This window comes from Chlorocebus sabaeus, chromosome 22 (assembly GCF_047675955.1).
Source record: "Chlorocebus sabaeus isolate Y175 chromosome 22, mChlSab1.0.hap1, whole genome shotgun sequence".
Lineage (NCBI taxonomy): Eukaryota > Metazoa > Chordata > Mammalia > Primates > Cercopithecidae > Chlorocebus > Chlorocebus sabaeus.
This window is the reverse complement of record NC_132925.1, coordinates 92857202-92964364: the sequence shown is the minus strand read 5'-3', so window position 1 is coordinate 92964364 and position 107163 is coordinate 92857202. Positions and strand designations below refer to the sequence as shown.

The 107163-nt window shown below is 53.3% G+C and overlaps 3 protein-coding genes across 7 annotated transcripts; 2 read left to right on the top strand and 1 right to left on the bottom strand.

The window, feature by feature from the left end:
• Positions 1-16534: 16534 nt before the first annotated feature.
• CCDC12 (coiled-coil domain containing 12) lies at positions 16535-73197 on the bottom strand. The gene is made up of 8 exons (XM_007984015.3): positions 73093-73197; positions 69918-70124; positions 35863-35930; positions 20233-20312; positions 18403-18464; positions 18126-18160; positions 17027-17103; positions 16535-16934 (listed from the first exon to the last, which is right to left on the bottom strand). Exons 2-8 carry the CDS (start codon positions 70050-70052, stop codon positions 16852-16854), a joined length of 540 nt encoding a protein of 179 aa, XP_007982206.1. The 5' UTR covers positions 70053-70124; positions 73093-73197; the 3' UTR covers positions 16535-16851.
• Positions 73198-73284: 87 nt separating this feature from the next.
• Positions 73285-102749, top strand: NBEAL2 (neurobeachin like 2). Of its 4 annotated transcripts, none has more exons than XM_007984006.3 (54): positions 73285-73536; positions 81632-81720; positions 81805-81933; positions 82048-82129; positions 82223-82344; positions 82474-82556; positions 84185-84270; positions 84372-84654; positions 84806-84912; positions 85442-85522; positions 86901-86984; positions 87415-87513; positions 87991-88592; positions 88673-88805; positions 88891-89010; positions 89233-89554; positions 89714-89796; positions 89916-90008; positions 90221-90395; positions 90523-90656; positions 91037-91196; positions 91433-91535; positions 91732-91894; positions 91976-92134; positions 92332-92491; positions 92646-92731; positions 92905-93420; positions 94011-94189; positions 94289-94448; positions 94699-94836; positions 94930-95289; positions 95371-95520; positions 95645-95802; positions 95957-96081; positions 96174-96309; positions 96801-96961; positions 97062-97378; positions 97479-97574; positions 97962-98086; positions 98171-98311; positions 98479-98609; positions 98728-98837; positions 98936-99053; positions 99155-99252; positions 99323-99439; positions 100062-100151; positions 100238-100347; positions 100522-100694; positions 100799-100893; positions 101112-101228; positions 101325-101483; positions 101562-101710; positions 102047-102182; positions 102267-102749. In XM_007984006.3, exons 1-54 carry the CDS (start codon positions 73486-73488, stop codon positions 102366-102368), a joined length of 8256 nt encoding a protein of 2751 aa, XP_007982197.3. In that variant the 5' UTR covers positions 73285-73485; the 3' UTR covers positions 102369-102749. The 4 variants fall into 4 exon arrangements, with proteins under 4 accessions (XP_007982197.3, XP_037859964.2, XP_072866365.1 ...); XM_073010264.1 differs by lacking the exon at positions 73285-73536 and adding an exon at positions 80878-81037; XM_038004036.2 differs by lacking the exon at positions 85442-85522.
• A 96-nt stretch (positions 102750-102845) lies between these two features.
• Positions 102846-106383, top strand: LOC103227556 (death domain-containing membrane protein NRADD-like). Of its 2 annotated transcripts, none has more exons than XM_073010273.1 (3): positions 102846-105431; positions 105543-105685; positions 105803-106383. In XM_073010273.1, exons 1-3 carry the CDS (start codon positions 105416-105418, stop codon positions 106070-106072), a joined length of 429 nt encoding a protein of 142 aa, XP_072866374.1. In that variant the 5' UTR covers positions 102846-105415; the 3' UTR covers positions 106073-106383. The 2 variants fall into 2 exon arrangements, with proteins under 2 accessions (XP_072866374.1, XP_072866372.1); XM_073010271.1 differs by having other exon boundaries at positions 105800-106383.
• Positions 106384-107163: the final 780 nt, after the last annotated feature.

Below are 107163 nucleotides of genomic sequence, written 5' to 3'. Positions count from 1 at the left end.
ACCCAGCCTCAGCCTCCGTTGCCGCCAGCTGTGGAGCTGCTCTCCACACTTGTACCGAGGCCCCGTGGGGAACCAGGCCTCTCTAGGCCAACTCTTCTGACTGCTGGCCCCCATCACTGCCACCCAGGGCTGCTGGCAGATAACTCAGGTCCCTGGCCACACCCCCAAGCCTACGGCCCTGCCACAGAGCGGACCTTTCCTGGCTGTCCAGTGGCCACTCAGGGAGCCCTCCATGCAGGAGCCTTAGCATCCACCCGCAACCTGACATGCCTCCGTGACTGAGGTTGCAGGAGGAGCACCAGGCCAGCAGGTGAAGGGTGGGCTGGGTCCCTGCTCTGGCTCAGGACTTGTGGGGAGCCAGGAATCTGAGCCCAGAGGGCTGGCTGGGCAGGGACCTGCAAGGTTGGACACATCCATCCATGACACATCTGGGACAGTCACTAAGTGTCCCCACCTGATACCCACCTACCACCTTACCCCCTGGACCCTGCCCTCTCCCACCTTGGGCCATTCATGGGCTCCAGAGTGGCACAGAGCCCCTTGGCCCGACACCCTGAGGATGACCCTACAGCGTGCCCAGCCTAGGCTCTGGCCTGAATGAGCTTCTTGCTCTTGCTCCAGCCTGAAGACGGCCCCGCATGAGCCCCGCCCTGCCTTCCCATCTCCTGCTCAGTCCGCCTCGTTCTTCTCCATGGACTCAGCATCCGGGAGTGCACCCCATCTCCAGCAGCCCACACACACCCCGTAGGGCATAGGGGAGGGGTCAGGAGGCCCAAGACAAAAAACTCAGGTGGGCATTAGGAGGTGTGGGTGCCTGCTGAGCAGCCTCAGGCCCAGCCCTGCCTGCCCTTCCAGATGACGGACAGGACCAAAGGCTGTCCAAGGGCCTGGTGCATCCGTAGAGCTCCATGCAATGGTTGAGGGGGGCATAGGCCAGTCTTGAAGGGCCGCACAGCCAGGCTGGGAGCCACTGGAAGTTCAAGAGAGAGAGCAACAAGGTCTGAATGTTTAAAAAGTCCCCATATGGGCCTGGCGTGGTGGCTTAAGCCTGTAATCCCAGCACTTTGGGAGGCCGAGACGGGCGGATCATGAGGTCAGGAGATCGAGACCATCCTGGCTAACGCAGTGAAACCCCGTCTCTACTAAAAAATACAAAAAACTAGCCGGGCGAGGTGGCGGGCGCCTGTAGTCCCAGCTACTCCGGAGGCTGAGGCAGGAGAATGGCGTAAACCCGGGAGGTGGAGCTTGCAGTGAGCTGCGATCCAGCCACTGCACTCCAGCCTGGGCAACAGAGCGAGACTCCGTCTCAAACAAACAAACAAACAAACAAAAAAGTCCCTACATCAATGTGGAGACGAGAGGAGGCTGCACAGGGGTTGGAGAAGAGGTGGCCTGGCAGGAAGCAGGTGGCCAGGCAAGGAGATGGTGACAGGGAGGGCAACAAGAGTTGGCTGGGGGAAGGAGACCTCAGCAGGGCAGACCCTCATCCTCCTCCCCAGGGATGTCCAGTGCCGCTCTCCAGGGTCTGAACGGGAGGTTTCTGAAGTAATAAAACCCATAAGGCCCACTCGCCCAGAAGCATTCAGACTGGGCAACCCCCCACCAGGGCTGTGGCTTCCCCCTCAGACTGGGTGCTCCCCCCACGTGGAGGTGGGCCTCTTCTCTCAGACTGGATTCCCTCTAGAACAGGGTTTGGTCTCTTCCTACAACCAGGGACCCCCCCCAATCCCCACCCACATCCCAGGACAGGGCTGTGTCTCCCCACTCAGTCTGAGTACCCCAAAGTCAGGGCTGAGCCTCTGTCTCAGGCAGGGTGCCCCCCAGAGCAGAGGTGCGCCTCTCCTCTGCCCTACTGGGTCACCCCAAGACAGGGCTGTCACCCCCATTAGACTTGTCACCACCTTCCCTTTAGATGGAACTCCCCTCCAGATAGGGCTGTCCTTCCCCTTTGAACTAATGCCCCCAGGACATACTGGGTACCCCCATCTCAGGTTTGGTGTCCCCAGGCCAGGGCCAGGCCTCCCCCACCAGCTGGATGCCTCTAAGAGGAGGACCGCCCTCCCCTGGGGATATCTGCAGGGCAGTGCCAGGCCTTCCCCTTTAGGCACCATTTTTCCCCTCGGTCTGGATGTCCAGGACAGGACTGGACCTCTCACCTCAGTCCAAGTCCCCTAGGCTAGGACCAGTTCTCTTCCCTTAGACTAGAAGCCCCCAGGCCAGGGCTGGCCTCCACTCAGAGAGGCCTCAGAGCCCCACCTGGGCCATCCAGGTATTGGCAGTGGAAGTGGAGCCCTCAGCAGGCCTGGCAGGCAGGCAGGACCCTGTTTGCCTTAAGCAGGGGCTGGATCCAGGTGGTCACTTCTCCCTTCAAGGCCCCAGAGCAAGGCCAAGCCACAGGGAACACGTAAACATAAGCAGAGCTGGGTGGGGTGGTCAGCAGGGAGGAGGGCACCTGGAGACCCCAACTCCTCAGCCTCCTTGGCTATGGGATCCGGCGCCTTACAGGCTGCCCCAGACTCCAAGGCAGGCCAGTACAGTGGCCAGGTCCTGCTCCCACCTGCCTTGAACACATGGACGGCCCCATCCCTCACTGACCTGTCTCCCTCAGCCCAGGCTGCGAGAAGGATCACCTAAGGCCCTTGGAAGGAATGGACCTCCTGGGGGTGCTCGTCCAGCCCTGGAACACAGGCCTAGCCTCAAGGGGAAGCTGAGTGGATGCAAAGCTCCCAACTCAGAATAGGGTCGAGCTCTGCCACGCCCTGTCGAGAGCAAGGACTGAGCTGGGCCCCAAGTGTCTGGAGTGGACGGGCTGTGAGGGGCCACAATTTTCAGCCCTCAACCTGGGAGGTGGCCAGAGGGGGTGTGGACAAACAGGAAAGGGGGCTGAGTTCTCTGGAGGTTCAAGAGGGACATGACTCTGCCCCTCCCTCCCTGGGGTCTGGGAGGACACAGCCCTGCTCTGGGGGTCTGAGGGGATATGGACCTGTCCTGGGGATCTGAGAGTGCACTGTCTCTGCACGGATTGCTGGAAGAGCCGTCTGGTTGCAGGGACCCGTTGTGGGGGGCTAGGGTGAGGGGGTGCAACTCCCTGTCCCTGGTGCCTCCTCAGCCAACTCCAGGAGAATGATCCCAGCCCGAGGCTGCCATGGCCAACTGAAACAAACCTTGCCTGAGAGACTGGTCCCACTGGCTGGGAGGGACAGAGGAGGAAGGGACTCCAGAGCTAGGCAGGGACCTGAGCCCTGGCTGGCTCCAGATGTGGGCTCTGTGGCTCTGGGCAAGCCACCTCCCCTCTCTGAGCCTCAACTTCTCCTCACAGCTCAGGCCCCTGCTCAGGCGTCATGACCTGAGTGGGCTCAGGATCCTACCTTGCTCCTCAATAGGCTACCAGGCCCGGACAAGGATAGGGACAGGACCCCTGTCCTTCCCTCGGGCAGGTGAGAGAACCTCAGGACCGCCCCCTGGGACCGGCTCTCTCCCTCTTCAGTGCCACGGGCATGCAGGCAGTGGAGGCCAGGTGAGGGTGGATTCTTCTTACTCCAGCATTTTCAACAGGCAGGAGCAGCCTTGGCATGGACCGCACCCTGGCCTTTACCCAGAGGCCACAGTCAGACAACCTGCCCACAACAAACTCATGTCCATACATCAGCAAGAGAGAGGGGCGCGTTGGGTGTCATTCTCCATGTGCGAGCGTTTGTATGCATGCGCTGCTTGTGTATTTCTTTGTATTTGTGTACATGAGTGTCTGTGTACCTGTGTCTGTGCTTGTTTGTGTATCTGTGTATGTGTGGCCATGTGTGTTTCTATGTGTATGTGTGTCTGGATATACCTGTACGGCCATTTGTATGTGTCTGTGTCTTCTGGTGTGTCTATGCGTGTGTGGTTGTATGTGTGTGTACCAGTGTGTCTATGTATTTTTGTGTGTCTGCGTGCATTTGTATGTCTATTTGTATATTTCTGTATGTGTGTCTATTTGTGTGTGTATATCTGTGTCTTTGTATATGTGTCTGTTATGTCTGTGTGTGTGTGTGTGTCTACGTGTCTATGCTGGTGTATGTATGTATGTATGTGTATGTGTATTTGTGTATTTATGTCTGCATGTCTGTATATGTCTATTTGTGTATTTATGTGTCTGTATGTTTATTTGCGTGTGTATTTGTTGTCTGTATTTGTGTGTCTATTTGTATTTGTGTCTATTTGTGTGTCTGTGTATTTGTGTATATGTGTGTGTGTCTATTTGTATGTGTCTGTGTGTTTGTGTATGTCTCTCTGTGTGTCTATTTGTGTGTGTGTGGACTCGTGGTCTAAGAACGCCGCCTGTGGGTGGAATTTGGCTCATAGACATGTTTGGTTTGGCGCCCACAGTATTTTCAACATCTTGAGCCAACATTCAAAAATCAGGATATTTCACATAAAAATTCAGCTTTCCAACTTCTCTTAAAAATTCAGAAGCCCTGGCAGCCCTGGGCCTGCATTCCCATGAGGCCACGCTCCTCCCGAGCTGCACAGGGCTGGCCTCCTCCGTGCACCCTCCACAGCCTCGCCCACTTGTCTCGCCCACCAGTGTCTTGAGGATGGCTGAGTTTGTGAACCCAGTATGTGGTCACAACTGAGTGTGAACCTGGCTGTCAGGGAATGTGTGCATGAGCGGGGTGTGTGTGCATGTGTGAAATGTGTGCATGCATGTGCAAAGCAACTCTGCGTATGAGGCAAACCTGTGAATGCTGCATGTGCGCGTGTGCGTGTGAAGAGTCTGCATGGGGGAACACGTGTGTAAAGGCATGGATGTGCACGTGTGTGTGCAGGGGAGTGGCCATATTTGTGGCTGTGTGGAGTGTGTGGGCCACAGAGGGCTGGCATGCTCTGCACAGGGGCCCCTTCCGGTCTTTGAGGGGGAATTGGATTCCCGGCTTCTGGCTGGGCTGCCTTGTGGGATTTATTTCTGTCTCAGTGCCCACTGGAGGCCTGAGTAATGGGAACATTTAAAGAAAACCAGTAAATACATACAGAAGGGGCAGGCTGGCTGGGAAACTCAGCCCAGACACCCCTGCCCAGCCCACAGCTGCCAGAGCCCCTGGGGCAGGCCTGAGCCCAGGGAGAAAGGAGCCCCCGCACGCAACAGCACCCCCTCGCTCTGTGGGATACCCACGGCTACCCATGCAGGCCCCCACCACCTGGATGGATGGTCCCTGGTCAACACTGGGCATCTTGAGAGCTTGCTTGGCTCCGAGCAGTAGATGTTCAGGAGATTCAGGGGATGCCAGCTCAGGCCTGGCCCAGGGGCCAAGAGGACCTGACCCTCCGAGGTGCCCTTTCCCAGCCAGGCTACAGGCATTCCGCCCACACACACCCTCTGCATATGCAGACACACCCACAGTTCAAGGAGGGGGGAGGCTGTGCTGACCTGGCCGGGCTGGGCGGGAACTCGACACCCCACCCGGACCTCACACACCTGGCAGTGCCTTGGAACCTCCTCTCCCAGGACACGGCCCCTGCTGTTCTGGGTCTCAGGCTGACTAGACCCCACTCTCTGGATCGTCTCTGATGAGCAGTCACTTACAAATGACAGACCCCACAGGAAAGGATAGGCGTGCGTCAGGCGGTGGAGTGACCTGCTTTACAGAAGACCCGCTGCTGGCAGGAGCTGTCTGGACCAACGCCCCGTCAGGGACCCCATCGAGCATCTCCTGCTGCCCCCAAGTGGCCATGGGAGGACACCGGGGAAATCACAGCTGCATGGAGCTGCTCATCAGCCTGTCTGAGTGGACTCTCAGGGCCCCACGTGGTTCCCAGGCAGTTATGGGGAAGTCACACCTTTCAACTGCTCTGAGGGAAGGGGCTTGGATCCCAGCACAGATCTGGAGACCACCCGGAAGGTCAGCTCCTCAAAGGCAGAGCCGTCGTCAGTCACAGCTGCATCCCCGGTGCCCAGCACGATGTGGGTCCTCAGGAAGCATGCTGCACTAATGGCCCACTCCCTGGGCTCCTGGGGGAGGGCAGCACTGTAGCAAGCCCTGGGCCCGGCTCAGAGCCCCATGGAGAGGCTGCCTGAAGGTCAGCAGGCATCTCACATGTGGAAGCCTCCAAGGCAGTGAGGGGCTTGGGCCTGAGGCCGGACAGTTTTCACTTGTGACTTCAGGGATTGTGCCTATCTCTGATCCCAAGCCCATAGTTCCTCACTGTGGTTACAAGGCCCTGTGCTGGCTGGCGGCCTGCCTGGTCCCTGGCTCTGCAAGCCCAGGTGGGACTTCCTCCCAGCCCTCTCGCTGCCTCCCCAGCGAGAGTCAGAACCAGAGGCCCCGCACCTGGGTCTCTGGTCAGCAGACCTTGTTCTCCTGTCCTCTTCTGGGGAAGGGGCATCTGTGCTGCCGTGGAACATCCCAGGCCTGACACCTCTCCCAAGATGAAGAGGCCGGGTGTCCTAGAGAACCATAAGATGGAGGGACCTTAACACTGCGAGGTGGGTTAGGGCTGTCCTGGAGAAGTGCCTGGGCAGTGATGGACCAGGCAGTGGCAGACACACCAGGGTTCCATCCACAGTGCTGGGCACTGGCCCCTGGCCCATCTTAAGCCCGAAGGGCTTACGACAAAGGGGCTGCCAGGGTCTCAAGCCACCCTCCTCACCTAGCCCTCCAACCAAGGTCAGGGCTGAGACTTTTTTTTCTTTACCAAATTCTCAGGGGATTATGAATCACTGAGACTAACTCTGAACTATCCTCACCTGATCTTCCCCAAGACTATGGTCCAGATCCCAGAATGTTTGTTTTAAATGGAGAACGCATACTTTAAAGAAACACACATTTCAGTAACATGTTTTACCAGTTTCTTTGCTCACCACCTGTATTTTTAAAATCTTTTTATTTTGAAGTACGGATTCATACAAAGTTTGGTTTTTGTTTTTTCAATAGAGTCTTACTCTGTTGCCCAGGTTGGAGTGCAGTGGCATGATCTTGGCTCACTCAACCTCCGCCACCAGGATTAAAGTGATTCTCAGGTCTCAGCCTCCCAAGTAGCTGGGACTACAGATGTGCGCCACCATGCCCAGCTAATTTTTGTTTTTTTAGTAGAGATGGGGGTTTCACCATGTGGGCCAAGCTGGTCTTGAACTTCCGACCTCAGGTGATCCGCCCACCTCAGCCTCCCAAAGTGCTGGGATTATAGGAGTGAGCCACCATGCCCGGCCAACAGGAAGTTTAAAAGAGTACAGAGAGGTCCTGTGTAACATTCACCCAGCTTCTGCCTGGTTCCATCTCCCATAGCTGCAGTACAACATCGAAACTAGGAATCAAGACATCGGTGCAGTGTGTACAGCTCTACTCCATTCCAACAGGTGCACAGACACAGGTAACCACCACCACAGCCAAGACACACAGAGCTATTCCATCACCACCATTCCAGAGATCTCCTGGGAGCCACCCCTTTTAGAGTCACCTGTCCCCACCATCACTAACCCCTGGCAACCACTGTTCCCTGTCTCTATAATTCTGTCACTGTAAGAATGTTACAGAAGTGGAAGCATACAGTATGTGACCATTTTGTACCTGCCGTTTTCATTCATCATAATGCCCTTGAGATCCACCCAAGCTGTGGCAGGTATCAGTCCTTGGTCCTGTTTTATTGCTGAGCTGTATTCCACGGTACGGATGAACCCCAGCTTAACCTGTCCCCTGTTGAAAAGACCTTTTCCCTAGCTTTTGGCAACCTACAAATAAAGCTGCTATGAACATCTGTATATGCATTTTTGTGTAAACATTCGTTTTTATTTCTCTGGGAAATAAAAATAAAAAGTACGTAAAGTTTTTAAATAAATGGCCAAACTATTTTCCAGAGTGGGTATTCCATTATACATTCCCACCTACAATGTATGAGGTTCAATTTTTCCACTTTCTTGTCAGCATTTATCACTATTTTTATTTGCTCAAATAAGTGTGTAAAGATATTGTGATCTTTACTGGTATTTCCTTAATGGCTCGTGATGTTGAACATCTTTCATGTACTTACTTAACATTTGTATATCCTCTTCAGTGAAATATTTCTTTATGTCTTTTGCTCACTTTCTAATTGTTTTTTTTTTTGTGTGGTGTTTTTCTTACCGTTAAGTTTGGGAGTCCTTGATTTGATTTGCAAATATTTTGTTTGTAGCTTTTCATTCTCTTAACAGGGTCTTTGTTGGAGCAAAAACTTTTAAGTCAAATTGATCAATTTTTTTTCTTTATGGATTGTGCTTTTGCTCTCAAGTCTAAGAACTCTTGACCGAGCTGTAGGTCCTGAAGGTTTTCGTGCTTACTTCTAAAATTTCATAGTTTTGCATTTTACATTTAAGTCCACAGTACAGTTTGAGTTAATTCTGCATAAGATCTGAGGTTTCGGCTTGGGTTTGTTTGTTTTTTGCCTATGAATTTCCCATTGCTCCAGGACCATTCGTTGAAGACCGTCCTTCCTCCAATCAATTTGTTTTGCACTTTTGCCAAAAATCAGTTGGTCAGCCTGGGCAACAAAGCGAAACCCCATCTCTACCAAAAATACAAAAGTTAGACAGGTGTGATGGCAAGCACCTGTAGTCCCAGCTACTCAGGAGGCTAAGGTGGGAGGATCGCTTGAGTCTAGGAAGTTGAGGCTGCAGAGAGCTGAGATCTCCCCACTGCACTCCAACCTGGGTAGAGTAGAGCGAGACCCTGTGTCTCAAAACAAAAACAAAAACAAAAACCAACCAACAAACAAAAAAAAGTTGGCTGTGCTTGTGCATTCTGTCTTGTTGATCTGCCTCTTTTTCCACTAACACCACAATCCTGACTGCTATTACTGTAAAATAAGTCCATAATAGGTAGTAAAATGTTTAGTATTCCTTATGCTTTTTTCTTCTAGTTAAAAACTGTTTAGCTATTCCAGTTTCTTTGCCTTTCCATACACATTTTAGAATAATCTTGTCTATATCGAGAAAAAAATCTCACTGGGCTTTTGTTAATAGTTACATTAAATTTATCAATTCTCCAATGAAACACCTGGGCTTGGAGGTTTTTCAAGGCTTTAAAATAATAAATTCAATTTCCTTAATCGTTATAGAGCCATTTAAATTATCTATTTCATCTTGGCTGAGGTGTGGTATTTGTGCTTTTCAAAAAACTGGCCCCTCTGAAGAACCTGTGGAGTTGATGTGGGTACGGTTATTGACGGTGTCCTCTTCCCGTCTTTCTGATGTCTGTGGAGTATGATGCCCTTATTTCATTGCTGATATTCGTAATTTGACTTCTCTTTTGTGTCAGTCTTCCTAAAGGCTCATCAATGGTATTCATCTTTCCAGCGTTTGCCAGTGTCTTTCCACACCACTCTTTCCTGCACCCTGTAGCTCACTACTGGCTGCCTTCCCAGGAGCTTCTACCTTCCTCAGACAGTCTCAATTCATTGGCAAAGTGCCCAGGTTAAAACACCCATATCCCCCCGATGCCTTCGCGGCTGCTGACACAGTCATGGCCAATGCGAAGTGAAGACAGGTCTGTGGACAGAGTTGAGAGACAGGGTTTCCTCAGCTGGCGTGCCCTTTGCCCTCCTCCTCCTGCCGGTACCTCGAATCTGTGATGGGGCAGAAGCCCCCATGGGGAGGTGAGGATGGCAATTGGGGAGACAGAAGGGACTCACATCCCTGGTGGCCTCAGGGAGCCATGGTACCAGCTTGGACTTAACACAAGAATAAAACCCCTCCTTCCTTAAGCCCAGTCATGGGTGGCTGTCAAACAGTCCTGATTCCCATATCCACTCCTCACTCCCTGGTTTTTGCTCAGCATCCCACCCTTTAGTTCTTTTAGCAAAGATCAGTGCATGGTAAACACTTAGTGTCATAAGCTTGGAAATGTCTGTCATGCCCCTACTTATGGTAACTGAGCAGACTTGACATTTGTTTCCTGAGCACTTAGGAAAACTGTCTTGTGGTATCTATTGTTGATGAAAAGTGAAACTAATTCCTTTGTAAGTAATCTTTTAACATTTTTACATGTAGCTTGTGTGACTTTTCCCCTTTAGCTTCGATGTTCTCATCTAGACCACTGGAATCAAACTGCGGATGTAGTAAAACTACTCTTAAAAAAAAAAAAGAAAAAATAGGCTGGGCACGGTGGTTCATGCCTATAATCTCAGCACTTTGGGAGGGGAGGTGGAAGGATAGCTTGAGGTCAGTTTGAGACCAGCCTGGCCAAAATGGTAAAACCCCGTCTCTACTAAAAATATTTTAAAATGGCACGGGCTCATGCCTGTAATCCCAGCACTTTGGGAGGCCAAGGCGGACAGATCACAAAGTCAAGAGAGAAACCATCCCAGCCAAAATGATGAAACCCTGTCTCTACTAAAAATACAAAAATTAGCCTGGTGTGGTGGCGCATGCCTGTAGTCCCAGCTACTCAAGAGGCTGAGGCAGGAGAATCGCTTGAACCCAGGAGGTGGAGGTTGCAGTGAGCCAAGATCGCACCACTGCACTCCAGCCTGGCAACAGAGCAAGACTTTGTCTCAAAAAAAAATAGGCATGGTGGCACACAGCCACAGTCCCAGCTACTCGAGAGGCTAAGGTTGGAGAATTGCTTGAGCGCAGGAGGCGGAGGTTGCAGTGACCTGAGATTGTGCCACTGCACTCTAGCCTGGGTGACAGAGACTCCATGCATCCATCCATCCATCCATAAATAAAGCAAGCCTGTGTGTTGAAATACAGCATATATACCAACGCGTATAAAAATAAATACATCTAGAGAATAAAATCCCATCACTCGAGCCAGGAAAAACACTTTATCATGATCTCACAGGGCCCCTTTGAGCTAACTACAAGCCTGAAGTTGACAATCACCACCTTGCTCTTCCGCCGTGACCTTACCACATGAGTGTGTCCTTACACTGTCTCACTCTGCCTGTTTGGAACATCACACAAATGGCTCATACTCTTTCTTCCGTGACTTGCTTCTTTCAACATCTATCAATTTGTTGCACGTGACTGTAGCTCTTCTCACAGCTATGGAACACTGCACTGTCAGAATGACAACTTATTATCACCACATTCTGGCTTTTAGTGTGTTTGTGTGCACACATGTGCCTGTGTTATTACAAACAATGCTTCTGCAAGCATCTGTCCCTGTCTCCTGGTGTACATGCACAACAGTTCTCTGGTGCACTGAGGGCAGAACTCATGGGTCCCAGGGTGCACAAGTTCAACTTTCCCAACACGGTTACACATTTCCCACTCCTACGGCTGTCGCGGGAGGCCTCAGTGCTCCACAGCACAACGGTGTAGCTAATGACACTTCTGAAAGTCTCCCTTGCCTGTCTCCTCCTGCCGCCTCCACTTTGTTTATCTTGTGCTTGATACAGCTTTTCTAGTCCCATTAATCTTTCTTTCTATTAATTTATGAGGCAAGGTCTCACTCTGTCGTTCAGACTGGAGTGCAGTGGCGTGATCAAGGCTCACTGCAGCCTTGACCTCCCAGGCTCAGGTGATCTCCCACCTCAGCCTCCCAAGTAGCTGGGACTACAGGCACGCACCACCACGCCTGGCTAAGTTTTTTATATTTTTGTAGAAGATAAGGTTTCACCACGTTGCCCAGGCTGGTCTTGAACTCCTGGACTCAAGCAATCTGCCTGAGACTCAAGCAAATTCAGCCTCCCTAAGTGCTGGGATTACAGGCATGAGTCACTGCACCTGGTTGGCTTCAGGTTTTTAAAAACTCAGCAAACTGAGTTTAAAGGGAAAAAAGAAAAAAAAGAAAAGAAAAGAGAAGAGAAAAGAGAAAAGGAAGAAAAGCAGTCTAATACTTTGCCATTACTGATACATTTGGATTCAACTACTCAATCCACCTTTTCTCTCTGCTTTCTTTTGGATACTTTTTTCTCGTTTTTTTTTTTTTTTTTCTCTCTCTCTCTCTCATCTCCTCTGAAAGTGGTACACTCAATTTCTACTCATTTCAGGTTACCCTAGAAATGTCAACAGGCCTGTTTCCTAGTTTCATCCCTCTTCCCGAGTGAGCGTTTTCAAGGACTGTAACCCCAACCACCTCCTACCTCTGAACTTACATACCATTGTTGTTATGTATTCTAAATGGCCCTCGCTTTACCCCACAACACATTTTTCTTTTATAAGGTCAGTGCTTATTTACATTTATACTTCGTTTCTCTGATCTTTCCATCTGGGATTGTGCCCCTCAGTCTGAAAATATCCTTTATGATTTTTTAAAAAGGAGAATGCTTATTTCACTTTTAAAAAACAACTTTATACATATATAGTTCACCCATTAAAGTGTACAATTCAATGGCTCTTGGCATATTCAGCATATTCACAGATTTGTGCAACCACAATCACTTTTAGAACATTTTCATTACCCCAAAATAAATTTTCACTCAGTGAGAGTCTGCTGGTGACAGAATCCCTGACTTTGTTGGTCTAAAACCAGGACAGGTGCGGTGGCTCATGCCTGTAATCCCAGCACTTTGAGAGGCCAAGGTGGGCAAATCACTTGAGCTCAGGAATTCAACATCAGCCTGGGCAACATGGTGAGACCCCATCTCTATAAAAAACAAAAAATACGTCTCATATTTTCCCTGAGTATGCAATTCTAGGATGACAACTTTCTTTCATTCCTGTTTACACTGGTTATAGCTGAGATATCTGCTGCTACGTTGCTCCTTGGAAGGTAGTATGTCCTTTCTCTCTGATTTTAAGGTATTTTCATGGTCTTTGTGCTCTTTAATGTTATTACAGTGTGACTGGGTATGTAGTAGTTTTTAAATAAGTCCACAAATTCTTACAGTCCTCCCTTCAGGAAGTGGAACCTAATTCTTCTAAGTGTGTGCTGGGTGTAGTGACTTGCTTCTAACAAACAGAATGTAGCAGAATATCACTTCCAAGGCCATTTTCACTGTTTTGTTTTGTTTTTTTCCACCTGGAACTCCATCGTTTTACATTGGATCTCTTCATTCTATTCTCCATGTCTCTCAGTCTCTTGCTTTACATTATCACTGTTTATCTTGCTGGGCTGCATTTTAGAAAACTTCAGATCTAGCCTCCCATTCACTAATTATCTCTTCACCTTTGTCTAATCCACAGATACAAGGTTTTTAATTGCCATAATACACTACAGTAGTATATAGTCACTCCTTATCCATGTGGGGGGATGTTCCAAGACCCCCAACCCCAGTGGATGCCCGAAATGGCGGCGAGTACTGAACCCTATATATACTGTGCTTTCTCTTACACATACATACATATGATAAAGTTTAATTTATAAATTAGGCACAGTAACAAATTAACAATAACTAATGAGAAAATTATAAAAATATACACTAATAAAAATTATGTGAATGTGGTCTCTCTCAAAGTATCTTACTGCATGTGATAGTTTTGGACACGGTTGACAACAGGTAGCTAAAACCACAGAAAGGGAAACTGGAGACGCCAGGGGTGGGGGGCAGATTACTGTATCTTTTATTTCCAGAATATTGGTTTGGTTCTTTTGCAAATCTGCTCCTATTTTCGCATCTTTTAGTTCTTAAATAATTTTTAAACATACCTAAATTCCATGGCTGATAATTCTGATGTCTGAAGTCTTTACAAGGCTGGTTCTACCATGTTATTTTTGATGCTGGTTATCTTGCACCTGAGGCTCTGTTACCTTGCTTGTCTGATGAGCCTTTCTGCAATCTGTTCATTTCTCTTTCCTATTTTAAAAATAACTTAAAGCTCTTGGCTCAAAATTTATTGCTCCCCTCCTTTGATGCTCATTTCCCAGCAAGCCATCGTCCTATATGGGGCCAGACTCCTAGTCGCACTGTGGGGAGGGACAGGCGCTGTGCCCATCATACTTCCAACATTCTGGGACCAGTGGGACCACTTAAATTCTTGGATGCTCATGTGCAAAAACCCACATGAAGGCTGGCTCAGTTCTCAAGGAAGACTTTTTTTTGTCGAGTAAGTGGCAAGGTTTAATTTTTGTATGGGAAGCCAGGAGGGCAGATTTGCTATTAGTTCACAGAGGGTGTCACCCTTTGGGGACCCAGCTTTATAGAGAGTTCTATTAGGGCCCTCATTTTGCAAAGGTTTTGGTTTGTCTTCAGCCCAGGCATCAGGAACCCCAAAAAACAATGTTCAGTTTCACCTGGTTTGTCAAATACTCTCAAGGCAAAGGTCAGACTTTGGCATTCTGCTATCTCTTTTACATTCTGCCAAAGTATTCCTTATTTTCTTGCCAGCTCATTGCTGTATTTTTAAAATATTTGTTGTTATTCTTTATTTACCTAGAATTTTTAGCTATTTGCAAAGAGAGGATCAGTTCAGGTAACTATTCCACCATGAAACTAGAAAGAGAAGTGGCTGGCTGGCTGGGTGCAGTGGCTCATGCCTGTAATCCCTGCCCTTTGGGAGGCCGAGGCAGATGGATCACCAGAAGTCAGGAGTTCGAGACCAGCCTGGCCAACATGGTGAAACCCCATCTCTAGTAAAATACAAAAATTAGCTGGACGTGGTGGCACGCATCTATAATCCCAGCTACTTGGGTGGCTGAGGCAGGAGAATAACTTGAACCTGGGAGACAGAGGTTGCAGTGAGCCTAGATGGTGCCACTGCACTCCAGCCTGGGTGACAGAGTGAGACTTTGTCTCGGAAAAAAAAAGAAGTTGTTGGCCATTCTTTCTTTAAGTACCTTCTCTCTCTAGTTTCCTTTTCTTGGAACTCCTGTCATCTATAGGACATGTACCAGTATGACAAGGTTCTCAAGCTACCCTCTATCTCGCCCTCTTTATCTCTCACTGCCACCTTCTATATGACCATTTCAGCTTTAACTTCCAATTTACTAATCCTTTCTTGGACTATAGGTTAATACTTGGCTCTCTAGTGAGTTTCTTATTTTAAGAGCTGTATTCTTTCTTTCCAAAATTTATCATCAGTTCTTTCTTATGTCTAATCTCTGTTCTTAAGGGTACCACACCCTCTTTTATCTCTCTGATGTAAAAACAAATGCTCATTTTTAAAACCTTGTAGGCTGTTACTATTTCAGTTTGGGTATAAATCCTCCCACTTGGGTTACTGGTCATTCTTTAAAGCATTGGATTTTCTCATGTATTTTGTAATTTTTGTTTGCGTACTCATGATGCATGGTACTTTGTTTTTCCTTCTAGGACAACACCCAGGGTCATAAAACCAGAAGCATACCTTTCAATAGCTCTCGGGACTGTCGTACTGGGGGATAACCCTACTCTAGTCCCAGAGCTGATGCTGAGTGGCAGCTTAGTTGCCAGTCACCAGGTATCCATGTCCTTCCACTGCTACAGACATGCATCCTATTTCCAGCTGCAATCCCAGGAGATGCAGGGAGTCTTTTCACCCTTTTTTTTCTGTAGGAAAAACAGCCCAGCTCCAGTTTTACCAACTGGACAGAGGGAGCCTGGCTCCAGTCCTGCATGTACCACTGGACCTAGCAAATACTGGAAGGGTTTCTGCCCCATGTGGGAGTCAGGGTCTTGGTCTGGTCTTACTACTCAATGCAGAAGCTGGCCAGCTACCACTTCAGCCCTCAGCTACAGCTAGAAGTTTCTATTTCTTTTCCACACAGGAATTACCTTCCAAGAATAGTTGCATAATTTTAACTTAAAGGGTTTTTTCATTGGTTGTGTGAGCGTGCTGGTCTCTATGTGCACAAACCCACTCTGCCTCTATGACCGGAGTGCTTGGCACTGTCTGCCAGAGATGGGTCATTGTGTTTCTGGAACACTGCGGAGAGGAAGAACACACTAGATGGCTTAGGGCAGAGGCAGGAGGCTCAAGGGGACATCCCGAAGGAAACTCAAGGGTGTAACCATCCTGGAGGAGATGCAAGTCCAGTTGGCCACACGTACTGCAGTCAGAGATGACGCAGCCAGCCTGCTACCCTGGAGAGTCAGCTCCACAGAGGAGGCTCATGTCCTAAAGCCAGAACCTTGGGGATCTAGGGTCCACGACCACACCTGAAACCCAGCCTACAATGTCCCCGTCTCTAGCAAAATGGGCCACCCCTCCCATGCAGGGTCTCTGTCCTGGGGGAGCCACAGTCTAGCTCTGACTGGTGGAGCAGGGAGAGGGGCCACCTGGGGCTGGGGAGAGTGGGGAAAGCAGTGACAGCAGCATCAAATCTGGAGTGGCCCTGAGTTGGGGCTTGCCAAGGCCCAGTCTCTCTTATACTGTGAGAGGATCCCCAGAGGACCAGGGTGGGAGCCTCTCCAGCTACTCCACAGACTACTGCAAGGCCGAGGCCTGGGGGAGGTGTTAAAAAGGACTTTCTCAGACCCTGTCTCTATCACCCAAGGATCTTGAGATGACCGGCAGTGACCATGGACTGGGCCAGGACATGGCTGCAGAAGGCAGCCCTGAGTGTTCCCCACCCCTCCAGCCTTAACATTCCCAGCCCAACACAGGGATTATTCATACATATTAAGTACCACCTCTGCAGTCACTCCATCTCCACCCTGTGGAGCCCAAATCCACAGTACCTACCCTGAGACCTAGGAAATATTTGACAGATTTCTGCCACAGACAGAGGTTTACTTGTCTCTATTTCCAGATTTTTTTTTTTTAAAGTTCAAAATATATACATACATACAGAAATATTTACATTCACATGGGCAGACACAGGCATGCCCAGAGTTGTTGCTGGTTCTGCCTCCATTCAGAATGGCAGGGGCCACCCAGGAGACACAGAGCTGACCTCACCGATAGGGGTTTCAGACGTGACGGGCAGGGAGTCTCTGCTCAGAAGCCAAACTGGAGGTGACGGCAAGCCGAGCACCCATCCCTGCCCAAGACCATCCCCTGCAGGACAGGCCTGATGGGCGAGTGGTGGGGCAGGGCACGTCTCAGTCAGAGTCACAGGCCTTTTGTTCGGTGGCAGCATCCACTGCAGAGGCTAGGCTGTCGTCCTGGCCTTTCAGCCTTTCACCTGGGATGGCAGACAGAAGGAGTGGGAAGGGTTCCTGTGCTTGGCCCACCATCCAGTGGGTAGGACCCCACCTTCCCAGGGACTGCACTTACGGATTAGCTCGGCAATGGCCCTCTGAGTCCGCTTTTTTAGTTTCTCCAGCTTCTTGGCCACATCTCTCTTGAGGTCCCTGGAGCAGGGAGGCAGGGAGAAGCAGGAAGGTGAAGGTTGGCCTGATGTGGCCTTGGACCCCCTCCTCTCTTGCAGCCCTCTGGCATAGGAGTCATGCTCAGTTGCTTGAGGGGGCTGCCCTGGGGAAGAGGCCAGGACATTCCCCTTCTGCACCCTCTGAAACCCAGCACGAACCGTTATTTCCTGTCCCACTGAGGCAGGGGGACTAGTACCACAAACCCACCCAACGCAAGGGACTGAGCTAAGACATGCAAAAGTGGATGGTTTCTCAGGGACCCTCTCTTGCTCTGCTCCTCCGGTCACCATCAGGGAGTGACTTGCTCCCGTCCACTGTGGGCCCTGCTCCTCCTCCAGCCACAGGCCCAGCCCCTCCACTGTGGGCATCTGGAAGTGCACAAGCACTCAGTCCATTCTCTCTGGCTCTGGGATTCCCAGGACATATGCCCCATGCTTTTGTTTCATCAAATTAAAATACCCTCAGCTGGTGTTAAGTCGACCCAGAATCAGACGACAGGGATACAGTCCTACCTCCGGCTCAAGATGAAAACAGACACAAGCCTCCCGGCCCACAGCACCCTCTCTCCCACTCTCTCTCTGCCTAGCAAGGATGATGACCTTCATTTCAGAGAGGAGGAAACCAGGGCCAGAGGGAACAAACTATGGTGGTAGAACAGGAACAGAAAACTGTGTCTGCCCTTCCCTCCACCCCTGGCCCCCAAGGACAGCGGTTGGGCTTGCTCAAATGGGAGCTCTGGAGCAAATGGGCTCTCAACCTCTCAGAAGGGCCTTCATGAGGGGCCTGCTGCTCCCCGCACCTGAGCCCCTCTCCATCACTCCCCTCTCATCCCGCCACTTACGTCCTCCTCAGCACTGGTTTCCAACAGTAGCTATCTCGCGCAACTCTATGCCTGTACTGCCAGTCTCTGCACTGTGAGGGCAGGAAGGGCCAAGCCCCTGGCCCATGCTGGCACCAAGAGCCCCCAAGTCAGCCTGCACCAGCCCCACACGGGTAACACTCACCAGTCAGGCTTCCGAGGAGCAAGGTTGGCCAGGTCCTGGGAAGGGAGGAGATACATATCAGGGTGGAGGGGCCGCCCCAGGGAAGGGTGAGGGCAGGCTCGGGAAGGAGGGAAATGGGAGAAAGAGAAGGAGGAAGGAGAGGGATGAGGGCAAAGAGGCAGGTGGGAAGGGAATAAAGAAGTGACGAGAAGGAATGGGGGGCAGAGGGAGAGCAGGTGGCAAAGAGAAACAGGACACACAGAAGCAGTGAGGATGCCAGGGCGGCCCAGGCACTTACCACCTCCTCGATGACGGGCTCAGGCTTGGCGGCCTCCAGCTGCTCCTTCACCTTCTCCTCCACTAGAGGGTGCAATAAAACAGAGAAGGCCTGTGGGGAAGGCACTGCTGCTCTGCAGGGACACTGCCTACCGTGGCCCGCAGTGAGACAGGACCCCAGGCTTCCTTGCACCCACTTCTCTGTGGCCCCCAATCAGCCAGAGGTGAAGACCCTGCAAAGGCAGCTCTGGAGGAGGGGTCTGGGTTTCCCAGGATGAAGCAGTCCCCACAGGCCAAGAATGGGACAGCAGGAGGCAGCCAGCCGCAGTCAGTCAGGAAGCATGGATGCTGACAGTGGGGACCAGAGAGCTGCCTGGATACATACAAAGTGAGGACTGGCTTCTCACATAATCCTAGGGCTACTGGGCTCTGAGGATGTCCTCTGGGTCCCAGCCTAGCCAGAGCCACAGGTGGCTTTTCCTCCATCCCACCTCAGGTGTATGCTCCCAAGACCAGGACAGAGGCACCTTCCAGCTCCTCCAAGCTGCTGCCAGAATAGCGAGCCTCTGAGCAATCTGACTAGAAGGCTCCTGCCCCTCGGGGACAAATGGCAGAAGCACTAACAACTCTGGGCTCTGTGGGCTTCCTCCAACCCCTGGCACTCAGTGGGCCCATGAGTGCCCTCCTGCTCTGCCTCACCTCCCTCCAGAAACAGATGAGAGTTGAGGGCTGCCCCTGACCTGGGCAGTTCCTCACTTCTCCTCTGTCCTGCCTACTGACCCCCAATGCACCATTACCCGACCAGGTGGGGCCCAGACTACAAAGCAAATCATGGGGAAATGTGTGGATTTCAGGGATGAAGGAGATGGGGAAGCAGACTGGGATGTGGCCAAGCCGGAAACACTTTACTTTTTCCCAAGATAAATGTATTTATTCACTTGTTACTTATGCAATTCAAAGAAAGATGATAACAAGGCCAGGAGTGGTGGCTCACACCTGGAATCCCAAAACTCTGGGACACCGAGGCGGCTGGATCACCTGAGGTCAGGAGCTCAAGACCAGCCTGGCCAACACGGTGAAACCCTGTCTCTACTAAAAACACAAAAATTAGCCAGGCACAGTGGCACACACCTGTAATCCCAGCTACTCAGGAGGCTGAGGTTACAGTGAGCCGCGATTATGCCACTGCACTCCAGCCTAGGCGACAGAGCGAGACTCCGCCTCAAAAAAAAAAAAAAAGTAACAAACATAAAGAATTAAAATGGGGACTCTCCAGGGCAAGGGCCCAGGGATTCGGGGGACTAAGAAACTTCCTGGCATGAGTGGTGTGGACGGCCAGAAGCTCCTAGTGGTTGTGCTGCTCCCACACCATGGCAAGAGACTAGGCAAGCCCTGGGCCAGGCCCTCTCCCCTGCCTCGGTGCTCCACGTTGCCGGTCCACTGCTGTGCGTGGCTGAATGACTGGCCCCTGTCTCTGAGCCACCCAGGGCCCACAGGACCCATCACCTGCCCTGCTGCCCAAGGGCCCCATGACCACATCCACTTCTCAGCCCAGGAGTCCTCTGAGAGGATGTGGCCTTTTTCAAACCCCACTCAGAGCCCAGGGAGGCCTCAGTCTCAGGGTGTGAGCAGGACTGAGAAGGCACAAGAGGCCTCTTCAGTGCCCCGACAGCCTCTGCTGCCACCGAAGGCCGACTGTGCGCATCTGCCATGAGATGGTAACAAAGGGTCCTGCCTGAAGGCCCAACTCCTGTCCTGATACTGCTGGTTACTCTCAGAGAGCAAAGCCTGCTGAGCTGCAGGGTGGCTGACAGTGCCAGGAAGCAGAGGTGGAGAGGGGCAGCCTGCTTACCTGCAACCGGTTTGGCCTGGGGCACCCTCCTCTTCTTCAGGTCCTCATCCTCCGGGACATAGTTCCGCAGCCTAAGTTCCCTGCAAGGACAGAGAGAACAAGCAGAGACGAAGTCAGTGTGTGACATAGTCTCATTCATTCATTCATACAACTTGCATAGCCCATGACTTCCCAACTTTCCTCTGCGCTCTCTGGAGATGGCCTGGTGAGGAGGAAAAGCACAGAATGGAGGGCCCCTTGGCACCGTCCCCTGCCACTTAGCGGGACTGGCTGCCCTCCAGAGGCCCTGTCTACTCTGTTGGAGTACAGTTCTGTTCCAGAGTTGGGCCAAGGACGCCTAGGGAGCATTCACAGGGTGTCTCTCCTGGATCATCCCCATTTAACAGCTAAGGGGACTGGAGGTCAGAGAGACCATACCCTTTTCACAGGATCACACAGCAGTGGCTACACATCTGAGCTCAAGGCAAGGTATGCCTCCCAGCCAGGGCTAAAGCTCCTGGACTGAGTGATTCCTAAAAGAGAAGGTCAGTGGTCACCCACAAGTTCCCCAAGTCTGGTCCCTCTTCAGAGCCTTCCTGCCCTGGGGCTCATGCCACAGAGTACGCCTCAACTACTTAGAGAAAAACATCTGGGTGTGCTGGGCCAGGGGCAAGTGGCAGTGAATGAGGAGTGACGTGTGGACAGACAAGCAGGTGCTGGTGGGCTCCAGAGGGGCGCAGCTGCCTACAAGCCGTGGGAACATGGAGGGGAGGCACTCCAGGAGATGGCGGCGCCTAGGCCTGCAGATGACGTGGACAGGGTCAAGGCACAAAGCACACGAGAGGCTGACTCGGCTCCAAGACTGCTGAGAGTGGCCCTTGAGGGCTGGGAAAACAGGCATGACCATGTGCAAGGCTGGGAAGGCCACCGTCCACCAGGACAGCAGTGAGAAATGCACAGCCCCCAAGGCCTCCATGAAGACAGAGGAGCCACAAGGGACCAGAATTGCCTGGCGGGAGCTGTGGCTAGTTACTATGTTTTTATTTTCTTCCTGCCTCAGTCTTTTCAGGCAGGGGTGGCTGAACCAAGAACTCACTGGGGTCCTCTCTGGCTCAGGGGCTCATCAAATCCTGGACCCCCACACACAGAAGCAGGCTCCCAGGAAGAGGTGTCCCTGGTAACTCCACAGGGCAGCAGGGCGAGAGGTCCTGGGGGGCTGCTGGGTCTAAGAAAGGCAAGGCAGAGGCAGTGGGACAGACCCCTAGCCCCAGGGGATGCAAGAGTGGCCCCTCGGATGCCGGCCAGGGGAGACTAGGCCGCAGGTCCTCCTCCTTCCCCAGTACCTCTTTCAGTTCTTGACTGCTGGTCCCTCAGAAAAGTCCTGGGCCTCTAAGGCAGGAAACAATTTCCCAACAAGCCTCCCATAGTCTGCCATTTTCAAAGCCCTCTGTCTGGACCAGGTAAAAGTGCTGCTGACTTTCTCAGGACCTGCGAAAGCAAGCTTTCCCAGAGGCAGGGGTGTCTGTGGCCACACAGCTAGCAAGCGGCAGTGCTTTGGACTCAGGGGCTTTCAGATGCCATTCACTCTCCTATTCAAGGGCTCCACCTGCTTCCTGCCCCCAGCTTACTTACCATCTCCTTCCCTCCTGCCAGGGCCCCTGGGCCTGGAGTCTTGGGGCTGGGCTGAACCACTGGGTGATGGGGGAGATGGGGCAGTGCCAACATCGCCTGTGTGGAGGAAGCCCACCTGCACTCCGAGAGCCTGCTTCCTCTAAGGTGCGGAGATACCCCACCCCGTCCCCCATCCTTGAACGCCTGCCTCAGGCCTGGGGGTACGTGTCAGGTCACAGAGGTACAGGGAGACAAAGTGGGGCATGACTGGGTGCAAAGCCTTTGGTTCACAACAGGGTGGGGAGAAATGAGGAAGAGAAACTGGGTGTGGGAAGAAAACTGCAGGGATTAGTAAGAAGAAAAACTGTCACTTTCAGAAACTGTCTCCAGGGTTCTGTGAGAAATTGACAGGAGAGAGGAGAGGCCAGAGGGAACTGGACCCAGAACTCAGAGCAGCAACCCGCACCCTGCCTCCAGCCCCGCCCACTGCCCAGGCTTCAGAAGGCCAACTGGAGGAGTGAACCACAAGCAAGAGGTAGAAGCAGAGCCTTGTGCCCACTGTGCCCTGCCACCCCCAGAGAGGAGCACTGGCCAAGCAGCCAAGAACACCCAGATCTCAACCACTAGGGAAGGTCCCATTCTGGGCCTCAGTTCCCACATTCAAAAATATTAAGGTTGCGCTGGGTGCATCCAGCTCTATCGAGCTGAGTCCACACCCTCCCCAGACTCACTCTTGCAGAGTTAATCTGACGTGCAGCCACTGTTGTGTGATCGTGTGAAAATGGCGCAGTCTCTCTGACCTCCAGTCCCCTTAGCTTGGAGAGCTAAGAGACTTCCCCTCCCTAATGCCCACTTAACTGCCCATCCCTGGAATTCCACCACTACCAAACGGCAGGAGTCTCTGGGAGAGTCAAGGAGCATGGGGGGTTCAGCTTGGGGACCTGGTCTTTCCAACACAGGTTAATAAACCTGACAGCAAACACATTTTTAAAAATCTATTTCAGCCGGGCGCAGTGGTTCACACCTGTAATCCCAGCACTTTGGGAGGCTGAGGCAGGTGGATCACTTTAGGTCAGGAGTTTGAGCCCAGCCTGGCCAACATGGCAAAACCCAGTTTCTACTAAAAATACAAAAATTAGCTGGGTGTGGTGCCACACGCCTGTAATCTCAGCTATTCAGGAGGCTGAGGCAGGAGGATCGCTTGAACCCAGGAAGTGGAGGTTGCAGTGAGCTGAAATCACACCACTGCACTCCAGCCTAGGCTGCAGACTATCTCTTTAGAGAAGTACCAAGACAACAAGGATTTCAGGGGCTGCCATCACGGAGATAAGGTAAGTACAACAAAGTGAGCCTAACATCACGTCCCTCTTTCCCCTTAAAGCATGTCTATTTACATGCAGCAGCTGAAAAGCTAAGAGACTGAGCAGAGCTTCCCATTAGGTTGGTGCAAACATAACTCTGGTTTTTGCCATTGAACATAGTGGCAGAAACCACAATTACTTTTGCACCAACCTCATATAATCTCATGGGCCTGGAGAGAGAAAAAAAAACAAAACGTGTGTTTAGGCAGAAACTAAAACAGACTGCTGACTTCTCAAGTGAAACTATGGAAACCGTAAGACAACGAAATGGTATCTCAGAAATGTGGACAAAATAAATGTCACACAAAATTCTAAATCTAGTTAAGAAGCCTTCAAGAGAAAGACTTTTTCAGACAAAGAAAGGTCAGGAGAATTAGTTATCAGCGAATCTGTTATTCAAGAAATACTAAAAGCAATACTTTAGGCTAGAGGAAAATGATCTCAGATGGAAACATGGAATTGCAGGGAAAAAAATAAAATGCCTCAGAAAGGGTAAATACAATGGCTTGTGCCTGTAATCCCAGCTACTTGAGAGGCTAAGGCAAGAGGATTGCTTGAGCCAGGTGTTCAAAGCTGCACAGAGCTATGATTACACTACTGCACTCCAGCCTGGGTGACAAAGCAAGACCCTGTCTCAAAAAAAAAAAAGCAGGGGGAAAACGGGTAGATACGTAGGTAGATTTAAATGAATATTGACTGTATAAAAGAGTAATAATGACTTATAGTATTTAAAATGTAGCAACAATAGTATAAAAGGAAGAGTGGCAAATAGCCTTAAAGTGTTCTAAGGTCCTAAGCACTGTAGAGGAAATGGTAAATATGCTACTATTTTGTATTAGACTTTGATAAGTCAAGGATTTTTGTTGTTATGCCTGTGGAAATTACTAAAAGAAAGGGAAAACAGTATACAATTAACAAGTTAACAGAAGAAAAAAGTGGAATGATTAAAAACAAAAGGAGACAAGAATGGAGATAAAAAAGGAAAGTCAAGAAACAAATAGTAGGACAATAGGTTCACACACAAAGCAGGCCCAGGCTGCCATCCTAGGGGCTCCCATAGCCTCACAGTGTCCAGGGCCGCCACAGCTCTTGGAGACTGGGCAGGGTGTGACGAGATGGTGCCAGCCAGACCAGTAGGGCAGGCCAACACCTAACACCTTGTCAGCCGGCCAGGAAATGCTGAAGCAGCCTGCACTCACCAGCAGTCACTGGCATCTGGAAGCCACCTTTCTGAGGACCACTGGAGTCAAACAATGGTTCTGCAACCCCCACTTGAGAATGAGGAGGTTGCTAAGGGGAGAAGGTACTAGCTCTAGCTACAAGAAAAGAAATAAAAACAACAAAAATGTCGACAGTGGTTATCTCTAGGAGTGACTTTTTTTTAAGAGATGGGGGTTTTGCTGGGTGCAGTGGCTCACACCTGTAATCCCAACACTTTGGGAGGCAAAGGCAGGTGGATCACCTGAGGTCAGGAGGAGACCAGCCTGGCCAACCAACATGGTGAAACCCCATCTCTACTAAAAATACAAAAATTAGCCAGATGTGGTGGTGGGCGCCTGTAATCCCAGCTACTCGGGAGGCTGAGGCAGGCGAATCACTTGAACCTGGGAGGCAGAGGTTGCAGCAAGCCAAGATGGTGCCATTGCACTCCAGCTTGGGTGAGAAGAGCAAGACTCCATCTCAAAAAAAACACAAAAAACAAAAAACAAAAAGAGAGAGAGAGAGATGCGGGTCTCACTATGCTGCTCAGGTTGGACTTGATCTCCTGGGCTTAAGCAATCCTCCTGTCTCAGCCTCCCAAATGGCTGGGACCACAGGCGTGAGCCATCAGCTCATCAGGGAAGTGATTTTTACTTGATTTTTTGATTTTCTGTAGATTCCAGAATTTCTAATCAGTAATTCTTTCTACATAGAAACAACCAACCAAGTACTCAAAAACATAAAGAGGAAACAGGCAGAGGGGCCGAAAGGCAGCAGAGGACTATGGCAGGGTTCTGAGTCAGGCAGCACCAGCACCTCAGCTCTGCTGGTGTCCAGTCTCTGTGGCTTAGGGCCAGGCTGTCCCCTAGCCAAAGGGAAGCAGAGACTAGGCCATGTTTTTGGGGCTTTCAGCCCCAGAGTCTATGGGAAGGGCAGCCCAGAAAACCCGATGGCTTCTAAGACACTATTCTTTGCACCAAATGCCCTAGGCCACCCACAGTCCACCCTATACCAGCAGCCAGTGTCTGGGTGGAGCTTTGCTATGTCTCCAAAGGAGCAGACAGAGCAGCCACCTCAGTGCCTCCACTGGTACTCCCTCTGACTCAGGGACCCCAGTGTCCCCAAAACGAGTCTAAGCTTCTTCACATGATCCTGGCCCCACAGCCTGCTCATCCCCTTGGCTACACACTTCCCTGTCCATCACGCTTCAAGAGCCAGCTCAAGGAGGTGGCCCTGTGGGCCTCTCCCAGTGTCCCTATTCACCCTGAGGCACAGTGACCGCCCTTCTCCAGGGCCCTCTTTGTCCCACTTGCCTCTCTACCCTCTCCACAGCAGCCCCCACTCCAGGCCTGTGGCCCTGTGTTGGCTGCATATCTGTCTTTCACAGCCTGCCCTAAAGGCACCAGGCAACTCCAGGAGGGGCTCAGCATACATTGCCTCAAGCTGGATAAAGGAATTCAGAAGGCACTCAAGAAAGAGTTTTATGGGTAGCCTGGGGCTCTCTGAGTCTTTCAATGACTTGAGAAGACATTTGGAAGCAAAGAAGTTGTGCCCAGCAGATAGAGAGGGCAGGAATGTGGCTGGGCCGGGGCAGCCAACTCCTAAGCAGCCACTTTGTGGCAAAGCAACTGGCAATGCCAAGCTCGCATTCTATAGAGTTTCCTTCTAAAACGAGTAGCTGACTCGTTTCTATTTACTCCACTTCAGGCCAGCTGCAGGAGGCCCGGACACGGGCTGGCCAGGGAGGTTCAGGGGAAATCACCCCTGGGGTGCTTTTTCACACCTTCCATATGTGCCACTGAGAGGAAGCAGGTGGAGAAAGTTGATGTTCTCTGTCAAGTACAGAGCCAGAGTAGAGTTCTAGAATGGCGAAATGAAAGGAAGCTTTGAGATTATACATCTGATCCAACCCCATCACTGGCAAACTGGCCTCAAAGTCTACACTGCTCATGGGGGTTTCACGGCCCCTGGTCCACTTCACTTGCTCATGCTACCAGGCTCATCCTTTGGGGCGCTAGCCTCTCTTCTCATCCCTTGTATCTTGAGGCTACTCCACATTCTGCCCCTGCCCTAGGCCCCAGGAGGGAGGGAGAGAGGATAAGGACAAGGCAGTCCCACATGGCCTGTTTCCTGAGAACGAGGTCCTCCACCTAGTCACCCTGGTCCCTCTCCTGCCCATACAGGCCCCTCAGGGGCCAGAGAGAAAGCTGCTGTGAGGCACTCCTCCTCATAACAGACCACAGGGAAGGCCACGCCCAGGATGCGCCTGCAGGCCTTGCGGAGGCCACCACTGGCCAGAGAGACTAGCAACTGTGATCAAAGAACACTTTCATTTTTAATATTCAGAGTACAGAGAAACTGGAGCTCTGCCAGGAAAACACACTCATGACATTCAAACACGCCCCTAATAACCCTCTGTTTGCTTTAGGCTTCAGGACCTACCCCTTGTCCCCAACATAAATAACAAGGCTTCAGTTGCTGCTGCCAGAGGCCAGACCCGAGAGAAGCATGAAAATGAGGGGAGAGGCAACTACCCCAGATGAGGTACACAGCTGCTCTAGAGGCTGCTCTGGTCTTTCTTTCAAGTGCCATTAAAATGTTCAAACCCCCTGACCCAGTAACCCTGCTCTGGGAAAATTATTCCATAGAAATAGTAACAAAACAGGAGCAAGCAAAACAAAGCGTTCTACATACACACAATCCTGGCAGCATAATTCATAATAGCTATGACACCTCTGGGATCTCTTCTGGCAGAGTGTCCTAGAGAAGCCTAAAGTACTACCAGGCTATGAGGGCAAAGGACAATTTAGTACAGGGATGTTTTTGTTTGGTGATTGGTATTTTTCTTTAGAACACTCAATGGCTGGCTTTGCAGCAAATGAGACTTTTAAAGAGACCAGTGGCTTCCCCACCTGTGGGCAGAGGAGACTGTGCTCCAGCTGTCACCCAGTAAGGCAACTGTGGACCCACACTGAAGAACAGGTACAGTGTAAGGCAATAAAACCTCCCTTCCCTTCTCTTATCCAGCCCACCCTAAGCCTCCTGTCCTTCTGGCCAAAGAGGACAAGGTCTATTGGAACACATGACACAAGAAGTGACCATGGACAGGACAGGGCCACATCACAGCCCCAGGGGGTGGACAGGCCTCTAAGCAAGCCCTGGCAAATGTGCCCTCAGCAGGCTTCAGGAAAAGGAGTGGGAGCTCCTTTGTGCTACCACCTGAAACCACAGGCCAGAAAGCATGAGATAATGCGCCCTTCCCAGTAGGGGCAGCCTCCACACACGGCCTCTCAGAGGCCACCTCTCGAGACCACCCTTCCACAGAGGGAGAGATTGTCACTGACATTTTCTCAATGTGGAAAACAGTCCAGAAAGATTACCGAGGTGCCAGAGCTGAAGGAAGAGCTGGAGGCAGAATCCACACCCTGCTCTCTGGCCTAGGGCTGGACCCCATACCAGCTTCCTGCATCTGGCTCCTCAGGGACCAGCAATCACGGGAGAGAAGCTACCTGACGCAGTGACTGGGGTCTGGCCAGGGCTGCAGGTGGCTCTGCCAGGGCTCTCGGCACTCAAGTGTTCCTCAAAGGAAAAACTCCTGCAGCCTGCCCCACAGTGGAGTTCAGCCTACAGTATCATCCTGGAAACTCCCTCCCTCAACAGGAGCCCAGCCTCTCAGCTCTCCCCACGGCCAGAAGAAGCCTTCCTCGGCCCTAAAAATTACAATTTTAGGTCACAGGTCTCAGAGGCAGGAGCTTCAGAAGTAGTATAGTCAAGCCCTTGCCTTAAAAACGAGGAGGCCAGAGAAGCCAGAGCTGGCTGGGGATGAGATCTGTATGGGAGCCCCCACCAAGACCGATCAACAGCTAAGGCCACGTGTTCGCACCAAGGCCTACCCAAAGGCCCCCGAAGGACGGCTTATAAACAGCCAATGGCTGTTCCAGGCAATGACTGGGGCTGAGTGTTAGTTAAATGAGGCCCCTGCCCTGCCGGAGCTGCCATCACATCTGCATCATGTGGTCTGCACCCACTCTCATCCTGGACGCTGCAGAACCTAACCAAGGTGCTCTACATGGACAAGTTGAACTCTGCACCCATCCCACCTGAAAGCCCACAGCTAGTGGGTACTTAAGGCATTAGAACTGGTATGCCAAAAACAAAGCAAAAAAACCCAGGACTAAAAAGTAAATCATGGTACTCTCAAAGAAATATTAAGCTGCCATAGATAATTTCATGAAAGTATATTTACCAAAAGACAGTCATGATACGGCACATGAAAAAAGGTTACAAAACAGCATGATATGCACAGATACATGTTGATCTGTAGTTTCTAAGTTTTCTACAATCAGAAAATCTATAATTTATGTAAATATCAATTTAATTTTTTTTTTTTGAGACGGAGTCTCGCTCTGTCGCTCAGGCTGGAGTGCAGTGGCACAATCTCGGCTCACTGCAAGCTCCGCCTCCTGTGTTCACGCCACTCTCCTGCCTCAGCCTCCCGAGAATCTGGGACTAAAGGTGCCCGCTACCACGCCGGGCTAATTTTTTTTTGTATTTTTAGTAGAGACGGGGTTTCACCGTGTTAGCCAGGATGGTCTCAATCTCCTGACCTCGTGATCTACCCGCCTCAGCCTTCCAAAGTGCTAGGATTACAGGCGTGAGCCGTACCTGGCCATAAATTATCAATTTAAATTTTAAAACAGGAGAGGAGTAAAGTAGATGAGCTAAGCCCCAAAGGGCCCATAAGGTGAGAAGTGGATTGGCCACATTGGCCATGCGGGGCCCAGATGTTGGGGGACAGGGACCTGCATAGCCCACTGCCCCTCACCCTCCCTGGCCCAATCGAGCCCACAGACCACTCTGGGACAGTGGATGGTGCTCAACCCCAACAGGCTGCCCTGAGCGGCAAACCACCAGCAGCCACTGTACTCTGCCAAAAAAAGACTCTTTTCCCCACACACGGAGGGGTCTCAGTGGCAGCTCCACTCCCTTTCAAAAGTTGGAGGATTTTAGCCAAGGAAATTTTAGCCAAGTCGCTTCACCTGCCTGGACTGTGGTTTCTTCACCTATAAATGCAGATCACATTGAGCACCAGAACAGAGGTGAAGATTTCCTAAGAGGAGCTTTGGAAGCGAGATCAGGACACACAAGATACCATGACTTAATGCACAAAGAAAGGATTCAGCTGTGCTCCTACCCCACCCTACCCAGAAGGGAGGTGCCCAGTGCCAGCACACGGTGAGTCGGCTTCACCATATTCTTTAAACCAGTTCTCTCTTGATTCATTCTCCCACATTCCCAGGCCTATTCCTGAGAAACAGGGTCAGGAAAAATGAGGCAGTGGTGGGTCTCTATGCTGCTGTTTCAGCAGGAGATCTCCACTGCCTGTGACTGGGACATCACCAGAGGTAGCCATCCTCTACAGTGGGACTGAAAGAACTCGGGAGGCGTGATGGGAGCCGCCCTGGTTGGTACCACTAGAGTGGAGCAATGTATGCAAAACCAAGCTGATGTCATGGATCAAACAACCATGATCTGTGACACATCCTGGTGTGTGGAAACCATCACCGGGGCCCAGCACGCAGAGGCCTGGCATTGGCTGGACTCAAGGGTTTGGGTACTGGGCCAGGGCTGGCCCTTAGCTGGGGTGGGAAGTATCTCCACGAGAGGGTCATGCACACATTGAGCTGGGGAACAGATTTTCCATCTCTGAAGAAGGAAGGCTAGTGACCTCATTTCTTTTGTAATACGTGACACCCAGCCCCAGTCAAACAACTATCTCTGATGGTAACCGACTGCTCCAGCGGTGTGCAGACCTCCATACAAAGCCACGGGGAGGTGGCGGCTGTGGAGGTTGGGAATTCGGGACTTGCTTGTTCAGGCAGTTTCTGGCATAGGAGGAGGCAAGTGCTCCTGGTTAAGTGCCTCCTCCCTTCTCCTCCCACCTGTCAGCCCCAACCCAACAGTCCATCCATCCCACAAGGCAGGGTGGTAATGGCTGTCAGCCACAAATCCTGCCCTAGACATGCCTCCATGGCACACATCAGCCAACCTCCCATCACGAAAAAGTGACGGACAGCTCAAAAAATAAAAAAGCAGCTGACACTGACATGAACACCCCTGAATACCCTCTTCCATGGGCCAGCCTTCCAGGGCACATCTTATCTGGGCAGTACACAGGGGGCTGGGGGAAGGGAGCTGCCTTAGAGATGAGTCATCCATGCCTCTACAGAGTTAGCTACAACAAGGCTGGCAGAGACAGGGAAGAGTCAGCCCAGAGAAGAAGAGCCCATCTATGGGTAGGAATGCATCCTTTCTTCCCACAGAGCCTGGGCTGGTCGAGCTGCTGGAGCTCACTCCCACCCAATGGGGATTTGGTTGTATGGGGATGGGACAGGATTTATCCTAGGAGAGTAATACAAATTTTAAAAAGGAATCTGCACTGATTTCTATCAAAATCCCAGCAAGCTTTTTTTTTTAATAGATATTAACAAGCTGACTATAAAATACGTAAGGAAAGGCAAAGGAACTGTTAGAACAGCTACAATAATTCTGAAAAGGTCTCCTCAGGCAGTGAGGCGGGAACACACGCAGGCAGGCGGGTGACTCTTCAGGATGGCTGGTGAGAGGCAAGGTCCTGGGGTGGCTCCCTCCAATCCTGTTGGATTTTCATTTACTTAGCCACAAACCCTGGCCCTACAGTGTATCTGGTTAGACAAATGAATCTGCAAAATGAGGCCACTCAGCTTATTTCCAAGGACTATCTAATGCAGCAAATAAGCGAGGCTGTACAAAGTGGTTCCTAATCACAAACTTCTAGGTCACGTTTGCTTATTTCTACTCCCATCCATTGCCTCACATTTCCCCCAACTGTTGCCTTATTTGCAAAGCTGCCACACGCTTTATGTAAAAGTTACTTCTGCCTTTTCCAGGTGTGTCCAGAGTCCTTTCACTCTCTCAGGAGGACCTCAGGGTGCCTTCCTTCTGTCCAGAGCCCCAGCACTAGCTGAGCAAACAGGTATGGCATTTGCTCTGTTCATCAGGTGAAGCAAGTTTTATTTCATTATTTTCCGCCTTTGGTTGAAGATTCTGAGGCTCACTGAGGCAATGTGACTCGCCCAGGGTTAGAGAATTAATAACTGGCAGGGCTTGGCCTCAAACCTGGGAACCGTTTCCAAAGCTTGACCTTGCTCCATCTGTCTAGGTCCTTTCATCTCAGGGACTGCTGCTGAACCAAGAATCTAAAGCACGATGAACTAGCTACATCAATATATGGAACTGACCACCAGACAAGGGACACTGAGTGACCTGGAGGGTAACTGAGGCAGATGGACCCTGCTCTCTGTCAGCTAATGGGACATAGGGAGCCGAGACACTCACAGGCAGCAGGCCCTGGGGTCATCCAGTCATTACAGTTCAGAGCTGAGTGGCAGTGTGGGATGGAATGACTCAGGGAGGAATCCTGGTCAGGGCATAAGAGGAGAAACTAGGGAAGAAGGAGAAGAGGAGGGTGCCACCTCCATTTCCCTGTAGGGCCTGGGTCAGGCAGCATCAGAGACAACTCAGCCTTTCCCATCCAGGTTGGGCCCTGGGTCTTAGATGCAGATCTGTTTAACTCCCTTGGTGTCATTCCTGAGATGGTGAGGGGGTCAGACTGGAAGGGGCCCCCAGGGACACTGACACTGTGTAAAGGGGAGTTGGCGTGATGTCTGTTCATGCCTCCCCAACAACAGGCTATACCAGCCACCCTTCCACACTGCAGATTCATGCCTCTGGACCTTTGCCGCCCAAACCCTACCATCTGGATTCCAGACTTAAAAGGCATGTTCTCCATAAGGCCTTGTCCCACTGAAGGCAGGACAGTGTTAGCTGAAAGCACCTCAGAGTGGGCACCACACTCCTCTCAGCACACTCCAGAATGGCTGGTGTCAGCAGGGCTTCCCACCTGGCACCTGGGCTCAACCCAGAGTGACCCTGACTGAAGTAGGCTGTTCTCGCCTCCCACCAGGCGAGGAAGGATGCTCACTGGCGAATGGCCTCAGGGGTCATCCCTGCAATGGAATGGAAGGTCACTTCTTTCTCCCCAGTGGCAAAGGAGGCTGTAGCAGGGGCTATGGCCTAGGAGGTTCTCTGGAATCAGCTCCCAATCCATAAGCATCCTGCGTGAGAGCCCCTTTCCAGACTTGGGGTACAAATAAAAAGCAAGATCCTCCTCCCTGGGATGGACACAGCCTCTGCTACATTCTGTTCTTCCTGGAAAGTCCATCATCCCCAAGCCCTGGACCGTGCAGTTTAAAGTTAAGTCCATATAGGGTCTGGCCCTCTGTTAGGGCAACCAATGTTCTAATCTGCCTTCCTAAATAACCCAAGCAAGCCCTCTGCTCTGGGGATCTGTTAAAGTCAGAAGAGTCTGTTTTTCTCTGGGGCCTACAAATACAGGCCCAACTCCTTGCTAAGGCTAGGCTTCCTGGCAACCAAAGGAGTGACCAAGCGGCAGGCCCTGCCAGGTACAGGATGCTAGAAGTCCACCAGCCCAAAGTCTCTAGAAGGACAGCCCTGAAAGCCAAGCTCCCAACGACTGGGAGGCAAACCCGTTCCACCACACTCTACTGCCTCAAAAGAGGCCAGATGAGAGTAAATCAGAAGAATATGATGAGCTGAAGCAGAACCCAATTCAATGTCCAGCATGGATGGTCCCTAGGCTGCAGTGAGAAAACAAAACAAGGCCTTGCACCTGCCCAGCTCAGTGGGCTCAGGATGGGGCCTCAGGGCAGGTCCTGTGCTCCACTACAAATGACCTGTAAGACCTAACACAGAGCAGGTCCTCACGTGGCAGGGCCCCTTTTATCTAGAACTCACTGACAGGAGCCTGCAACTACACAAGCCCTTTGGTTTTTTCCCACTGTTTTCATTATGGTATATCTCAGGCACACAAAAAAGTTCGCAAAATAACCTAACACATGTACTCACCTCCTGCAGAGTCAATAAAAGCAACATTTTGCCATATTCAAGACAGATTTGTTCCCCCTTTTTTTTCTTGTGTTACAACAAAACCACACATCATTGGCCTGGCCCAGTGGCTCACACCTTAATTCCAACACTTTGGGAGGCTGAAGTGGGTGTTGCCTGAGCTCAGGAGCTCGAGACCAGCCTGTGCAACCTGGTGAAACCATGTTTTTGTACCAAAAAATTAGCTAGCAATGGAGGTGCGCACCTGTCATCCCAGCTTCTTGGGAGGTGGAGGAGGGAAGATCGCTTGAGCCTGGGAGCCACTTGGAGGTTGCAGTGAGCTGAGATCACACCACTGCACTCTAGCCTGGGTGACAGAGTAAGACCCCCATCTCAAAAAAAGAAAAAAAAAAAAAAATCACACATCACAGAGCCTTTCCCTAATCCTGTTTTCTCCTTGCTTCACCAGGCGTCAATAGGAGGCATCACTCCTCATGCATGTGTTTACACTTCTGCTTTTGCTTTCTTGGGAGCACCTGACACCTTATCACACACCTGCTTCTTTGCTAACAGCCTGTCTCCCTCCAGAAAATGTCAGTTCCGTGAGGGTAGGGGCTGTACTCTGTCCACTGTTGCCTTCCAGGGGCCCACAATGGTGCCCTGCACAGAGCAGACAACCAATAAAGTCAGTACTTGTCAACTGAGAAACACACACATATCATTTTGTGTTCCTAAATTTGATATAAATGTTCCTGGCCTGTATGCCTCAATTCTGAAACCTGCTTTTTCCTTCACTCGATACCACGTTTGAGATTCACAACCACATGGTTCAGCATTCAAGCCTCTTACTGTATGACACACCCACCCACATGCTAAACCAGTAACCCTTCTTTCTCATCGAGGAGCGGGAGGGGTGGGAATAAGAGAAAAAACCACCAGCAAATCAGAGCCCAGAAACTGGAACTCAGGCTCCAGCCAGAGTTCCAGTTTTTGAGAACCTAAGAACAAACCAGAAGACCAAAGGGCCTCTAATACGTAGTTACCACAGAATGGGGAAATCTATGCCAGCACCCACCCATAAAGCCACATATGTTGGGGTCACCTGGCAAACAAGCAACTAACTGGCCTTTGTCTTCCCATCACCATCCAGGGACCTTCAAGAGGTGGGGGCTAAGGCCCAACAAAAAGCCCCAGGCCCAGTGGCAGCAGACCCACTCAGCGTTTAGCATCACCAGACTCTCAGCATGGAGCTGGTAACATGTCTGAACCCGAGTAGGGGGCATGGACTCTGAAGGGCTCTCAGGATGGTGTGATAACACTTTGTAAATGGTGTCTGTGATTACTCCTGATTACAAAGGCAGAGATGAGGCCCGCATGTGGGGAGGTTCTACTCATACTGGTGAAGGTGAAAAAAGGCTGTGGCATCAGGAAAGCCTGCTCTGGTGTGACCGCCCAGCTTCCTCTGAAGAGCATTCCCTCCCCTCCTGCTGCCCCTATGCAAAGCAGAGCCTAAGCGCATCAAGAGATACACCCCTGTGCCTGAAGGAAGCCGCTCAGAGCAAAGGAAATCAAGGCAACATGTCCAGAAAGACACATAGTTTGACCCCAGGAAGAGAGCGCCAGCTCAGGGCTAGGCATGGGAAGGAGGACATGAGACCTCTGGAACTGCTGACACAGGAGTGGTAGTCAGATACTCTGTTCACAAAGATCAGAGGCACAGCTCTGCCTCGCCCCACCCCACACACTGCTTCCAGCAAGTTTCCAGGCTCCAGATTTTTGGGAGGCAAAGTAGCATCTGAGGCTCTGTGGAGGTGGCAGCCCTCAAGACTGTGGGGGAAGACCTTGTGCCTGCAATCACGAGGGAAGGGTACCCAAGACCCTCATACGTGCTGTGTTTAGGCAACTTAAGTGGACCCAACCAGATGACAGTATTCGACAAAATAAGATAAATACTACAGAGAGAAATGAAGCCAGAGGGGCACAGAAAAATGAGACAGGCGCCCTTTATGCCGAACGTTATGTGAAGACCCAGACATCAAAGGTATAGGAGAGATGAGAAGGACCTCCAGGACGGACAAAAGACTGGTCAGGAAATGCTGAGTGGCCAGGGGTGGCAAGGGCCGACCACAAAGGGCTCTGGCTAGAGGGAAACAGAGGAGGTTGGACGAGGCCAGATGACCCAGGCAGAGCTTCACATGTCAGGTACAGAAGGGGCACTTACTCAGCAGGCAATGGAGAACCATGCCACGAAAGGTGTATGAGAAGGGTAAAACGGCATAATGTAAGGGCTAGAAAGAAAATGCTGGGGGTTGAATAACAGCCAAATGGAAAATGAGGGAAAGGAGGCAGAGAAGGCCTCAACAAGGGCCTTCTGAGATGTTGAGATTTTAAGGTCTGAACAAGACAGCCATGGCAGAAAGAAGAGGGGAGGGAACAGGGCAGACACTGAACAGAGTTGGGAGGACCCAGAGACTGGGAGACCGATGAGTGCTGGAGGAGACAGCGGAGCCTGGAGCTGCAACACGGGCATTACCTGTGCTTCTCGCCTTCTTCCTCCTCTTCTCTGAGATGCTTGGTCTTTGGCTCCCCATCTTCCTTGTCCTGCAGAGAAATGGAGAAAACCACCAGCTCAGTTGAAAGCTCCTACTTCCAGTCCACACGGCCCAGGGAGCTAAAGAACAGGACATCTCAGAAGGGGGACACCTGGCAGGGCCCAGCTTGGTGTCCCAGACTCCAAGCAGGGTACATGCCTGCTGCATCTCATAGGCGCAACTGGAGCCTCACTGCCTGTGCAGAATTTAAAAATCCGTAACTCTTGGCCAGATGCGGTGGCTCACACCTGTATTCCCAGCACTTTGGGAGGCCGAGGTGGGCGGATCTCGAGGTCAGGAGATCGCAACCATCCTGGCAAACACACGGTGAAACCCCATCTCTACCAAAAATACAAAAAAAATTAGCCGGGCGTGGTTGGAGGCCTGGCCCAGAGAAAGGCTTCTGTCATGTGAACAGATCAAGATGCCCCCTACCCCAACTTAGGGCAGCTCATCTCATGGCAATGAGGCAGCGGGAACAAAATAACTGACCAAGTGACAGCAGCTACATGAGAGAGGTCAACATGGAACACGGTTCTTGCGGGAGGGGTGAGGGGTTCCCTACTAAGAGATGGGCTGGGCAGAATTGGGTGATACAGGATGGGGGACAGGAGTGGGAAGGGCATTCCCGGTGGGAAGCAGAACTTGAACAAAGGCAGGGTGTGGTCTAAGAGCATGCAGGTGACTGGGGCTGGGGGAGGGGGGTGACGATGATTGCCAGGTAAGACAGTCAAGTCAGGCAAGGGCCAAACACAGAGGGCTCTGGCCAGTGTTCTTAAGCAATGGCGAAACCGAGGAGAGACTGGAAAGAGTCTACCGACCCCTGCTGGGCAAGGCAGGCCCTGGGGTGGACAGGTAGATGCTTGGTGATGGCCAAAGAGGGAAGGGAGAACAGAGTACAAATGCTTCACTGAGAAACAAATCAGGATTCTCCAAATGGCTCCCAGGGCTGCTGGGACCTGGATGGGGCTTCCACAGGAGCCCTGCTGGCACATGCAGCCCTCCCTGACTAAAGACTAGCCAATGAAGCAAGCCAGAGCCTGCACATTCTAGCAAAAAATTCCTTCCAGACTCCCAACCAGCAGACACCCTGAAGGCTACTCCCTGAAGTGCCTACCTCAGGGGAAGTAGTGGCAGACACCTGCCCTGGGTAAGGGCAGAGAAGGAAAAGCAGAAAGGGCTCTTCTTTACCCACAGTGGGCTGGTGGGGCAAGACCCCCAGCCACAAAGGAAGACTCCTTTCCAAAGGGGTTCTGTTAACCTGAACCACCTGGCAGAAGTAGGCGGGGACTACGGGAAAGTGTCCAGCCTTTGGGAGGAGTGCTTTGCAAATACCATGCCCTTTCTCAGCTCTCAAGCAAGGTCAAACAGCTGCCACCACCCTCCTGGAGCCCCAGAGACATTCAAGTGCCTCAGCAAAGGCCAAGTTATTCATTAATAAATGAGAAAACACCCAACTATCTAAATGACTTTTTAAAAATGCCTAGCAATCTGGCGGGTGGGGTGCAGCACTAGCTCTGCAGACCGCATGAGGTTAAAAATGACCCCAGCTTGGGATGCTGTGCTAAGAGCAGGGGCTCAAAAAAGATAAAGATCCACATCTGTGGCAGAAGCAGGTGAACAAATGAACAGGCCACATAAGTGGGAGAGACAAGGTGTACCTCAGCCTTCCTGACAAAGAATGATTCATAAATAGGATAATGGGCATTCATGGGAATGAAAATCGCTTTTGGTGACACTGGCCTGAATCACAAGATATGGCCCCTTACTGCCTGGGACAGTGGAGGGAACAGCAGACCACTTGAAGCTCACCCCTACCCGAGAGACTCAAAGAGCCTCACACCTGGAGGGCTCGCAGGATCACCCATTCTAGATCCTCAATTTAACCTATGGGAAAACCTGGGAAATGGCGGTCAGGAAAAAGGAAAAGATTTGTCCAAAGTCACAGAACCCATCAGCGGTAGCTGCAAGTCTGCCTCCAGGTCGTCCTGATGCCTGGCCCTCGTTCTTGCCAAGGAGATGAGAGAGAGGCTATCAAGAGTGGAATAGTGGTGCCGAGTTTCTAAAGAGCTCTGATTCTACCCGCCTCTCCTGCGCTCCCCACAGTTCAGACCTGGCCCCGGTGCTCAGATACGGCCACAGCCAGCCCAAGTCCAAGCCTAGGCCCTGCTGGACACTTAGTAGGAAAGCAGGCAGGGCCCAAGGTGCACAGCCTCCCCAGGAATCTAGAGACACTTCGCTCACCCTGGGACCTTTAAATCAGACTCATTGCCTCACCACCCCCACCCCCCACCTCACACCCTTCCCAAATCTTGTCATCTTCTCCCTCCTTCCCAATCCCTAGTCTCCTCTACCACCTCCTTAGCTCCCCACCACAACCAAGCCCCCAGCCATTCCCCTCCACCCTTGCCAGCCAGCCAGCCTTCCCCTCTACTCTGGAGAATACAGCTGCCTCCTGCATCTTTCCCTCTTTCTCCAACCTATCTCCCCTAAGTCTCTCTCCATCTTATCAATCCACATTCCTGGCCTCCTCTTCAAAGATACTGGTCAGACCACACTGCACCTCTGCTCAGAGCTCTCACTGGGTCTCCATACCCCCAGGACAATAGCCATTCATCTCAACCTCACATCTGCTCTGTCCAGAACACTCTTATACCCCACATTTTGTCTCAAATCATGAAATACCTACTCTGATAACCCCCAGGAAAACACCATCTGGCCAGTCCTAGAGGCCAGGTCAAAGGCCACCTCCTCAAAGCAGCCTTCGAAGATTCCCAGGCAAAGGAATCTTCTGGGCCTACCCAGTGCATATCACGGTCTGACCGTAGGCCCAGGGCACAGGCCTGTGGCCATTCCTATTCACAGTTGGCTTTACTACCCCTTCCCTTCAAGAACCTCTCAGCGCGGGGCATCTCCTAGAGTACCTCAAGGCCTAGCCCAGAGCCTGGGCTAAACAACCTTCAGAAACTCTACCAATTGAACTGCTACCCTCTTGGCCAACTCCAGAAGAGTAAACCTCAGGAACGCTGATGGCTGGAGGGCAGGAGAGTCATGACCTGGGCTGGGGCCCTCTCCATAGCCTACTTGCCTATTAATGGACATACTCCCACATTTCTCACCCCTGCCCACATCTCCACGCCTAGACCTTGCACCCATGCCCTCACCTTGTCCCAGAGCCTTCAGGAGGAAGAAGCCTTTGAGGAAGGACTTCAGGGGGTCTCAAATACAGCCCTGCTCAGGACAGAGTCTGACTGACCTGTTTCCTAATGTTTGAAATCCTTTTTATCAGGGACAAAACTGTTACAAATAAAATTAGAGCTGTGCAGGGTTGGTATCATTTCTTTCTTAAATGTTCAACAAGACTTCAATGAAGCAATCTTGGCCTGAAGTTTTCTTTGGGAAAAGATTTTAGTTATAGGACTGTACAGATTTTCTATTTCTTCTCCAGTCAGTATTATTAATTTATGTCTTTCAAGATGTTTCACCTAAGTTACTGAATTTACTGGCACAAAGTGACTTATATTGTTCTCTTAATAGCCTTTCAATGTCTGTAAGATCTGTAGTGATGTTCACTGATATTGCTAATTTGTGTCATTTTTCTTTATCAGACCAGCTAAAGGTTTATCAATTTTGGCACATGCCTCCATCTCATCTCCTCAGACTTGGTATTTCAACAATGGGTTTGCTCCTCAGTCTCCTCTCTCTGGAAGGACCCCTCACTGGATGAGTACACCTGCCTCTGGATGGCACATGAAGCATGGGGGCAGCATCAATCCACACTGCTGTCTGAATGTAGTACCACTGCTAGAAGCAGGTCAATCAACAACCAGGCCTACAGGAGGAGGGAGGAAGACGAGAGGCTGCTCTATGCCCTCCTGTTGTCCCTTCCCACCCACAGTAAGATGAAGATCTCTCTTTCCTTGCTCTCCCCAGTCTCCTTTGTGGGCTAGGTCTACCTTGGGTACAAAGATAAAGAAAATAAGAACCCTGTCCTCAAGAATCTCAAGTCTACTCAAAGGAGCAGACTTAGAAAATGTAACTGTGCCATGAGTAGTGAGGAAAGCTTTACTAAATATCTCGTACACTTAGGGAATTAGCAAGGGATAGGTATTGTTGGGGAAGGAAGTAATCCTTAAACTCAATTCTAAATGCCCGCTGGGGGATTATGAGGCAGCTAAAGAAGAAAGAGCATTCCTGGGAGTGGTAACTGCCTACAAAGACATGAGAGCAAAGCAACAGCACTGTCACAGCTTGCAGAGCAGACCCACATAGCTGGCCCAGCCTCACCTGATGGTGTCAGGGGCAGGGCTCACAAGGCATTCCTCCAGCGCCGTGGGCATGAGGGCTGACACCCTGAACGGGCACTGTGGTAGCCTACGAGATGTGTCATGGGAGGAAAGGGGAAGACCAGAAGTCAGGTGAGATCCTCCACTCCCAGCCTGGACCTGCCCCAGCTTGCTGCTGTTTGTGTGTCTGTGTTTGGGAGGGGGGTTAAGGTTAAAATGAGGGCTGGGAACTGTCACTGGGGGCAAGTGTGCCGAAGCAGGAGGACTTGAGCTCAGGGGATAAGGAATAAGCCTCTCCCTCTTCCTAAGACTTCCCAAGGACTCAAACTTTTAGGAGCTGCAGCCTAGAGCTCTCCCTTCCAGAAGGAAAAAAGGGAAGCAGGAAAGGATTAAGAGAGAGACATTCAACTTCTCATCTAGGGTCTTCCCACCCTTCTTTAGCTTCCTGAAGAAGCTAGAGACTCAACTCATGGGTACAGAAACACTTTCCAACTCCCAGGTGACATGCCTCATTAGCTCTGAGTACGCCTGCTATGATGTCCATGGGAAACTGCCCTCTGTTCAACAGTTAAAAGAATAAGGCCTCAAAATCCCAGCCCCCTAAGAAGAGGCCAAACTGGCCCCACTTTGAGCCTTTCCAGTTCTGATTTGGGTCCGGGATGGGGAAAAAAATCAAAAGAGATGGGCACATAGTGCCTGAAGGTGACAGGAAGAGACAGACAATGCTGGGGCAAACTTGGCAGGCTCCCCAGTGTCACCTTGTGCCCATCTTCAGGGCCAGTGCAGTCCCATGCTGGGGTGGAGGGACTTCCTGTTGGGTGTGGCCGTGGTGGGAGCTGTGTTCCAAGGGCATTTAGCAGGTAGGGCAGTCACCCGGAATCTGACTCACCCTGAAGAGGGAGTGATAAGAAGTCGGCTGAACACCACCATGCCTGGGACCAGAAACTGCACAGATCTCTACTGCCCAGAGACTGGGAGGGAGCAAGGGGGATAGACTCTGCTTCTCCTGGGCAGGCTGAGATCTCGTCAGGCTGCAGAGCTCCTCACTCTGGGTCCCCTGCACTCAATGTGCTGCTAGGATGACTTGATCCAAGCATCCACTGTATCTGCAGACCAGACCAAGAGTTCCTAAAGGGCAGACGTTTGTTGTTACCAGTTTGTACCCACAGGCCTGATACCAACTACAGCAGGCACAGCACAGTGGTGCACAGGAGCGGGGAAATCCCGGCTCCATTTCATCTTGGCTGTGTGACCGTGGGCAAGTTATACGACCTGTCTGGCCTCAGTTTCCTCATCTACAAAAATGAGAATAATCATACCGACATCATATCACTATTACAAGAAGGAAATGATGGAGAAAAGCCTGCAGCTTAGGGAGACGAAGCAGTCGAGCCTGAAGAGCAGGGAGAATCAGGCCAGGGCAGGAAGGAAAGGGCTACAGAAAAGCCAGTGGGGCACAGGCCCAGAACGGTGTGCCTCTGCAGAGGTCATGGTAAGCTTCCACGCCCATCATCCTTATCAGATGTTCTCAGCAATCCTGTGAGCAGACAGGGCAGTGTTGTAATACCTGCTTCACCAAGACATTAGAAGATGATGTCAGATGATCTGTGCAGTGAAGACAGATCTGATTCCCCATTCAGTGCTTCACCAAGAGTCGGCAGGAGCAGGTGGGGACTACCATCCAAGAGGCTGGGATTAGCTAAGAGTCACTGCTCTCCTGTGGGTTCATGTGTTCCCTAAAGGCTTCTGAGCAGAGCAAGAACAAAGCACTGAGCGGGAGGCTGGGAGAACAGCAAGGAGGCTAGAGATAAGGATTGGAGATAAGGACGGGAACTAGGTCAGTAGCCGTGGACTAGAACAAGGAGGTGCCTCAACAGTGTGGGGAGACAGGGAGGAGCAGAAACAACTGACGTTCTGCGTTCTGCTGCTGACTCACTGGGGGAAGGAAGGCGCCTTTGACAAAAAGGTGGTGGTGCTTAGGGGACAAAAAGAAAGGGTGCGGCAGCCTTCAGGCATTCTAACGGTGAGGCTTGATACCCAGGGCCTGACGAAGGCTGGCGCCAAGGGATAGCACCTGTCAATGTGCCCTCAGCGGTGGAAAGGAGGGCCTGTTCCACTGAGAGGACAGGCACACCGGGCCCCACCATCCATATGGCACCTCAAGGCCCAGGCCACGGCATGCAGAGCCAGTACAGCTCCTCACCAGGCCCGTCGCGCGGCCCTGCCCAGATACCCTCTGTGTGTGTGTATCAGGAGTGTGGGGAGCCGGCCCAAGTCAACTCTGATCCTATTCTTGCTGCACGTGCTCAAGGGAGGCACTAGAGAGCTCCTCCAGCAGACTTGATTGGTTGACAAATACTGACTGGCTCCCCCACGCCAGATACTCCACGCTGGGTACTGAGGAGAAAGAGTAACGAGTAGGCACCTAGTGCCCACTGAGCAGGGCAGGGATTCTTATCCTCGGTGAACAGATTCCAGAGGTCAATGACCAGACAGAAACACAGGCGGGTGTGAGAAGGTGAATCTTAGTGGATGAGAAATCTGGAGCGCTTCAGATTCTCAAAGGGATGGCGATCCACACAGGAAAAGGGAAGGTGTCAAAAGCCAGGGAAGGCAGAGGGTTTTTTTTTTGGTGGCATAAGAAGTGTCTGTGGAGGCTTTCCAAAGGAAGTGTCACCTTAAAGGATGAGTGGGAGTGGGGACAGAGGGACGGAGGGGGAAAGAGAGTAGAGGGAACAACCAGAACCATTAGTGTGCAAAGGGCCCCTCCCACTGCCCTGAGACTTCACCCACGCTGGTGCCAGCAGGAAATAACCTCTTGGAAGGTCACACAGAGGGCAAGGCAAAGAACAGTCCCTTCCCCTTCCTTCATATGCAGCCAGACTGGACGAGTTCCTCTGGGAAGTCTGGCCTGGCTCCAACCTCCCTCCAGGGTCCTTCCTGTAGGAGGCACTGTGGTATGCAGGAAGCCCAGCCTGCAGCCCTGGACTGGGCAGGCGGTGGGAACATCAGGACACACTGCTTACCAGTGGTGGGACCTCCCTGAGGCTCTGTCTCCTCCCCTGTCAAAGTGGGGCTAGTGCTACTTTAGCAGGGGCATGTGAGGATTATACAAGACAACTTGGGTCCACCATGTGGTACAGGGCCCCACACGACCCTGCACCATGAAAAACTGCCTGCTGGCTGGGCGCGGTGGCTCACGCCTGTAATCCCAGCACTTTGGGAGGCCAAGTCAGGTAGATCACAAGGTCAGGAGTTCGAGACCAGCCTGGCCAATACGGTGAAAAACTGTCTCTACTAAAAATTAAAAAATTAGCCGGGCATGGTGGCGGGCACCTGTAGTTCCAGCTACTCGGGAGACTGAGCAGGAGAATCACTTGAACCCGGAGGTGGAGGTTGCAGTGAGCCGAGATTGCACCACTGCACTCCACCCTGGGCGACACAATGAGACTCCACCTCAAAAAAAAAAAAAGAAAAGAAAAACTGCCTGCTGACATCTTGCAGTGTTCCAAGTCCTGCTATCCATCGGTGATGGGCCTAATTCAAACCCTGGTTCTTGCTGCATCCCTCTTAGGGAACCAGATGTTCCCTCTGTTCTCACTCACCCCTTACCCTGACACAAAAACCAAGAAAGCACTTAACAAGAACTCAGGACCCAGGACCCAGGGCCCAGATCCACACTGGGAAACAGAAGGCCTATTACTATTAGACCAACCAGAAGAGAAACTGATCTACATTTGCATTTCTTTGAGACAGGGTCTTGCTCTGTTGTCCAGCTGTCCAGGCTGGAATGCAGTTGTACAATCATAGCTTCCCGCAGCCTGAAATTCCTGGGCTCAAGTAACCCTTCTACCTCAGCCTCCTGCATAGGAGTAGCTAGGACTACAGGGGCGTGCCACCATGCACTACTTTGTTTTTTTGTTTTTTTTTTTTTTTTTTTGGTGGGGTGGCGGTAGAGACAGGGTCTAACTATATTGCCAAGGTTGGTTTTGAGCTCCTGGGCTCAAGTAATCCTCCTGCCTTGGCCTCCCAAAGTGCTGGATTATAGGCATGACCCACATGCCCAGCCCATTTTTTAAATGTAACAACATTCATGTGAATGGAGCACATTATCCTTTTCTGAAAGTGCTACTTTTTTTGGCCAAGTCTCTGTAGATACTAAACTTAATTTTTAAAAGTGAAGCTCAAATGGAAATAACCTGTGTCCATAAATGGATGAATGAGTAAAGAAAATTCAGTATATACACACAATGAAATACTATTCAGGCTTTAAAAAAAAAAAAGAGGAAATCTGTCATTTGCAACAACATGGATGAATCTGGGGAACATTACGCTAAGTGAAATAAGCCAGGCTCAGAAAGACAAATACTGCATGATCTCACTTATATGTAGAATCTAAAACACTAGAACTGGCCAGCCACAGTGGCTCACACCTGTAATCCCAGCACTTTGGAAGGCTGAGGCGGGTGAACTGCTTGTGCCCAGGAGTTCCAGATCAGCCTGGGCAACATGGCAAAATTCCGTCTCTACAAAAACTATAAAAAATTAGCTGGGTGTGATGGCACACACCTGTAGTCTCAGCTACACAGGAAGCTGAGGTGGGAGGACCAACCAGCCCAGGAGGTCAAGGTTGCAGTGAGCTGTAATTGAACCGCTGCACTCCAGCCTTGGCAACAGAGTGAGACCCCTATCTCAAAAAAATTAAAAATTAAAATAAGAAAATAAAAAGTAGAATTCACCAAAACAGAGACTAGAAGGGTGGTTACAGAGGCTGCTGTTGTGAGGGAGGTGGAGAAAGGGAAGATGCTGGTCAAAGGATACAAAGTTCCAGAGAGACAGGAGGAGTGTGTTTACCGAAGCTACTGCACAGCATGGTGATCAGTTAATAATAATGGATATTTCAAAACTGCTGAGCCTAGATTTGAAAGTCTCACCACAAAAAATGTGAAATCAAGGCCGGGCACGGTGGCTCATGCCTGTAATCCCAGCACTTTAGGAGGCCGAGGCGGGTGGATCACGAAGTCAGGAGATCGAGACCATCATGGCTAACACAGTGAAACTCCGTCTCTACTAAAAATACAAAAAATTAGCCGGGCGTGGTGGCGGGCGCCTGTAGTCCCAGCTACTCCGGAGGCTGAGGTAGGAGAATGGCGTGAACCTGGGAGGTGGAGCTTGCAGTGAGCCGAGATCGTGCACTGCACTCCAATCTGGGAGACACAGTGAGACTCCGTCTCAAAAAAAAAAAAAAAAAAAGTGAAATCAGCTTGATTTAATCTTTCTACAATGTATATATACACTGAAACATCACATTGTATACCATAAACATACAGCTATTATTTATCAACTAACAATTTAAAAAAAATCTTTTTAGGGCTGGGCACGGTGGCTCAAGCCTGTAATCCCAGCACTTTGGGAGGCCGAGGCGGGCGGATCATGAGGTCAGGAGATCGAGACCATCCTGGCTAACACGGTGAAACCCCGTCTCTACTATAAATACAAAAAATTAGCTAGGTGTGGTGGTGGGTGCCTGTAGTCCCAGCTACTTGGGAAGCAGACGAAGGAGAATGACGTGAACCTGGGAGGCGGAGCATGCAGTAAGCCAAGATCGCGCCACTGCACTCCAGCCTAGGCGACAGAGCCAGACTCTGTCTCAAAAAAAAAAAAAAAAGTATTTTTAACGGGGATCAAATTAAGAATGACCCATCTGCTATCTGATTCCCTTAGGGGTATCAAGAGGCCCCCAGCTACAAGAACAGGCACCATCCATCTGTGAAGTTTCCCCACAGAATCCTTAATTCAGACCCCACCACACAACTCGGTGTGGGCCAAAGGTCACGACCACTTTTAGCAGAAAGGTGTTCTTCCCATGCCTTCTAATGATAACCATCCCAGACATATGATTTTACCTTTATTTCCCTGCATGAGATTTTGTTTGACATCTGTCTTCCTTCCTAGGCTAGAAGCTCTCAGAGGCCTGTCCATCACTGCTCGCAGCACCTGACACTAACAGCAGCTGGACCAATACTAAAGGAATCACCCAGGGAGGCAGGAGGCACATGCTAACTTCCCATGTTACAGGAACTTCTGTTGTCTGAGCCTTCCAACAGCACCCACATATTAGGTTATCACTAGCCTTGTTGCACAGATGCAAGAACTGAGGCTGGTCCAGGTCTGTGCATGTCATACCTAATACTCTTTCCATTGGGTAGAGCTCAAGTTTTGGGAAATAAAACAGAAGCCCAGCTCCCTGCTGCCACATCCTCAGTTCTTTCTACCACATATGCTGCTTGTTTATCCCTTGGTTGTCTGTTCTATCCTCCTTTCCAACAACTATCTGCACCTCTGCTTCTCTCCTGCAAAATGAGGACAAAAATCCCAACCTGCCCACTTCTTGGAAGTATGGTTTTAACTAGATTCCATAACATTGGAAGATTTTCCATTAGAAGGTGAGCTCTGGGCAATGCCAAACCCAGATGTCGCTCTTCTCTGTTCTGTGTGTCTTACAACAACACTGTCATTTCTTTGGTAATAACAGTGTGCCAGGCAACTGATTATTCCATTAATTAAACAGTAGTATTGATATTATTGAAAATAATCAATAGTTAATCACTATAAAAATCTAATAAGGTCAGTACTCCTTTCTCCTTCCACAGATGAGAAAAATGGAAGCCCAGGGCAATTAAGTAATCCATCCAGAGTCACACAGCTAGAGGTTGCCAGGACCCAGAACAGCAGGACAGGCTTCAGGCATAGGCTAATTCCCTCTAGAACCCCTGCCCTTTGTTCTTGTCCCACTCCTGTCCTAACCTTTCACATGCAAATGGTTTCAAGGGTGTCTAGGGCTCCTCCACATCACATGACAGAGTTGACAGTTCTTCCTGGTGTCATTTCAGAGAGATACAGTCAAACCCATCGAGAGCCCCAGATACGGTCATTTCTTGGCCAAGAACTCCAGTCCCAAAAGGCATCACAAGGAAATAAAAGAGCAATGCATGTAGAGGTGTTTAGAGCTGTTTCTCACAAGAGGGAGAAGTGGAACTATGCAGTGAGCCCAACACCTGTAGGGCAGCATTCATGTGATGGGCCGGGGAGGCATTAAAATAGCGAGGGTAGCACTATGCAACAGACACGCACAGGAACACCAGGGGGAAGAGTCCTATACTACACACTCATGATCGCAACCATGGCAATACCATACATACAAATGGCCAAAGACTTCCTGGACTTGCACTCAACTGTGGGTAGGATTTTTTCCATCTTCCTTAATTCTGCTGTCAAAATGACTTAATAATAAAAGTAACCAGAGGAACCTAGTTGGCTGTGGCTCACTATCTTGACTCATACCCTAAACAGATTCTCTTGACCCTCATCTGGCTAAATGGGAAAGCAGGAAACCATGGCTGGCACTCAGGCCTGACACAGCCTTGTCAATGCGTAACGACTTTTCTCAAGCTTGGAAAAAAAAAAAGTCCAGCTTCGCTGGTGCAGAAGAGGGCAGATTGAGCCTGCACACACCAGCGTCCCTCTGCAGCCTGGGACTCTAACCACAGTAACAAATGCAGCAGCCAACTGCAGACTAAGCCCCCTTAAGTCAGGACAGACATCTCCATTATGTCTGGGGGCGGGGGGGACTAAAATGTCAGTTAAGAAACTAACTGATGGTGAGCAATGAAGTCACCTCCCCATTCTCTCACCCTACCCCACCATTTCCCTTCTCTTGAAGGGGAAAAAAGTCTCCTCCACCGCAAAGCAGAATTTACAACCACTAGGACTTCCTCACCATTCTAAGCTCACAAGGGGAGCAGCAGTGAGCAAATCACAAAGGCAAATGATAAGGTCAATGCAGATTGGAAGACCTCTTCCCCCGGTGGGAGACAGCTTTGCGTGGCACCCAGAAACCCCTTCCCCATTGCCTCATAGTGGACAGCCAAAGGAGTCAGGCACAGGGGGTCCACCTGATCATTCCAGGGACTGGAACAACCACCCAAACTCTCTGGTCCTGAGGACATGTAGCTGCTACCTGACCATCTCCAGATCCGTCAGGCCTGCAGAACAAAAGGTGACCTTTCTCCACAAACTCTGGCTGGTAGATAGGATCCTTGGGCTGAGCCCAGGAGAGAAGAAGAGCAAGCCCAACAACTATGTGTTCACTTTCACTGGATCCAACAGACAGCAAGCAAAGGCCTGAAAACCTCAGTGGGTGGCCCCCGTAAATGATACCCTTTCACCTCCCACACACACCTTAGTCCCATGGGCCTGTTCACGTCAATTCTGGGTCCCCTAAAACAGTTCCCCTGATAGCTGCCAACGGCCTTCACTCAAACCTGGCACCAGATGCACCAACCTCAATAGCATCTATGTGACCTCTCACGTGGGTAGATTTGTTCTTAAAATGGGGTGGGTCAAGGGAATACGAGCTACCATTTATTAAAAGAATACGTATTTCCACTGGGTGCGGTGACTCACGCCTGTTATCCCAGCACTTTGGGAGGCTGAGGAGGGCGGATCACAAGGTTAGGAGATCAAGACCAGCCTAGCCAACATGGTGAATCCCTGTCTCTACTAAAAATACAAAAATTAGCTGGGTGTGGTGGCAGGCACCTGCAGTCCCAGCTACTTGGGACGCTGAGGCAGGACAATTGCTTGAAACTGGAAGGCGGAGGTTGCAGTGAGCCGAGATTGTGCCACTGCACTCCAGCCTGGGCAAAAGAGCGAAACTCCATCTCAAAAAAAAAAAAAAAAAAAAAACGGGCCGGGCGCGGTGGCTCAAGCCTGTAATCCCAGCACTTTGGGAGGCCGAGATGGGTGGATCACGAGGTCAGGAGATCAAGACCATCCTGGCTGACACGGTGAAACCCTGTCTCTACTAAAAAATACAAAAAACTAGCCGGGCGAGGTGGAGGGCGCCTGTAGTCCCAGCTACTTGGGAGGCTGAGGCAGGAGAATGGCGTGAACCCGGTTGGCGGAGCTTGCAGTGAGCTGAGATCTGGCCACTGCACCCCAGCCTGGGCCTCAGAGCGAGACTCCGTCTCAAAAAAAACAAAAAAAACAAAAAAAAAACAACAAAAAAAACATTATTTCCCAACCAACCGATAGCCAACACCACAGCTGGGACATCAGGGTTCCTGGTATCCATGTCACACCACTGGCTTATTTAAAGCCTGTGACCAACTAAAATACCCAGTTCTTTTCCAATGTTGGCGGCTGTCAAAGCACCCCTAGTCCATGCCTAAACTACAGATCGAAGAAACCTAACTGACTTCACAATCACCCAGTGTCTTCTTGCTGTTATCATCGCCAGAGCCTGCACATTTTTTAAATAAACTCCTGGACTTGTCCTCACGGGCAAGTCTGTTTTCCCCTGAGGAAAATCTCAGCCCATCCAACTCCCAAATCCATGTGCCTACCTAGTTGCCTCTTCATTTGAATGTTTACAGAGTCTCTGAGTCTTGTCATGGGGCAGACAAAAAGGTGACTAAAGCAAGATGGCTGCCCTCAGGGAGATCAAGGGCAGGGAAGGGGGAAGCAGACAGGGAACAGATAACCACCCTACAGTGCATGCAAAGCCTGAGTGCCTCTGGGAATGAGAGAAGGTGCGACCTGAGAACACCTGGAGGGCCAGGTGGACAGGCTGTCCAGGGAGAGAAGAGGGAAGATGCAGATTGAGCGGGCAGAGAGGGGAATGTTAGGGTCACTAGAAGGAGCAGGTGTGTCCAGGCAGAGAGTGGTGACATCCAAGGGGACTGGGGAAGTGGGATGGGCCTGCCTCATGGGCTAGACTTTATCTCACAAGCACTGAGAAGCTGGACGACAGGTAGAGAGGTGGCAACAATATGATTAGAGTATTATTTATAAAAAGCATTTAGCAAAGGCCAGAAAGCAAAGGGGCTCCCCCAAAAACAAGCTGGATGTGAGTTAGGAGAGCCACCTTCTCACCCCAAGGACAGCAGAAGAGCAGCTGCCTCTGAGTCTGCCAGGAGGGACAGTCCCTTCCAACCGCACACTGCCATGTGGTGCTTGCTCATCTACTCACACTTCATTCTTGTGCACACCAGGGCCTCTGGCCCTCACAACCACCCCAGAATCAGGTATTATCACTGCATACAAATGACCAGGTTCAGAACGACTAAGAAACTTAACCAATGGTTCACAGCTAATAAAAGATAGGCCCACAATTAAACAGGGGGCTTTCTGATTGCATCAGGCTTTCAAAATTCTCTCAAATAAACAGCCCCGAGGCTTAGGTGTGCTTTCTGCCTAACAGCCAGAGAAATGTGATCTCATCTATTCTTATACCAAATGAGAAAAATAAGAAAACCACCAAACTGGTAGGGCTGCAGAGGCCTCAGATATGAGCTGATAGAGGATAAACTAGCAGCGGCCCAGGAAATGGTTATAAATACACCTACCAAATCAGAATCTTCCACGGTAAGACCTGGGAATCTGAATGTTCAAAGAGCCCACCCACTCCTGGGTCGTATCTCTAATACATGGCCCAATTGAGGAACCTCTGAGTGAGACCACATGCTGCCTCCTCTTCAAGAGGCTGACCTAGAAGAGAAAGCGGCCTGCATGAGGCCACACTCAGCTGCCTGAGGGCTACCGTGGTCACCAAGGTGGGCTCTGGACATAGGGCAGGCAGGATGGGAAGAAACGCAGAGAAATCATTCATAAGGGGCTACGCTCAGTGTCTCACGCCTGTAATCCCAACACTTTGGGAGGTTGAGGCAGGAAGATTCCTTGAGCCCAGGAGTTCAAGACTAGCCTGGGAAACATGGTGAAACCCTGTCTCTACCACAAAAAAAGACAAAGCCGGGAGTGGCAGTGCACACCTGTAGTCCCAGCTACTTGGGGGGCTGAGGTAGGGGAATCATCTGAGCCCAGGAGGTCGAGGCTGCAGTGAGCCAAGATTGCACCATTGTACTCCAGCCTGGGTGACACAGTGAGTCCCTGTCACCACCGCACCCACCCCCCCCAAAATAAAAATCATTCATACAACGTAAATATCCAGAGGGCCACAGGAGATCCAGGTGAAGTGTGCAGCAAGAGAAAGGCAGAAGCCAGGGCCAGACCTCGGGTCTGGACCTCAGATAGACTGGTGTATCCAATGCACCATGTTCCCAGTTACTGTATGGGCTGCCCAGAGCCCGAGCTCCTCCCTTCACTTATGAAAGCTCCACCTTGAGTCTTGGGGGAGGGAGAGCCTGCCCCTCACTACAGAAGCCAAAAGTGCCCCACTCACTTTCCCAGCCTGCCTTGCAGCAGGAAGTTAACTCTGGCCCTGTTGATCCAAAACGCCCATAAAAGACTCCAAATGAGTTGTCACCTGCAGAGACGTAGGGGTGGGGTGGCACAGCCTTCTCTCTAGGGGAGCTGCAATAAGATTTGATTCAACATTGATTCCAGGGCACGGAGCAACAGGGCTAACTGTAGTATCTAGTACTCGAAGGCAGTAGTAGTTTCCTCATCGAGCCATTTTCCGTTTCTCTTGTGAAATGTTGGGCTTCTTTCAGGCTATGTACCTCTAAGGCTGGCTTGCTTGCTTTTTTTTTTTTTTTTTTTTTTGAGACGGAGTCTCATTCTATCGCCCAGGCTGGAGTGCAGTGGCGTGATCCTGGCTCACTGCAAGCTCCGCCTCCCGGGTTCACGCCATTCTCCTGCTTCAGCCTCCCGAGTAGCTGGGACTACAGGTCTTTCTTTTTAATTTTTTTTTTCTTTTACTCCTGGTAAGCTGTGAGTAGCTCGATTTTTAAAATAACAAGCATTTTGTTTTCTTCTAAAACCAGCCAGAATGAATTTCTGTTGTTTGCAAATAAGTGCCTTGGCTACACATGGCCATTTATAGCAGTAACCTAAAAACGAAGTGTGTGGCAGGCCAGGTCCCACTAACGCAGGCCTCCATTACGTTTTAGTACTGACTGAGTAGCTAGGTTAAATATTAAAAGCTCGCCGGGGCAGTGGTTCACGCCTGTAATCCCGGCACTTTGGGAGGCCCAGGCGGGTGGATCACCTGAAGTCAGGAGTTTGAGACAAGCCTGGCCAACATGGTGAAACCCTATCTCTACGAAAAATACAAAAAATTAGCCGAGCGTGGTGGTGGGCACCTGTAATCCCAGCTTCTCAGGAGGCTGAGGCAGGAGAATCACTTGAACCCGGGAGGCGGAGGTTGCAATGAGCTGAGATCATGCCACTGCACTCCAGCCTGGCCAACAGAGCGAGACTCCATCTCAAAAAATATATATATACACACACACACATACACACACACACACACACATATATATGTAAAGCTGACAGAACCAGTGCCCTTACAAAAAGGCTAGAATGTAACAAAAGCCCACCAAGAGTTTGGCCTAGGCCTTTACTGGGCCTTGAAGCATGACAAGATAATGAAGGAATTCTTAACAGGACCTGCTATAGGATTAAATAAGTTATATTGGAGGTCTGAAGAAACTTCCCAGGCCTCCACAAACAAGTTCATTGGGAGACTGAAAGGAACTCCCCAAACCTCCATGATTTAGCAGAAGACAAGATAAGGGTAATCACCCAAGCACCTGGACCCATTTATATTAAGTAAACTTACTGAGGGTCCAGAGGAAGGTCTTCAGCACTTTACAGGGCTCAAAGTTGTGTTACATTCCACTGTTCATCCAATCCCCAAGGAGAACCTGAGGTAATGGCAGGGCAAAAGTTGTGACGCCCACTCTGCAAATGGAGGAGCTGGGAGTCGGGATGTTCTGTGAGCTTGGCCCCAGCATCCTCCCCAACTCTCGTGACCACCGCAAAGTCCAGTCACTGATGTAAGCCAAGGCCCTTACCGGAGCTAGGGGCCATCTCTGCATTTCCTCCAAGCCAACACACAGCTGAGCATGAAATATACCAGACCCCAGCATCAGGCACCCCAGTATGAAATGCAAAATTCCTTACAAGTCAATTTCCAGGCAAGTCAAAGGTTTACACAGCAACAAAATGTGCTGAAGCTCCTAGGAGACTGGAAGCTATTTTAACCTCTGATGAGCTGCTTCTCGGAGTGTCACAATCTGAGAAGTAAAGGTAAGACAGCTGTCCCCTCTGTGGTGTGATCTACAAGTGATAAAAATCCTAATTAAAACCAAATTTAAACAAGTCAGAACTGGCACCTTTTTCTGTGGGGGAAATACTGCTTCACAAGGTCTTATCCTCACCCACACACACTTCCTTTGGCTGCAAAGCGTTTTTAAAAATCCACATGCTCAGCATATGGAAAGGTTGAGAAAGCAGAACCACATGAGGAGTTGATACCAGCTCTGAGAACTGTGTACTGTGGTACCCTGGGCCAGTTTAGCTTCTCAGAGCTGCAGTTTCTTCAACTGCTAAATAGCATTAAGTGAGGGTACGCAAGTGACATGACAGCCCTATACTGTGGCTGGCACACAGTACATCCTCAGTCAGTAGGCACCGACCACAGTGATGATGACAGTGGAGCTTGAGACTCTCACCTGCGTCTTCAGGGTAAGACCCTCTCATCCACTGACAAAGGAGTCACATAACAGATCCCCACATTCATGCCTTGTTCCTTCCCTCAGTTCACCCAGAGCGGCCATCAGTTTCACCCAGAGGAAGACCCAGCCCTTGCCCTCGAGCTACCACAGTTGAGAAGAGCAGACCCTACATGTGTGCAGAGAATATGAGTCCAAGTCAGAAAAAACTAGCCAGTGTGGGGGGACAGGGAGGTGGCAAGGAAGAAGGGCCTTCCACAGATAGTCTTCCCCAATTCAGACCACTTCCATGCCTGCCTGCTCTGCTCCTGCCCCTCCTCTGCCTAAATCCCTCCAACTCTTTCACACCTGGAAACAGCTATCACTCCCCATGCCATCCACTCAATCCCTCAAGTGTTTTCTCAGCACCTCTACCAGCTCAGGCTCTGTCTTGTGAGTTATGCAGCCTCGGATGAAGCCCAAATGGGGACACTACTCATAAGGCAACCAATAAGATAAAGCAGGGTATGTATATCGACGCTGGGTTCAACTCTCTCCTCCATGCCACATGCATGCAGTGCTGTCCCCCATTCCCTGTCCAAGTCCTCCCTCCAAGACACCGACAGCGCTCCCCTGCCCCTCCTCCGTGGATGGCAGTGTAGAGTATTATAACTGGGGGTACACAGGTCAACCTCCCCATGGGGCCCCAGCCTGACCACGCTTGAAGCAAAGGCCAGCCTCACTGACCTCATTTCCCACCCAGACTCTGTGCACACAGCGGCCTCAACAATAACAGTTATAACAGCCAGGTGTGGAAACTGACTCCTCACCCAAGACACAGCCCAGCATTCACTCTCACTTCCTACATAGCTGCCTGAGTCATGGACTCCTGGGCCCAGGACAGAAAAGTCCTGCTTTAACCAGATGATGGCAAGCACAGGTGCTTTTTCTTCAGGATTCAAATTACCCTGCAAGAAATCTAGTGGTGCCCTGCCCTGAAAACAATGGGAGGGGGGATGTCCCTGAAAGGACAAATGTTTTCTGCTCCAGCCACTCACATTTTCTCTAGACAGAGCAGCTCTCTAGAGCCCTGAATCAAAACAGTCCAGGAGTGTGGATGTTACTGCCACAGGGCACTGTTGCCAAAGCAACTGTTTTTCCTCTTGGAATTCTTTCAAGGGTACAAGCTGTTGCTTCCCTCCAAAACAAAACCAGGGAGAAGCCAGGGTCCCAGAATTTAAAGGAAAGTTCCAAAGGAAGGAGGAGGGCCAGGCATGACTGAGCCTTAGCAAGCTCGCCATGGGGTCCCCCAGATCTCTGAACACCTGGCTTAGAAACAGCAAGTTCCTCTCAGCTGCTGAAGGTGTATGTGTAGGGGAAGGCAAAGTGGGGGTATGGAGGTATGAAGGTAGCGCTGCTTATGTGTGTTTTGAGGTGTGTGTGAGATATGTATTGGTGTAAAGGGGTTGGGGTTTGTAGGTGTGGGTTGGGGGCATGTGGAGGGGTGTTGTGGGGGGTTGAAGGTGTGCAGGGAACAGGAGGGTGTGGGGAGAAGGGAGGTACTATTGTTGGGGGAGGTGTGTGGGGCAGGGCCTGGGGTGTGTGGTAGTGTTGTGAGGTTAAGGGAGTATAAGGAGGTGGGGTGCACTGTAGGCAGGGGGCTGGGTGTGGAGAGTACACGCTGTATGTGCATGTATGTATGCACTGGAGGTAGGTTGGAGGTATGTGAGATGGGTTACGGAAAATATTCCAAGATGATACCTGAGACATCTTCTCCAGAAACAAGAATATGAATTGCATTTCATTTCTACATTACAATTCTTAGTACTTCAGAATCACATGCTGGTCCCAATGTCTGCAGGGTCAATGGAAGAGCCAAAAACCATTTAAAACATACAGCCCAAGTTTGAAACAACTGCCCTGAAGCAACTATCTAAGGTAATACATACTTCTAGTCAGAATACCCCTGGGCCAGCAGGTCCAGAGTATGGACAGAGTCTGGTTGGCAGGTCAGGCGGCCAGCACTGGAGAGCCTGGCTCGGCAGGTCCTTGTCTTCCCTGGGAGTCCGTGTTGAGTCTTTTCTCTAGTGCACAAACGCTACGGGGCTCAGAGTCACAGGACGCAGCATACCCACTACAGTGCCATGGGGCACCTAGGAAATGTTTTGTTAAAATAAGTTTAAGAGTTGTCTCTGCCTACAAGGAGCTGCCCGTCTACTGAAGGGATGGCATGAACTGGGACTTAGAAGCATGAAAAAATAAATATATTTTAGCAGCTACTACTACTACTACTACCACTACTAAGAAGCATGAAAAAAATATATTTTAGCAGCTACTACTACTACTACTACATCTACAATGACAATTATCAAGATGTTACAGAAGGTTAACAGCATTATCATGAACAGTGCATGCCAATTAAGTCACAGAAAACTCTTCTTTCTAAAACACAAATGTCAAATATCAAATAGTGCCAAGTCACTGATATCCATATGGGGAGAAAGAATCTTGATCCCTACGCACACCATACAAAAGCAAATTCCAGACGGGTTAGAGGTCTAAAGGTTAAAGTAAAACAAGCAAACTTCTAGATTATAACAAAAGAATATCATCTAGACCTATACGTAGGCAACTATTTCCTTAAACAGGCCACAAAAGGTATTAGGGGGAAAAAAGTGATAAACTACATTAAAATTAAGAACTTCTGTTCACTAAAGAATTCAATTTTGGGCCAGGTGAGGTGGCTCACGTCTGTAATCTCAGCACTTTGGGAGGCCGAGGCTGGTGGATCACCTGAGGTCAGGAGTTCAAGACCAGCCTGGCCAACATGGTAAAACCCCGTCTCTACTAAAAATACAAAAATTAGCCAGGCATGGTGATGTGCACTTGTAATCCCAGCTATTCGGGAGGCTGAGGCACAAGAATTGCTTGAACCCAGGAGGTGGAGGTTGCAGTGAGCCAAGATTGTGCCACTGCACTCCAGCCTGGGCAACAAGAGTGAAGCACCATCTCAACGTTAAAAAAAAAAAAAAAAATTCAATTTTAAAAGCCTGAAAAGTCGAAGCCAAGGCAGGCAGAAGACACAGTTACATCACACACACAGAACAAAGGGCACATAAGGAACTCCTAGAAATCAATAGGAAAAACAGGCAACTGAATAAAAGGAAGAAGAGGCAAAAGACACGAACAGGCACTTTGCATAAACATATGAAAAGATAATGCAACTTCATTAGGTAGGAAATACAAATTTAAACCACAAAAGGATTCCACCAGCATGGCTAACATGAAACAAAACTAACCATACCAAGTATTAGAGAGGAACCGCCATACAATGCTGGTCAGAGTGTAAAATGGTAGAGCCATTTTGCAAAGGTGTTTGACAGTATCTGTCCTATATACACCCTATGGCCTAGCAATTCCACTCCTAGGCACAGATCCTACAGATGTGTACATATGTTCACCAAGACATGTACAAGACTGGGAAGAGCAGCACAATCCATAATAGTTCCAGCCTGAAGATCCACAGGAGAATGGATAAAATCTGATCTATTCAAACAACGGAATACTATACAGAAATAAGAATGCACTAATTCCACACCTAACAACTGACAAACATGATGAAGGAAAGAGGCCAGATGCAGAAAACTACATACTGTTTAACTCCATTTATATAAGATTCAAAAGGAAGGAAGGCAACTTCTTGTGTCAGTAAGTCCAGAGTGGTTCCCCTTGGAGAGTGAACATCTGGGAGGTGATTCTGGGATGTTATCGTGTTTCTTGATCTGAGTGACTGACACGGGCATGTTCACCTTAGGAAAATTACTGAGCTGATTTGTGTACTTTTCTCTCTGTAAAGTTTGTATGCTTACTTAAAAGGATTTTTTATGCCGCTATGAAGTCATTAAAAAGAAAAACTTAAGCCCACTTAGAAACCAAAAATAAAATCATTGAAATCTAGAGAGAACTCAGTCGAGAGGACCATAAGGAAAAAGTCCTCCAAAGAGAAGACTAAGGACTCTGAAGCACACCCAGAAGACAGCTACTTGGACACCGAAAGGGAAGCACACCCCTTTCACGCCCTCCTGGCTCCAGGAGACAGAAGAAAAAAACTGAGGGATTCACCATGCAAATTCTTTTGTTGCAAAAGCTAACAGAAAAATTAAAAACCAGCTTGAATTTCAAGATTCTTTGCTTTCCAACTCCCTGCCCCCATCAGTGAGACCTAGGGAACATGACTTACACCTTGTAACACCGCAGAAGTCAATCAAACGGGAGACTGTGGTGGAACAACTGTGTCACTGGCACAGCAAGAAAGAGGAACCTTGTTTTGTGGCTGTCTAGTGCCTCTTCTGCTACGTAGAGGGTGCTTCGGCCACCACAGGTAAGCTAAACCGTGAAGGATCCCGAATAGCCACCTGCCTGCCTCGAAGGAAACCGTGCCCTCTGAGGGAAATCCAGAGAGAGGCTCACCCTTCGCCCAGGCCAGGTGTTTCTCCCCAGCATATCAGATCAAGCTGAATGGAGGTCCCATTCTCTTCCCTGTAGCTCACTGCAGAGCCCCTCCTTGCACATCTCCAAGGGGTGAGGGCAGCACCAATTCCATCCCAGAGGAAGAGCACCCCCAAATTTGGCCAGGAGGCGGTGGGCTCCAGAGGACAAGGGATCAGCCCTGTGTGACTGCATATGGTCCCTTGCCTCTCCATATCTGTGCTGTCTCAGGTGCAAGTTAAAGGGGCCCTCAACCAGGGGTAAAATAAGAGTATAGGAGAAAGAATAAATCCACACATCACACTTCCCACCTCTCAGCTCCCTTCTGCACACACCATCTCACTTAACCCTTATCCTGGGAGGGAGGAGTTACTGTGGCCATCTTCCAGCTGAAGAAGGATGTGAAGAGACCTACCTATCTACACATCTCAAGGTGAGCAGGGTGGCAGAGCCAGGTGGACAAAGCAACCTGTCCAGAGAGCAGGGAATCATGAGAGAAACGGCCAGCCTGATTCAGAAGCAGGGGTCATATTGCAGGAGCTGCAGTGCAGCCCTCAGGGCCTATGTGCAGGGACAGAAAGGAAAGGGGAGGGGGGAGTGTACATTTAGGGAAACTTGAATCTATGCTCCCAGGTTGAAAAAAAAAAAGAAAGGGGGGCCGGGCACAGTGGCTCACATCTGCAATCCCAACACTTTGGGAGGCCAAAGCTGGGAGACAACTTGAGGCCAGGGGTTTGAGACTAGCCTGGACAACATGGCGAAACCCCATCTCTACTAAAAATACAAAAATTAGCCAGGCACGGTGGCACATATCTATAATCCCAGCTACTCAGAAGGCTGAGGCAGGAGAATGGCTTGAGCACGGGGCAGGGCAGAGGCTGCAGTGAGCTGAGATTGTGCCACTGCACCCCAGCATGGGTGACAGAATGAGACTCTTATAAAAAAAAAAAAAAGGAAAGTAAAAAGGAAAGGGGAAAAGAAAGGGGGAAGGGAAGGGGGAAGGGAAGGGGGAAGGGAAGGGGGAAGGGAAGGGAAGGGAAGGGAAGGGAAGGGAAGGGAAGGAAAAGAAAGGAAAGGGGCTAGAGTGGCAATATGAACACCTGAGCACTAGCAAGAAGGCTGCCAGCATCCAAATGCCAGGTGAATTCAGATAGCAAGGCTATAAGGGCACTGCCTCAGCCTGGCGCTACCCTCCTGAGAGGAGGGATGGGTGTCCCGGCTGGGGTACAGTGAGGACTTCAAGCAGTGGAAAGGAGGCTTAATTTACAGGAAGGCTGTGGCCAGCATGCTGCACCTCAACCCAGCTGGCCTGGACTCCACTGGCACCACACACTTCCCTGAAACAGCTGGACCAAGTTCGCCTATCACCTTGTCTTGCCAAAATCCATCCCCAGTCTTCACCTGGCTTCTCTCAGCCCCACTGTCCTCATCCCACCCCACCCCAGCAAGTTTCCTTGGATTCTTCCAACTCCTGCTAAATACCTGCAGGGCGAGCCTCAGGGCACAAACTGATCTCCCAGTCCTCTGTCTCTGCCATCTAAACTCTGTCACCAGAGGGCCTCGTCTAGCCCCAGGGCTTGATATCTTGTATCTGTTTCTAGTCCAGATGACTGCTTATGTCTCTCTTCACTTACCTGTCTAACAGTCATCTCTGGCTTAATGTGGCCAAAGCTAGACTCTTGTTTTCCCCTTCAAAGCCCCTCTGCCCTGTACTTCACCATCTCAGGAACCCTGTGTATGTGCACTGCCTCATACCTGGGCTCCTGCAGCTGCCTCCTACCTCCACACACAGACAGCCAAGGGCAGGGCACGGCATGTCAGCTTTGCTCAGGTCTCCAATGGTTCCCCATCACCCTTAGACTGAGGTCCAGCCTTGGTGGTCTGCAAGGCCCCCCTCTAACTAGCCCGGTCTCCCAGGCCCTCTTCACCCTCATCCCCCTTCCACACCTCCCACTGTTCACTCTGCTCCTACTCCTCAAACATGCCAAGCTAGTCTTACTCAGCTTGGAATGCTCTTCCCTAGATCTTGGCATCTCACCCCCCACCCATCTCAGAACTCCCAGGTGGTACTCTTCCCAGCCTGGGCAGCTGCACAGACTCTCCCCCAACACACACACCACATTCCCAAGTTCCTGGGACACATAAACAGGGACATCATGTTCCTTGTTTCTAAGTATCCCCACTCCTTCCACAGAAGCCCCTTAGGCAAGGAGGAAGTCTTGTTCATAGCTGTATCCCCAGGGCCTGCCATACAGCTGGTACTCAATAAATACTTATTAGTGGCTAGCTGCAGAGTTCCTGCAATGAGCATGGGCAGCTAAGGTTCCGGGGGGAAAAAAGTATTCTTCCAATGGGAGAATGTCAGGGACTGATCAAATGTCCAGAAAAATGCATCAGAATCACCTGGGGAACTTTAAGAATGCATGAATTTATAGGCTATATACCAAGACCACAATAGGTCTGAGGTAGGGCCAGAAAAAAGGACTGCAAATTGTCTCTCAAGACAACCCGACGAACAGGTAGGTCTGAGAAACTCTGATAAATCCAACACCATCACATGAACATACTGAGGGCCTCAGAAGGAAATGCTGGCTCACCACAGATGTGGTGATGTGTTGGGAATTCCAAATCTTCCACCCAGAAGATTCTCCCTCTCACTGCCTCTACAACCTTGGAGTCTGAGAGCTTGGGCAGAAAAGGTGGGTCCTTAGGAAGAACGGGCACTCGCACTCCACCTTGGCTGTGGCTCTGCAAATCCATTTTCTTCTTAATCTAACACTTTGCACTAACACTCCATCTTCAAAAAATTAGGGCTAGGATGAGTAAAGCCAGGGTGCAGGAGAAGGACCTCTTTGCTTCCACTGGAACGGGGGCCTGTTCCACCCACTGCCACCCAGTGGAGAAGGCTAGAAGACCACCTGGATGTCCCCACTTACAAGAAGGTAAGGAAGGACAGGCATCCACGTTTATAAAAGGCCTGTGTGCAAGATCTTGAGCTAGACACTTCATAGACCATCTTTCTCTGTTCTCCTAGCTACTGATGAGTTCAGAAGCTATATCTCGATTTTATAGACAAGAGAGAGGCTCAGATTTTTCAAGGCTTGCTCTGAGTCCCATAGATGTGATTAATGGAGCAGAGGTTTAAATCAGATCTGTCTCCAAAGTCCATTCTCTCCACTCCATCACTCAGCCTCCACCTGACAGCCTGGTTACAGTTTATATGTGTGATGGGTGGAGGCTCCTTCCCGGGGGGTACTTATTCCCAAGCACCTGGAGGTGAGAAGCGTAGAGGGACAGAAGGCCAGAGCCTAAGGGACAATCTAGGGTCAGCAACAACTCAAAGCATGACTGTGGGACATTCCTTCAGCCCAGGGTTTCCCGGTCTATCAGACAGGGATGAACCAACACATCCTGCTTCAAAGTTCTGCTTCAGGGATGGAACACAATTCTGCCACAATTGCCACACAAATGTTATGACTGCCAACCTGCCAAAGGCTGTCAAACAGGAGGCAGTGATCGCCTTGGCTGACTTTGCAACCCGACTGCTGGGCCTGGGGATGTGGCCACGTGGAATGGGGATAGAGGCAACTTCTTGAGACATGATCAGGACATGGACAAGTCTGACTCCTCACCCAGCACACTAGGCTCTCACCCACTGCCTCTGTTCCTCCAGCAAGACTTGCGAGCCCCTCCCTCTGGTTCCCTCTTTTATCCCCTCCAACCTGGCCAGGGACCCTCCCTAGTACCCCCAAGTCAGAGAGTACCAGTGCATGCCCTCTACCTTGGCATTGCTCCCACTCTGCACTGTGCATTTTGTTCTATTTGCTTTTTTTTTTTTTTTTTGAGTCGGAGTCTCACTCTGTCGCCCAGGCTGGAGTGCAATGGCACAATCTCTGGCTCAATACAACCTCCGCTTCCCGGGTTCAAGCAATTCTTCTGCGTCGGCCTCCAGAGTAGCTGGGATTACAGGTGTCTGCCACCATGCCTGGCTAATTTTTTGTGTGTGTTTTTAGTAGAGACAGGGTTTCATCATATTAGCCAGGCTGGTCTCAAACTCCTGACCTCGTGATCCGCCCACCTCGGCCTCCCAAAGTGCTGGGATTACAGGCCTGAGCCACCGCGCCTGGCTCCTTTCTGTTTGTTTTTTAGTCCTCCCACCTCAGCCTCCCAAATAGCTGGGACTGCAGGTGCGGGCCACCATGCCCGGGTAATTTTGTTTATTTTTATGGGTAGAGATGGGGTCTTGTTATGTTGCCCATGCTGGTCTTGAACTCCTGAGCTCAAGTGATCTGCCCACCTTGGCCTCCCAAAGTGCTGGGATTACAGGCGTGAGTCACCACACCCGGCCCGCACTCCCATTTCTTGAGTGTGTAAATCACAACTATACCACTCTGAATCACCAGCACTTAACTCCACAGGGTACATACACAGATGGCCCCAAATCAGCATCTGATGGAGATACCAGCCATGAAGATGGCCAACTTCCAAGCCCTCTGCCCAGCTTTGGGCTCCCAAGGCTGATGTGATGGTCATCTGGGTTTCCACCTGCCCCTTTGCGCTCAACAACTGGAGCTCAGGTACAGAGACACAGTTTCTTGTAAGTCAGGCTGAAGGGAGCAAGTCCTCCAGAGATGCACCATCCAATAAGGCAATCACGAGTCAAGTGTGGCTGTTTAAATGTGAACTAAGATTAAATGTCACAGTAGCCACATTTCTTTTTTTTTTTTTTTTGAGACAGGATCTCACAGTGTTGCCCAGGCTGGAGTGCAGTGACACGATCTCAGCTCATTGCAACCTCTGCCCCTGCCAGGCTGAAGTGATTCTCCTCCCTCAGTCTCCCAAGCAGCTGGAACTACAGGTGCACGACACCATTCCAGGTTAATTTTTTGTATTTTCTGTGGAGATGGGGATTTGTCATATTGCCCAGGCTGGTGTCGAACTCCTGGACTCAAGTGATCCTCCTGCCTCCACCTCCCAAAACGCTGGGATTATAGCAAGCTTGTACAACCCACAGCCCAAGTCCCAGGACTGCTTCGAATGCAGCCCAACATAAATTTGTAAACTTTCTTAAAACATCGGAGATATTTTCTGTGATTTTTTTTTAAGTTCATCAGTTGTTGTCAGTGTTAGTGTATTTTATGTGTGGCCCAAGACCATTCTTCTTCCAGGGTGGCCCAGGGAAGATAAAAGATTGGACACCCCTGGATAATAGGCATGAGCTACTATGCCTGGCCAGTAGCCACATTTCAAGGGCTTGAAAGTCACAGGTGGCCCATGGCTACAGTACTAGACAGTGCACATTAGAGAACACTATCACTGCACAAAGTTCTACTGAGCAACACTGCTGCTCTAATCTCTAGAGCCAGGTGACAACCAGGAATTGCTGGTTGCCTGGAACCTGCAACCTGACAGCCAGATCTCAGCCCCAAGGGCTGGTCAGCCAGACAGCCAGTCTCCCTGTCTCAGGGCAGCAAGAGACAGCCCAATTCAGGGCAAATGCTCAGGAAAGCTGACAGCCAAGGGGCAAATGTTTATGCCAAGTTAATCACCTTTAGAGAGCCTCCATTTGGCTGCTGAGGAAGAGGTCAAAGGAGGACAGAGTGGCCTCACACTGCCCTACCCGACAGCACTGTAAAGAGATGCCAGAGTTTCATCCACACAGCCTTGAACTGTTCACCTACTCACCTAGCATGGAACTTCTGGATGAGCATCAGGAAATGAGGTTCAAATACAATACAGAAAAGTGTGCCCAGGCTGGCTACCATCCCTGCTGGAAACCCTGGCTCTTGTAAAACTTGGCTACTAGAGTACCCCAGTCCAGCACTTTCAGACTGTAACCCTGCCCCAATCACTGCCAAGTGCTTGCTGTCAAACTCCCTGGAGCATCTCCATTCTTACCTCTATGCACCTGCATGTTCCTACCTCTAAAATGCTCCCTGGGAACACTCTTCTTTCCAGCTACCTCAATGACCTTCTCCCACTTTCCACCCTCCATGGCTCAGCTCAAGTTCCACACTGCCTTCCCATGAAGCTTCCCCAGGCTCTGCCTGGCCTTCCCTGAAAATGAATCCAGCAGTACTGTCTTTCCACCTGTCAACGGGAACTGGCTGACCTACAAGATGCTGCTTCAGGCAGTGCTGTGTCCTCTACAGAATCCCCTTCCCACAGCGGGTCTTGCAGGGGCTGGAATCCAAAAGACATCACTTCCCCTCATCGGCCTTGGACATTCCAGCTTTTCTCAGCCTCCTGCCTTGCTCCCCTCACTAATAAGTGGCATCAAGTGGGCTGACCAGGAAGACTTTGTAAAACTACAGCTGCTTGACTACAACAAGCTTTGCATAGAATAACACACGGAAACATTGCAACCCCTAATCTTGTCTCTCTCCATCTGCCACAATCTCAGGACCCTGATTTGTCATAATATCAGTAAATTATGAGTTTATAGTCTGGTGAGAGTTAGGAAGAAAGATAAAACTGTGAGGAAAACCAACTCCATGCCTGAAATTCCTAAGGCCTCCAGCAAAACCATGCACACAGTAAAAACTCAACGAAGGACCTGCCACTGAGTGCTAGGAAACCAGCAAGATGCCATCCTCATGGGGCAGACAGGTGCTTGCCAAGTGCAGGCAGAGGAGATGCTCAATCCTGGAGTCTGTTGTCACATCAGAAACCTGAACTGAAAATGTGAAGCCACTTCCTCTCTGAGGGAGGAGACTTGAGGGGTTCTATGTGGCCACAGCAGGCAGTCATGCTTCCTCCCCTGACTCCCCACTTAAAAGGTCCCGCAGAAAGGGCCACAGGCTGGAAAATCAACTAAAAGTTTAGACCCTTACCTGTTCTGTCCCCAGGCACTCACCTTAATAAAAAAAATCACTCAAAAAACTGTAGGGATTAAATACAACACTAAAAATACATGCAACAAAATAAAAAACAGATAAATTCAACTTCATCAAATTTTAAAGTCTTTGTGCAGCAAATGAGACTATCCACCAGGTGTGGTGGCTCACACCTGTAACCTCAGCACTTTGGGAGGCCAAAGCAGGAGGACTGCTTGAGGCCAGGAGTTTGAGACCAGCTTGGGAAACACAGTGAGACCCCCCATCTCTACAAAACATTAATTTTAAAAAAAATGACACTACCAAGAGAATGAACAGAAAATCCAGAGAATGGGAAAAAAAATCACTAATCTCATCTCTAATAACGATTTAATATCCAGAATATATGAACAATTCAATGACAACGCAATAACAAGAAAAAGAGCCCAATTAAAAATATGGGCGGCCAGGCACGGTGGCTAACGCCTGTAATCTCAGCACTTTGGGAGGCCGAGGCAGGCAGATCACAAGGTCAAGAGATCAAGACCATCCTGGCTAACACAGTGAAACCCCGTCTCTATTAAAAATACAAAAAATTAGCCGGGCGTGGTGGTGGGCGCCTGTAATCCCAGCTACTCGGGAGGCTGAGGCAGGAGAATGGTTTGAATCCGGGAGGCAGGGCTGGCAGTGAGCCGAGACTGCGCCACTGCACTCCAGCCTGGGCGACAGAGTGAGATTCCATCTCAAAAAAAAAAAAAAAAATGGGCAAAGGAAACCTGGATACTTCTTCAAAGAAAATATATATACAAATGGCAAACAAGCATATGAAAGGATGTTCAACATCACTCACCATTGGGGAAATGCAAATCAAAACCACAATGGGATATCATCATCTCACACCCATTAGGATGGCTATAATTAAAAAAGCAAAAAAAGAAGACGGCTGGGCTTGGTGGCTCACACTTGTAATCCTAGCATTTTTGGAGGCCAAGGCAGGAGGATCATTTGAACCCAGGAGTTCAAGACCGGCCTGGGGCAACACAGTGAGACTCCTGACTCCTTAAAAAAAAAAGAAAAGAAAATTAAAGAGAAGGAAATAATAACTGTTGGGGAGGATGTGGAGAAACTGGAAGCCTTGCACACTGCTGCTGGAATGTAAATGGTGCAGCCACCACTGAAAACACTATGGTGTTTCCTCAAAAAGCTAAACAGAGAATTATCATATGATCCGGCTGTTTTCCCTACACATAGTTACATTCCTCTCCCTGCTATATAAACCCCCAATTTTAGTTCATCAAAAAGACAGATTTGAGACTGATATCCCTTCTCCTCACCTGACATCACCCGAATTTTAAAAAAAAAAGGCCGGGTGTGGTGGCTCACACCTGTAATCCCAGCACTTCGGAAGGCTGAGGCGGGTGGATCACCTGAGGTCAGGAGTTCGAGACCAGCCTGACCAACATGGTGAAACCCCATCTCTACTAAAATACAAAAATTAGCAGGGCATGGCGGCATAATCCCAGCTACTGGGGAGGCTGAGGCAGGAGAATCACTTGAACCTGGGAGGTGGAAGTTGCAGTGAGCCAAGATCCTGCCATTGCACTCCAGCCTGGGCAACAAGAGCGAAACTCTGTCTCAAAAAAAAAAAAAAAATTAATCCCAGCTACTTGCAAGGCTGAGACAGCAGAATTGCTTGAACCCAGGAGGCGGAGATTGCAGTGAGCTGAGATCGCACCACTGCATTCCAGCCCGGGGAACAAGAGCGACACTCCATTTCAAAAAAAAAAAAACAATATTTACCATATGATCCAGTAATTCCACTTCTGGCTACATACCAAAAAGAATTCAAAGCAGTAGATACTCAAACAGGTATCTGTACTCCCATGTTTTTTTTTTTTTTTTTTAGATGGAGTCTCGCTCTGTCGCCCAGGCTGGCATGAGTGGTGGGATCTCGGCTCACTGCAAGCTCCGCCTCCCGGGTTCATGCCATTCTCCTGCCTCAGCCTCCCAAGCAGCTGGGACTACAGGCGCCCGCCACCACGCCCGGCTAATTTTTTGTATTTTTAATAGAGACGGTGTCACTGTGTTAGCCAGGATGGTCTCAATCTCCTGACTTCGTGATCCGCCCACCTCAGCTTCCCAAAGTGCTGGGATTACAGGCGTGAGCCACCGCACCTGGCCTCGTGAACTCCCATGTTTATAGCAGCGTTATTCACAACAGGCAAAACGTAGAAGCAATCCAACTAAACAAAATATGGTACACACAACGGAATACTATTCAGCCTTTAAAAAGGACTGAGACTCTGACACATGCTACAACATGGATGAAGTGTGAAGACATGCTAAGTAAAATAAGCCAGTCACAGTAGGACAAATACTGTATGATTTGATTATATGAGGTACCTAGAGTAGTCAAATTCAGAGATAGGAAGTAGAACAGTGATTGCCAGGGCCTGGGGAAAGGGGAAATGGAGAGTTATTGTTTAACAGGTACAGAGTTTGGGATGATGAAAATGTTCTGGACATTGAATTATACATTTAAAATGGTTACAATGGTATATTGTATGTGTATTTTCCCACAATTTTAAAACACAGAAAAAATAACAATCAGGCCATATTTCCAGCCCTCTGAGAGAATCCCTCTTTAAAGGCTAGTTCTCCTGATGATCTAGCACGTCCTTCCCTGGCAATGGGCCTTGTGGATGCTATTTTGTCCTTTGCATTCCGACTTCAAACCTGGCCCCAATAACCTGAGCCCTAAATTCAAGCAAACAGCTCAGGTGGGCTAGCCATTGTTTGAAAGGCTGAGGCTTGAGCTTCTCTGGGACAGGCAATTTAGGGGATGTCTGTTATGTTCGACAGGCAGCCAACAAAAGCAGAAGCCACTCTAGCCAGCTTTCACTCTCTATTACTTCCCTTTTCAGTTTCACACAGGACCCCAGACTGCCATGCAGTAAGGAAAATAGGGGTCACACTGTCCAGCCTGTTTTTTCAGTTGGAAAGTGGGAAGTGCCCTCCCATCTCTGACAGGTCTAGCTATTTAACATTCTTTGTACTTCATACACTGAAAGACACCGCTTTCACCCATCTGACAACAGAACCAACAACTATGGCCCTCACTGGTCTGTCTCTACAGCCCTTTCACACAGATTATCCCATGAGATCTCACAATAACCCAATGAGAATGAACGTGTAGGGATTGTCATTCCCCACTGGAGACATGAAGAAACCCGGACTCAGAGAGATGAAGCAACGTGTCCCAAGTCCAAGTAAAAAGCAAACTAGGGTTTGCACCCAGGTAGTGAACTTCAGAATAATTCTTCCTCTCCATTACGTTGGAAAGATGAACAAAATAGAAATGGAACTTTTCGCCGGGCGCGGTGGCTCAAGCCTGTAATCCCAGCACTTTGGGAGGCCGAGACGGGCGGATCACGAGGTCAGAAGATCGAGACCATCCTGGCTAACACGGTGAAACCCCGTCTCTACTAAAAAATACAAAAAAATAGCCGGGCGAAGTGGCGGGCGCCTGTAGTCCCAGCTACACGGGAGGCTGAGGCAGGAGAATGGCGTGAACCCGGGAGGCGGAGCTTGCAGTGAGCCGAGATCCGGCCACTGCACTCCCGCCCGGGCGACACAGCGAGACTCCATCTCAAAAAAAAAAAAAAAAAAAAAAAAAAAAGAAATGGAACTTTTCATTTGGTGTTAAACGACAGCAAGGAAAAATGCTTTCGAATATGGCAACTAATAGGCTAGTAAGCCCATCCCTAAAGGAAGAACTAACGCCCTCTTCTTTTTTCCCCTTTTTTTTTTTTTTTTTTTTCTTTTTTTGAAACCAGTCTTTCTGTAACCTGGGCTGGAGTGCAGCGGCGCGATCTCGGCTCACTGCAACCTCTGCCTCCCAGTTCAAGCGATCCTCCTGCCTCACCCTCCCGAGTAACTGGGATTACAGGTGCCTGCCACCACACCTGGCTAATTTTTGTATTTTCAGTAGAAACGGGGTTTCACCATGTAGATCAGGCTGATCTCAAACTCCTGAACTCAGGTGATCCGCCCGCCTGGGCCTCCCAAAGTGCCGGACTACAGGCACGAGCCATTGTGCCCGGCCCTCGTTCCCAATTTCTAAGGCCCACCCTAAGTTACTAAGTTAGAAATAGATCTTTTCTTTCTTTCTTTTTTTTTTTTTTGAGACAAAGTCTCGCTCTGTCGCCCAGGCTGGAGTGCAGTGGCAGGATCTCGGCTCACTGCAAGCTCCGCCTCCTGGGTTCACGCCATTCTCCTGCCTCAGCCTCCCGAGTAGCTGGGACTACAGGCGCCCGCCACCACGCCCTGCTAATTTTTGTATTTTTAGTAGGGGCGGGGTTTCGCCGTGTTACCCAGGCTGGTCTCCAACTACTAACCTCAAATGATCCGCCTGCCTCGGCCTCCCAAAGTACTGAGATTACAGGCGTGAGCCACCGCGCCCGGCCTCTTTTTGATTTTTGCACGCAACGACTCCGGCTGTGTACCCATTGCTGTCACTTGCTGCCCTGTCCAAGGAGTGCTGCCGGACTGGGGAGTCTGTCTGACTCAGAATCGAAGGCAGGGGTTAAAGACCAGCTAGGCCATCGATAAACGGAACAAATCACGCCTAACCCAACAAGTATCCGAACCTACAGGCAACCCTAGACACCTACACGAGCAACACCCGGGAAGCAGGAGTCAGATAGACTGCGGATGGCTGACCACTGCCTTACCCACCCCCGCGCATGCGCGACGACCGCACCAGCGCCAGAGGATTCCCACGGCAAGCAGCCCCAGACATCGTGGGAGGGCGCCGTCTTCTTGCGCATGCGTTACCGCCCGCGCATGCGCGTCCTCGGCAGCCGTCTTTCCTTATTAGCCCTCCGCTCTCCTCAAGCCCGACCCGGACCCCGAATCGCCTCAACGACGACCCTCACTCCACATTTCTCACCTTGCGGCCGGTTTTCTCCCGTAGGGCCTTCAGCCGTTCCTTTCGCCGCAACGCCTCTTCCTCTAGCCGGCCCACCCCAGCCGTAGTCGCCTCCATCTTGCCCGCCGACGCCCCTCCTTTTCTCTCGTCTTGCATCGCGCAGGCCTAAGGACAGCGGATAAATGTCTCGCGGCCAATCCAAGGACGAGAAGGAGAGAATAGAAGGTCCTGAAAGCCAATCAATGCGGGGTTATTATGGAAGAGCCCGCCCCGCCTCGTCCTGCCCCGCCCCACCCCGCCCTTATTCTTCCGGGCAACTTGCCTAGTGGGTGGGGAGCCAGCAAAAAAAAAAAAAGCTAAGGCTCGATTTATCCAATGCTGATCGAAGAGCAGCAAGTGGAATTCAGACCCGAGAGAAGGTGAAAAGAGTGCGTCGATCGCTCCGGTTTTGCCTAAGCACTAACCACACTAATCACTCCATGCTGGCGTCTTGGAATGCCCTGACCCATCCTTGTCCACTTGACCTGACAAGGCTCGAATGCCTTCAGGAAACCTTCCCTGGGCCGGGCGCAGTGGCTTACGCCCGTAATCCCTGCACTTTGGGAGGCCGAGGCGGGCGGACCACGAGATCAGGAGATGGAGACCATCCTGGCCAACATGGTGAAATCCCGTCTCTACTAAAAATACAAAAATTAACTGGTCGTGGTGGCGCGTGCCTGTAATCCCAGCTACTCGGGAGGCTGAGGCAGGAGAATCGCTTGAACCAGGGAGGCGGAGGTTGCAGTGAGCCGAGATCCTGCCACTGCACTCCAGCCTGGCGGCAGAGCAAGACTCCGTCTCAAAAAAAAAAAAAAAAAAAAAAAAAAAGCCTTTCCTGACCCTCCACTTCAATCCCACCCTAATATAAGATATGCCTCACACCTCTACCGCTGTCAGTGGCTCCCCAGACTCACCTGACAAGTGCCCCTAAGCCCCTCTGTGACCACTCTCAGCTCAGACAAAAGCCTGTACAGTGAGGGACCTGACTGTATGGCTGTTTCCCTCTGGACTCAAAGATGATGCCCTCTCACTCCCATCCCCTCCTGCAGCAGCAACGTCCTCAGGGTCAAGTTACCTTTCCCGGGGAAGAGCAAACCCCAACCTGGGTCCAGTGGGCCTCAAGGACTGCCCCCAATCCCCAGCTTAGAAAGTCTTGGTTTGGCCTTGACTGCAAGTCACCACAAGATTCATGGCTCCCCAGCAGAAGCTGCCAGAGTCTTCTTTCCTGCATGAACTAGAGTGTCCTGATAACTGAGAGACCACTTCGGCTGAAGTCGAGATATTCTTTCAGTATGTGGGGGTCCCCAAAGCCACACACCCCCCCACTTGGGAATAGGAGACCATGCCTCCCCCCACCTCCACTGCCAGGGGACAACTAGCCTCTTAGGCTGTTCCCTCCCTGAGGCCTCCCTTCCCAAGCTGGCTACAGGTGGACATCCACTCTTCCCCTTCCAACTCCTTTCAGAGGCCCTTGGGCCACAGACCACAGGTCTAGCCCTCCCTTCACTAACCATCTTGTCCTCACTAAGCCTTCTTTCCTGTAGTGAATGGGTTGCTCTGCCAAGGCCTGGCACACAGGTTGGAGGTGCTCAGGAAACCCCAGCTCAGAGCTATGATGGATGGAGCAGGACAAAAGTCCAGACTGGAGGCATGGACCAAGAAGCTAGGAGAACAAAACAGGACAGGGTCTCTGTTCTCTTGGCCACCCAAGGCCTAGGAGTCTCCAGACTGGTCACCCCCTGGAACCAATAGCACCTCTCTGGGCCCAGCAAACTTCTCCCCAGCCCGAACAAAGGGCCTGATCCCTGGGGACCTGACCCACCAGGGGTTGGGTCCCTCCCACCATCATCCTGTGCCCCTTTCCCCATGCCCAGACTGTGAGGTGAGGGCATGGGGAAAGGGGCACGAGGTGATGGTGGCAGGGACCCAACAAAGAGTCAGGCAAGCCTGGGTCCCTGTCCCTGTTGCCCTTGGCTGCCCAGGTGGTCCTCATTTGGCCAACCTGGGCCTCAGTTTCTCCATCTGTAAAACAGAGCTGGCGGGGTGCGGTGGCTCACACCTGTAATCCCAGCACTTTGGGAGGCCAAGGCGGGTGGATCACGAGGTCAGGAGATCCAAACCATCCTGGCTAACACAGTGGAACCCCGTCTCTACTAAAAATACAAAAAATTAGCTGGATCTGGTGGCACGCGCCTATAGTCCCAGTGACTCAGGAGGCTGAGGCAGGAGAATGGTGTGAACCCGGGAGGCGGAGGTTGCAGTGAGCCGAGATCGCGTCACTGCACTCCAGCCTGGGCGACAGTGTCTCAAAAACAAACAAACAAACAAAAAACAGAGCCATGAGGCACCCACCTCTTGAGGTTAAAGAAACAACATATGTGAATCAAGTTCTGGGCCCTGGAGTTGGGGAGTGGGGGGAACCCCTCCACTGGAGCGTTTGGGAAGGCTTCCTGGAGGAGGGAGGGGGACCTGTGGGAACGGTCTAGGTCTAAGCCTCTCTGGGATCTGGGAGGGCACCGTGGCCCCAAAGGTATTTCAGGCTAGTCCTGCTGCTAACTTCCCACCATCACACTCCACAAACAGCTAGAGCTCAAAAGTTGCGTTTTGGTCTTCCCATAAAGCGACAGAGTAGCACCTGGCATTTGATAAGCGCTACAAGGGGTCGTCATGGTGGTGGTGGTGATTATTGGTGTGTGTGTGTGTGTGTGTGTGTGTGTGTGTGTGTGTGTGTGTGTGTTTGAGACGGAGTCTCACTCTGTGGCCCAGGCTGGAGTGCAGTGGTGCAATCTCGGCTCACTGCAAGCTCCGCCTTCCGGGTTCACACCATTCTCCTGCCTCAGCCTCCCAAGTAGCTGGGACTACAGGCGCCCGCCACTACGCCCGGCTAATATTTTGTATTTTTAGTAGAGGCGGGGTTTCACCGCGTTAGCCAGGATGGTCTCGATCTCCTGACCTCGTGATCCGCCCGCCTTGGCCGCCCAAAGTGCTAGGATTACAGGCGTGAGCCACCGCGCCCGGCCAATGGTGGTCATTATTGTTGAAGGACCCTCGCCACCCCCACGCGGCCCGCCGCCCCTTCCCTGAATGGCGGCAACTGCAGTCAGGCCAGCAGCGTCCTGGGCGGATTTAGACCCTGGAGAAGTCTGAAATTCCTCACCCCGACCCTCGTCCGGGAGGCTCAGGCTGGCCCTTCCAATGGCACTGGTGGGGCGGGGCGGCGGCGGGGCACCCGCCCGGGCCGCCAGGCCCATAGGCCCCTCCTCCTGCCAGGCTCTCCGCCCTTTACACGGTCCCGGGAGAGGCGGGGCGGCGGTGACTGCAGCGAAGTGCAGGAAGCCGGGCGGCGGCCGGCAGTGAGAAGGAGGAGGAGCGAGCAGACTTGGTGGCTCAGCGCCGCGGAGGCCACAGCCGCAGACTTCCCCAGTAGTACCGCGCCGCTCCGCCCCGGAGTGACGCCCTCCGCCCATGGGCCTGGCCGAGGGCAACCGGCGGGCGGCGCGGAGGAGGCGGCGACAGGTGGCGCGCAACAGGGCTGGAGCCGGGCCGGGCCATGGCCGCCTCGGAGCGGCTCTACGAGTTGTGGCTGCTCTACTACGCGCAGGTGAGCCCGCCCCGCATCCGCACCCGCGGTGCCCCCAGCTTCCCGCGCCCCGCGCCTGCTGCACCTGCGCCCAGCGCCGCTGGGGCCGCGTAGCCGCGCGCGCGCGAAGGGCATGCAACGGCTCCGCACACACGTGTGTGCCCCCAGCCCGTCGGGTGCCTCTGGCACTTACGCCTCGCGGTCGTGCACTTCATAGCAACCCACCCCCCAGCAGGACCGTGCAGCCTGAGTCTTTCTTGCTAGAGGAGAGTGGCCTGGGCCGAGGCGGCCGGACGCTTCTTCGCCTTTTTACAAATGGGGAAACTGAGGCCTGGAGAGACCTGGAGACTGGCCAGGAGGCTAGGGGGAGGGGGACTCAATTTGTATATGGGCTGCCTCTCCCTTGGGCGCAGCCCGATTGGGTGGTCGTGGCCAACGGGTCTGGGGGTGTGGGCCAACGTAAGGGGGTGTGTGGGCCGACGTAGGGAGGTGTGTGGAAGGGGAATGCTCCCACTTCAGGTCCTTCTTGAGTTGCATCCCCCCACACCCCCAGCAGACAGGCTGCGATAAGCTCCTCCCTGACTTGAAACCACCCACCCTGCCCCCATTCTGAGGGGTGGACCCAGGACCTCTCTAGGAGCAGAAGAAAAAGTTTTGCTCTGGATGCCCAGGGTGAGGGTGGGGCGTTGATTCCCTGAAGGATGTCTGAAAGGGTTGGAGGGAGGCCCTTTCCTCCTGAGCTCCCCACCCGACTCAGAGAATACTTCAGGTGGTCTCAGAAGGTGAGGGGAGTGACTCTGACCTGGGTGTCCCATCAGCTGAGAACCTGGTGTCACTCACACCGTCCCACACACATAGTCCCCCATTTTCCTTCTGCACCCACAGCAGGGAGGGATCCCAGGGTAACACTCCCCTCCCCTTCACCCAGCACCTCCCTCCTTGCACCTGCCTGGCATCATGCTCCTGGCTCAGGTGTGCCCTGGGCACAATAGACCATTGTGTGCCCTGAACAGTTTGTCAGTGGGGAGAATTCATGCTCAGACGCGCTGGCCCTCCATGAGGAGGCTGGCCCACTGTGTTCCACCAACCTGGAGTCCAGGCCAGAAGGACCACAGCCTCTTCAGTCCGCTCAGGTTGTGAGAGGTCTATGCCCCCGGCAGGAGGCCAGGCATGGAGTAGAGTCCCTCTTAGGTATAACTCAGATCAAACTCGACTTCTGAGACTCTGCTTCCCACCTGTAAGATTGACACAGCCCTGGCCGGGCAGCCCTGGCCGGGCGTGCTGGCTCACACCTGTAATCCCAGCACTTTGGGAGGCCGAGGTGGGCGGATCACAAGGTCAGGAGATCGAGACCATGCTGGCCAACATGGTGAAACCCCCGTCTCTACTAAAATACAAAAATTAGCTGGGCATGGTGGCGCATGCCTATAGAATTGCTTGAACCAGGGAGGCGGAGGTTGCAGTGAGCCGAGATTGCACCACTGCGCTCCAGCCTGGGGACAGAGTCTGTCTCAAAAAAAAAACAAAAACAAAAACAACAACAACAACAAAAAATTACACAGCCCTGACCTCAGGGGCTTCCTAGACTCTGCAGAGAGGTAGCCATTATAGCTGGTCCAGACCAGAGAAGGCTCCTGTTTCCCTGGCCCCATTGGGTCCCCTTGCCCCAGCTTCTCTGCCTCCATCCCCAGTGGGTGTGAAGGAGCAGAGGATTTGAAGAGAAGCCTACCCCTAGTCCTCCCTCTGACTGCCCCATAGCTATGGGCAGGTTCTAGGTGCATGGGCAGGTAAAGGGGACTTAAACCAGGTGATGAGTGTGAGAGATGTTAATGACAGGTCTTCAGGCCGGGTGGCAGGCTGCTGGGAGTGTCTTGGTATCTCCCAGGACAGTAACTCCAGCATGGTTGCCTCCTGATGCCCCATCTAGCTGAGCTCTGTACATGGCCAGCCCCCATCCCCTCAGGAGGTGGTTATGGCTCATATCTGTGCTGAGCCTCCCGCTCCAGGAGCTCCTCACCTCACAGGGCAGATATGGAACATAGGCTGGCAGGTTGTAGCTTTGGAAGCCTGAGCAGGCAGAGGGCAGTCTGGGGCCAGGCAAACAAATCCAGGATGTGACAGCAAACTCAGGAGCCAGGCGGGGCCAGGCTGCCTGGGAAGAGGAAGCTAGGGCCAACCTCCCAGCTCGCCTTCCTGCCCGCCTGCTCCTGCTCCTGGAACCCCCAATCCAGGGAGGAGTAGTGCTATGCAACTTTGAGTCCTGTTAGGGACCTATTGTGTGTGTGCTTGGGGAGGGGGAGTGCAAGGTAAGGGGCGGAGCTGGAAGTGGGTGTTTAGAGACCCTTTAGTTGGCCAGCCACCCAGCCAGCAACACCTGCACCCCTCCCTTCAGCTGTGAGAGCTGACATCAGCTGGCAAACCTGTTTCCCCAGTTGTGGGTCTGGGTGGGGATGGAGAGCGGGGAGTAACTCCTTCCTGCCCTTCCTCTTCCTTAAAGACCCCAGGTTTAGACCCACCCACCCCCTCTCCTTGTGGGCCCGGCTCAATTGGGGGCCTCATAGTGAGGGAGGGGGCTGTGGGTGGCCGCTGAGGGAAGAGGGAAGAGTCAGAGCACCCCAGGACCTCACTCAGTTGAAGCTCCTTAGGGCCCTGGTGGGGAAACCAAGGCAGGGTCCTACCACGATTGTCAGACCTCACATGTAGTAGGTGCTTCTTGGGTATTAGCTGAAGGGTGGGTCCCATAGCAGTGACCAGTCAGGAAGTTACCCCAGAGGAGGCTGAGTTTGGGCTTTGAGGGCTGAGAGGAAGGAACAGCAGGAGCAGTGAGACAAGAAGCAAATTGTCAGGAGTTGGGGTAGGGCAGAGCTAGTCAAGCAGGCCTGGTGGACAGTGGGGGCTCTTCCAGAGGACTCCAAGCCCACCAGAGCTCCCCCAGGGAAGGCATAGGAGGGACAGGGGAGTCTTGGGGGACTGGGGACAGCACCTGACAGGCTGGCGGTTGGGCAGCCCATAAAAGTTAATGCCATATAGCATGCAGATGAGTGGTCCCTGTTCAGGCAGGAGCAGCAGTGATGTTCAGCAACCCCCCCAGTGAATGGGGTCACAGAGTGAGGGGGCACTGAATGTGGAAGGGCACTCAGGGTCACAAAGGTCAGGGCAGAACAAACCCTCAGGTGACAGGAGGGAGCAGAAGCTGACCTGTCCAGCTATGCCACTGAGGCCTCAGAGGGGTCCAGGGAGGTTAGGTCAGGCTGGAGGCAACCTCGTCCTGCCCACACTTCCCCCAGTTCCCTCTCCCTAACTGATCTCTACTGCCCCTTAGAAGCCTGGTCAGGCCCTCCACTTCCCCTGGTACTTTATCTGGTCATATTCCTTTTTGGGCCTCAGCTTACCTTCCTGAAATGGGTGAATGGAAGGTGGAATCACTTCCTTGATGCTTGGTCCCCTGCTTCTATTACCAAGGCGCCTGAAGGAGGAGGGTCTGTAGTGACAGGGAGATGAGCACACAGCCCAGGCTTGGGTGGCCACTGGACATTCCTGGGGTTGTTATGACAACTGGGGAGCTGATGGGGAAGTGTGGGGTCCCCAGAGAAACAGGGTCAGTTACTATGGGTCTATAGGGACCCTGGAAGGAGATTGCCATTTTCCATAGTGATAGTAAAAGGGGGTGGTCGGCTCTTGAGCCGCTTGCTTGAGCCTGTTTCCATTCTGTGGAGTGTGATTTCATTTCAATAAATCTATGCTTTCCTTGCTTTAAAATATATATATATATACACACACACACACACACACACACACACACACACACATACATAGTACAAGGGGATGGTCAGGCCCTGGGGCAGGGTGGGTGTCATGGAGATCAGAAGGTCCCCCCTTTCAGCACCCCCTCTCCAGGTAAGGGGGAGAGACTGGCCCAGCCACCCAGGCACTCAAACCACTATCCTCAGTTGTCCCTGCCCCAGCAAAGTCCCATCTTCCTGCTTCATCCCATGGCCTAACATCCTCCAAGCCTGACCTCCAGTCCTGGTGATGTAGCCAGAAGTCACATTTAGCTTGACATTGCCCTCCCCATCCGGATACTGAATTGGGGGACACCCTAGGCCTGAGATAGGCTATGCCACACAGACCCCACCCTGTCCCATTTCTGCTTGTCTATCCCTAAAGATGGAGTGCTCACTACCACCCAGGCAGCTCTGACTGAGAGGAGTCACCCACTCTTGAGCTGTGTTCTTCTCTCCCTTCCTGCTCCTAGCTCTTCCCTGGGGTCTATTAATGCCTCTTACTGTCACTCACAGTGGGGGCTGAGGGTTGTTGCCTGGAATTCAGGGAGCTCGGGCAGTCCAGAGCCCCTGGATCTGGAGCTCCACTCACCTTACCCTGACCTCGAGTTGGGAAGGTATGGCTGGAGAACTTTTACCCATGAAGCAAAGGGATGGTTTTAAAGAGGTGAATGTTAGGTAACAAGCCACCGAGAGTTAGAATGGGGACTGGACTCCGGAACCCATGTGCTCACCACTGATTTGGTTCGTGAGAGGCACCAGACAGGAATAGGTCTTACAAAGGGTGCTGATGCCCCTGATGGGGGCATTCCAGCAGAGCAAACAAGAGCAAAGCACAGGCAGACCTGTGGGGGTAGAGACAGCGAGTCACGCCCTTGGGCCCGGGCATCCTGCAGGTTTAGGGTGTGGAGGCTGGAGGTGAGGTGGGCACCACCCACACAGGGCCTCAGATGTGAGCTTGTGATAGGGCATGTGACTGGCTGATCAGGCTGTGATGGTGACAGATGTCTACTCGAGGCCCACTGTGCGCTGGACTTGGGGTACGTCAGGCAGGGTCTGGGAGCAGCATGGTGTCAGGCAGCTCAGTGATCCCTGTCACCTTGGCAAACAAGGTGTACTCCCTGTACTCCCCACCAGTGACACAACCACCAGCCCTCAGCCCTCCGGGTTACTTCGGAATTCCAGAGGAGTCTCAGTTCCATGCGCAGCCAGGGACTGTTTGAGCCTAAGCAGCCCTCAGGAGCCCCTCACCCCCAGCACTCTCAAGTGCCCTCACAGCTAGTTGGGCATAAGTTGGGGTCTCTGTGGAGGCGGCCATGAGACCCCCTCTTCCCAGGGACACCGGCCTTCCCCATTCCCACAACCTTCTCCCCTGCTGCAGGACCTGGGCATCACTTACCTATGGGCCCTGGAGAGGGCTTGGCAGGTGTAGCTGCTCCCAGCCTGCCCTCAGTGGGGGACAGGGTTGGGACTCTGACCCAGTTAGGTGGGAGCGAGGGGCTGGACTGTGCCTGACCCATGTTCCTGCTCAGAGCTGGCACAACTGACCAAGGCAGAGGCTCTGAGAGGGGCATGGGAAGCCTGAGCATCACGGCCACCCCTCCCAGGCCCTGGACCTTCACATGCAGCACTGCTACTATGCTCTCATCCCCTGCCATTCTCTGCCTTCTGACCCTGGCTCCCTGAGGGACTCCCATACCCCAACACATCACAGTCTCAAGCCATGGGGCCTAGGCCAGAGTTGGCCTGAGTCCTTCCAGGGAGAAAAGGTAAGACCCAGGGAGGCAGGACAGGCAGCCACCCCACCCCTGCCCAATACTGTGCTTTGGAGACCTCCTCATCCCCTTTCAGAGCCCCTGAAGGCTGTCTTGATTGCCCCAGCCCTGAACCCAGCTCAGCCCAATCTGCTGAAAGTTTACAGGACTGCACAGGCCAAGGCTGTGGTTCTAGGGACAGAAAGCAGGAGTATGTAGAGATTGAGGGACCCACCCCTGTCCTGGGAAGGCTGATCAAGGTGATGGCCACCAGGAGGGTGGGAGGTTCCTGCTCAAGTACTACAAGCCCAAGTTACACAAGGCAGTAGGGCATAGGGTGGGCAGAGGCCTGGACAAGAGGATGTGAACCACAGATGGGGAGAGGTGGAAGCCGGAGAAGCAGGTCCTGGTTGGACCAGCAGCCTGGAATGCCAGGCTCAGCAGTCGAGCCTTTATGGGGAGGGGTTAGACATGGTCAAATGTGGGCTTTCTGGTGCTCAGTAGAGCTGCAGCTGGCAGGAAGACTCCCATTTTGAGTGACTGGCTTGACTGAGGGGCAGAAGAGGGGAAGACAGCATTGGGACATTTTTGAAGGCAGCCAGCGGTCTCTGTGGGGCCATTGAGGCAAGGATCGGGTTACATGGTCTGCATGGGCTGGCTTGCTAGCAATCATGAGTGGTCCTGGCCTAGAACTAAGGTCTGGCTTTCAGCATCCTCAAAGGTACACTGAAGGCAAAGTAGTAGATAAGGCATCCCCTATGGGGCCTCCTGTTTCCCCATCTGTAATGGGAGAGGTTCAGAAGAAATGGTCCAGGACCCCTGGCTGCCTCTGCTGTCTCAGGATCTGGGTATTTTGGGCTCCTTGCTGATTGTTCGGTAGGAGGCTGCCAGCAGGAGAGGGTGGAGAGGTCAATAAATGTCACTGACAGGCAAAATGTCATGGTTGTGTGGGTCTGCTCCATGGTGGCCCTGGCACCTCTCTGAGTTGTCTTCAGATCTGCACTAAAATATACCAGGGAGTTCCCCAGTCACAGGGTGGATGGCTGCTCTGCCTAGGTTTTTGGGGGATCTGGCTCAGGTCTGCTGCGGTCAGGCCTCTTGCCCTGGGGCCATTCAGGCCTTGCCCTGTGGTCTGGGTCCATAGGCTGCAAAAATTAGCCATCCATCCAAAGATAGTTCTGGAGGTCCTTGGGTATGAGGTCCATGGCACCTGGGGAGCAGCCTCAGGCCTGCTGAGTACTGACCATGATGTGTCCCTTGCCTCTTCATCTTTTTCCACTCTAGCTCCCCCTGTCCACCTCTCTAACTCTAGGACTCAGCTGGTTGGGAGCTCCAAATGGCGCCAGCCTGGAGGAATTCCTGTATAAGCCACCACCCACTGCTATCCCCTGGGAGGGGCTTAGAGGTTAGAGGAGATACAGGCTAGGCTAGGATTTATCAGCTGTGTTCCTGAGCAAAGAGAACTGCAGGGTCCAGATGAGGTGGCCAGGATATGGCGGTGGTGGGGGGACAAAGGTATGGCTGAATCTTCTACATCGACCTCTATGGCCTAAGGCCTTGAGCACAGGTCAGGGAGCTGTGGGTGCCTTGAGTGAAGGGTACTGAAGCAGCAGGATCAGAACCCTCACCTGGATAAGAGCTCTTCCAGGCGCCAACCTCATGCTTGTAAAACTAGTCTCTGGCCCACAAGCCCCACCCAGGATAGGTGACTCCACCCCTCTGTAACAGGTCCCACCCTCAGCGCAGGCCAGGTCGCTTGCAGCCTCTCTCACTGGGGCCCAGGGTGCCCCGGCCCCCCCACGTCCCTGCGGTCTGCCGGGAGGAAGCGGTCCCCCTCCCCCACCGTGACTTTGCGTTTCCTGCCCCAGCCCCGGGGCGGGAGGAGACGTTTCCCGTTCACACCAAAGTTTTCCTGGCAGCGCCTAGACCTGGGCTTAGCCACTGCCCCTCTTGCCCATGGAACCAGCTCTGGGGCCTGGGGTCCAGGTAACCAGCGAGGGTGGGTGGAGGTTCCCGGGGCAAGGCAGTGCTGCACATGAGGATGTGTGCATGTCTGGGTCTGCCTGTCTAATGGTACACATGTGTCCCGGGATCCACAGTTAAAGAAAGTTACTGAAGGTAACCCCTTCTGCTGGGCTGGGTGACGATGGCAGATGAGGATCCAGCCCAAGGCTCTTGGTAGGGGGTGGCTGCTGTGTGGGACACCTTCTCCAGCCCTAGCACCAGTGTGGGCCACAGCCACACCCCACTTACGCCCCTCCCCTGGCTGTGTCAGACCTGCCTAGGACTGCAGGCGTTAGGGAGGTGGGAGCAGAAACTAGGAGGCTGAGAGAAGCAGTGGGGTGCCTGGAAGAGTGGTCAGTATGTACCTAACTCTCTGATGCTGACCTTCCAATGTCCTGCCCTCCCTCCCCCATCCCTTACTCCCCTCCTCCACACCCACCACTCTGCCTTTAATCCCTTGTCCATGCCCTGTGTCCACCACCATTCATTCTTCACCTCTGTCTACATCCCCTTGTCCCTGCCCTGTTTATTGCACCCCTTCTGCCCCCCACCACTGATCCCCTGCTCTGCCTACAGAAGGACCTGGGTTGCCTGCAGCAGTGGCTGAAGGCCTTCGTAGGTGCCTTCAAGAAGAGCATCTCACTGTCCTCTCTGGAGCCACGAAGGTGAGGCTGGATCTACACAGAGGGCAGGGACAGAGCAGGGAGATTGAGGGGTCCTCAGCACCCATGTCTCCCCTTTCCTTGCAGGCCAGAGGAGGCAGGTGCAGAGGTCCCGCTGCTACCACTGGATGCGCTGCATGTGCTGGCCGAGCAGCTGCACCAGGCCGACCTGGAGGAAGCCCTCCTGCTGCTCAAGCTCTTCATCATTCTGTGCAGGTGTCCCTGTTATCCACTCTACGAGCAGGGGCCTAGAACTGTGGGCCAGAGGGAGCGGGGGCAGGGAGGGGCATGGTATATTATTGTGACCTCTCTCCTCATTGACTCCCCCAGAAACCTGGAGAACATAGAGGCAGGCCGGGGCCAGGTGCTAGTGCCCCGAGTGCTGGCGCTGTTGACCAAGTTGGTGGCGGAGGTGAAGTGGCCTCTACCTTGGGGGGCAGAGGGTACATGCAGGGAGGCAGGCGGTAGCCATGGCAGGGTTAAATTTCTCTCCCCACACCTACAGCTGAAAGGATGCCCACCACCCCAGGACCAAAGGGCACAGTTGGAGAATGTGGCCCTACATGCTCTGCTTCTCTGCGAGGGCCTCTTTGACCCTTACCAGACCTGGCGGCGCCAGCGCAGTGGGTGAGACCCAGCCCAAAAGCAGGGAACCCAGAGGAGGGTGGGGAGAGGATGGCCGTGCTGGGCCCAAGGAGGAGTGAGAGCGGGGAGTGATGAGAGCCGGGCTGATGTACTTGGCCTCACTGCCCCCAGGGAAGTCATCAGCTCCAAGGAGAAGAGCAAATACAAGTTCCCTCCTGCTGCTTTGCCCCAGGAATTCAGTGCCTTCTTCCAAGGTCAGGCCCCGCCCCTACCCCCACTTGGCCCCACCCCCAAACCTAGACCCCTTCCTGTAGTTCCTTGATCCTGCCATACACAGGAACCACTTGGTGGTGGCTGCATGCAGGTCTGGGAGAACCAAAGACTAGGCCGGAGTTTAGGGACAGAGAGAAGAGAAAGGACATCTTGGGCTGGAGTGAGGGCATCCCATCAGGTGGAGGGGTGGGGTCAACCTGCCTACCCAGATTTCTTATCCTCTTTCCCTCCCATCTCCCAGATCCTTCTAGCCACTTGTACCCTACTCTGATCTTAAAACTCTCTGGTCCAATCCCTTTGTCCCCATAGCCTCCACCCACTCTCCACCCATCCTGGAGACACAGTAGGTATCTCCACCTCCTGCTCCCTGGCTGCTGGAGGATCCGATGCCCAGGACAGCTGCAGCCGCCTGTTCACAGGTGGTCCTGTGAACCTGTTCTCCCTAGTGACCCTTCTCCCCTGGGTCCCCTCTCTTCTCTTATTGGAGGGAGACTGGCCAGGACTTTAGATAGGCTCAGGGTGGGATATGGCCTGGACAGAGGTGGGCAGGGTTGTGAGAAGGTGGTGACCTATTGGGATATTAAGTGTCTCAGTGATGCCCCCATGGAGCTGTGGGCCTGGATCTAGAGTTGGGGCAGCAGCTCCAGGAGGGGAGGCACCCCTAGGGAGCTCCCCGCCTTTATTTTCCCATAGCCTGGGTGCTCTTATTAAAACAAACTGGATTTTATTCCTCCTCCCATCGTATCCCTTGATGTCAACCTGACACCCTCAAGATGAAATCCTACTCCTCCCACAGCCTTTCTCTCCACTTGTCCTGCTGCCCAGCCTCGCTTCTCTCCTCTCATTCCCAGACTGCTACCACTGACCCCACCTCAGGGTCTTAGCCCATGCTGTGCCCTCTCCCCTCCAACTGCATTCTCAGGTCTCCCCTCAAAAGCCCCATCCCCAAGGAGGCCTCCCACCCATCCAACCGGAATCAAGCCCCAGCCCTCCTCTTCTTCCTCCCTCAGGCATGTGACCCAGGGCTGGTCTCTTCTGCCCTCTGAGTTTCAGTCCCTGGCCTGGCATCCTGTCCAGCTTTGCTGGCGCAGGGCCAGGTGGGCCTCCTACGTATTAGGCTGTGAAAGCCCCTAGAAGTCCCAAGCAAAGGCATGGGCGTGGGGGAGGTGGCAGCAGTACAGGAGATACAGCAGAATCCCCAGAGCACAGCATGGGAAGCACCAATCGTCACAGGGGCAGAGGGAGCAAGAGATTTGCATCTGAGAAACTAAGCCCTGGTCATCACGGGGAAGAGGAAGGATGTGCTCATGCTGGGGCCCTCACTTTGGCGCTTGAGGATCTAGGAAGCTGGCTAGACTCTCAGGGCTGGGCTATGTCCCCCTTAAGTCCCCCAGAGAAGGGTTGTGTGCCTTTCAGACCCTCTACTATACAGCCATAACTCCTTAGATGCCCCCCAGGGCAAAGCCCAGTCTTATCACTCAGACTGGGTCTTTTACTTGGCCCAGTTCCTTCTCCCCTCCACCCCAGGGCACCCACCTCTTGTGCAGCCCCCTGGGTCCATAGCCCTGCAACCTTGGTGACATTACCCTGCCCACAACCCCCTACCCAGAGAGCCTACAGAATGCAGACCACTTGCCTCCCATACTGCTGTTGCGTCTCATCCACCTCTTCTGCGCCGTCCTCGCTGGAGGAAAGGTAGGCTGGGAGGTGAGCCTGTGGACTAGAGAGCGGCTCTTTCAGCATCTATCTGCTGGGTGCGCCCCTTGCCCACTGCCCATCTGTGTCCACACCTGCAGGAGAACGGGCAGATGGCTGTAAGTGACGGCTCTGTGAAAGGTCTGCTGAGTGTGGTGCGGGGCTGGAGCCATGGGCCAGCCCCAGACCCCCGCCTAGTACCACTGGCTCTAGAGGCACTGGTGGGTGCAGTCCATGTCTTGCATGCCAGCCGCACACCTCCTCGTGGCCCAGAGCTTCGTGCCCTGCTTGAGAGCTACTTCCATGTCCTTAATGCCGACTGGCCAGCTGGTCTGAGCTCAGGCCCCGAAGAGGCCCTGGTCACCCTCCGGGTCAGCATGCTCGGTGGGTATGGGCTCCCAGGCTCTTGGGGAAGGGGCATCATGAGGGAAAAGCCTAAGTGATGATGGAAGGGCCGGATGGGGCAGTATACGAAGGAAGGCTTAAGGCTGCCTAGAGGGGTCTGAGCAGGGCTTGACCCTTGACACTTCTACAGATGCCATCCCCATGATGCTGGCATGTGAAGACCGGCCAGTGCTGCAAGCCACCTTCCTCAGCAACAATTGCTTTGAACACCTCACTCGGCTCATTCAGAACAGCAAGGTGGGTAGGGCCCAGCCTGGGGGTGAGGATCTGGAAGCCAGAGGTTAGGGGAGACATGCATGGGTGCCAGGCTGCGGCTGAGCAAACATGGGCTGGACAGAGTCAGTTGTTTGCAGCTGGTGGGATGACCTGCAGTTCAGTGGGAGGGTCTGGGGCATGGACAAGGGCCCGTCCCTTGGGGCCTCTATAGGACTGGACTTGAGGCTCAGGACAGCTCTGTGCCCCACAGAAGCGGGGCTTGTTATGGAAGGAAGGGAGCTGCTCTAGCGCCTTGTTTCCCTTTCCCTGGCCCCAAGTACAGGGGCTAGAGGAGCACACTACTGCTTTCAGATGCAGTGTCTGCTCCCACCCACTCATCCCCCCGATTGCCCATCTGAGCAGGGCACAGGGGGCTTAGCACCCTACTCTTCCCTAGTGCCAGGCAGGGCACCTGGCAGCTGCTCCTGGTCCTGCTCTAACCCCGCCCTCTCCCATCTTCCTCCTCTCTCTTCTTTGCCTCCTCCACCCTGTGCCTCCCCCTTGCCCACAGCTGTACCTGCAGGCCCGGGCGCCCCCTGAGGGGGACAGTGACCTGGCTACCCGGTTACTGACTGAGCCCAATGTCCAAAAGGTACCATCCTGGGGCTGACCAGCTCAGACACCCCCGGGACTTCCTCTTTAAGCTTTTCCTGCACTATAGCTGGGGGAATGAGCGGAGGTGTGTAAGGCCTGGTGTGGTCTAGCAATGGGTGTGGGTCCTCCATGCTGTCTTGCCTGCCTTCCAAGTCCCCATCCTAGGGAACAGGACAGAAGGTGGTCTATCCCCTGCCTGGTGTTTGATTGGGTGTTGGGGTCTGCCTGTGCCAAGCGGGATGGAACCTTCGAAACTCAACTACCTACCTCATTTCTCAGAAGGGGAGACAGAAGCCCAGACACTCAAGGGTTTGGCTGTAGTCACAGAGAAGGGGGTCTCCCTCATGGTGCCATTTCTTTCTGTAGATTCTTGCACCCACCCTCAGCAGGTCACTGGGTGCCCCCAGCCAGCCCCTGATGATGCGTTCCCTGACTCACCTTGCATGTGGGCTGTAGGCAGCTGCAGGGTGTCAGCTGGCAGCTTCACAGTGGGCACCCTTTCTGGGGGCTCAACCTGTGGGCCGCAACCTCCATAGCCCCTACCCTGGCTCTGTCTTCATGAGGTAACCCTATGTGTTCACTGCACATGGTCATTTTCTGAGAGCTGGCACGTCTATTCATCTGCAAAGCAGGCAGGGCAAAGTGACTTCCCTCTGTTTTTACAGATGAGGACACTGAGGCCTGGAGGGAGAAGACTGATGCCTGAGGTCACTTGGGGAGTCAGGCAAAGTTGGGACCAAAGGCCCCATGGAGCCAAATGTGACCTAGTCCCTGCTGAGAAGCTCTCCAAGCCCTCCCAAACCCTGACCCCCTCAGGGTGGGGCAGGAGAGGGAGCAGCATGCCTCTGGCTGTCAGGTTCAGCCAGGCTGAGCCTCAGTGTCCCCACCTGGATCTAGGGGGAAGGGGCAAGGTGGGACTTAAAGGTCTCGAAGGTTCTTTTGGTAACACCCTGTGATTGATTGTCCCTGAATCTCTGACCCTGTCAATCACTGTGGGTGATGGGGCACTTGCTGGCCTGTCTGTACTCATGTGTCTAGCTTTAGGGAGACAGGTTGCGGGTGGGGCCCTAACTCCACCACAGAAAGGGGGACTGGACGGTGCAGTGAGAGTGTCCACCATTAATCTGTCCCAGTGAGGCCCTTCCCAGCCTTTGTTAGACTGGGTCTTGCTGAGCTGCTCAGAGAGGGCCCTAGGTCATGATAGGGTCACAGCAGTTGGGGCAAGGAGTAGAAGGTCTGGTGCTCCCACAGAGTTGCTGATCTAGCACGTGCCACATGCCCTGGGGTGCTTGGCTCTGCACCTTTTTTACTGCAGGGGGCTGCCAGCTGTGACACCCTGGCCCCTGCCTCTCCTGACGGCCCCTCCCAACCCCAAGGTCCTGGACCAAGACACAGACGCCATTGCAGTCCATGTAGTCAGAGTGCTGACCTGCATCATGAGTGACTCCCCCTCAGCCAAGGTGAGGCTGCTGCACTGCAGCTTTAGTCGGGGTGCGGGGTGGAGTTGAACTGACCATATCCCCAGAACAGGCCTGGCCGGTGGCTATAAACATCCTGTTCCCTGGAGCAAAGCGAGCTGGGAGGTGACTGCGCTGCCCTAAAGCACACTGGGCAGGTGTGGTCGCCAGTCTGTCCTGGGAGCTGCATCTCCTCTATCAGGGCTGGATGGGGAATGGACACTTGTAGACCCACCTCCATCTACAGCCTTCTGAGATGGACTCATGTCCCCCCCATCCCTCTGCAGCCCACTGCCCACCAGTACTGTCACCCAGAGGCAGAGCCACGCAAGGGAACTGCAAAATGTGATGCCCCTCCAGGGTTTCCAGGGAGCCTGAGTTTGCCCTGGGGCACATGTATATGTTCACTTCTTCCCCATACTACCTTACACAGGAGGTGTTTAAGGAGCGCATCGGCTACCCTCACCTGCAGGAGGTTCTGCAGAGCCATGGTCCCCCCACCCATCGGCTGTTGCAAGAGCTGCTCAACATGGTGAGGGAAGGGGCTTGGGACCAGGGTCCCAAAGGCAACCAGAACTGAGTCAGGGTTACCACAGATGGTGAGCTTTCCACCCTGGGGGCCATGTTGACTGCGGCCAGTACATAGTGTGACCTGTAGCCTGGTCATGTCTATCAGTGTCACTGGAATAAGGATTCTGGCCCTGTAGGGATCCTGGAAGCAACTGCATGTTAGCAAGCCCCAGGATTATCTTAGGAACATGCAGTTAGGGGTTAGGCCAACGCAGGCTGAAAACTAAGGTTGAGGGATTAACAGCACTGAAGGATTCTTAGTAGTAGTGATCGTCATCTGTGTCCCTCTGACTTTCCTGAGCCTCACACACAACCTGTGGGCAGGATGGGGTAGATCATGTTGCTGACTGCTGCTGTAGGCAAGTAAATGGAGCCAGAAAGTCCTACTGTTGACAGGGTGCCACAACTGACCAGGGACTGTTATTCTGTCCACCCACAGGCTGTGGAGGGTGACCACAGCTTGTGCCCACCTCCACCAATCCGCAACGAGCAGCCGATACTGGTGCTGGTGCAGTGGCTGCCGTCATTGCCCACCGCTGAGCTGCGGCTCTTCCTAGCACAACGCCTCAGGTGGCTCTATGACAGCTGCCCTGCCAGCCGTGCCACCTGTGTGCAGGCAGGCCTGGTGGGCTGCCTGTTGGAGACACTCAGCACAGGGCTAGCCCTGGAGGCCCGCTGCCAAGAGCAACTGCTGGCACTGCTACAAGCACTGGGCCGTGTATCAATAAGGCCCATGGAGCTGCGTCACCTGCTGCGCCCTCCGCCAGGATTGGACTCGGGACCAGGTGGAGCTGAGGCTGGAAAGGCCCGACACGCAGGTGCTGTCATCCGTTCATTATCAGGCATGGCCAGGCACCAGGGCCCTGCACGAGCTCTACGCTACTTTGACCTCACGCCCAGCATGGCAGGCATCATGGTACCCCCTGTGCAGCGATGGCCAGGGCCTGGCTTCACCTTTCATGCCTGGCTCTGTCTGCACCCCATGGATATAGCACCTACCCCTGCCCCCACCCGACCACTCCAGCGAAAGCAGCTGTACAGGTGGGTGACTGCCAGGGGCCGGGGACCTCCTACCAGGGTGAGCAGGAACAAGCAGACATAACTGGCTCGCCTGCCCCCAGCTTCTTCACCAGCAGCGGCTCAGGGTTTGAGGCCTTCTTCACGGCGGCCGGGACCCTGGTGGTGGCTGTGTGCACACGGAAGGAGTACTTGACCATGAGTTTGCCTGAAGTGTCCTTTGCCGACTCTGCCTGGGTGAGACCCCATCCTTCTCATGTGGCCCAGTAGAGAGAGGGGTGCTGAGTCCCAAGTATGGCCTAACATAAGGCTTCTGTTCTAGCACTGTGTGGCTATCGTCCACGTGCCTGGGCGCCGGCCCTTCAGCCAGAACCTGGTCCATGTCTACAAGGATGGCCATCTGGTCAAGACAGCACCCCTTCGCTGCCCCTCCCTCAGTGAGGTGTGCCAAGCAAGGTTTGGGGAGGCCTTGGATAGATGGGGGGACTTGGAACACAGTGGGCAGGGTGTGGCCTGGAGCCCTTGTGTCCTGTGCTGCCCCATAGGCCTTGGACTTTAGCCACTGGGGTCCATGCAGCCATGGGGGTCACTGTGAGGAACTGCATGTAGGCGGAGCCCCAGATTCTGCTGTGACCTGACTGCTCCCCCAACCCCGGTCCCACAGCCTTTCTCCTCCTGCTGTATCGGCTCCGCTGGGCACCGCACAACGACCACCACCACGGGGCTGCCCATGCCACCAGTCCCCACCACCCTGGCCTACACTCACCCTGCCCTCACCCGCTCCCAGTCAGTCCCAGCCTCCACGGGGCTTGGCTGGGGGTCCGGGCTGGTGGCCCCCCTGCAGGAGGGCAGCATCGACTCTACCCTCGCAGGCACCCAGGACACTCGGTGGGGCAGTCCCACGTCCCTGGAGGGTGAGCTGGGGACTGTGGCCATCTTTCACGAAGCCCTGCAGGCGACGGCTCTGTGGACCCTGTGCACCCTGGGTATGCAGCATCCTTCATCTCTGCCCCAGCCCCAGGCCAGAAGCTAGGGGTCCAGGGGTGAGAAGGCATCTCTGGGGGTCTCTCCTCTGGTCAGGCAGGCTCTGGACGGGGTTTGGCCAGAGGCCTAGCAAGGTCTGAAGCCCCCTTCCCACCTCCCAGGGCCCAATGAGACGGCACCCTTCAAGCCTGAGGGGGAGCTGCATGAGCTCAGCACCAGGCTGCTCCTCCATTACTCACCTCAGGTATTTGGGGGCCCCAGGGGAGTGGTTGGCTTGATTGTGCTACTTCCCGGCTCCCACACTGTGCCTGCCACCCCCTCCTCCCTCTGACCCTGGCTGCCTGCCCATTCCCCTGTCCCTAGGCTTGTAAGAACAACATTTGCCTGGACCTGTCCCCCAGTCATGGGCTTGATGGGCGCCTGACGGGCCACAGAGTGGAGACCTGGGATGTGAAGGTCTGTGAGCACATGTGGGTGGTGTGTGCAGGAGGCATGAACATGGGGCACATGTGTGTTTGGAGTCAGGTGGGGAGCAGTGCTGTGCCTGGGGAGGGTTTGGACAGTCCAGCTCGAGAGAGCAAAACTTCCCTTGTGGGTGGTCTGCTGGGGTGGAGCAGGGCAGGAAACTGACTGGAAGGCCCCCCTCACTGCCATCCTCCTTCCCCCAGGATGTGGTGAACTGCGTTGGGGGTATGGGTGCCCTCCTGCCCCTGCTGGAGCGAGTAGCTGCACAGCCCAAAGAGGCTGAGGCAAGTCCAGCTGAAACCCATGACCTCGTGGGTCCTGAACTGACCTCTGGCCACAAAACCCAGGGCCTGGTTCTCCCATTGGGTAAATCTTCAGGTAAGTGTTCCTGGTGCCTATGTTATGGGGCGGGAATCTTGGCATGGTAGGGGGGTGGAATGCCCAAGGTCTCCTGGCCACTGGCAGGCCCTTGACGCACCTCTGTCCCCTTCCTGGTGGCTGGCAGAGGAACGGATGGAAAGGAACGCAGTGGCTGCTTTTCTGCTGATGCTGCGGAACTTCCTTCAGGGTCACATGGTGAACCAAGAGAGCCTGGTGCAGTGCCAGGGGCCTGCCATCATCGGGGCCCTCCTGCGAAAGGTAGGGCCTGGTGGGGCACGCATGGGGGATTAGGGATATGGTCAGCCTGTCTGACCGAGGGGACTGAGTGGGGAACCTGCTGCCCTGTCAGTCATGGAGAACCTCCTGGGAGGGTTGATACTTGAGTGGGCCCTGAAAGGCCGAGCAGGGTTGGATCTGGAAGATTTGGAGAAAGGCCCAGCACAGGTTGGGGTGGGGACCCGCACAGCAGGCAGGAGGCTTGCGTGTCAGAGGCGGCAGGGAGCCCCCAAAGGGTTCTGAGCAGGTGGGTGGCCATGTCTGTGGCCGTCATGGCTGTGCAGGGAAGGGTGGCAGCTGAGAAGTTCAGACAGCAGGTGGGCAGAGCCTGAGCCCTCACTCCAGCTCCTGTCTCACCCCAGGTCCCCAGCTGGGCCATGGACATGAACGTGCTCATGTCTGCCCAGCTGCTGATGGAGCAAGTGGCGGCTGAGGGCAGCGGGCCCCTCCTGTACCTACTCTACCAGCATTTGCTCTTCAACTTTCACCTCTGGACCCTCAGTGACTTCGCTGTGCGCCTCGGTAGGTGTGAGGACCTGAGCAAGGGGCTGGCCATAGGGTGGCTGAGCACTGAGAAGTTAGAACCTTGCTCTGGGGGATCTGAGGGAGTCACCTGATAGGAATCCAGAATGCCATGGGGTGGCTGAGGGGACTATGACCCTGCCCTGGAAGTCTGACAGGCGCATGGCCCTGGCCTGGAGGATCTGAAGGGCCCAGCTCAGCCTAGTGGCCTGAGCCTCCTGCTCATTCCTGCTCAGGCCACATCCAGTACATGTCCAGCATAGTTCGGGAGCACAGACAGAAGCTGCGGAAGAAGTACGGCGTCCAGTTTATCCTGGATGCTCTGCGCACCCACTACAGGTGAGGCCAGTGGGGCCAGATGGGCCATGGGGGGCTGACGCTGACACGGTGGCCTCTGGCCTTGGGGACTGGGCGATGCGTTTACCTGACTCACCTGCCCACCCTCCCTCCCCGTCTCTCCCCCTCTCTCCCCCTCTCTCCCCCTCTCTCCCCACCTTTCTCTGGACCTGGCTGGGTGTGCCTGCTGACCTGCCAGCCCGCAGCGGGAGCGCCCCCTGGCTGCTGACGACCTACGCACCGTGCAGACCTCCCTCCTGGGCCTGGCAAGGGAGTTCCTGGTGCGGAGCCTCTCAGCAGATGACGTGCAGGTCACGCAGATCATGCTGAACTTTTTGGCAGCCACAGGTGATGATGGCCAGGTAGGCTGGAGGTTGGGGAAGGGGAGGCTTGGGTGAGGGGGGCATGGGGGCCTGGCACAGTGTGAGACTCTGCATCCCCAGGTGGTGGGTGCGCTGGACCTGCTGCTAGCCCTGCTGCACGGTTCCCTGGCGCAGGAGTCCTTGGCTATCTTTCTGTTGGAGCCAGGGAACCTCGAAGTGCTGCTGGCCCTGCTAGTGCGGCCAGGGTCACTGCCCCTGCTGCCCGATCGAGTCTGCAAGGTACACCCAGCCCATCCCCTCCCCTGGCATCCCATTCACTGGGGCCCCTGCCTGGGGTTCAGGGAGGTACAGCAGGCCTTGGGCCAGCAGATGAAGCTGCCTTCAAGGGCCTCTTGAGCCACACACCTGCACGGTGACTTCCCCTCCTACAGTAACTCCTTCCACATGATGACAGTCCTCCGATGACCCCCACACAGATCCTGCGCAGACTGCAGCAGAACGAGCGGCTACCTGAGCGGAGCCGCCAGCGCCTCCGGCTGCGGGAGTGTGGTCTCCAGGGTCTGATTGCCTGCTTGCCTGAGGGGACTGTTTCCCCCCAGCTCTGCCAGGGCCTCTACAAGCTGTTCCTGGGGGCAGGTACACCTGGTTACAGCCAAGTGGAGGGGGTGACATGTCAGAAAAACAGGGCAAGCAGGCAGGAAGAAGGAAGGTAGTGGCATAGGGGCCAGGGCTGGGCCCCACCCCTCCTAGTCGGGTCAGTCCCTCAGGTCCCCCCAACCCATCCCCCCAGATTGCCTGAACCTCTCAGATCTGCTGGCTGTGGTACAGCTGTCCCTCCAGGCTGACCTCAGCGTTCGCCTAGACATCTGTCGCCAGGTGAGCATGAGATGTAAAAGCTTTGAGGGAGGGGGAGGGCGGCTTCTACCCTCTGGCCTTCACCTTGCCTGTCTCATGAGGGGGTCTCTGGAGCCCTCCCCTGCAAAGGCCCCGGATGAGGGTCTGGGGCAGGCAGTTGGATGTGTCCTCACGTGCTGTGCTCTTGCCTGCAGCTCTTCCACCTCATCTATGGACAGCCAGATATAGTGCGCCTTCTGGCCCGACAGGCTGGCTGGCAGGATGTGCTGACCCGGCTATATGTCCTGGAGGCTGCCACAGCTGGCAGTCCCCCTCCTTCTTCCCCAGAGTCACCCACCTCCCCCAAGCCAGCCCCACCCAAGCCACCCACTGAGTCACCTGCTGAGCCTTCAGATGTCTTCCTGCCCTCAGAGGCACCCTGCCCTGACCCTGATGGCTTTTACCATGCTCTCTCCCCATTCTGCATGCCCTTTGACCTGGGCCTGGAACGGTCTAGCGTAGGATCAGGCAACACTGCTGGTGGTGGCGGCAGCAGTGGTACTCTTACTCCAGCCAGCCAGCCTGGCACTCCTTCCCCACTGGATGGGCCGAGGCCCTTTTCTGCTGCCCCTGGCCGCCACAGCTCCAGTCTCTCCAATGTGCTGGAGGACGGCAGCCTCCCAGAGCCCACCATTAGCGGGGATGATACCTCGAACACCAGCAACCCACAGGTGAGATGGGCCCACCCTGTGCCACTGCATGGTACCCACGGGAGGACACTTCTGTTACACAGGGCTGGCAGTGTAGCCTCTCCAAAGGTGTGGCCCTGTCTGACCAAGGTTGCACTGCCAGTCAGGCCTGTGCTGTCCCATCATAGCTCTCATCTGCAGTTGTGTTCCCAGAGGGCTCCTGGAACAGGGCGAGTCATGACGAGCCAGAGTGGCTGACACCAGCCAGGCTTCAGAAGGGCCCTCAAGAGAGCCTGTAGGGCAGAGACCTCAGAGGGTCCAAGGGCAGCAAACGCCAATGGCCCTGCCCTGGGCTTCTGGGTTTGGGGATGGGCCTCTGCTCATTCTATGTGAACTGCCTCATCTCTTCTTGGGAGTCTGGCGAGACCCCAGGATTCTGCCTGGAACTCAGGTAGTAGCTGAGACCCCTAAACTGTTCTTCCAGGCCCTTAGTGCCAGGCTCACTGTTAGCCAAATGCTCTGCCACCTGGGTGGCTACCCCAGGAGGGGTGCTGACTGGGGATGGATGGGCATCAGCCTGATTCCCTCTGCGGCCCAGAACCCATGCCCACATCACCCACCTGTGCCCACAGCAAACCTCTGAGGAAGAGTTGTGCAATCTGCTCACCAACGTGCTGTTCTCGGTGACGTGGCGTGGTGTGGAAGGCAGCAATGAGGCTGCCTGGCGGGAGCGTGGCCAGGTTTTCTCGGTGCTCACCCAGCTGGGGGCCTCAGCCACACTTGTGCGCCCACCAGACTGCATCAAGCGCAGGTGAGAGGGCAAGTCTGGAGCGGGAGGGGCTTCAGGGAGCCTCGGGGGAAGGAAAGAAGACAGTCAGGTAGACCCTTGAGTTCTCCACTCACCCACCAGCCTCCTGGAGATGATGCTGGAGTCAGCCCTGACCGACATCAAGGAGGCCCCCATGGGGGTCCTGACCAGCCTCACCCAGCAGGTGCTTTGGCTGCTGCGTCTGCTGCAGGACTTCCTGTGTGCTGAAGGCCATGGTAACCAGGAACTGTGGAGTGAGAAGGTGCGGCCCCTCAGAGAGGCGTGAGCCACATGAACACTCAGGTTCACGCAAGGCTGCAGGGATCTGGTCTGGGAGGTGGATGGGTACACGTGCGCAGTTGTGGGTACATCAGCATGAATGCCTGTGAGCGTGGACTTGCCTGTGTGCACAAACCCTACCTGGCCCCCAGCGCAAACTTTACTTTGCTCTCTTTCCATGGACTCCTGGCCTCCCCTGGTGATGTCTGTTGGGAACCTGTTGTCTGTGGCAGCTCTTTGAAGGTGTATGCAGCCTACTTGATCGCCTGGGAGCCTGGCCCCACCTGGCCAACGGCACAGCTGATCTCCGTGAGATGGCACAGATTGGCCTGCGGCTTGTGCTTGGCTACATCCTGCTGGAAGACCCACAGGTGAGCACAGGGTGAGCATGGGGGCAGGGGGCATGGGAGGTGTGGGGAGGTCCAAGAGTGGCTGGGTGCCACTCAACTCTCTTGCACCCACAGCTGCATGCCCAGGCCTACGTGAGATTGCACATGCTGCTACAGACTGCAGTGCCAGCCCGCCGCGAGGAAGCCTGCTATGTGCTCTCCAAGCTGGAGGCTGCACTGGGGCGGGCGCTGAACACCTCTTCCTCCGAGTCAGCCACTGATAAGGCAGGGCCCCCACCTGCAGCCACAGCAGCTGCAGAGCGCTGCTCCTGGCTGGTGCCGCTGGTACGCACGCTGCTAGACCGTGCCTATGAGCCGCTGGGGCTGCAGTGGGGACTACCCTCCCTGCCACCCACCAATGGCAGCCCCACCTTCTTTGAAGACTTCCAGGCTTTTTGTGCCACAGCCGAATGGCGCCACTTCATCGACAAACAGGTGCCTGGAGGTGGGGCCCAGGAAGAGGAGTGGGGACTGGGGCCCCCATCGAGCACTGTTCTCCTCTGACCAATCCTCCAGGTGCAGCCAACCATGTCCCAGTTTGAAATGGACACGTATGCTAAGAGCCACGACCTTATGTCAGGTTTCTGGAATGCCTGCTATGATATGCTCATGAGCAGTGGGCAGCGGCGCCAGCGGGAGCGTGCCCAGAGTCGTCGGGCCTTCCAGGTGTGCCACAGGGGTGGGGATGGGAAACTGATCCACACATGTGCCCAGGAGATGGCTCACAAGGTGGAGAAATAGGGGTAGGACAGGCAGCAGCCAGGGGACTGACCTATTTCCCCCACCCCAGGAGCTGGTGCTGGAACCTGCGCAGAGGCGGGCGCGCCTGGAGGGGCTGCGCTACACGGCAGCGCTGAAGCAGCAGGCAGCGCAGCACTCCACAGCCCTGCTGCACTGGGGCACGCTGTGGCGCCAGCTCGCCAGCTCATGTGGGGCATGGGCGCTGAGGTGGGCCGGGCTTGAGGCAGCGTCACTGTGGAGGGGTGGGGCTTGGGAGGGAGGGGGTCACTTGGAACCCCAGACTGCCTTTGGGGTGAGGCCAGGGAGGGATGGGGGTGTCTACAGCCTTCTACCGACCCATGACCTGGGGGGCATTCTGCAGGGACCCTCCCACCCTCCGCTGGAAACTGTCCAGCGCTGAGACATACTCACGCATGCGTCTGAAGCTGGTGCCCAACCATCACTTCGACCCTCACCTGGAAGCCAGTGCCCTCCGTGACAATCTGGGTGAGGGAGTGTGCTGAGCTGGGTCCGCCCAACTCAATTGTCCCGTGTCCCATCCTGCCTTGCTTCATCTGAATACCCTTGGCCCATTGCAGGTGAGGTTCCCCTGACACCCACCGAGGAGGCCTCGCTGCCTCTGGCAGTGACCAAAGAGGCCAAAGTGAGCACCCCACCCGAGGAGCTGCAGGAGGACCAGCTCGGCGAAGATGAGCTGGCTGAGCTGGAGACCCCGTGAGTGGGGCCCTGGAGAGATCGGACTGGGGTGGTGGGCAAGGGGTCTGCTCCAGTGTGTGCATGCCTCTGTGGGATCAACTCCCTCTTCTGCTGCCCGACTACATCCCCCTGAAGGGACTGTCCAAAGCCAGATGGGGGGTGGGAAAGTCTCCTAACAGGGCTGAGTTGCTCTTTTAACAGCCAGGCACCCGAGGACAGCACTGAGAAACAAACCAGAGCGGGAAGGGGGCCCAGGGAGTGGGCAGGGGCTGGGTGAGGGGAGCAGGGGACAACGGTTGGCATCCTGGCAAAATATTCAGAAGCCTAGTGGGTGGCAGGCTGGGGACAGGGGCTGGGACCAGTAGGTTCTGGACCCTAGACAGGCCCTCCCCATCTCTGGGAGTCATGAGAGTATATACCCCATGACTCAATGGCACTTGGATGCCCTTTGGGCTTGTGAAGAAGGGGGTCCCAGAGCCTAGAGCCTGAGGTGGGTTGCTGGTCTTTAGGATGGAGGCAGCAGAACTGGATGAGCAGCGTGAGAAGCTGGTGCTGTCGGCTGAGTGCCAGCTGGTGACGGTAGTGGCCGTGGTCCCAGGGCTGCTGGAGGTCACCACACAGAATGTGTACTTCTACGATGGCAGCACTGAGCGTGTCGAAACTGAGGAGGGTGCGTCCTGGTGGTGTGGGTTGGGAAGATGGCAGGGAATGGCTGAGGTCTGGGTGGGCCTGGGGTGAGTGACTCCTGTACCTGCTGTTCCTCCCCATAGGCATTGGCTATGATTTCCGGCGCCCACTGGCCCAGCTGCGTGAGGTCCACCTGCGGCGTTTCAACCTGCGCCGTTCAGCACTTGAGCTCTTCTTTATCGATCAGGCCAACTACTTCCTCAACTTCCCATGCAAGGTGGGCACGACCCCAGCCTCATCTCCTAGCCAGACTCCCAGGCCCCAGCCTGGCCCCATCCCACCACACACCCAGGTACGGAACCAGGTGTACTCGTGGCTCCTGCGCCTACGGCCCCCCTCTCAAGGCTACCTAAGCAGCCGCTCCCCCCAGGAGATGCTGCGTGCCTCAGGCCTTACACAGGTGAGAGCCCGGAGTGTGAGGGATATGAAGTTGGGACCCTGAATCAGGGGGCAGTGCTGGACAGCCCACCTGGCTCACATCTTGATTGCCCCATCTCCAGAAATGGGTACAGCGTGAGATATCCAACTTCGAGTACTTGATGCAACTCAACACCATTGCGGGGCGGACCTACAATGACCTGTCTCAGTACCCTGTGGTGAGGGCCTCACTCTGCACCCCTCCACCCCTGCCCCTCTGACCTATCAGCCCTTGGTTCCCCCAAGTGTAGGTACCTGCCAGTGGGCCAAGCCCTGAGCTTGGTCCTGGGTAGGTGTGCCAATGAAGAGCTGGCCTCTGTTCCCTGCCAACCCCCAGAGGTCCCCAGCCTCACTACCTTCCCCTCCCCACCTAGCCTCTATTCCTCAAAAGGAATCCTGTTCCAGGACAGTCTGTCTTGCTCCCCTGTGACCCCTCTAAGTGGTGCTCCCCCAACCTGTGGGCAGGTTCTGTACCCGCCTTCTTGAGGGTGAGGGTGAGGGCAGGGCAGGGTGGGCTGGTAGGCCATCAGGGCCCTCATGCAGCCCCTGCTCGGGTGGGCGGCCAGTTCCCCTGGGTCCTGCAGGACTACGTGTCCCCAACCCTGGACCTCAGCAACCCAGCCGTCTTCCGGGACCTGTCTAAGCCCATCGGTGTGGTGAACCCCAAGCATGCCCAGCTCGTGAGGGAGAAGTGAGCATGCGGGCAGGGCTGGGCTTAGCGGGTAGGGAAAGGCGAGGGGAGGGCTTCTGCTGACGTGTCCAACTGTGGCCCCAGGTATGAAAGCTTTGAGGACCCAGCAGGGACCATTGACAAGTTCCACTATGGCACCCACTACTCCAATGCAGCAGGCGTGATGCACTACCTTATCCGCGTGGAGCCCTTCACCTCCCTGCACGTCCAGCTGCAGAGTGGCCGGTACGGCCCAGGGGCTGGTGGGCAGACTCGGGGGCAGACAAGGGGAGGAGGCTGGTCCTCCCCACATCCTGGGCCCACCCTTGGCTCCCTTCTTCCCTCCAGCCACAGCATCTCCCTCCCTGTTCCCATTCTCCCCACCTCACCTTGGCCCCATGCCCCTCCCCCAGCTTTGACTGCTCCGACCGGCAGTTCCACTCAGTGGCGGCAGCCTGGCAGGCACGTCTGGAGAGCCCCGCCGATGTGAAGGAGCTCATCCCAGAATTCTTCTACTTTCCTGACTTCCTGGAGAACCAGAACGGTAGGTGTGAGGCGCTGGCACTGGAGCGGGCAGGTGTGGGGATGGAGAGCAGATGGTGGAGTGGCCAGGGGGCAGTTGGGATGGACAGGGAGACAGCTGACGCAGTCCTTTGTGCCAGGTTTTGACCTGGGCTGTCTCCAGCTAACCAACGAGAAGGTGGGCGATGTAGTGCTGCCCCCGTGGGCCAGCTCTCCTGAGGACTTCATCCAGCAGCACCGCCAGGCTCTGGTGAGGAAGCAACCACAGGCAAATGGCAGGCAGCCGGGGTTCTGAAGGTCATGGGGGGTCAGCCGTCCCTGCACTGATTGCTGCCTCCCTACTCCCAGGAGTCGGAGTATGTGTCTGCCCACCTGCACGAGTGGATCGACCTCATCTTTGGCTACAAGCAGCGGGGGCCAGCTGCCGAGGAGGCCCTCAATGTCTTCTATTACTGCACCTATGAGGGTGGGCAGTGTGCTGGACTCTAGTTGGGGCCAGGACAAAATCAGGAGGGGTGGATGCAGAGGGCACGTAGGGAGCCCTGACTGCTCTGCCTACCTTCCCAGGGGCTGTAGACCTGGACCATGTGACAGATGAGCGGGAACGGAAGGCTCTGGAGGGTATTATCAGCAACTTTGGGCAGACTCCCTGTCAGCTGCTGAAGGTAAAGCCAGCTTAGAGGATAGTGGCCAGGGATGCCCATGCCATGGTGCTGACCAGCCACTTGCCCACAGGAGCCACATCCAACTCGGCTGTCAGCTGAGGAAGCAGCCCATCGCCTTGCACGCCTGGACACTAACTCACCTAGCATCTTCCAGCACCTGGACCAACTCAAGGCATTCTTTGCAGAGGTGAGAGGAAGACAGGACCTCAACTTTATATTATGTGAAATGGGTTTAACCCTACTGTCCTTACCAACCACTTGGGGCAGATGGGAATCCTAATCAAGGTCACTGATTTCAAAGCACCTTAGAAAATGAGCTAAACATGGGAAGAGTACGGGGGCAGGAGGGGTGCCCTCCTCATCAGGGCCAGGATAAAGTGTTGACTCACCTAACAAGCTCTGAAAGCCTTAGGGAGATCAGGAGGGAGGAGATCTGTCCTTGGACCCCTTCCATCGCCTTCCTAGGCAGGAACATTCCTGAATGTTGCCCCCAGGCCTGACTTTTTTTTAGGTTTCCCTCTCTTCCTGCCTTTGGGCTAGGGGGACAAGGAGTAACAGGGTGGGAGGACCAAGGTTGAAACTAAGCGTGATACTCTGGAAGCATCTTCCATGTCTGCCCCAGCTTCTCACCCACTTTCTGAGATGCCCTCCTAAAGTCTCTGCCTGTTGCTTGGAGGGGCCTCTGCATCTGTGATACCTACTCCGTGACCCCTGGGGACTGAGGGTAAAGGAAGGGATGATGCTTCAGGGAGAAGATAGTGTAATCTGATAGTACTCAGGCATAGCTAGGCCTGCCCTTGTCCCTGCAGGTCGTCAGTGATGGTGTACCCCTGGTGCTAGCTCTGGTCCCCCACCGGCAGCCCCACTCCTTCATCACCCAGGGTTCCCCAGACCTGTTGGTAAGTGCATTGTGCAGAGCCCTAGCTCAGCTCCACTCCCCCTCTGCCTCTGCCACAAACCCATCTCTGCCCCCTCCTGCCTTCAGGTGACCGTGAGTGCCAGTGGGCTGCTGGGTACCCACAGCTGGTTGCCCTATGACCGCAACATAAGCAACTACTTCAGCTTCAGCAAAGACCCCACCCTGGGCAGCCACAAGTAGGACAGAGGGCTGTGGGTGGGGTGGGCTACAAATGCTCTGCACCCTGAATTATTCCTCTCCCTAATCGGAATGTAGGCCAGCTGCAGGGGAAAGGTCTGACCAGGCTCCCTGAGGGCCTGGGTCTCTTCCATGTGGCCTGGCCTCACTTGCCATCCCCCTCACTGGGTCAGGACGCAGCGACTGCTGAGTGGCCCATGGGTGCCAGACAGTGGTGTGAGCGGACAAGCACTGGCAGTGGCCCCTGACGGAAAGCTGCTATTCAGCGGTGGCCACTGGGATGGCAGCCTGCGAGTGACTGCACTATCCCGTGGCAAGCTGTTGAGCCAGCTCAGCCGCCACCTTGGTATGAACAGCCTTGGAGGCACGCAGGTATGGGGCCGGGTTCTGAGGCTGGCCAGGGCGGATGTGATTCCTCCATTTTGCCTGTACCCTCCCCTTCCCGTGCAGATGTAGTAACCTGCCTTGCACTGGACACCTGTGGCATCTACCTCATCTCAGGCTCCCGGGACACCACATGCATGGTGTGGCGGCTCCTGCATCAGGTGTGCCTGATGGGCAGCTCTGTGGGGTCCCCATAGCCCAGACCTACAGCCCATCCGTCCCTCGGTGGCCTTCCAGTCCTGCCCTCCTGTCTTTCCCTTCCCTTTGCTACCATGAGCAAGTCGGGGGTTCCATGACCCTCCAGCTCTCTAGTCTTGGACAAGGCCTTCGTTTCCTGAGCCTCAGGGGCCAGTCCTAAGCCAACCCTGGTCATCCACAGGGTGGTCTGTCAGTAGGCCTGGCACCAAAGCCTGTGCAGGTCCTGTATGGGCATGGGGCTGCAGTGAGCTGTGTGGCCATCAACACTGAACTTGACATGGCTGTGTCTGGATCTGAGGTGTGTGTATGCATGTGCCCTGGGGAGGGTGAGTTTGCTGGACAATCCCCCTGGAGCCCAGATTCCTGCCCAGGACCCTAAGTTGCCTTCCTGCAGGATGGAACTGTGATCATACACACTGTACGCCGTGGCCAGTTTGTGGCAGCACTACAGCCTCCGAGTGCCTCAGTGCCTGGACCTATTTTCCACCTGGCATTGGGGTCTGAAGGCCAGATTGTGGTACAGAGCTCAGCGTGGGAACGTCCTGGGGCCCAGGTATGGGGAAGGGGTACCCAGCAAAGATGGAGGGGCAGTTGGGATCCTGTGCTTGCTGACACTCCCTGCTTCTTCCAGGTCACCTACTCCTTGCACCTGTATTCGGTCAATGGGAAGTTGCGGGCTTCACTGCCCCTGGTAGAGCAGCCTACAGCCCTGACGGTGACAGAGGACTTTGTGTTGCTGGGCACCGCCCAGTGCGCCCTGCACATCCTCCAACTAAACACGTAAGCCCCCCCCCCATTTATGAGTTCATGGCCCCTGAAGGTTGTGGTCATTGGTGTAGAATAAAGTGGGGGGGATTCCCCCTAGGAATCCACACACCATACATGTTTGTGGGCACATATTTCAAGGTTTGTTACCTGTCCCCTCATCTTCCCATAGGGAGGTCTTGCCCTGGGCCTCCGCTTAGCCACAGTTGTGGGAGATTTCTTTGTGTATAAAAGTTTCAATTTAGCCATCCTTAAAATGAGGACAGAGAGGGTATATGGGATAAGGGATATCTGCTGGTCGCAAAGCCCCCTTGCAGTCGCAAGTTGGTGTATATCCCCTCTCCCTTCCAGACTGCTCCCGGCCGCGCCTCCCCTGCCCATGAAGGTGGCCATCCGCAGCGTGGCCGTGACCAAGGAGCGCAGCCACGTGCTGGTGGGCCTGGAGGACGGCAAGCTCATCGTGGTGGGCGCCGGGCAGCCTTCTGAGGTGAGGATGGGGCGGGGGTGGGGAGGCCCCTCGAACGGGGCGGGGCGCAGCGCGGCGGTCCCAGCTGACCCTTACGCCCACCAGGTGCGCAGCAGCCAGTTCGCGCGGAAGCTGTGGCGGTCCTCGCGGCGGATCTCCCAGGTGTCCTCGGGAGAGACAGAATACAACCCTGCTGAGGCGCGCTGAACCTGGCCCGTCCGGCTGCTCGGGCCCCGCCCCCGACGGGCTTGGCCCGGAAGGCCCCGCCCAAAAGTCGGCGGGAACACCCCGGGGTGGGCCGCCCAGGGGGTGGGCGGGGCCCCACCCTACCCAGCTCAGGGATTGGCGGGCGATGTTACTCCCTCAGGGATTGGCGGGCGGAAGTCCCGCCCCTCGCCGGCTGAGGGGCAGCCCTGAGAGTCAGCGCTGGCGTCTGCGGCCGTAGCAGCACTTTTTGCACAATCTGGGGCTGGGTTCCCCGGCTTCCAAGTCCCCGTTTCGCCACAGCACGAGGGCCGCCTGTGGCCTTAATTCCTAACGGCGGCCCCGGTTCTCCCTTATCGGCAATAAACCTAGCCTAGTTTTGTAGCTGCTCTGTCTTCGACTGTGCGTGCGCGCGCGACGTCTCGGACTGCCGTAGCCACGGTCCCAGGGTCGCGGTCTCAGTCTGGCCTGGCTCGCGTTCCCTTGGCCTGTGACCCCCTCTGGGCTCACTCGTCCCCCTCCGCGTGGCCGTCGCTGAACTGGGGCCTCAGTTTCCCCGGCCGTGCAGCCCCTGCCCCACATCTCGCCCCGGCTCGTGGTTTCCCCAAGATTTCATCTCTTCATCCGGTCTCCCTCGTACGCCATTCGTCCAAGACCGCAACCTGGCCAGGCGTCCCGCAAGCGCGTTTGCATTCCTTCGCCGGGCGGGGGCGACAACACCTGAGGCCGCGCCCCTCCAGCTTGGCCCTGCCCCCTCATTGTCTTGCCTACTTCTTGGGCCGCCTTGTGGCGCCGCTGTGGTCGCGAGGTTGGGGTTGGGGGCCAGAACCACCGCAGAGACTCCACGTTGTCTTCTCGGAGGGCTCGGTCGTGCCCTGCTGAGTGGATCCATCCTGGCGGCCACCGGTCAGGAGGAGTTAGGGGCAGAGCCCTTGCTGAGTGGAGGGAGCCGGGGGCTGCCTCTCTGTCCCCCATCTCCAGACTCGTGATCCTGCAGGTGTTGTGTGTGCTGATGTCGGCAAGTCAGGGTGGTGTGGGTGTGCAGGGTGGTTGCATTGTGTGTGCGTATTCGTGGGCCTGGAGACGGATGGGAGGTGGGAAGGGTTCCGTCCCCGCTGCTCTGAGTGGGCTGGGCGGAAGCCAGTCCTGTCTGCTGCTGCGTCCTGGTCACAAGCCTATCGACCATCCAGGATCTTGCAGGGTCCCTTAATGTAAGTGACACAAATGTACACACCCCACATGTGGCAAGGGCCACCAGGTCGCACACACTTGGCCACAGCACTGTGTTGCTGACTTAGCCATACACATGGGGACATGGTGTGGGATAGACTGGTACCCAATATGTGGTGGTGGATACTGGGGAGTTGGAGGGCCTTCCCGGGTGTCTCCTCCATTCCTTGTCTCCAGGCAAGCTCTCCTTAGTCTAGACGAGGAGCTTCTCTTCCTCAAACCTCAGGAAGTGGGTCCCATCAGATTCAGCCCTATAGGATCCAGGTAGGACTGAGTCTCAGGCCCTCTCTGAATTTCTGGATGAAGTAGGATCAACTAGGGGATCTCTGGGCCCGTATCCTCCATTCCCTTGCTGAACCCACCAAGGTAGCATTCCACCCAGTTCCTGATCAGGAGAGGGCTGGACACTGACCCTTGAGGAAGGACTGCAAGCATGGTCACTGCAGAAAGTCCTCCTGCCTTGGGGCTTCAGGATGTTGGGTTCCTGAACTATAGCTGAAAAGCCTGGCAGTGAGCCTCCCACTGGCCAGTACGTCTCTCCAGCCTGGTTCTGGCTAAGATGGAGCTAGAAGGCATGTCTCCCCTATCCTCCCTACCATCCCTGGACTCAGACCAAGTGTTTCGCAACATCTTTGAGACAGGGTGGTTTCCAACCTGTTTTCCCTCCTGAACTGTACCTGACCCTTCTAACTTTGGCCAGCTCTGTCACCTCCACCCCATCTGACACAGGAGGAAACTGGTCCAGCGCTAGAGTGAATCAGGTTGAAGTGAGAAAAGGGGGACAGACTACCCCAAGGGACTGCCAACCTCAGGCCTGGAGATTTCCCCCATATTCCTGCACACAGCCCTTTTTGGACTGAGAGAAGCAGCTCCCAGCTCCAACAACTCTAGCCACAGCAAAGGCCTGACCTATGTGGGTAAGCATCCCTTGATTCACATCATGGGCACCAGGCAGGCTGAGAGGTACCCCAAGTGAGTAGGTCACACCCAAGTCCAGCCACAGGTTCTGGAGTCTCTCAGATCCTGTGTACCCTGACTGCACTAGATCGGGAGGACAAGTCGCTTCCAGGCAGAAGAAAGCAACAACACTTCCTTTCCAGTTCAGCTTTATTTTGCAAACATTTACAAGGCCTCCTTTGCACAGAGATGCTTGTGGGGACCACATGAATCAATGTGCCCTCACAGTCCAGACTTGGTGGCAGAGACAGGACACAAGTGCCATGGTAGACAGTGCCATGGTCTTTCTTCCTGTGCCCTGGATAATTGGATGAAAAAAAATTGGATTTAGTGCTGTGGTAGACAGGAGGTGCAAATGGACCCCCAAAAGGAAGAGATCAAGGAAGTCTTCCCAGAGTAGAAGATTCTTGCCAATATGCCAGATGGAGAACGGAGATTGGCAAGAGCAGAAGTCTGGAAGGTTATGAGAACAGGGTAGGAAGGACAAGGTGTCCAGAGTGGTAAGCAAAGGGGAAGTAGATGAAAATGGAAAAATAGGCCAGACAGCTCCTGATGCTGTGGTATAAGCTTTTGACTCTACATAGTAGGGACCACTGGCTTCAAACCTTTTCGGCAACAAAGTTTAGGTGAGGCTACCCAGGGACCCTAGCCTTGGTTCCTTGCTCCTGACCTGATCTGTCTTTTCTTCCACAGGTAAGATCCTGAGGAGGCAGGAGAGGGACAGGGAAGGAGTATGGGTAGGGGCAGGGGGAGCCCTGTACCCCAATACTTCCCCTTTCCTCCTGGAGCCTCCAGTGTCTCAGGCAGCATCATCCCAGTCTACTGTACCCTCCTGGCCACTGTGGTCCTCGGTCTGCTTGCCTATGTGGCCTTCAAGTGGTAGGTGGTGTGGGCACTGCCTTGTGGCACCCCCTTCCCTGTCTGGACTCCCAACCAATTCCCCGTCTTGAAGGTGGGGGCAGGTCGGTAGGTCTCCCTTTCTCCCCACAGCTGGCGCTCACACAGACGAAGACAGCAGCTGGCCAAAGCTCGAACTGCAGAGCTGGGAGGTCTCAACAAGGACCAGATGCATGGGGATAGCAGTGTCTTCCTGGACTCTCCTAGCAGTCTGGAGCCCTGTGCCTCCAACCAGGGTGAGCCCCTTTCCCAGAACTGCCTCACCACCCAGCCCTTGTGTGGTCCTCGTATCTCTTGCCTCAGGACCACATCCTGAGCTTGGGTGCCAACTTTACCTTGATCTCCCTCAGCAGCACCAGGAGAAAGTGGAGCGGCTGCTAGAGGTGTCAGTTGAAACTGACAAGGGCTGGCGGGGACTGGCAGACCATCTGGGCTACCAGGCTGAGGCTGTAGAAATCATGGCCCAAGGCCAGGTGCGAGCCTACACACTGCTGAGGGACTGGGCTGTCCAAGAAGGCAGTGGCGCCACCCACAAGGTGCTAGAGAATGCCCTGGTTGCCATGGGCCAGGAAGATGCGGTCCAGGTCCTGGGCCCCCAAGCTGAGGGCTGCTCTGTGGCATGAGTGCTGCCTCCATAGCCTGGCTCCTCGGAGCCTGCTCTGGTGCTCCCGTACCCCCATCTCATGTATCTTTCCCTTCATGGGCTTCCTGGGGTTGCTGGGCTCAGCCTGCTCTGTTCTGGAGAAGAAAACCGAAGATCCAGCCACCATTCACTTCCCCTCACCCACCCATCCCCTCCAGAAGAGGCCCCAGGATATGGTAGGGAAGTGGGCAGTGAGGAGTGGTCCTGCTCTTTGGATCCCTACTCCACCTCCTCTTAAGCCTCAGCTGGTTTTGCTACTTTTGTAACCCGTATTAAAGGTGGTTCGGACTTTTCCGCTGGCTCTATCTGGCTCCTTGGGCCTGTGAGACAGTTGGGTGGGTGGCTATGAGGGAGAGGCCCAGAAAAGGGCTGGGGGTCCCTAGGCTGTGGGAGGGGCCTCTCCAAACAGCACCTGGGATGGCAGGGACTGTGATCCTATAGAAGATGCATGGGCTCTGGAGGCACAGATCAGAGTTCATATCCTGTGCCTACCATTTGCTGGCTTTATCCTGTTTGGAAGCTTTTTTACCTTGCTGATTATTTTACCTTGGTATTTTATCAACTTCCTTAGCTGGAGAACAGTAAGTTTAAGTGACACTTTCAGTAGTTTCCCCCACACCTAAGACTCCCAGGTTGGTGCTGAGGGACCCCAGGTTTGAGATCATTTTCCTGACTTGTTCTGTGAGCAGCACCAAGGGGAGGCTGGAGGCCTGTTCCTCTAGACAGGAGGCAAGAAGCAGGCTGGTCCTGGGCAGTTAATTACCAAGGGTCTCAGGTCACCTCTAGAGAAGGAAAAAAACGCTCTTTACAAGACCTGAACTCAGGACAAGGCATTCCAAATGTACTTCCACATCTGCTCATGTGGTTGCTGCACACACCAAGAACAGGTGGGTCTCCTGGGCAGCTCAGGACAAGGCAGGTGCAGCCAAGTCCATGCATATGCACTCCATGCATACGCCCACCCCAAAGGGTAGAGGCAGGTAGGTTGGCACAGTAAGTGCCTTTTGAAGAAGTTGCTATAAAAGATAAGCCCTGCCTAGGAAGAAACAATGCCTACTATCCTGGTATCTA

Coding starts and splice junctions, on each gene's coding strand:
- LOC103227556 (XM_073010271.1), top strand. Junction 105,686..105,799: donor GCCCTGTGCCTCCAACCAGG/GTGAGCCCCTTT, acceptor GATCTCCCTCAG/CAGCACCAGGAGAAAGTGGA.
- NBEAL2 (XM_007984006.3), top strand. CDS start 73,486: ATGGCCGCCTCGGAGCGGCTCTACGAGTTGTGGCTGCTCTACTACGCG. Junction 89,555..89,713: donor GTGGACCCTGTGCACCCTGG/GTATGCAGCATC, acceptor CCCACCTCCCAG/GGCCCAATGAGACGGCACCC. Junction 90,009..90,220: donor TGGAGACCTGGGATGTGAAG/GTCTGTGAGCAC, acceptor TCCTTCCCCCAG/GATGTGGTGAACTGCGTTGG.
- CCDC12 (XM_007984015.3), bottom strand. CDS start 70,052: ATGCAAGACGAGAGAAAAGGAGGGGCGTCGGCGGGCAAGATGGAGGCG. Junction 35,931..69,917: donor GGGAGAAAACCGGCCGCAAG/GTGAGAAATGTG, acceptor ATTTCTCTGCAG/GACAAGGAAGATGGGGAGCC. Junction 20,313..35,862: donor GAAGAAGGCGAGAAGCACAG/GTAATGCCCGTG, acceptor CTGTCCTTGCAG/GGAACTTAGGCTGCGGAACT.